Raw genomic sequence first — 144,179 nt, forward strand, 5'->3', positions numbered from 1 at the left:
TAAATACATTGTCCCTGTGAAGTATGTCTATAAACACTGAATGGTCAGATTCACTTCGTATCTTGCTGAATTATTGAATAAAAGTACTAAAGCGACCAAACCAACCGCAACGAAATTGTTTCAGGCCATATAGAGAACAATGGAGTCAGGAGGGTGCTCCATATAAATCTCTTCTTGCAGTTTGTTAGGAACTCAACTCTTTTCAACCAAAACACAAAAAACATAATAAACTAAACTATTTCATTAACCAAAACATTACAATGATAAACCGAACAATTCGAAGAGTTCAGAGCCTCCTATTTTCCGACCGTTCGAGGCATTAGAGACCTCCCTAAATCAGCCAAAGATGGCTGCCCTCAAACCAAACCCTAATACATTTTTCTCTGCCTCTTTTAAAACCCAAAACATATATTTATAATAAAAATGAACCATTGGATTGAGGACAAATGTCCCAATCCTAACATTTCCCTCTCCTTCAAAATCATTTTGTCCTCAAGATGAATATTTATATAATGATTTAAAAAAAATTTTTTTTGATATTTTTAATTTTTTTTATTATTATTATTTTCTCCGTACCCCCTCTCTCTCTTGTTGTTTCTTCACCTTTTTTTTTTTTCTTTCCAACGACCCCATATCTTCTCTTTTTCTCTTCCCAAGAAGCCTACCTACTACCTTCCTTTCTATTTTCCCAACCACAGCTCTTCTCCTTTTCCCAACAAGCCAACCGCCACTGCCCTCCAACCCTCTTTTTTTTATTTTTTTTCTCTCTCTCCTTTCTCTTTCTTCTCCTTGTCTTTTTCTTTTCTTCTTTCTTCTCCTTCATCCTTCTTTCTTCTTCCTTCTGCTTTCCTTGCATCCTCCTTTCTGCCTATGCAATTTTTTTTTTTTTTAGACTCTTGCCAACATTCCATTTTCATCCTCCTTCTCCCTCTGTTTTCGTTTTCTTCTTCTTCTCTTTTTTTTTGGGCACTTTTCCAGCATGTAGCCACCGACTCATTTCTCCCATTCTTCTTCAAGTCAGCCTCTTCCGTAAACATTTTCCGACGACTCTTTACTTTTTCTACCATCATCTATCTTCTCTGCTGAATCGAATGTTTTGATACCATTTGTTAGGAATCCAACTCTTTTCAACCAAAACACAAAAAACATAATAAACTAAACTATTTCATTAACCAAAACATTACAATGATAAACCGAACAATTCGAGGAGCTCGGAGCCTCCCATTTTTTGGCCTTTCGAGGCACCGGAGACCTCCCTAAATCAGCCAAAGATGGCCGCCCTCAAACCAAACCCTAATACATTTTTCTCTCCCTCTTTTAAAACCCAAAACATATATTTATAATAGAAATGGACCATTGGATTGAGGACAAATGTCCTAATCCTAACACAGTTCACCATGATATCAAAGGCGCTACTTTGGGTTGGTTTCAGTGGATGGAGATGTGTGAGCCAGCCGTTGATATCAAAGAACTACGGGGATTTCTTAGTCTTACGAGTTATTATTGACGATTTGTCAGAAACTACAGCAAAGTCGCTGCACCTCTCACATAATTACTAAAACAAGATTCATTCTTATAGAGTGATGAAACTTCTGTAGCCTTTGATAAACTCAAGCAAGCAATGGTTTCAACTCCGGCGCTAGCTCTACTTCATTTTTCCAAGACCTTCATTGTAGAGACGGATGCTTCGGGAGCTGGTCTTGGAGCTGTATTGATGCAAGGCAATAGGCCAATAGCTTATTACAGTAAGAAGTTATCAGATAGAGCCCAGTTGAAGTCGACATATGAGCATGAATTGATGGCTATCGTATTGGCTATCTAGCAGTGGTGACACTATTTAATTGGTAGGCATTTTCAGATTAGAACTAATCAGTGTAGCTTGCACTTTTTGATGGATCACTGTCTATTAACTGCGGAGCAGTAGAAATGGGTTCTAAAACTTATGGGATTTGATTTTGAGATCATCTAACGGTCTGGCTATGAAAACAAAGCAGCAGATGCTCTGTCTCGACAACCTTCTTCTTCTTCTATCTCAGCTCAGTTTTCTTCTATTTCAACAGCTTACCCTTCTTACTTGGAGCAACTCCAAGAAAACTTTCACCGTGACTCCAAATTGCAGCAGATTATTACTGAATTACTTTTTGACTCTCAAGCACATAATGGCTTTCAACTACGACATGGAATTTTATTATATAAAAATAGGTTGGTCATTCCCTAACACTCCACCCTTATTCTGCTTTTCTTATCCAAATTTCATTCTTCACCATTTGGAGGGCATTATGGGTTTTTCTGTACCTTCAAACGAATTGAGGCTGTATTTTATTAGGAAGGTTTACGAAAATCTGTCAAAGATTATATTGCATAGTACTCTATTTGTCAAGCCAATAAATATCAGGCTTAATCCCCTGTAGGCTTGCTTTAGCCCTTGCCGATTCCTACTCAAGTATGGTTAGATATTTCTATTGATTTTGTGTAAGGATTACCCCTATCTAATGGTTATAGTACAGTTCTGGTAGTAGTAGATAAATTTACTAAATTTGTTCACTTCTTAGCTCTGAAACATCCGTATTCAGCAAGGGATGTTGCTACTCTTTTTGCTCGCGAAGTAGTGCGGTTACATGGGTATCCATCTACAATAATTTCTGATAGGGACAATTTTTATGAGTTCTTTTTGGATTGAAATGTTTAAGGTGACTGGAACGAATTTGCACTTTAGCACTGCATATTATCCACAATCGGACGGTCAAACAGAGGTCTTGAATCATTGTCTTGAAACTTACCTTCGTTGTTTTGTAGGTTCTCAACCTCGACAATGGATATGATGGCTTCCTTAGGCTGAATTTTGGTTTAATACAACTTTTCATAGTTCGGTGGGGATAACTCACTTTAAAGCCCTTTATGGACGTGATCCTCCACCTCTTTTACTTTTTCTAGATGATCCAATTGTTAATGAGTCTGTGGCACATATATTAAAGCATCGCAATCGAACATTAGACGAGTTAAAGCTTAACTTGCAGCGCGCTCAACATACTATGAAAATGAGAGCAGATCTGAAGCGGAGAGACCTACATTTTCAAGTTGGGGATTTGGTTTATTTGTGTCTATAACCGTATCGATTTTGGTCTCTTGCAAAACGCCCAAACGAGAAGTTGGCACCCAGGTTTTATGGACCTTACAAAGTTCTGCAGCAAATTGGTCCAGTGGCATATAAATTAGAGCTTCGTCTTGGTACACAAATCCATCCTGTGTTTCATATTTCCCGGCTTAAAAAAGCCATTAGCAATTCCCATGTTGTCCAGCCTTTACCTTCTTGCCTTAATGTTGACATGGAGTTGCAATTAAAACCAGAAATAGTTCAACAGTTTCGAGAATTGGTTGATGGAAGCTGTCAGGTTCTGATCAGTTGGGCAGGGCTCCCTGAATTTGAGTCCACTTGGGAAGATTATGATTTGATTGCTTCTTTGTTTTCGTCTTTCCACCTTGAGGACAAAATGCGTCTTTTGGGGGGGAGAAATGTTAGACCATTGCAGGTTTACGGAAGAAGGCAGAAGAGAGGAACAACCACGGTAGTAGCAAACAAGCTAGAGAAGGACACGTCAGCCAAGTATAAGGAAAACAAATCAACAGAAGATTCAGTTGAGCAGTTAGACAGCAGTTAAGCCAACTGGAGGAGTAGTTAGTCAGTTAGATGAGTAATTTGTAATGGCAGGAAATATATTAGGAAGGGGAATAAGGAGAGGTGGGATATACTGTATTTTGTAGAGTGAGATTGAGATCATTGTATTGAGAGAACCAGTATCTTAGTTGCTAGTAATTCCTGTATTCATGGGAGCTATAGTCATAATAGAAGTATATTCATTCATTGATTGAATTATTGTTGTTTACAATCACTTGCATTGTTTCATTACATTGAGAATGATTGTATAACTGAGTGGTTGTTTGGATCCCTTGCATTTTCTGAATTGGCTAACTAAAATTCTATCTGGAACCTATCAGAAATAAAAAAATATCTCTATAGTTTTAAGAACTATCAAATTCATCTCAGTAATTCCAAAATAATATTAGATACACCCTTATATCTTCGAAAGTTTTCAAACATCTTAGGGAATGGCCTTTAACATAGAATCCTTAACTTCAAAAGTGACCTTTTCCCAAGGAACACCTAACTTGTGAGAAATTCATCCTTGACTCTTTTTCCTAGTGGTTCTTTAACACAAAAAGGTAATTTTCTAAGTGCCCTCAATCTGACTCAAGGAAAGAATCCTTGGATTGTGGACTCTAGTGCCTTCGATCACATGACGGGTGACATTATTTTTTTCCATAACTAGTAGTCTGATACATATTCAATTGTTGTCAATAGCAAGTTAGGTGGCTAAAGTATTGAGTAGTGGATAAATCTACTTGGTGAAAATCATGGAGACTTCCTTCTATTTCAAATGCCTTTGTGGAGTCTTCCTTATCAAAGTAAGTTTCCCTTGTAGTCTCCTAAATCTTCTGCATTGATTTGTAGACTATGAAATCTGCTTGATTATTGTTGTTCATCGAATTGATTAGCAAAGACATAACGATGTTATTCTCGGCCTTCTACCCTTTGAATTTTGGGTCTTCCTTTGTTGGTTGGGGAGCTGCTCCACTGAGTTAGTCATCCTTGCCTTTACCACACATGTACATGATGACTAAGTGGGACCATTGAAAGTAATTTTGACCATTCAGCTTGTGGTTGGTGATAAGAGTTGTTGAGTTCTCCAATCCTCTATTGTTGTTTGGAATCAGAGAGCTATGGGGGATGTGACATTAGGTGATGATGATGATGAAGGTGCCATTTGGTTTGAATTGGAATGGAACGACCAAAATTGTGTTGATATGATCTATAAGAAAAAAGTAGGCATTCTCATTGATTTGTAATGAAAAAATAGACTTGGTCTCATTGATTCAGAAATGTATAAGCTCCGCACATATATATACAAAACATTTTGAAATCTACAAACATAAAGGAGGAGATAATTCCCAAATTTTATGAAGAGAAAATCTCGATAGAATCAGGAAACAATACTAAATTAAAACCAAGTTAAGGTGATTCAATAAAATAGAACTGAATCCCTCCGACTAGAAAACTAGAAACTAATTATAGTTGACGAATGACAGCTGCAAATGATAGTAAACCAGTCTGGATTTTCATCTGGATCTCCACAGTATGCATGGAGCTAGACCAGTCACCTATTATGCTTTATATGGCCTCTTTCAAAGTCACCATTTGTTTATAATTGCTTAATAACTTGTTTATCTGCCAAAGTATTGCTTAGGGACCACCATTTGTTTATAAACACTAATAATGTTAGAATGGTGGTGCTTGTTATTAGTGTTTCCCCAGGGTTGGTAGGTCTTACGTTCAAATGTTTCATGAAAATAACACGCACTTTCTTAGTCAAAAGCAGTGTTCTAGATTTACTGTTATTTCTCAGTTCCCTTCCATCCTGTTGCATAGAAATGCATATCTTTTTTCTGACTGATTTTTCTCTTGGCCTGGCTCAGGTTTTCTGCAAAGTGATTTTGACTCATCAACAGGGCATAGTTTGGACGGAAGTTTCAGAAAGTCTAATTCTGGTCTGTAATGAGGCTTATCTTCTTTAATATTTTATTTTAATCCTTGTGGTGTTCGGGTTAACCGATCTCGCATTACCTCTTTTATATGTATGCTATACGTCATTTTGATCTCATGTGATTGTTCCTATGTTAATAACTCATACCTTGTTTGAAATGAAGGTCAGTAATCACGCCTTTAATTTAGGAAATATAACTTAGATTTTGATCTATGCTATACATCAGGAAAGAAATAATGAAGATCAGAAATTAAAGCTGAGAAAAAAGGGGAGAAATTAGGAGGAATGATAGATTAAACAGATTTTGGAGTAAAAGAGATAACTAAGGAGAAAAGTTCATAAATGAAATCATAGTGTACTGAAACTAATTCCTCTGAATTGAATTATTCCATTTACAATAGGTACAGTATATTGCTTGAGAATAAAATAGGAAAACAATCCCCTTAGAGCTAAACCAATAAACTAACTAACTAATTTATATCAAACTAGTAAACAACAAAATAGTGACAAAACTAAGAAGTGGAAGTTTGTTTCTCAAATACCCTAAAGAGTGGGATTTTCGTATACTTGCCAACAATAAATTTTGAGGGAGGAGGAAATAAAAAGAAAGAGATGACCGAGAATCAGTTTTATTCATTAAAAGTCACTTCCAAAATCTAAAGGACATCACAACCAATTTTTTAGTGGCTACAAATAAATTGAAGATAAGTCTTGTTGGTTTTCAATAGCTTGTAAACTGAAAACAATTTTTGAATATCATATCAAATAAACTCTCAAATATTATTTATATTATGGTACAACTGAAATGTTTGAATTGGATTTTAGTTTTTCAGAATTGATTTTGGATACAAATCAAGTGGGACTTCTAAAAATATTTTTTTATATATTAAAGGCTAAGCTTCTTGATTCTGCATCAGAATTGGGTGTAGAAAAATTAAGACGTAATTAGTACACATTTTCTTTGGAGTAAGATGATGCATACCTGAGCCACTGGATATAATTTTCTTCTCCCACTTGCCTTCTCTTCCCAGCTTGCTCAGCTGCCCTGCAATAAAATATTCATTTGACAATGACAGCCTGCTGGTTTATTAGCACAGAACACACACACTTACACTATGGAATGAAATGCCTTTATTGATTGGAAAGATCTTAACATAACAGTCCTAACTCACTGCCTTATTCTGGAAACTAATTACAACTTAAACTTATTCTGATGAAAGTTATAGAATCCACAAGGCTGAAGTCCCCTAATTTCCCTCCCAATTCCCAGTGTCTTTCATTGCCCTAATCTCCTCTCCTACTGCCTTTTTATAGGCTGGAATTTTCATTCAAATCTTCTTTCTATTGAGTTATCTGTACTGGATTCAAATTTCAATCTAAATTGAGTTTATCTTAAGTTGTAGTGACTTCCTATCTTTTGTTATAGACTTTGGTAATAGATGGTCTAACAATACCCTCCCCCAAAAAACCCCCAAAAAAAAAAAACTTCACCTTGTCCTCAAAATAAAAGTAGGAAATTTGATAACAATAAAGTCGAAATTCTCTTAGGAGCTCTCTGATAAGGGTAGACCTTCTTATTTTATTAGGGCTTCTAAAGAGTCTAAAAAGGTTCTTTGCATGTCTAAAGCTTCCTTTCGCTGGACTTGCAATTTGACATCATCGGTAAGACAAGGAGAAAGAGGTTGACTATCCACACGGGGACCAATGGCCACCTTATGTAACAAAACATGAAATATAAGGTGAATGGGAGCATAGGTAGGAAGGGCTAGCTTCTAGGTGACAACTTCAATTTTTTCCATGACCTCATATGGCCCGTAATACCATGGGCTAAGTTTCTCATTAGGTCGAGTGGCTGACCTAATGAGTGAGAGAAGTTGATAGGGTTGCAATTTGAAAAAACCCCAGTTGCCTAATTGAAACTGGACTTCCCTGTGAGACATGTCAACATACTTTTTCATGCAATTTTGAGCCTTTACAAAGTTTTCATTTAACTCATCTAATACCATGTTTCGATCTTGGAATTGGATATTGATGTCCCACCACCAATTCCATATCTCTAAAACACAATATGGTTGGAGGATCCTGGGCATACAAAGATTTGAAAAGTGTCATCCCTATGGCCCCATGGTAGGTGACGTTGTATCAAAATTCAACCCATGAAGCCATTTCACCCATTGTTTTGGTTTCAAGCCAGAGAAACATTGCAAATACTTCTCAAGATTCCTATTTACTATTTCAATTTGCTTGTCAAATTAAGGGTGATACGCAAAACTAAATTTAAGGGATGTACTTGTCAGGTAGAATAACTCAAACTAGATGTGCTCGGGAATACTCTGTCATCATCGGAAACAATGGTACGGGGGTACCCTTGTTAAATGGACTATTTCTCAAACAAAACTTCAGTTACCTATTGTATTGTATATGGATGCCAAAAGGAGAGAAATGACTATATTTTGTAAATCAATCCACAATGCCCATGATGGTATCATAACCGTTGGACTTAGGTAATCCACCAGTAAAATCTATAGCAACATCCTCCCAAACTTGAGTGGGAATAGAATGGGGTTGTAATAAACCATCTAGTCGAAGCACTTACATACTTCTCGTGTTGGAATGATCTACATTCTCTTCAAGGGAAACTGCCACTGGAAAGAGTGGTATTGAAAACCCAAACTAAGGCATTGTAACATAAAATTAAATATGCGTAGTTACTTGATTTCTTTCATGCTTCCTTCAAATGTAGTGTCTGCCTTCAAACCTTAGATTTAAAAATTTAATTCCTTCATTTAATAGCCAACAGTTTGTTCAGTAACATTGGGATAACCCTTGAAAGCCCATACATAGTGAATAGCAGGGCCAAGAATGCATCCGAGGACTGAAACTCCTAAACTTTGTGCTGTCCTAAAAGTTTCTGCTTGACTACAATGCCAGCCCTGGTATATATTTTTCACTGTCCTTTCCAGCACCCTTTCATTATTGGTTCCAAAATTATGCCTGCTGTAAAATATAGCTCATGAGGCAGTACAATTTTAGTTATTTATCTTTTTAGTTTTTATTTTTTCTTTTCAACTTTAGTTTCATTACTTTGAACAATATTTAGCCACTGCCCACAAACAGTTTTTAGCCTAATAATTTCCACTGCTTTAGCTCACACTGAACCTAAATCTTAGGAAGAGGATTCATCTCAAGACCTGGGTACAAAATTTTACATTCCACCTTAGAAAAGTGACTTGCTATTACAGATAAAATGTAACGAATTAAACTAATATATCTTAGCAGATTGGATTTAGCCCATATTTCTTGATTTCAGTGCTTATTTACTAATAAGTCTCATGTTGTTCAAGTTGGAAATGGCACAAAGAAATAATTAGACAATTATAGTTTGTGATTTAATGGGAAGTCGTTTAATTTGATGGAGTACAATGCTTTCTAAATAGACCTTATAAAATTCACAATGAAAATTATTTTAAGGTAAATATATCCGATCTAGTCCACACCAGTTCATGCTTTGTAAGAAGTGAGTTCCTATGTAGTTTTATCCTGTAACTTAATTTTAGCTTTCTTTACGGCGCTACAATCTAACTTATAATACTTAATAAATCTTTTCTGATAATTCCTTGACCTATTTTATCATCTGAGAAGTTTCTTGTCTGTAATCATCTTTTTTTCTGTATTATGCTTTTCTTTATTTTGAATAAATATATATAATAACTGTTAGTGCTGAATGTATTGGGTGCTACTGTATGCAGTTATATCTGCTCACAGTATATCTGGTGTTTCAGCTTCAAGCAATTTCAATCCTGTTTCTAGAAGAGTGTACAAGGGATTGAAGGATTTTAGGAAGAAACTTGTTGACCGAGAACTATTCACACAAAATCTTGAAGATTGGATTATTGAAAAATCTCTTTCAGATGAAGCTACTGGGGAACAGGCTTTCCAGTCTCCATTTCTCATGGATGAATTGCGCAATCTTGATTTAGCATTAGAAGGTGTTCTATTTCAGCAGCTGTGTCGTATGCCATGCTCAGCGTATGCTTCTGATTATTTGGAAGAAGATGAGTTTCTTGCACTAGAGGACTTCCTCCATGCTATTATAAATGCCCTGTGGCGTACATTTTGGCGCAAAAGTGGCCCATTGCCATTCTTTTTATCTTGTCCCCGCCATCCGGGATCCAGGTTTTATTCTATAGAGAAGGCAATATCTCGGGGAAAGCTTGATGAGCTTTGTGGATTAGCTTTGATAGCTAAAGCTGGGAATGATTTGAAAGTCCATTGGGATCAAGTGGTACAGTTTACCTTGTTTAGATCAGATATTTTATCAGAAAATGAGTTGAAGTTGTCTCCTAGCAGCATTTGTGAAGCTCTATTTTATGGTATTCATGTACTTCTTGCTAGAAGTTTGAGCAAGCTCTGTAACATTGACAATGATTCTGTTTTTGTCTTGGTTCTTGATTCTAAATTTGGTGGAGTGATAAAACTTCGTGGCGATATTGGAAAACTTGAATTCAACTCAACTAACCCCTATCTATCTGTGGTTGAGTGGATCAAATGCAATGCTGAAATCAGTATTTCTGCAGTTGACCAGATATGGAACAAGTTGGGAAATGCAAGTTGGGGGGATCTTGGAACCCTGCAGATAATTCTGGCAATCTTCTATTCCATCGTCCAGTGGGTTGGACCACCAAGAAAGTCTATAGCCTCATTGGCTTCAGATCATAGCCTTCGCCTTCAGAAACGTAGGCTAGAGTGCCGTCTATCGGAGAATGAAAATGCATTGGTACCTTTCCAGTATACAAGCCATCAACGAGCAGAGATTGTTGAAGTTGATCAGTGTGATACTCCAACATTCAGAAAGCAAGCATCATGCTTAAGGCTCAAGCAGGGTGAAATATTGGTACTGGAGGATCAACAACAGGGGCAAAGAGGTTTTCAAATACAGGATTCTTTGAAAAGAGGGAACTATTTCCTCTACAGTGCTGTTGCTCTAGAAAATCCCCCACAGCTGATGACCTTGTATGTGGGTGCTCATCCATCCAGGCTGGAGCCATCTTGGGAGGATATGAGTCTGTGGTACCAAGTACAGAGGCAAACCAAGGTATTAAACATCTTGAAGCAACAGGGAATCTCAAGTAAATATTTGCCGGAACTCATTTCTTCTGGTCGAATTTTGCATTCTGGTCCCTGTGAAAAACAGAGCCCGGGGGGATGCTGTGATCATCCATGGTGTGGAACCCCAATACTTGTGACGTCTCCAGTTGGGGAGCCACTTTCGCTAGTTGTTGCTCATAATGGCCTATTGTCCTCAGAAGATGCAATACGCTGCTGCCGAGACTGCCTAGTTGCTCTAAGAAGTGCAGCATCAGCCAATGTTCAGCATGGTGATATTTGTCCTGAAAACATAATACGTGTTGTTGACTCACAGGGCATGAGAAACTTATTTCTATACATCCCAGTGTCATGGGGACGTGCAGTAATTGAAGACAGGGACAGCCCAGCAATAAATTTACAGTTCTCATCATCTCATGCACTTCAGCATGGGAAGCTTTGTCCATCATCCGACGCTGAGAGCCTCATTTACCTCTTATTTTTTGTTTGTGGAGGAACTATGGAGCAACAAGACTCAATTGAATCTGCATTGCAATGGAGGGAGAGAAATTGGGCAAGCAGGTCAATTCAGCAACATCTAGGCAAAGTTTCAGCCCTCTTAAAAGCATTTGCCGATTATGTGGATAGCCTGTGTGGAACTCCATATCCAGTCGACTATGATATTTGGTTAAAAAGACTAAATAGAGCTGTGGATGGTGCAGCAGATAGAGGTAAAATGATTGAAGAAGTAGCTATAACTTTAAGACTAGAGGATGTTGCTGAGTCTTCAGGAGCCTCAGTAGGTGGTACTTAAAATTAGTTTCATGATTAAGAAGAGCTGAGTTTTGATGGGGTTTGGTTTTGTAAGAGTTTTTGAGTGAAATTGGCATGGTTTTGGTTCAATGGGCTTTGGGGACACTATGATCTTAACACAACTTATCAACCTCAACAATGTGAATCTTTTATCAAGTTGGGGCTTCATAACAAGATGAAGAAATTATGTAGGCATTTTTTGGATTGGATTTAATGTAAAGGTAACTTAATTGTAATTGTTATTCATTATTTATGATTAATTGGATTGTCGCCCTTGTTTTTCATGGTGCAAGAAAAACATGTTAGATGATTTTCTTTCAGGATAAAAAGGGAAAATATTGCTAAAGCAAATTATTTTAACAATAATGAAAAATTATTAAAGCTTTCTTAATAGGGATGAATAAGAACTGAACCAAGCCCAAACATGGGCTGGTTTGAGCTTAATTTGAATGGTTTTAGAGGTGTTTTGCGTTTATTTTGAATTAGTCAAATTAATTTGAAGAAAGATTCAAGTTCGGTGTAGGGAAAACATTTGAGGTTCTTATATAAATTTATAGTTTGAATTCATAGCTCAAGTTTGTAATTAAAGTTCATAACAAGTTTATAGTTTAAGTTAGGCCAAAGGACTATTTCCCACCCAAGGTATATTGCAATCTCAAGTTTCCACCTTTTAACTATGGAAATACTGTTTACTCACCCATGGTTTGTTAAATTTAACAGAATCCTAACGCCTAAACATTTTATCTCTTTTTGCCTCCCTAAACTTTAAAAACTAAAATTTTTCCTCATCCTAAGCTTTAAAAAATGGTAGTTTTATCATAAGGTTTCGTTTTGAAATTTTCGACGACATCTCCGACTCCATTGTCGACGCCTCTCCCTCCTGAAGCATCCTCTCCTTTCGACAATCTCTTTCCTCTCATTTGGACGTCGATTGGTATCGGAGAAGCCTTAGGAGACGAAGAACTTCGTCGGGGAAGACGAAGTTCTTCATCTTCCCAAATGCAAACAAAGATGTGGGAAGACGACAGCTTTGTCTTCGTCTGGGAAGACGAAGAACTTCGTCTTCCCCGACGAAGTTCTTCGTCTCCTAAGGTTTCTCCGACGCCGATTAGGCGTCCAAATGGGAGGAAAGAGATCGCGGAAGGAAAGGATACTTCGGGAGGGAGAGGTCGTCGGCAATGGAGCCGAAGATGTCATCGGAGATTTCAAAACGAAACCCTAGGGTGAAATTGCCATTTTTTAAAACTTAGGCTGAGAAAAAATTTTAGTTTTCAAAGTTTAGGGGGGCAAAAATAGATTGTATTTTAGTTTATTTTTTAATATTATAGAGAAAATGATGATTTTACCCTTACCACCATTAATTTTAACTGTTTATAGGTAGGTGTTTGGTATTTTCATAATTAAAGGGTAGAAACTTGAGATTGCAACATATCTTGGTTGGGAAATAGTACTTTGGCCTTTAAGTTAATGATTTAAATTTTTAGCCTGACTTTATTGTTCAAGTTCATAACTTAATTTCGTGGCTTAAATATGTAGTAATATCAATGTAATGTAAGCCAAATGCAATTTAGCAATATGTGAAAGTTCATTTGGAAATTCCCTAATAAAATTTGTTTACTTCATCTTGAAATAAGTATCTACATGCCCCCAATTCACAGTATGCTTGCTATGAATTACCGACACATTTGATTGACATATACATAAGCAATAAGAGTTGCAAAAATATCTCAACAGAACTGCATATGATATTCCTCTTTGAGCCATTACTTTCAACATCTGAATTTTCCTCTTTCTCCTTTGTTGCGGGTGTGACAAAGACAATTTCACAACAAACTAGATAACATAATTTTGAATAATATGTTGATGTAATTTCATGGATGTAATAACTTGCACAAGACAAACGATGTTTTAAAGTTCACCATACTATTTAATGATAATAGTGCTATGCGAGATACATTTTGAATGTATGTTTGAAAGAACAAGTTCCAATATAAAATTATGAGATCAACCAAGTTTCATTAAGAGACTAAATATTTGTATAAACAATATTAATGATGGATATGAACAATAAGGATTGAAGGTCGTAATTATTTTCCATTATGACACTTAGATGATGATCACACGACTATAGGATACAATAATGTTTCATTGTAGATAAATAGGTGCCTATACTCCGAGACATTTTAAAGATAATATTTATCGTAGTTGATTTGATTGTGTAAATAAACTAAAAGAAATTATCATGGCTACGAGATAACAAATTATAATACACACAAACATAACGTGAAAAAAATAAAGACAGGGCTTTAAACCAAGTTGCCCATGAGATTGGTAACTTAACAAAACGGTTAACTTTGGGGTTACCAGCAATTAAATTTTTCTCTCTTAGGTGTGTCAAAAATGGCAAACATATGAAGGGTTTGTGAAAATAACCCTTAGGCTCTGAATCACAATTAACTTAATGTCAATATAATATATGGCTAAGTGTATTTAAATATTGATCGAATCTATTCGATTGGTTTGGTACAATCTTGGTTTGAGAACACGGATAATAGGTAATATGCCAAATGACTTATTCCTATCCAAAGTTTGGTGAAATTTTAAATTTATATCGGTCAATTTTTTAAAATTTAAATATTCACCATTCTATTAAAATTTATTGTTATAATAAGGGTAAAAATATTATTTTGTTAAAACTATTTAAAAAACTAAAAATTTATCATATTTCTTCTCTTAGGTTTATAAATCTAATAATTTTTTTCATCCAAAGTTTGAAAAGTGATAATTTTTTTCTATGTTTTTTTCCTTCTTTTCGGTGCCCATCTTTCTTGCTGCCAAAAATTAGAAGATGATGAAACATGCCAAAAGATGATGAAGCGTCATCTTTGTCTGATCAAAGATTGACTTCAGACTTATTCTAGAGATGTCAATCTTCGATCGAACAAATTGCCTTTGTTTGACAAAAAATGAATCATCTTTATCTAGTTAAAGAGATAAAGATAACACTTTGTCGTCTTCTAATAAAAACCTAAGGGAATAGACCGAACAGTAGTCAATTGCCCCACCTAAGGGAACACTTTGTTGTCTTTCGATTTTCGACGATAAAAATGGTGGTTATTGGAGAGAAGGATAAAAAATCCTAGGAAAAAAAGAGCACTTTTCAAACTTTTGTTAAATTTGTAAATCTAGAGTGGAAAATATGATAAATTTTAGTGTTTTTAATATCTTTAGTTTAATAACATTTTTACCCTTAATTGTAATAATAAATTTTAACATAATGGTATATATTTGAATTTTTAAAAGTTAATGGTGTGACTTTAAAATTTCACCAAACCTTGGGTGGGAATTCTTTTGTTGGCCCAATTTCTAAGAAGAGCGGTGCCAACTGCAAAACAAGAACGGGTCTTCACTCTTCCAAAGCACGCTTGCACATTCTGTTCAGTATAAATAGACGATTCCACTCTGCCTTTAAACTAGCACAAGGGGTCTTATGGCTGAAGTTGGTGAATCTTCTTCCCCAAAACTCTCCCAAAATATTTGGGCAAAGCTTGGTATTTATTTCTTTCCCTTCCATTGTTTAGTCTTTTATGTTATTCTGAAATTAAACTCAAAGAAGCAACAAAGTTTCAGACTTTTCTTCTTTTGCTTTTCTTTATCCTTTTTGGCAAATGGGTTTCATTTCTATATTGCATTTTTATGAAGTGTTTTGGACTTTTTTTAAAAATAATTTTGTTCAGAAAATGTTGACAATGAATGTGATAGTTAAATTTTGTTTCTTGGGATTGCAGTACCATCTGATTCCAGATACTGTGATGTTGAAATAAGTTCAGAAGAGGCGGTCATACGCTCAGAGATTTTATCTTCTTCTCCAGACAAGCATGAATGGTGTAAAATAACAAGAAATTCTGATCACCCTTCTGCCACATTGCAAAATAAGAGGTATTTTGCATTTTTTTTTTATTCATCTCTCTTCAGTAGTCAATTCAAAACTAAGAGGATAACTGATGAGCTGAGAATTACCCTATATATATAAATATGTTCCCTAACTAGTGTGTGTTTATATATATATATATAAATTATTGAATTTAATGCTTTCTAGAGGAGTGGCGTTGCAAGAGACATATTGATGGGGGTTAGGTTTAAAGATAGGTATTCTCAACTGGTCAAATCACTTTGAATTTCGATATATTCATGGTCATGTCCCTGTGTTTTATATGTTGAATTTAGCGGTTCTATGGTTGTATTTAGGACTAAAAACGAGAAAGAAATAAGCAAATAGATTAAAGTAATGGACTTTTTTTAACATGGATGGTATGATTAGTTTCCAATTCAAATATGAAGCCTGAACCTAAACCAGTTGACTCTGTAACATGGTTATTGTCAATATAGTGTTTTTTTTTTTTTTTTTGAATTAATTTTTAAAAAATTTTATGAGGACATCTAGATTTGTATTTGTTGAGGAAGCAAGGTTTAGTAATTTAGCAAGGAAAATAAGTTGGGGGGAGGTGGAAGTCATGTTATTAGTGAAAACCAACAAGCAAAGAATGTGCAAAAAAAAATTGTTTATTAACTAATTAAAATTAAATAAATAGATGAATGATGAGAAAAATATAGGAAAAAATATCTTATGTTTTTGTGATATATTGGCTATGCATAAGTGATAAACTTTGTATTTGGATGGGGGATTTTGATATAGTTCAAATGCAATACTTGTTGACGAGGCTGTTGTGCAAAATGGAGAGGTTGTTGACATCAGCAGTGGATCTGAAATCATTCCTGCCCCTGATAGAGTAGGTAAGTATTAATTCTCTATAATATCTTAAATTTTATTTAATACTTAAAATAAATATATATATTTTTTATATTTATATTTGCAGTCTTGTTTAAATTCTTGTGTGTTAAATCTTAGAATATTTCAAAGCTTCATTGTGTTTGTACTTTTTTCTGTTTCTCTTTGAAATATTAAAAAATTGTTTAGTACAAGCATTTACAGTATTATGAGATTGGTTGGTACAAAACATTTATTGTATGATTATTAGTCTTTTGATGAGAAAAAAATATTGCATGTTGAGGAAAAGTACAATGTAATGTAAGGAGAATTTATATAATCTTGAACTAACGAATTTAACCAAAGAGAGCATTATAGATATCAAGTAAATAAGAAAGCATGCATACATACACAGCATCCTTTTTAATCATAGAAGAAGAGGTTTGGAAATTCTTTTTAGATAATTGAAACGGAATCGTTTTCTCACTTCATAAAAAGCAGAAAGACATTTTCACTGCATATCTATGTAAAGGTTTACCTCATTTTGATTTCATAAATACTCTAAAATTAAATGCTAGGCATTTTGGAATTGTGAACAAATTGTGGGGGTGAAAGTGAATATTTCAATGGAAGCCCCAAGCTGTGACTTGATGCCTAATGCAAGTTTAGAAGCTATTTTTTTTCTGGTAAAATGCTACTTATAATAGATCTCTATGTAGTTTGAATTTTGAGCTTAGTTGTCATATTATTTTTTGGTTGTATCAAAGTGGCATGATTTCTCATACCCTAGCATATTTATTGTAGTTGAAGTTTCAGGCTAATGTTGTGAATTTCTCTTCTTTTCATTCATTCTATCCCCTCCTTATGTTGATTGGTAGTTAAGCGTCGTTGGAATTATTTGTATATGTAGAAATCTTAGGTATTCATTAGGAAATATTGACAGAATATTCATTATTATAGTAACATAATATATAGGTATAAATTAGGGAATCTTAATCCTGATGTTGAGCCTCCCATTGAACATGAACATTTCAAAAAAGATGGTGATGTATTGTCCCAAGGTCAACTGGACCTCCCTATTGTTTTTAGAAAAGGAATAAGTCATTTATCCAACATCCTATATCAAGGGTTTTTTTCCTATGAAAGATTGTCGCTTGAATCTCAAGCATCTATTATTTCATTGTCAGAAACAAAGATACAAAAGAGCATACAAACACTTGTCAATCCCACATGGAGATTAATAGTCCAAGAAGAAATGGGTGCTCTAGGAAGAAACAATACTTGGGAAATTTTAAAGCTACTCAAGGGAAAGAGAACTGTAGGGTTCAAGTGGATTTTTGCTGTGAAGTATAATGTAGATAGGATTATCAACAGGTACAAGGCAAGATTTGTTGCCATAGTTTGTACTCAAACCTATGGTACAGACTACTAGGAGACATTTGTAGCAGTGGCTAAACTAAATATTGTAATGGTTCTCCCATCATTAACTTCCAACCTTAATTGACCTTTACAACAAGTAGGTGTAGAAAAGCTTGCCTAAATGGTGATTTACATGAAAAGTTTTACATGGAGCAAACCCCTGGTTTTGAAGATTGAATTTATTTATCTGTGGTGTAAAACAATCACCAAGAGAATGTGTTAGAAACCCAACCCTTATTCAACAAAAACAGAAAATAAAATACAATAAAATAAAATAATTTTATTAATTAAAGGGTTACAAAAATAATCCGGACAATTCGAGGAGTCCAGGGTGTCCCATTTTCTGGCCGTTCAAGGTGCTGGAAACCTTTTACAATCAACCAAAGTTGGTTGGCTAAATAACAAAACCCTATTTTTTTTCCTCCCCCCTTTTGAAACCCAAACAACCTTTTTTGTAATAAAACTACTTTGCGAATTGAGGAGAAGTGTCCCAATTCTAGCAGAATGCTTTGAGAACTTTACTTTGGCTGTCAAAAAAAGAGGATTTACATGAGCCTAACCCGATCACACTTTTCTACAAGCACTTTGAAGATGGCAAAGTGTCTATTTTAATAATATATGCGGACAACATCGATTTCACAAAAGACAATCATGAAGAACTAGATACTTTGAAAATTATATTGTAGAAGAACAAGAATTTGAGCTTGAAGATCTTGGAACTCTAAGGTACTTTCTTGGAATGGAGGTAGCTCAAAGCAAAAATGGGATCACTATATTATACAAAGGAAGTATGTACTTGTTTTACTTCAAGAAATAGGTATATTGGGATGCAAACATGTTTAGACCCTTATGGAGCAAAATGTCAAATTAGTTATTGAGAAAGGTAAGGAAGTTGACTGAGAGTGGTACCAATGATTAGTGGGAAAATTGATCTACTAATCTCACACAAGACTAGACATTGCTTTTGTGGTAAGTTTTGTAAGCTAGTTTATGCATGCATCCAAGTAGAAACATTTTGAAGTTGTATACATAATTATGAGGTATTTAAAAGGCATCCCTGGGAAGGGACTTTTTTTATTTTCAAAAAATGTGATTACAAAATGGTAGAAGTCTACACAAACTCTAATTGGGCAGTTTCACTGTAGGTAGAAGACCCATGTCAAGATATTGTACTTTTCTTTGGGGGTAATCTAGTGACATGGAGAAGCAAGAAACATTCAGTGGTTGCTTGAGGCAATGCAGAAGTTGAGTTTCGTGTGTTGGTTCATGGTGTATGTGAAGGAATATGGCTAAGGAGGTTACTAAGTGAACTAAAAAATTGTAGTAACTCCCCCATGAAATATATTGTGATGACAAGGTTGTTGTGAGCATAACACATAATCTAGTTCCTCATGATCGTACAAAGCATGTGGGAGTTGATCGCCACGTCATTGAGGAAAAGATCGATAATGAAAGTGTATGTTTGACTTATTTTCCTACCAGAGAGCAGACAATAAATATCTTAACTAAGAACTTTCATTGACTGAGTTTCAAAGATTTGGTAGATAAGCTGGGAATGATCAACATATACATCCCAACTTGAGGGGGAGTGTAGAAATTTTAGGTATTCATTAGGAAATATTGACAAAATATTTTGAGTATTTGTGTAAATAAGATAGTTGTCTATATTAGAATAAAATTACTAATTTGATTTCCAATCCAATTAGAATATTAGGCTTTAATTTTTTTTCTTTTTGATGGGATTGTGTGCTGTGTCTACTTCCTATATATATATATATATTTCTTTTGTTAAGATTCTTGGAATTCTGTATTTGTAGCTTAGGATCAATTTTTTACCTAAAATTTGGAAAAACTTATTATTTTTTTTTGTTAGTTTATGAATTTTTAGACTTTTTCCTGATAGTTATTGAAATTAAAACGTTTACTATCTTCTTGAAAGGGTATGTTAGCTTCGATTTCTCTTTTTCTTATAATTGTTATTCTTCTTTTATAATATAGTTTTTAACAGTTTGTGTTGTTCTTTATAATTTTTTGCATTGTACAATTTGGTCTATAATGTGTATTCTTTTGATGCCTCCAGGATACTTGAGTTATAGATTTAAAGTAATGCCACGACAAGAGTCCTGCAAGCAGCAGTTAAAGGTAGGTAATTATGAATGGAGTGTTCATTTTGAAGATGCCGTTGCATGTATAGTTATGCTACTCATATAGTTTGTCTCTTTGTTTGGTTTTTCCAGATTTCCATAGATGTTCAGCATGCAAAATGTTGCATCTGTTTAAATGTTTGGCATGATGTTGTTACAGTTGCCCCTTGCCTCCATAATTTTTGGTCAGTTATTTATATATTTATCTTCTGCCCATTATAACTTCTAATTTCAATTTGCTGATTTTATATCTAGCTGTCCTTTTTATATATTTGTTTTTAGCAATGGATGCTTCTCTGAGTGGTTAAGGAGATCACAGGATAAACGTGCAACTGTGCTCTGCCCCCATTGTAGAGCGATTGTACAATTTGTTGGGAGAAACCATTATTTGCGTAATGTTGAGGAGGTAGTAAATTAAATTCTCCATTACCACGCAGCTTATGAATTTGTTGGAAAGATTTTGTATGAGCATCTGTGGTTTTTTCATGTCCTTTCAGATAAGAAAGTGATTTTTTTTTTTTAAATAAAGAAAACTTATGAAACAAAAGACAGACTTCTAGAAAAAACAGAAATTCTTGCAAGCTGGCTGAAGAAATTCTATAACAAAAGTGGGAATTCTAAAAGAGCCCGGCAATTGAAAAAAGATAAAAACCAAAACGATCTCCACTGTCTGCCCTATCTCAATTAAACAAAAGAGAGGAATTTCCCTAGCGGACACCAAAGAGAAGCCCACAATTGAAATTACAGGGATAATGTTTTCTTCCATTTGGTCTATAAATCTTTTGTTGCTTTCTAAGAAAACTACCCAAAAGTAGTCATTCTTGCATGGTTCTAAGAACGGAAGCTCTATTCTCCTCCCTAAAGTACTATGTTTCTCAACTAACAAATACACAAGGGAACTTGGAACTCCCTGCCCAATATAGTTTAGAATAAGGAAAATTCCATAATAGCAAGCCAACACAGCGGTGGAGATAGAGCACATGGCATTATAATTTCTATATGCAGTACTGCTTCTGTGACAATATCCATACAAATTGAAATTAAATTTGTATAAGCCTTGATGTACTGACCTTTTTCTTCATGGTTGTCAATGGATATTGTCATATAATGAGATTAAATGTAATATATTCATGAATGTTGTTTTTTAAAATGGAGGCAATTTTGATTCACTTTTTCAGGCACTCTTCTTTTGACGTTTATGTATTGATGGTTTTAGAGACTCATTGTTTCCTGTGGTATGATTCTGTATATTAATTTTGTCTCAAATCTTATTCTGATTCCTGTACAATTTTTCTAGTGTATACTCGATGCTGATTCCTCACTAAAGCGTTCTGATGAAGAAGTTGCTCTTCTGGATTCCTATGCATCAGTAAAATCATATCTTGTAAGTAATTTCTCTTTTTGGATTCATTTGCAAGCACACTGGAACCTATTTTAGGTCTTGCTGTTGGACATGACATGACCATCCTTCAAGTTTCGGTCTTGTAGTCACATGCCTGTAATTTATATACATATATAGAATATGGTTGTTGAAGTAATAAAATTTGTAGTTCACCGCATTATCCTTTTTCATTCTGGCCTGAATGATAGTGTAAGAGTGCACTGCTGATGCCGATTGGATATAGCAGATGCTTCTCTTTTTTTAATTGCTTTATAGCTGTATTGAATCATAAGACATTGCTATTCTGCTGTGTATATTTGCGTATATCTGTCTTAGTTTACTCCAGTGTAGCCTGGATGGGAAAGGTTGCGATTATTTGATTTGGTATGATGTAAACACCTGGTGTGAGTTTTGTAACAATTCTTGGTAATTTTTTGAGAATCAATGAGTTCTTTTTTTCCAATTCCAATTTCCTAGCTTTTCCCAAAATCAACTATTCATTGAATTCTACCCTTTTACTGCATCATTGATTCAAGCTTGAGCCAAGCAACACTTTTGTGTTTGTTTTAATACGTTGATCAATGTAAAAATAGTATGCAAACGATCTGAAGATATCAATTTTAGGTGACTGAGTTTTCAATCAAAACTGAAATTTTAAATTGCAAGGTCAAGCTTACAAAAGCTTAAGCTTGTTAGATCGTAGCTAGCAAGTCAATCCAATCATGATGTGGGTCACCAGCTAAGCTTCACTTGACCTCTTTAATCCAATTATAATTATTTAGAACTTGAGAAAGCTCCTGCTTCACTTAGATTGGCATTTAAAGCTCTATCAAAGCTTTAATGTGAGATGTTAGAGGCAATTATTTCCTGGAAAAGCTCTTCATATGCTAGCATGCCTTCCAAATAGTTAATTATTTAGGCAATCACATAGGTTGTATCTTCGTAAAATGTTGGATTTTGATTTGATAGTTGTCATGGAAGTTTGGAAGTACCTTTTAGATTTTTATACAGAGGTTTGATGGTTTTAGGATTATTTTATATATATATATATATATATATATATATATATATATATATATTTGAGAGGGGGAGGGGGAACAGGCCACTCTTTTGGCATTTTGATTTTTATCTCAGTTTATTAATTGAATACCATCCCATACCGATTATCTCAGTAAGGCAGCATCCTGTATAGGGTAATGTGGATATTTCCTTGACAGTAACATAATGCTAAACTTTCAATTAGCATGGCTATTTAACACATGAATGGTTTGCTACTTATGCTTCTCATCTTAAATAGATTTCACATGATTTTAGTTTTGTTGATCTTTTTATGTATCTTTAAATAGGAAGTTTACTTGACTTGCATCTTTTTTTTTTTTTTTTCTGAATCTTTTCTTCACGTTTCAATGAGATTAATGGTAGCACTTGCAATGTATGCTAGGTTATTGAGAGTGGAAAGAAACTGCAACGGAAGAGGGCACATTCACCACACGAAGATGAAAATGATAGCAGGGAGCTTCCATGCCCTCAATGTGGTAATAGATGTTGCATCTGCTCTGTATTGACATCATATCCTTCTAATTAATGCATTTTGTCATGCACACAGTTTCATTCTTCTGGCCAGCTGCCCAAGTTGCTCTTTCATTTTCACTTTTATTGTTACAGTAATATTTCAGACCATCATGTTTGCAAGTCTTTATTATCATATGCAACCTTTCACGTTATTAATATGCCATATATATATAGAGCAGTGCTCTTGTATGCTGAAACGTATATCTTTTCCTTCTGAATTTATAATGTTATTTATTTGGCCAAATTTTATATATAACTAGTTCAATGACAACTTTCAGGTATTGAAGTTAGCGGGTTCCGCTGCAACCCAAACACAGTTCATTTGCAATGTCATGCCTGTGGAGGAATGATGCCTTTCAGAACCGATATTCATGTGCCGCAACACTGTAAGTCACAATTTCTGTGCGTTGTTTGTGTACCTGTCTTTCTAATTTTTATATTTTTGAGATGTAAAATCCTTGAAAGCAGGTTGAGGTTGGTAATTGCAGTAGTTCCCTTTCAAGTCATTATTTTATTTCCTGGTGGTGCATGATTGGGTAAAAGTTCAAACTCATTTGTACCACTTTTAATATATGAGTGGAATGAATTTTTCAAAGTTTAGGCTTAGTCCTAAAGTGGAGCATTGATTGAACAAGCACAATTGATATGGAAAATTGAGCCTATTATCTTTTATTTCTTTATTAATGTATAGTAGACACGAAACACTTTTTCATTTTCAACCTCTCTTGTAGGTGTTGGATGTGATAGAGCATTTTGTGGTGCTTATTGGCAGGCTCAAATGGTTAATCGAAGTGACATCCACCATATGTGCAGTCACAGTACTTTCAAACCTGTATGGGCTTCCTACTGTGTGAATTTATTTCATTAATTTTTAGTGAGATTATTATTTTTAGGATAAAATCTTGTATAACTACTGTCTGACAGAATAAACAGAGGTATCATGGATGCCCATGTTTTTACTCTTGCTACATTCATTTGTTCATTCCTAAAATTTTCAAACATGATGCAAGCTTCCTCCCAGGAGATTGCTACGCTCTGTTTTAAATAGAGTAGGGAAATGATTAATATATTCATTTCTCTGCCCACCGGCACTATACACTTATTTTCTTCTGCCAAATCTCTCGATCTGTTTTATTTTTGTTTTCTTTTTCAAAAAAAAAAATCAATAATAATAAATAAATAATGGCAGTTATTGTGTAAAAGGGTTGGGGAGTATTTGATCACCAATTTCTGGTGTTAGATTGCAAGTGCGCTCCTATAGATGCTCTTCTATAGGAGTGTTGTGGCTTGGAGAATGCTGCCTTTTTGGTTGTTATGGAGCATTTGGTGTTAAAGGAACCATAGATTTTTACATGGTTGGGGTCTTTTAGAAATTTGAAGCAAGACTGCTGTTGCTGATTTGTTTCTGTTCTTAAGACTCTTCTCATAGATTATACATGTTTCTGATTTTAGGTTGTAGGCTACTGATAGATGGTAAGTATGGTTATCCTTGCCTTAAGAAGACCTTGTATGAGATCATCATGCTAGTGCTGGCTGGAATGTCTATCAAGTTTGGGTGATGTTGAAATTTAGTTATATTTCTTATTTGCAGATCTCAGAACGTACTCTCCCTAGGATTCCGTTCACTGCACATGAAATGAATCGGCATGAGCAAGATGTATGGAATTTTTCTGGACAAAATATTGGATATATTGGAACTTTGTTTTATTACAGTTGAGATTAACTGTCATCCTAGTGGCTTTTTTAGATCACAGAGAGGTGTATTAGAGAAACTGGGACAACATTGCAGAATGTTATATCTGATTGGATTGTAAAGTTGAACAATAGAGAAATTGGTAAGTCGATGATAAATCTTCTGTTGTTGATAGATTGTTAACCCAACTAAGGGTTTAGATTATTCAAACAGAATTGTAACACAAATTTGTGACAAAATTTGTGTGATTTATTCAATAAATCTAATATACTTGAATTAGATGTTGGAGGTAGTTGTTTTTTTTTTAAACTAACTTCTTAACCGTGTGATCACATTTAATCAAAAGCCATGATTTGTTTGTGTCAAATTCTAACAATAGTTTGACTTTGCAAATAAGTTGTCAAATTTACTTGCTTAATTCTTTGCAGATCGAAGTAGGCTGCTTCTGAATCATGCAGAAACAATAACTGCTGGGACTCATATTTGCAAGTAAGTGTTGTTGTTTATGAACTTTCTGTAGGTAAATCAAAGTTGGTTCTTCAATACTTGTATCAAAGAAATTGAAATTTTTATGGAACTATAGGAAAAGATTTAATTGATAATGATGGGAAATAGTGGGTTTGGTAACTCATTCAAAAGTGCTACTGACTGGTCATCTTAATTTACATAGATGTCTCACTTTTTAATAGATACTTTGTTTAATATCCAATTTAATTTGGTTTTGCACTGGGGTGTATGGTAAATACCATATCGAGGAAGAAGAGGAAGAAGTAGGTGCTTGTCATAATTTGGTTGTATGTTTCATCAGATAGCATTCTGTTGCATTCATATGCTGGAAGATGTAGGTTTTGTTGCTGCTGATGGTGATTTATGATTCTTTGTATATTTTGTGCAGTGAGTGCTACGATAAATTGGTTTCATTTCTGCTGTACTGGTTCAGGATTACAATGCCCAAAGACGTAAGTATCTCTATCTCTATCTTTATCTCAACATGAAGCATCAGGACATTCTTGTATTAGTATTGATTCAGTAAATGGAATGGCATGGATATTAATGCTGTTGTTACATACACATACAGCATCTACCCGCGGATGCAAGGCAAAGAGAAGATTGCTGGTATGGATATGCATGTCGGACACAGCACCACAATGAAGTTCATGCGCGCAAAAGAAATCATGTTTGTCGTCCAACTAGGGGCTCTAATATGACATAGTATGTATCAACTTCAACTTACTCTTGAGAATATATTCTATTTTTAGTAGCAAAAGCAAAAACTGAATTATTGCAAGTACAGTGAATTCGCTTTCACTCATTATAAGCTTGCCATTTGGACAAATTCTCAATGATATGAAAGCAACAACTTTTTAGAAAATTTAGGCCCAATGACATGTATTGTCTTTATGAATTAGAATAGAAATTTTAGCTTCCACTTTCAATTTTTCAAATAAGGGAGAATGACCTATTTTATATTAAAATGACAAGATATCATCCTTAAAGTCGATTTTCGAAAGGGTCTTTTTTTTATTTGTTGGTAAATTTATTATATGTTAAAAAATAAGAAAAAGATAAAAATATTTTTATTATAATATTAAAATGATAAATGACAAAATCATTTCCACACCGATATTTTGTTGCTACATAACTCATCGACAATACTCGCGGAAAACCCTCAAATTATTCAACCTACCAGGGCTTATGAGACTCAATTCTTCAGTACAAGGAAACTTAACTTTTGGAGATCTAGTGTCTCCATATTGAACCCTTTTAGCTTTCAAAACCTTGATTTAATCCACATAAAAACAAAAACACTAGCAATTTGTTGTATAAATCGTTATAATTGTTGGTTTGTAAAAGGCGTAGATATAATTCTTTCACTTGGTTCTGGATTGCGTAACTTATTGCCCCATCAATACGATTGTCAACCTCCATACTACCACTCGTAGCCTCAACTTCTTTACACACATACTCATGCACAGCATCGGAGAGAGAGAGAGAGAGAGAGACAAAAGGAGATGTGAACAGAAACTGGTAAGACAGTATAGGGCTGTGACATAACAACAACGACAATGGTGGGAAATAATCGAGAATGTCAGTTCGATTATGAACTGCATTATTTAGTGAGATGATTTTCTTGGCGTTAAGTTTTACGAAAACATTCACTATGCCTAGTATTGGCACAACCAGAAATTCATAAAGATAGAAATTTTCTACTCTTTCTTCCATTGAGGCATAATAACGAAACAAATTTTTATTTTCCTGTGTTTAATGGTTGTAGAATGTAATGCTAACCATATTAACTTTAGTGATCATGATAACAAAAATCATTCCATCATCTTCTTTATCCATATGGGCTTTGGAAGCACGGGAGAAGCCAGCCCATTTAAGGGTTGCCCAGGCCTACACTCGACCACTTTTGTGTCGCAACAACTTGCTTCCTTTTTCAGTTTACTTCCACAATCAATATTTCATTAAGGCACATCCTTAATAAGATGAAAACTGTGATTTGCGATTTGCCCAGTTGCCTTGCCTGTGCGATTTCCGAGCTGCCATCTCTATCAACTATTTACGATTTCTCAAAGCTAGCATTACCATCTCTAATTTTTTTGGTTAAAGTTTTTACATGATTGACTATGCTTAAGATTGTTTTTTGCTTTTATGTATTTTATGAAGTTGTTTCTAATGCTCTTCTTTTATTTTTTCCTGAATCAAGTTTGGAAGTAGGTACATCATTTGTTTCAATTTTATTTCCCTAATACCTTTATTATTTGGACTGCTATAATATCCAATTATTTCAAGAGATTAAAAGAAAACTTCATGATGAAATTGATGATGAAGATTCTATTATTGTTATTGAGATTAATCAAATCTAATTAGAAGAAGAAGCACCACAATAAGAAAAGAGTTTGAAGAAAAGACTCCATTATTGGTATTGGGGTTGATCTGGGATTTGGTATTTAACATGATAAATTGGATTGATATTGTTATGAATGAGTGCGGTAAATTGTATATGATTTTAACAAAGCAGATATATGCTTGTGTAATGATCTATAAACATTGGTTGAAAGCATCTAAGATGAGCACGAGAATTGGATGCATGATTTGATCGGAAATAGTCTAATACTAGTATTTTTGAAGTGATAAATATGTTGTTCGGGTAGGCATTTACATTTTTGTTAGTAAGGAATGGAGTTTGATTGTCGAAAAATGCTAGAATAGTAAGATCAAACGTCAGTACAGTCATACATGCCCTAGGTAGAAGACAACCTGCCTGTGCATAGGTGTATGCTCCTAAGTGTTATGTAATAAGGTAGTGTATGGTCGTACATTATGGGGCCAATGTGTATGGCCTTTCTTATACTTTTGCAATTCTTTTCTCACTTAACTCCTCTCAAATGTAATTCGAAGTTTTCTCTTATCATTAATGTAATTTTTATGTTAGATGATAATTGATATGATTAGATTAGGTAATATTTTATGTAATGTAATCAAAGAGGCAAAGAAAGGTAAAACATTCTTGAAGACCCAAAGAGGATGTGTAGCAAAGTAAGACCCCTTGGTTGATCTTACTAATATTTTTTTGCTCAAAGGAATCGGTTGAGTTAGGCCATGTACCGACACATTTAAATATATATATATATATATATATATATATATATATATATATATATATATAATGCGATGAACTTAATTAAGGTGAGATCTAAAATAAAACTAAAGCCCCTCAATTAAAAATATTAAGTCGAACAAATCAAGTCTTCTATCACCATGGGCTTGATTAAGCTTACGTTTGTTCTAGCCTTATTTGTCAAAATAAAGGGTTCATTTTGATTGAGAAAAAATTGAGTGGCCGACAATGATCGGTCTAACCTAACTAACCATAAAACTTGTTCACCAAAGCAATGGTAGATTGAGTTAGAGGCACAAATAGAGCTATATGCATTTGTCCATGCATTGATGATATGTAGTATACACTATACTAATACTAAGAATCGTACTCGAGGTCATTGAAGTTGGTTTAACAACCTTAACTTCAGTTTAATGGCTTGTAAAATTGGTTTATAGACTTACGTATGTAATCAACCCATTTTGACTTGTTCGCAAAAGTGAAGGTAAAAATAAGTAGTTGTTATGTGGTCAAATTTCTCATTAGAAAAAATTGCATGAGGGTAGCACTAAAGAAGTCTCCAGCTAGCTTGTATGGCCAATCATGTGAGCAACATATAGCAACTAAACAAGTCATCAACACACATGTTAACTCATAATGCAGGTACCTTTTGACCTACAAACAATAAGAAAAATGAATCTTATTAATTATATGATTTGTTTAATCACATTCCATTTCTATCTCGCACATTCACTAGATAGAAATTATCTTCTATCTTTATGATATGATATGATTGCAACTTTCCATTGACATCTAGATTCATTGTATTGTTGCTAAGATATGGGTGTATCTTTTTATGTAATTACACAATCATCTCTTTTTCTAGTCATATAAATGTATGATTCTTTCGAAGCAAAGAGATGATATCTTTTTATCTTATGTTGTTATGAATTTTTTTTTTTTTGAAAAAATCAATAATATAACAATGGACATAAGCGTATAAGTAGCAAGCCAAACCACTGTAAAAATCTTACTATTTCAAATATTGATTGTTGGAATAGGTACTTTAGAGCTAATCTTCTTCTAATATTCTTCTTCAATATAAATCCATAAAAAGTCATGTTTGAATATTCAAGTGTCAGTCTTTATCTATAAGTGCATGTGTTTACATGTATACTTGGATAAATGTTTTTAGATTGATAAAACTATGATGAGGGATCAACAAGATGTTTGATCGTGAGGACCTTATGAGCACATATAGTGGTTAGTCTAAAATCTTGTGTAGCCTCAGTATTACCTGACCAAGGACATAGATAATACGGTAAGATTATTATAGTGTTGAGTAACCCTACTAAAAGATAACGATAAATTTCAAGTGTCGAGGTTGTATGTGTCAATCTAGTATAACACATAGGTGCATATTAGGAACAAGTCCACTAGACTAACTCACCTAGAGGATTCCACATAAATAGTAATCCTAATATCTATGAAATATATCTTCTTAATGGATAGTGGTATATGTGATCCAAGACTTTAAAACACCAGAACGTCTTGTGCATAAATTGGCCTAGTTTGACACTAGCCCAATATAGCTTTTTTCAAAAGACCGTTAGAACGATAGTGGTTAGTTATGACAAAAAGTGTAGCAAAATTATGGTGGATCAATAGAAGATTCATTATTTTCAAATATGAAGGTAAATATCTTAATCTACTATTTGGTATGACAACAAATTAAAATTTTTGACAATAATGAGAACGGGCTGATGTCTAATCCAATGCTTTCACGTTTGTTGCTTAACTAACTAAGTTGATGATGAATTGAGGTAGACACTACTTATATATCTCAACTTTGGCGAGATATCGGTTAATAAGAGGATTTGAATGTACGATAACAATACCATTGAAAATGTTAAACATTTGTCTTTTGCTAATTCTTTATCGATTGGATAGTCATGATCTTTTGTTGGAAGCTATTAATGGTTTTTGAATAACTGGAATATTAATTGTGAACTAATCACAAATTTTATTCAATGCCAATATGATAGGTACCTATGGGTCACACATAACAATGGGCAAATAGTCATGATTGAAATGTTAAGGATTTATTACACATAAGGTAAATCACATCTAAACACTGTGATTTCCAATCATATCAAGATAGATACCTTATTCATTGTTTTACCTAAGTGTATAAGATTATTACATTAGGGATCAAACAATAATAATCCAATTGTTTAGGGGTTGGAATGCAATTTATGGAAGTTAGATTTGAGTATAATTGCACATAAAGTGAATCACCTCAAGATATATGGAATATACCTAATATGGTGAATTTAGATTTCTAACAATATGTCTTAATATTTAGAAATAAATATTAAAGAGATTTAAAGGTCCTATTAATATTTATTAAAGGAATTCGACTAAAAGTGCAATTAGGATAGCCCATGGGCTTAACTATATGAAGAGTAGAATTATGGTTAGGATTTGTCTCATAAATAAATAAAGACATTTATCATCATTCATTACGGTTTTTGAAACCCAAGCTGCCCATCCTGGAGAGAAAACATTCTCTCAAAATTTCCACTCATTCATCAATTCTTAGTAATCTAGCAATCATACGTGCCTTGAACAATCATTCATATTGTCTTATGTTTGTGATTGTTTTCGTATGGACTAGTAGAAGTCCAACTACATTGTAGAGAGTAGTGGAAGTGTTCGAGACAAATTCGGGATAGATTAAAGTTTGAAAGAGTTGACAAACATATATTACAATCCAATCTCTTTTCATATGTACAATCACCCCTAGACCTTATGGATAAGGGTTTTGTAGTCCAAAATTTTTATTGTTCACCTTATTCCACTGTCAATGTTATTTATTATTTGGATTGTGAAAACCCAACATTGATTGCATAGAATTACACTTCTAATTTTGTTAGTTCTAGTTTGTGAAAATTTCACCATCAGCAGATACAAATTAAATCCCATCAAAGATTTGTAATACGTTAGTTTAAATGCTTAATCTTAAAAATGTTGTCAACATAAACCAATTTTTATGTCAAACCTAAATTACTAACATGAGTACCACCTTTGTTGCCTTAATAACATCTAGTTATACCAAAAGTAGAAAATTGAATTCTAGTCAAAATATTCTTCATATATACATATGTGTGTGTGCAACTCTTTTACATTATTAACTTATTAACAACCTTTTTTGATAGGGCTGCGTTATATAGACGTGGATTTGAGACGAAGAAAACTCAAGTTTGGATTTGTCCAAATTCAACTTGACTCAATCCTAGGTTCAAATTGGATGAGTTTTTTTGGAGTTGAGCTCAATATAAAGAGATTAGTTGTAGCTTGACTCACATTGTAGCAAAATAATATTTATTTATTAATTATTATTATTTTTTTAAATTTATGTGTTTAAATAAAAGAGAAAACATAAAATTGAGTTGAATTGTTATACAATGCAAAGTAGTAAGTTTATTTATAATAAGTAAAGAAAGTTATTAAAATTATTCTCACTAGATGGAGGATTAAAATAACTGAGTTGAAAAATTATTTACAGAGGATGAAGAGGGTTGGTGACGTGTATCTTTTACATGTGGGATTTTTGTAATTCCAAAACTCCACCTACTACTATAAATAAACCTTTGGTGATTGTAATTTCAATAACTTACCCGACCTACTATAAATAAGCCTAACTTTCCTATTTTTTTTTTGTTTTCACTGTTTTCTTCTATTAGAACAAATAAAATTTAAAAATAATATTTTAAAATTAAAAATTATTTGTTTTTGTTAAGCTTAAACCAAGTTTAAGCCAAATTTAAGTCTCATTATATGAGCCTAAACTTAATAAATTCTTAAAACTATGATGTGACCATGAACTCAAGTCATGATTAGTCATTTCAAATTTAATCAAATTGAGTAAACAATCGAACTCAAGCTAGTTAGGCTCAAATCTAATATTAGGTGTGTATAATATATACTTTTTTGATGGAAACCAATATATAAATTTATCATATAATGAAGAAAATGAGATAAGGGTTGATGAGTATTCAAAAAAGACAGAAAGAAGGTGGGTCATGGATGTAGGTTGGTAGTTCAATATGATCCCACCTATATAGTGAAGTAGCATAAATAAAAGGCTGGAAAAGGATACAATCACATCTTAGATTATAAAAGGTGACAAATGGAGATTACAACTAAAGAATTAGGTGGGAGTTTTTTTGGCGATGGCCTTCTAGAAAGGCAGGCATTTTATTTTATATCTTCTCCCATATCATGTCTATTATTTTAGTTGTTTCCACGACCAATTCTTTTTTAAATACAATTTTAATAAAAATATAAAACTCTTTTCCATCATCCTCTTCTTCTTCTTTTAAATTTCTGAAGCATGTTTTGATTATTTCTTTCTGTTCTTTTCATGACGATTAATGGAAATTAAATAATCAAAGATTAGTTGATTGATGTTAGACAATTATTTGATATTTCTAAGGTATTATTTAAAGAAAATAATCCTTTATTAATTTTATGTTTTGAAGAATTGTATTGGGAAAAAGTGTAGATCGAGCTGAAAGAGAAATTTTTATGTCTTTTCTATAACAAGTACAAGAATAAGATGTTGTCATTGAGACAAAAGAAATAAAATAAATGTAATGGTTGAAGAAATGTTTTGATTCTTTAAAATCTCAGGGATTATTAATTCCTACCTTAATCCTGACTTACTCCTCAGGAAAGAATTCCAAAATATACATTATAGTTTATAGAAGAAAGAGTTGAATAAATGCGAGGAGGAGGAGGAGGAGGAATTGATGAGAAGAGACAGGAGTTGTTGTGTTTCTGATATCACCGTGAACCTACCGCCACTGCAACCCTTTCTTATCTTCACCAACATCCCTCATTTATTATTTTTGGTCAGATCCAGGTTTTATTACATCTTCTCCAACTCCAACCAATCAATCTTTAATACCCTTGGTTTTGGATCATTAATTTTTTCCATATGGAATTTATAAAAATATATTTGTTTCAACAAGTCAATTATTCAGTTCACTTAAATAATATTAAATTATGAAATGATTCAGCTCCTACCCTTTTGCATATTAGGTAAGATATATATATTTGATTGGAGGACCAACAAAATTGATGGAGATTGGCACAAACAGGTCTGAATTTCTTGCTACCAGTACATGAAAAAGGCAATTCAATTTGCCTAACAACCTAACTCTATATATGCTTTCATTTCTCCTCATCTATTTAAGATTCTAAATTTTATCAATATTTTGACCACTTAATAGAACCTAACAAAGCTTCTATTTTTATTTTTTAAATAACTTTGTCTTATGCCTGGATTAATCACTCAAACTAAATACCACCCAACATTAGATGAAAATTAAACAAACTCATCACATCAAGTACAAGAATTTCTGTCAAAATTTCTCTATATAAGTTGTGGAATCTTACAACTGTATAAATCATATTCTCTTTTCTTTCGTTTTCCACCACAGATTATCATGTGAGCACCAAAAGTTTGGCCTAAATTTCAAGATTATTTTCAGGTGTAATTATTTGTAGTTGCCATTGCCATGGACTTACAGCTACACGCCTGGCTATTTTGAAACCCTAGATTGCAACACAAACACACCCTTCTTTTTGAAAACTTGTCATTTACTTGGATACAAGAACTTGATATAATCCGTTTCTGTTGTGCAGGAAGGCCTATGGAGAGTTCCAGATTGAGTTCTGGGTAAACTTCGTCCGTCGTTACGCCACTGCTACTATTTGAGTCTTCTTTTTCATTATTTATGTTACTCAACTCCGGCGGTTGTTGCTTCTTTGTTTTTTGCATGTTTATCTGAAAACCGACGTTGTCGTTTGCAGTGGTAGTAAGTGTATCAATGGCGGTTGGTTTGTTAGGTGTACAAGTGATGAGTGGGCGATGAGTTTGAGGATCGATTCCTCGGCCATGAAGCTTTCTCTTTATGTGAGTGTTCCAATAGTTCTTGATCTCATTGTCAGTTCTTCCAGGCAATCTTGCAGCGATTAGAGACCACCTGAGAATGCATATATTCCAATATTCGATAAAATGATTCTTCATTAATTTACCCTAAAATTGAAATAGAACAAAAAAAAAAAAAAAAAGTAAAATTTGACATACTTGTTTCCAAGTAAGCTATGGAGGTTAATGATGAGTTCGTCTTCTTCTTCAGTGAAATTCCCCCTTTTGAGATCAGGTCTTAAGTAATTTATCCATCGAAGTCTGCAACTCTTACCGCACCTAAGTAAACCTACAGACAAAGAAAAGAAAAGAAAATCAATAAAGAATTAATTATGAATCCTCTACTCAAGTGAGTATATATGTATATATGGATTGTGAAAAAGACATATGTAGATGATATATATACCGGCAGCTTTAGGAAGAGATCTCCAGCAACCTTCGCCATGAAGTTTGATGTAACTGATGAGACGCTCGTCTTCTTCTTTAGTCCATGCGCCTTTGTTCGTATGTTCTTTCTCACAGCAAGGAGATCTACCCATGTTTTAGTCGAGAGAGGAAGAGGGAGAATAGGAAATTCTTGGTGATGAAATTGAAGAGAGGAGAATATAAATGGAGAGCTTTAAAAGAAAGGGGCAATTGACTCGGGGCCCCTTTGGGATTAAATTCATTTCATTTTAGCAAAAGGGAATTTGACCGAGTTGGTGAGATAGACGAGTGGTTCCAATTAAGTTAGTGCTGGATTTGGTAGGTAGCTCTACTTTTCCTGTAGATGAGGAAGTTTCATATATTTCCTTTTTTCCCTCTTCTTCTTCTATTTGCATTTTTAACCTCGCCTAATTTTTTATTTAATTACCACCTTTTCATCTTTCTCATTTAATCCTCCATTCTCGCAACACAACTATATTTACCTTGAGTTATTGTCGGACTACCCTTTTTTAGAAATTATATTTACGACAAAATGTAAATTTAATTATAACAAAAATATTTTAATTATTTTTTATAAATGGTAGTTCCCTTTAGAGATCCAATTAAACAATGGCCTCAACTAGATTTCATTTACCACTTTTTGGAATTTTAACTTTAATCAATTACTTAATCAAATACAGTCGACTTTTCCTCTATACTCTTAAAGTCTAGCACATTTCTCAAAAACTAGTCCTCCTTACCTTTTCATAAATTCTTCACTTTAGAAGACCCTGGCCTTGACATTATGTCATTGACATCATACAATTAAACACTATAATTAAAAGGACAAGTTCAATCCGAATTGATATTTGAGTTATCAATCTGACTTGTTAAAACTTGAAACAAGTGGCCATGGGTTGTGCTTGATTCGAAGCTAGGGGTATATAAAACTATTAAACTCAATCTTGAATCATGGGAGGCTCGACTTAATTAAGACACAAACATAAACGATATTATTTTAACTAATTATGGGTAATGACTAAAATAATGTTATATATATTTTGAATTTATAAATAATTTTCTTTTAATTTCATGTTCTCTAATAGAATGTATCGTGAAAAGATAAAAGTGAATTTATTTTCGATAAATGAAATGAGCTTTTAAAATGTCCGATTGTTGCATGCATAAACTCAATTACAACAATCCCAAATTTCAAAGAGGCACTTTAATAACTTGCTTCATTCATTATAAATAACTCACTTATATCATTTCTTAACACAATTCAATTTCTTTCCAATGCTTTCCTTATTAGAGAGTATAAATTAAAAACAAATCATTTTTAAGCTTAAAAACATACACAAGTTTTGGAGTCAAAACTACATTGTTTCTATAGTATCGAGTCAAGTGTGTATCGAATCAACCTCGAACTGAGTTTGAGCATCAATTATCATATCAAGCTTGAGTTCATGGTTTTCAAAAAATGTTGAGCTCAAATTGGAGTCTTTTATATCAAGTTGAGCTCAAGTAGACCTAAACTTAAGTTTAACTCGGTTTGAAACCACTCATAGTACTTAATAAATCGAAAATTCTCTTATTACATTTGAGAAACTACCATATACTTCATCTTCTCACAAACTATTCATTCAACTAAAGTTAATACTTATTTATAAATATCATGTATCTGAGAAGCATTTAATATAAGAATTCATTTAAATATTAAACTGTTTATGATGTATTATAATAAATTTATTAATTTAATTAAATTTACGTTATAGTCTTAAACAAACTTCAAAGCAATGATGCGGAAAAGTTTGATAAAGTTATATTGGACCGCTGGTTTTGATAAATAAAAGTGCTTAAGTATTTATACTAAGAAGAATGATGGAATTCATGTCATTTAAAGTTTATATGGTGATGATATTTTGAATTTCGGGTTGAATTTAGAGATAATAAGAAATGTTATATCATTTATGTCAAAGTTTCTTCTTTTTTTTTTTTTTCATATATATAAAAGATCAAAGTGAAGTTGGTGTTATACTAGGAATTATATATATATATATATATATATATATATATATATATATATATATATATATATATATATATATATATATATCTTTAAAAGGGAATCTAAAGATGTATTTTTTAGATTTAGAACTCAACTTCTTTGAAGTTAATTTCTTTACATAAGTCTCATTACTCAAAACCTTTAGATATTCTAAATTGGGTTTTTGCCTAGTCCATAACTCATAAAGAGTTTTGTTCACAAATTTGGATGAGACTCGATTCAGTGTATATGAAGTTGTTTCTAAAGTGTAAACCTAGAATGACAAGGGTAGATCAGTAAAGCTTATCATGCATTTGACCATATTTATCAACGTCTTATTCCTCCATTTAGATATACCATTATGTTGTAGTGTATTAAGAGGAATGAGCTGAGATACTATTCCATGTTCCTTTAGGCAGTCTTTGAACTCAACTGACAAATATTCACCTTCTCAATCATTTTGGAGGGTCTTTCTACTGTTTCCAGTTTGCTTCTCTAATTCTCTCTTGAATTCATTGAATTTTTCAAATCATTTAGACTTGTATTTCATTATAAATGCATAATCATATCTACTAAAATCCTTAGTAAGTGTGATGAAGTAAGAATGCCCATTCCTAGCTTGGGCTATTAGGGGCTATGAATGATGTCTAATAGCTCAGTTGCTCTTTCATTATGTCCAGTGAAAGGTGGCTTGGTCATCTTACCCAGAAGGTATGATTCGTATTTATCATAAAACTACAGGTGAAATGATTATAAAATTCGATCTTTATGGAGTTTCAAAATGCATATCAGTCTTATATGATATGTGGTGTTCATATCAAAATGTTTAATTCTTTTATTTTCAATACTAAGTATTTTATCATGCAAATTAAGAACATAAATACCATATAATTTAATTAACCAGTTTAGACTTAATAATTTTAGCTACATTAAAATTAGTTGTCCTAGCTAACGTAGATTACAAAAAGGATTAGTAGTTAGTAACCTAATCTCTGTGAGATTGATATTTATTTTTATATTACTTGACTGACTTGTCTACTTGAGAACGAGACATAACAATAGTGATTTAGCAACTAGCGACAAGCTAGAAGTGACTTCAAGTCCAAAAGGTCAAAACTTCGAAGAGGACTATACATCTTCTAAAAGTAACCAAGGCCACATAATGCCACTACCTCTATAATAACGTTGGATTACTGATAAGTATCCTATTATCATAGAACCATTTCTCCTAAAATTCAACAATAAACAGACAAAGTATATTTATTCTTCCATACGTTTTGAATACTTACTATTATTATATTTATTCAAAGGTAATTCTTTTACTATAGATATAAATATTGAGAGGCTAAGAAAACCAACTAAGACAAGCTAAGCTCTTATAATCCTTTTAGTAAATCATTCATATTAGTAGTTACATTATAAACGTAAACTCTCATATAATGTTCCGACTGAATCACATTAATAACTACTTGTAGTGATTCTCTATTTTAGCTTTTAATATTCTTGTACTCAAATCTCATTATTTTAGTATATTTCTCGTTTAGTATAATTTTTAACATAAACATATATAAAACAATATACATCCGTCCAACAAAAATCAATAAGGTCATAAAATATGAATTTTAATTGAAATTAAAAACTATTATGATGATAGATTTTCTATCCAATAACTGTAAAAAAGAAAAATGAAAGAGTAATAAGTGAAACTTGTTTGATAAAGATAATGAAAAATATTCATCAAATTAACTTTGAGATTCCTATATCTCGTAAATTCAGTTTAAAAAAAAAATAAAATTCTAATATTATCATAATCTTGAAACTGAAAACTAAACCTAAAATATAAGAAGAATGAAAATATGGATATATTAGATATAAATAAGAGATGTGTAGGGGTCATTCATGGAAAAAAGACAAAATAAAAGATGTCTTGAAGCAAAATCTCAGTTTTATCTTCCAAATTCTTTATGATTTCATTTCATTCTTTATTTCTACCTAACCACCTGAAAAGAAGGGATTCTAGAAGACTGAACTTCAACTTACTCCACTTACTCTTGTCAACTTCCCCAACCTTACTTATCTAATTCATACATTTTCTTCCTTAAAAATAGACCTACACTACACCATCTTCTGCAAAATGCATCGTAGGATCCACATACAGATAAATATTTTTCATAATGTCTAAAATGATTTTCCATTATGTAACTTCATTGTCTAATTTTTCTTATAGATTAATTAGAAGAATATGAGCATCTAAATTTAATATAAAAGACTCAAACCTTCTTCCAATTTCTACACACACAAGAACCAAAAGGGCCTACACCAACCCAATCAAACATGGTGAAAGTATCCAATATACTTATTTGGTGCAAATTAAGTGCGTGTATATATCCTGGCCAATAAGGGCAAATATTAAATGGGAAAATAGTGATATCATTTTTAATCATTTAACTAGTAGTGGAAGACCTTAGTAGACAAATTTACCACCTATATTTATTATTTAAGAAATTGGTGTCATTTTCAAAATTCAACCAACCTCCATTATTATGCCAGAAACTTAAAATGTCACCAAAGCCGGCCTTTATATATATATATATATATATAACAAAGTGTATGTTTGGTCATGCACATCTTCCTACTTCAACCATTCATCCAATTATAATATATAGTTGAGCTTCTAGAAAGATTAGATCTAGACACTAATAATTAATTTAAGAAGAAATTGGAGAATCTTTATGGGTTGGTGACCCACCTCATTAATTTTAATTCATGCCAAGTGGGTCTTCTTTTCTTTTGTATGCTCTTCAATTTGTTTTTATGTTTATATATGAATTTATTCTTATCTATCAATGATTCTTTTGGCAACATACATAATTAGTTAATCTTATAAATAGAAGATTTTCAAATATGTGGGCATGGGTCCACATCAATCTTAATAACATCAAATTAGGCACACCAAAAATAAGAGAAGGTTATCACTATGTCTGTAGGACTATAACTACGATTAGCTATTCATTTTTATTTATTAAAATCTTCTAATAATCATGTTTGTTTGTATAAAACTCTTAGTATAATTACGATTACTAATAAAATAGATCTATCTAATTACTATGAGTATCAATAATGAATCAAGACATTATTAATGTTTTCTATTGATATAAGATTGTTCATGATTATAATTACTAATAACAAAATCATTATGAATAAGTGATTTGGGAGTGTTATTTTCCGGTTAATCCCCTTAATGATTTTTCTTTATCCTTTATGTTTCAAAAGAAAAAACAAATCACATAGTTTCTAATGAAAATAATAAGTTTCAATGAAACTTGTACGTTTTAACTTTACTTGATATATCACGAAACACATATAGACAACTATCATAACCACTTAAAAAAAAATTATCATTCTCTAGAGAAAACTTAAGTCTTAAGACAAATATTGTACTTTAATTCTATATATATAGAGAGAGAGAGAGAGAGAGACACACACACAACACACTATGTATATATATATATAGACACACACACACACACATGATGATGATAAAACAAAAAAACTACCAAATTATTATATAAAACTCTTACTAGCCCTAAATGTTATAAGAGCCTAAAGACCCTTGTATTTTAAAACTCTTGTTGTTTTTAATGAAGATTACAACACTGATATCATAGAAGACTGACAACAACTAGCTCAAAAATGTAATCCTTAAACCACATAACTTGAAAAACTACCTAATAACAAGCTACAAATTCAATATATATGGTTGATGATGCTACTAATAACTACTTGACATTTTTTCAAGATATGACCTATTCAACGAGTATAATAATATATCTAGAAGAGGATTTCACTTCATATTGGCAAACATCATAATTGTCATCTTTTGCTAAAATCTAAGTGCCTCTTTAGTTATAACATAGTGATCAAGACATGGATTTGAGAGGTATTATAACACCCACCTCAAAAGTCTTGTCCCTTAAGGTAAAATATCGCTTAATCTTATCCAAGCATAATTAATAACAATAATTGAATACAAGCTCAACCAAACATATGCTAAATAACCGCAATATGTATTAATAGGAATAATGGAAGTCAGAAACCAAAATCCTAAGCATTCAACTCAAAAATCCAAATAAATAATAATAATTTTGTGTACTCAATTAAAATCAACATCAATAATATTAATAATGGTAATCTACACCCAAAATGAGTATATTTGCTACATGTTACTCCATCACTAACTAGTCGCATTGTCACTATTACTCTATCTCTCCTACAAAATCAAAAGAAAAGGTAAGTGACAAACATTTAACACATAAGAGTAATTTATCCTACATTAATTCAATCAGACATATGAGGGTTTCACTCAAATTTAAGGCTAACTGAAACTAAATCAAAGGAGGGGATCTATAACCTAATCATGTGACCAAACTCAAAGGCTCTCTAGTCTAAATTGTCTTACATGGTTGCCAATGGACAAACTCACGGTCTTGATAAATCAACCTATGGACCCTAATCAACAAACTATCTACATCTTGGTGAGTCTTAATCCAATCAACAAACTCGTAGTCTTGGCAGTTTTACCTATAGACACTAATCGATAGGTTATATCTTACCTTATATATAGGTGTAAACCTATGTCATGGGTACCCTTCATGTAAGTTAAAGTCCTATAGTTTTATGTCCAGTGGGTATCGACTCATCTTAGGTTCCATAAAATTATCTAATCCTTATCAGTACCTAATCTTCTGGATCCGTATCTCAAGTATCTACCTCTTAATTAATTTCTACTTGGGTTCATATACTCATTCTTTATGCTCAATCTATCTATTTCTCTCTCAGACACTTCTCAACACCTCATTAGGCCTTAATCTATTTATAAATCATTTAGATCAATTTTTCACATGACGATGCATAGTTTAATCATAGGTGTGCAAAATCCTATGCATGACCGTGTGCTCGACCATTTATGGGTGTGCTCAACTCATATCATGTATGATCACCTTTATAAAGACATGGAAGTACTTTCATTTTTCTTCAATGTATAGGCATGCTTTTTTTGAGTGCATGATTATGCATTAACTTTTACACTATTCATCATCTCTCTTTTCTTTCTGTGTAACCTTAAGGGCAATAATTTAATTTCATCCAAACATGAATGATAGTGCATCCCTTGTTGCATGAGCATACATAACATTGCTCGGTTCATGCTCAAGTCATAAACAACCATTAGTTTTATCACATTTTTATCCATTGATGAAATATATGTTTATGGGAACTAATGTACAAACATGCACTATAAAGTGCACAAGTGTACACCTATTTGAAACCCTGTAAGTTTGTGCCTATGCACAATCATGCTTAATCCTAGTATGGCCATACATGACATCCAATTTACTAATTTTAGGCGACTTAGCCTTGTTTCTCAAATCAAGACAATTCCATTCAATCACAAATTCTCTTGTTTGCATATTCCTATAATTTTAGGCTTTAACGTTCCCCTAAACTGGCAATTCAATTAATGAAGAAACAAAACATGCAACATGTCAAATTTCTTGGCAAAGTTTCAAACCAATCAATCCATCAATGAATAATCACATTCAAGAACCATGTTTTCATATTATAATCTAAGGTTTTTTTACAAAAGGCACTCTTATAACTACAATATACAACATATCATAGGTTTAAGTTCGTAACACACCAAGATAGGGTAAATTCCTTAAACCCACAACCTTACATGATACAATTAGATTAATCAAGTTATAGGCCCATTAAGAAAGTAAGAATGAGTTAAATAAGGTTAACTCTTACGTACATTAGACTATAGCAAGGAGATTTGGAGTTGAATCTCTCTTTGATTCCATGGTCATCAAAGCCTTTTAATCTCGCTAGAAGTCATTGCTCTATTGATCAAAAGTCTTCCCACGCTTTAAAATTTTATCTCTCAAGGATATCTGCTAGGGTTTGGAAAAGAGAAAGAAAATTTTCCTAAGGCTTTGGAAGATATCCTTAAATAGGCCTCAATCAAAATGGTTGTCATAGTTGTGCACACTAAGCGTGCATGGTCATGCATCCACTAAAATATCTAACATGGTAAGTTTCTTGTTTTGTCCACATATATGGCCATGCACTAGGAATGCATGACCATGCACTAACATAATTTCAAAATCCACGAGTCATAGATACCTCTCGTGACAACTTGTATGATCATGTACTTAGCAAAATTTTTCACATGTACAAGTTATGACTTGCTTCTTGTACATGTTTATGAATTTTAGTAAATTTAAGGAATAATGAGATGCATGACTGAACATTATACATGTGCGCATGTACAAAGGCTCAAAATGTGGTTTTGAACCTATTGACCAAAATGGATACCAAACACAAGTTTTGAAACTTTTAGGGCTTAAATAGAACTCTAAAAAATCCAGGGTGCAAAAGTAATTATACAACTTGTAATTTAATTGTTTAAGTATGTCATTATTGTTTGATATGTACGGTGTATGGTGCATAGTGTAGGATATATAGGTTTTTTCTTTTTGGGAATGCATGTTTGTAAATAAAAATAGGGTGTGCGTGTCTTGCGTCCTTTTGAATTTATGGATGTATGTTCTTTTCTTGTTTCCCTATCCTCAAATGTAACTCAAAATTTCTAATTTTTGAAATGTAAAAATTAAAATTAGTTTTATTTTATCTTAGAATAAAATGTATTTTGGGGGATTTTGTAATGCACTTAAAGATTAAGTTGCGAAGAAGAAGCATACTTGAAATCCCAAAGATCTGAAGAGTAGAAAACTAGCATTCGACATTAAATAAACTTGTGTATTGACATGTTTAAATTTAATATTTAAAATGCATCTTACGATTTTAATTTTTTTTAAAATCACCTGACATGTAGATTAAAATTGGTGTGACAAATAACAAATCTCTTATATAATATTAAGTAAAAAATAATCAAAAGCCTTCCAACATGACACCTTGATTAAACCTCTATTCATTGAAACCTTGTTCACTAAAGTGAAGGGTACACTTTTACCCAAGGTAACTAGGAAATGAAGTTATGTGCTCTTAAAATTAAAAAATGAAGCTATGTACTCTTAAAATTAAAAAAAATGAAGGATCATTGAAGACCCGAAGAGTAAGACCTAGGTTGACCAAATAACTTCTCATGGCTTGAGGGGATTGACATTAATTAAAAGCAATATATCAGCACATTTAATTTATGTTGTATTATGTATGCTAGGTTTTATTTTTCTAAATAAATCACCTTACATGCTAAATAACTAAATTGATGAGACCACAATAAATCCTTTAAATATATTAAGTCAAAAATAACCAAATGCCTTCTAATAAGATGCTTTGAGACAAGCCCCTGTTCAGTGGAACCTTGTTTACCAAAGCAAAAGATACACTTCTATCAAATGGAAGACTAAGTGATTATTTGTATTGGGTCTAACTTAACTAGTACACCTAACATGTTTGCCAAAACATAGGTGAAAGCTACTCTACTGAAACCGAGAATCACAATTGATATCACACAATTGGTTCATGCATAATTATTGATCTAAAGATTGTCGATTTTTGTGATTGGTCTGACTGACCTACCAAAATGATTAATTTGAACTTGTTCGCCAAAAAGAAAGAGAGAATTAATGTAATGAAATCTCAACTCATTAGGAAGTCCACCTAAGATTTTTCAAGTCTAACAGAGATGGTTGTTGACTTGAATAAAATAGTTAAAAGATTTATTTAGCAAAAACCATGCTAAATAAATAATTAATTAAAATTTGAATAACTAATATTTACTTTTCTACACATATAAATCAAAACTTCCTTATCATGATCAACTATTTGTGATGGCACATCGTCTTGTTTAACATCTATGGTATCTTGTAATACATGAACTTCATCGAGTTTCGCCCTTCTCTTACTAGTTCTCTTGAGAATAAATTCCTTTTTGAGGAACATGCTGGTACAAGCAACAATGACTTTTGCTTCTCCAAGTGCTAAAAGCAATATCCTTTTGTTTTCCCCATAAAGAGATATTTTTCAAACCTAACGTGTAGCTTGTTAAAAGTCAATTTCTTAACATAAGTTTTATAGCCCCAAATCCTCAAGTAATCTAAATTAGGCTTTCACCCAATCCACAATTTGTATAAAGTTGTATCCATAAATGTAGATGAGACACTGTTTAGTGTATAAGTAGTAGTTTCTAAGGCATGATCATAAAAAGACATGGGTAGATTAATAAAACTCATAATAGACTTGACCATTTCCATCAAGGTCTTATTCCTCTTATTAGATACAACATTATATTATGGTGTACCTAAAGGAATGAGTTGAGATACTATCCCATTTTCTTTCAAGTATTCTCTAAATTCAGGACTTAGGCATTTACCTCCTCAATCACTTCGAAAGACTTTGATTTGTTTCCCAAGTTACTTTTCTATTTTATTCTTGAATTCTTTGAATTTATCAAAGTATTCAAACTTATGTCTTATAAAAAACATATGACTATATCGACTGAAGTCATTAATAAATTTGACGAAGTAAGCTTTCCTATATATGTTATGCACTATTATAAGCCTACACACATTACAAACTTGTTAGGGTAGTGTCTTAAAGCCAATTGCTTTTGACATTTGTAACCATGTTATTTGTACATTTATTAATAAAAGGTTTTCCATTATTCATGCATTTAATGGTAAGCATATTTTGTTTGTAAGAATAACATGTCTTTAGAATTGTAGAATTATGACAAAGGGATCAGACGATTGATTGTACAAATCTTATAACACATATGATAGCTATTCTAGAAGTGTTTATAACCCTGCTATTACTATAACCAATGACACAAATAATAATCATAGGATTATCATAGTGTTAGTTGACCACACTGAAAAGTAGTGACAATTTACAAGTGTCAAAGTTGTTACTATCAGCTTAGTATAACATATGGCTACACATTATAGACATATTTATCGGACAAACTTGATAAGAGGATTTTTAAATGGATGGCTGCTTATGTGCTTTTGGGAATAAATCCTATAACTTCAAAAGTACATGTGGTCTTTAAATGTTAGGTCATCAAACCATCTTCTACAAAGATTAGTGTGATTCATCGTTGTCTAACGTGTTGTTTTAAAAGGGGTGCCATAAACATAGTGATCGGTCATATCTTGATTTGTATGAAGGTTATAGTGAATCAATAGAGGATTTGTTACTCACTAAACATGGGACCTGATATTTTTTGGATACTGAAAGACATAATAACCACTCAAATTTATGACCATACAAGGATTAGGTTATAGTCCAATCTAAGTAATTCAGTTATTGATGTGTATTAGTTCATATTGAAAGGTAATTAAGATAAGCATGCATTTATGTTTTTGCCTCAAGAAATATCAATTGACGAAGAGATTATGTAGTTGACAAAGCCGAGAGTAGTTTATTGACAATCTATCAGCTAGGTGGTCATCATGCGACCAATCTTGGTCTATATCTGGATTTGACCTAATTCTAGACATTATCAGTTCAATAGAGATCTTATAAGTCACACATATATAAGAGTTTATCCATACTTTGAGGCATTGGGTTATTTAGTGATAATGCTAGTGTATATAGAGTGGCATAAATTTTGGAATGAATCGAGCTTATCTAATAAGATTAAATCAATCCAATTTGACTTTTACTAAACCAAGAACGACCGGATGTATGACACAAATGAATGTTCATGTTTAGTGAAGACGCACAATTATGCATGTGATTAATTCACAACTATGCATGGCATTTTTTATTTAAAGAGATGTGATTTCATAATTCAGAAGCATTTATTGCAAACCCTAGTTGTCATGCATGACTCCTAACATACAAACACACTATCCACAGAGTCTTAGCTATCTCTCGTGCATAAAAAAGCCTCTTCAAATGCATGCTTTGTATGGATACCATTGCGTCACCTTGTTTGTGGGTCGGTTAGCATCCTCAATAGTCATGTAAAGAATTAATGGAACCCTTAAGGCAATTATTAAATTTTATGAACACTTTATGGATGTTTATTACATGTTCATGTAAATTACTCCCTATAGTGTGATCCTAGTTTAAGGGGTTTTTTTTGTCTTGATTTAAATTTTTGTTATTTATTTCATTACCCTACCGATAACTAGTCTAGCCTAATTTCTCACAATAACACTGGTTTCATCCACTTTATTTCAATATACCCATTTTTTGTTAATGGTGAGATGATCTATTAGCTTTGGAATTAATTCCCATATTTTGTTTCTCTTAAATTGATCCAATTCTTCTTACACAAGTAACACCTAATTTTCATCTTTAAAGGCTTTTTTACCTTCTTAGGCTCCATTTGTAACAAGAATACCATAAATTGATGTGTTCGTTAATAAAGCTCTTGTTTTAACTCTTTAGGTAGGATCTCTAATAAACTTTCTTTTTTTCATCTCATCTATTACCCTTAGATATGTAGATTCTCTTTGTGGTTCCTTGAGGTTGCATTGGTTCATCTTCTTTTTCTTTAACCTTAATTTAATGATCTTCTTTTTCTTCTTTTAATTGAGATGAGTCTTTAATTTGTTGATCTTTTATAAGCTCAATGACTTCATCTTTATTCCTATTATCTACACACTTGAAAGATTTATCAACACATGTATAGATTCTTCAACTAAGAGAGTTCTCTTGTTAAAAACTTTATATGTTTTGGAAGAGGTAGAGTAACCAAAGAAAATTACCTTATCTGACTTGATAACAATTTTTACCATTGTTGAGCACAAAGTATTGACACCTAAATGGATGAAAATATGCAATATTAGGTTTTTTCCCTTTGAATAACTCATTTGGAGTTTTCTTAGGGATTAGCCTAATCATGGTCCTATTTATGATGTAACATGATGTGTTGATGACTTTTCTCCAAAAATAAATTGGCAAATTATGCTTATACAACTATTGGGTTTTAGAGTGTCATTAACCGATAGCACAGTAGAATTAAAAATTTAATAAAAAAATCAAAGATCTTAAAACCCATCCAGGATAGTCTTTTTAATGCATACATTCATGAACATATTAAATTATATCTACATTATTGGCTCCTTCAAGACTTTATATGGCTATGTAAAGATCGTTATCCAACCCTTTTTTGAGGCGGTACCTTATTATCCACACAAAGCATGAGTGAATCAAAAAGAAGGTTGCTAAGACTTCTGTTGACTGAATCTTAGAAATTGGATCACCACAAAAGGAAAAGAAATTCGTTCAGGATGTATTTGTTTTCTTATTGTTGTAAAATTTTGGCTCAAACTAAACACATTTATTTTTAAGGTGTGCATAAATCCGAAGTTACTTAGGATTCTAATTACTTAGAGGATGCGGTGTCTAAGAGTTCTTATTAAATTAAGACTTTTGATTTACTGAAAGTTTTAATTTATAGGAATTCTAATAGAATTAGGATTCTTAGTCATCCTAAACTTTCTATCAAACAAGAACTCTGAAGAATCATTGTTTAACTAAAACACTTTACCTACGAGTTAGCTTAGCCAATTGACTAGCATCCATCATTTGGCCTTACTCAGTTAGACTCCTAAGTAGGTCCAATCGAAATTATATAGTGCATTTGCACAATGCCACATGACACCGTGCATACCAAATGACTCCAGTTAAATCACATCCATATGTTTCTTTTTTTTCATGATCTCAAGATTGTCATCAAACAATCCTTGCCTCTTGGTTCATATCAGCCCCTTAATGTGTGTGACCCAGAAGCTCTATATCAAATCGGTAGTTTTTATATTCAGATTAAATTTAAACATAAATCAAGATTGACCTCTAGTAAAATGTCATGGCCACCCAAATAACAAAATGTCAGCGAACATCTTTATAAGTTTTTACAACATAATAGTTACGTGTAATTCAGTCTTTTCATCAACCGATATCTCTTAAGGCTAGGATATAGAAATGTGTCTATCTTAGTAGTTTCTCGATATGCGTTGATACACATTAATAACTTACACAAATTAAGCTATAATGTCATCCTATTGTGGCCACAGATTCAAGCAGTCATGAATATTTTTTAGTATTTTCACATGAGATATCCTTTCGTGTACTCAAGGATGACGAAATTTTTATTGATCAACCATAACCTTTATGTATCTTACAATATTGTCAATCACTACATTTATGATATCTTTATTACAATACTATGTTAAATAGGGTCAAACCATACCGATTCTTACATGAGATGGTTTGACAACCTTAAGTCAAAGGATCACATGCACCTTGGTGTTTAGAGGATTTGTTCCATAAATACTGGAGCTATCATCCATATGGATATCTTTTGGTAAGGTCAGTTTGGTGAATATATCTATAATGTGTACTTATGTGTTATACCAAACCCTCAATAAACAACTTCGGCATGTGAGAAATATCGTCATCTTTGGTGGGGTCACTCAACAATAAGATAATCCCATCACTATTATATATACCCTTAGTTATTGTAATATTGGGATTATAAACATTTCTAGAATTATAACTTAATGTATGGGTAGGGTTTCCATGATCAGTCTTCTGATCTCTTTATCGCAGTTCTACTATTCTAAGGGTATGTTGTTCTCACAATCATATAACTATAAACCATTTTATTAATTGATGAGATAAATTACAATTATAAATATCAAATCAATTAGCTCTAGGGCATCTACTCTAACAACAACATGGTTCTAGCCATTTCTATGAGTGTCTTATTTCTTCTCTCCACAACTCTATTTTGTTGAGGGGTTCTAGGTGTCGAAAATTTGTGCTCAATGTCATGCTCATTACAAAATGATTCAATATCCAAAATTTCAAATTCTTTTCCGTGATCACTTCTAATCCTTGTAGTTGTATAACTAACTTGGTTTTGTAATTTCCTAACAAATGGAACAAATGCATGGAATACATCATTTTTATGAGTAAGAAGCAAAACCCAAGTAAATCTTAAAAAATCATCAACTATCACAGAACAATAATGTTTTCCACCTAGACTTGTAGTTTTAGATGGTCTATATAAATCCATATACAAAAGTTGAAGGGGTTTTAAGGTTGAAACATAATTTTTAAGTTTAAAACTTTTTTTTGTTTGGTTTTCTTTCATATATGCATCACATATATGATCCTTTTTTAAAATCAATTTGGACAAACCTTTTATTAAATTTCCTTTTAAAGCTTTTGTAGAATATTAATGCTTGCATGTCCTAATCTTCTAAGCGACATGTCTTTCTCCATAGTTGACATGAGACATAGGTCTTTAGCTACAATGTCATGCAACTTTATAATGTATGCAATTGAATGCCTATGACTAATGAATGTAGTTGCATTTGTGCTAGCATCAACAATCTCACAACATAAAGAATAAAAACTAATTTTGAAGTTTTTATCACATAAATGGCTTATGTTAAGTAAATTGTGTTTAAGACTTTCAAAATGCAATAGATCATTAATAGAGAAAGAAGAGTTAACTATGGTGTTGATGTTGATTACCCTTCCTTTGGAGTTATAGGCAAAATTGGCATTTCTTCCATCTTTGGCCTTTAATAGGGAGAATAGTTTTTTATCTCCGGTCATGTGCTTTAAGCATCCACTATTTAAGTACCATTTGCTAGAGGACCTTAAAGAAGATTAATAATATATCTATAACACAAATCAATTCATTTACTTTTTGGTACTTAAATGATTTTAGGCCCAACAATGTTAGCCTTGACCATCCCCTTAGGAACCCAAACTTTTCTAAATTTGAAGGTTTTAACATTTTTAATTGAACATTATCTAATAGTATGCCTAAAAAATGAACAAAATTTGTATTTCATAAGCAATGCATGTGGTTTCTTACCCCCATAATATCCTAAACATTATTTGTTAAGACCACTTCTTTGAGATGCAAACATCTCATTTAATCTTTTAGTACCTGTTTTGAATTTTTCAAATAACTCATTTGAATTGGACATTTTCTTTTTCAATTCTTCATTTTCAATCTTAATGTATTCCAACTCTGTCATGCATGATTCTTTTTCATTTAACACAATATCACATTTCCTTTCTAATTCACCATGATCATGTAAGAGTGTATCATGCTCTTTTTTAGTGCATACTAATTATTTCTTTAATGCTTTGTATTTAGTTTGCACGCATTCACACTCATCCTTTAAAGATCCAAATGCATCTTTCAATTTATTTAAGGAGTATAAGTTTGAATCATTTACTTTATCCTTTGAATCGTTTTTTACCATAACATATATGTTGGCCTTTTCCTCCTCCAACTCACTCTTATCACTTGAGTCATTGCTTCCACTTCAAGTGGTGGCAAACACTTTCTTCTTTAATCTATTCTCTTTTTTGTACTACTTTTTCTTTCTTAGAGGACAAACTTAGTAAATATGACCTTGTTTCTTACACTCATAACATATTATCTCTTTCTTGCTCTTTTCGCCATTTTCTTTCCCTCTTTGTCTAGCAAATTATTTTCCTTTATGCTTCTTGGATCTTGATAAGAATTTGCTAAACTTTCTTACCAGGAGATTTACATCATCCTCATCCATGGAAAAGTTTCTTTTCTCTTCCTTCTTATCACCAACTTTTAAGGTAATATCCTTCTTTGCCTTAACTTCCTCCTCCTCTTTTGGTTTCCTTTTCATTTCATAGGTGAGGAATGTGCCTATGAGCTCATCCGGACCTAGTTTAGTAAAATCCTTTGATTTTTTAGTTGCAGTTACCTTTATCGTCCATGATTCAGGCAAGGATCTTAATATCTTTTTAACTAATTTCACTATTTCAAACCTCTTTCCTTGTCTTTTGAGATCATTGACAAGGTTTGAAAACCTATTGTACATGTCAGTGATGTTTTTTCTCTACTACATCTCAAATTGTTAGCATTCTCAGAAAAGAAGTTCAATTTTTAACTCTTTGACTTGACTTGTTCTTTCATGTGTTGTTTGAAGGATGATCCAAACTTTTTTAGCCGATTTGCAAATTGGCACACAATTAAACTTTGTTGCATTTAAAGTAAAAAATAAGATGTTAATAGTTTTGGCATTCAAACTCATCATCTATTCATCTTTTTCATTATAATCCATTTCATCTTTTGGTTATTTAGTTCAGGATCCATTGGTGTTAAATCTCTATGTTCAATAATTCTCTAAAGGTTGAAATGAATGAACCTAACATGCAATCTCATTCTATTTTTTCTTTATGTGTAGTTGATGCCACTAAATAAAGGAGGACTAGTTATACATTGTCCTTTGATAAAAGCAAGGGTGGAGGAACTATCCATTTAGAAAGATTATTAAACTCTAAAAATCGTTTGATTTTGAGAAAATTAGAGCTCAAGCTATTGATATCAATTGAAAAATGAACCTAAGGGGGAGTGAATAGATTCTTAAAAATTTTTAACGCACGAGCAATTAATAAATGCAACCAACAATAAATAAATGCTAAAATAAAATAGTAAGGATAAGAACAACTCAATTTATAGTGGTTTGGAGCTCTTGCAAGCCTTTTATATCCACTTCTCTAAGCAAACTGTCTTGGAATTCCACTAATACTTAAAACTTCTTTTTACAAGTAGTTTGTCTAGGATTTCATCCTATACAATACTTGAATCAAGATTTCACCTACAAGTGTTTAAAATACAAGATTTTGAGTATCTAATGTCTCACAAAGGTTGGAAATACAAGTTAAGCATAAGGTTTCTCTATACGAATTACTGATCTGAGGTTATCTACGAAAGGAGGCCAGAGGCTTAGAAAACCCACCATTGCTAACTAGATTTGCTAGTCCATCAAAAGGAAACAAGTATACTCAAGCCGAAGACAAAGGAAGACACTGAAAACTCTGAGTTTAAGCTTAATAAAAGAATAAGAGTGAGAAAGTAATGAAGATGAATAGCAAAGATTATCATGATATTTTTTTCTAATCCTTCTTCACGTCAAAATTGCTCTATTTATAGATTTAGAGTGGTTGAAATCGCAATATTTCTGATGGGGATGATAAACTAGTCTTTTGTCTTTTAAAAATGACGTTTAAGACTTGAAACAACTTAGGCATGGGTAACATGTTCAAATGGCATGGTTGGAATTGAGTTTTATGGCTCAAGGTCAACCTCGATCAAATTTCCCAATAGATAGTTTTAAATGCTTAGGTAACAGAAGGAACGAATAACATATACTTTGCATGGGTAGCTTCCACTTCAAGTCTTTGTTTTTGAAAATTTTCTAGAAGTTTGCACAGTGTCCATGTGGATGTAAAGCACGACATGCATACTGACTTGATTTTACATATGGCACGATTGGCATATCTAAAGCACGACTCGACATGAAACTCTTGACTTTGATCACTTTGACCATGGTCAACTTTTTTACACGAGGACCTTTATCGATACCCTTCAAAATTGGTCAAGCATGGTTGGCATCTTGATGTGGCTTGGTTAGACAAGTCATTGCTAAAATTTCCATTTTGCCCTTTCTTTGAATAGCTTAAATTTTCCTTGGTTCTGGGTGACTAAGTCATGCATGACTTGGAATTACTCTTTGCACAAGTGGAGCAAGGATAGCACGACTAGACCAAAGTGATTTCCATTCAACACAAAATCTAGAAAGCTACATGACTTTGGCATAGTTTGGTGTCCGACTTAATTTTTTTCATGAGCTAAGTGTGCCATATGGAGTCTAAGTCATTCCCTAAATTAGCTTCACAAATTCATATTTTGTACATTTTATAATGCTTTGACACATTTTTTAGACATGTTAGCACTTTTAACTTTGTTTTTATCATTATCAAAACACTAAGGGTCTAACACCTTTGGTCAAAGTAATATTGAAGTTATAAACGTTTTTAGAATAAGTATTTAATATACTCATAGAGTTTCAACGATTAGTCATCTAATATTTTTATCATGATTTTATCATTTTAAGGGCATATTATTTGTACAAACACATTTTGCAAGTATTAACATGAATGTATAATTATTTCCTTTTATTAATAAATAATTAAATTACAGTATTATAAATATACAAATTGATTGATAATAGGGCACTACCCTAACACTTACGTGCGTGCCCTAATTTGTTTTTATATTGCTTTCGTGCACTTCACATGTTAGCACAATACTTTAACATGCCTACACATGTAAGCTTGATTTACATGTAAGATTGATTCACATAAACAAACAAAAAACAACTTCAATCTGTATAATCTACATACAAATTATAAAATACTAAATTAAAAACTTTTAATATTGTAAGACTGTCTGATACTTCATACATTCTAAATTGGTTAATTTTCATAAATTTTCCTATATTGAAGTGATAAATCATCCTCTTATAAGATCTCGCTGAATCACAACTTTCAATGATTAAAATTATTTTGCTAGAGTTTTAAGGAAAAGACTTAACTAATATATAATAGATTATTTCCTCCTCTCAATAGTTCAATCAAACATAAAGCTCACATCGATATTGTACAAATTTTTTATTATTTAAATCTAATTGTAAATTGCCATTAAAATATTCAATTACTCTTTTTTTAATCAAAATTACAATTAATATTAACTTAAATTAAGAACGTTCGTGACAATTTTGACCTTTTCTTTCTTTATATCTTATTTTTTTTATATATATAAATACACTCAGGAAACTAATATCTCGTGTTAACAGAAATTTAGACATTCACATAACCTTAGTTACTATTGTGTTAATTTTTTTATTAAATTCAGTAGAAATAATATAACCTTTGTTGTATGAACTGAAACATTATATGAATCCTAGGATCCCCAACAAAAATATAATGTTATAAAAAATAATATATATATATATATATGTGTGTGTGTGTGTGTGTGTATGTGTATGTGTATATGCCCGTATATGAATAGATTTTTAAATATCTATTATTTGTACAAAGCAATTATCTGTTGTTAACGTGAATTGCTCGTTGTGGTTGCATAAGTCAAAGAGTCAAGTAGCCCAACAGGGGCTTTCTCCCTGGCCCATAAGAATATTTCAATTTTTTCAAAAATACCTATACTTATTTTAACGTTATTAATTGGTAGTTGCATTTGTACCCATATTTATAAAAATGTGAAGAACTAGTCCCTAAAATTTACAAACTGTTATATCATTTATATTAAAAAAGAATCATTTGATATATCCTAACTTGTATATTATATTACCAGAGACCATTGATTTCTTACATATACACATACATACATACATATACATACATATATATATATATATATATATATATATATATATATATATATATATATATATATATATATAATGACACTTTTTGCATTCTCAAACTTTAAAAACGGATTGTCTTACCCATTATACTTTGTTGGAATGACTTAATAGAAAATTAAGTTTGAAAGATATTTATGCCCTTAAAACATACTTACAAGGTTTGTGTAGGAACAAACATTCATTGCTTGAGTAGGTGTTCCATCGTTGGTCACCAAATTACTCAATCTTTCTATGGTGTATAATGTGCAATGGAATGACATTATTACTCTAAGGAGTAACTTGAGGACTTCAAATATGACTATCCAATTTTCTTGGAGTAGATGTTTTACTTTTTTTTTTTTTTAAGTAATGGAATATATTAACAAAAAGCAAATCAAGCGAAAAAGACACGAAACAAATTAAACTCGTTCTATCTGAGAGAGAGGAACTAAGCTAAACAAAAGAAGTAACTCTTCTTGAAGGTTTATCACAATTTCTACCATGATAGAAGTTCAAGAAGAGGACAAACAAATAAGCTAAAACAATTTGTACATCAAGTGAGTGCCCTATCCATGAATATCATCTATACTAAATCAGAAGACCAGCATATTGCAGGTCATGTGATAGGCAAGTCTGGATAAAAAGTCTAGGAAGTTTGACATGCCACAACATATGTTCAATCTTTAATCTCCAAGTTTGTTTCAATCTTGGCAAAATGAGAAATGGGTAGTGGAACAATGTTGGTCCTACGTAGTAAGGGTGGATACAAACCAAACTAAACTTAAACACCTCTTGTTCGAGTTCAGCTTGAATAAAAAATGGTATGATTTGAGTTTAGTTTGAGTATACCGAGCCAAAATTAAGTTTAGATCAAGTTTGACTCGAATAAAAAATAATTCGGTTTGGTTTGATTCGAGCTCATCTTGATTTTATAACTCGAATCAATGGATAGTAACTCAATTTGACTTAAATTCATTGTTTAAATTTATGACTTGAATTTATAGCTCAAGTTCGTGGTTTATTAATAAAATGACATTATTTTATCTAAATAATATTCACAATTGTTGATTTGAGCTACAAATTCAAATCATCAATTCGAATTATGAATTAGAATTAATTCAAGCCACAAATTTAAATTACTAATTCGAGTTATAAATTTGAATTGAACTTAAACTAAACAGAACTAAACATCTATTGGATCAAGTTTGGTTTGGTTTAAAAAATGAGTCAGATTTTCGACTTAGATTCGGTTCAAATTTAAATCAAACAAATTCAAACTAAACCAATTTTTTAAATCAAATCGATTCGAATCATATTTAAGACTACTACTGGGATGACCTTAAATCTTCATGTATTAGTGTTCCACCTTATTGGAACAATTGTTTATTCTTTATTGTTCATTTTTATCTTAAACTTGGGAGCAGTAAATAGCTTGAGGAATTCTTGTGTGTTAAAAGCAGATTTTATGCATTTTCATATTATAGTTGTGACTTTATATAATATAATGCCTTAGAATTTTGTTAGTTTTTTACACACTTATTTTACTAGTTTTTTTTATTCATTAAAACACCCCAAGATAGCATAAATTTTCATAAATCATTATTTTATTTAAGTCTCATTGGAGTGTATAAGAATAAAAATTATTTTAATAATATATATTTTATTATTAATATTATTTTATTTGATTTATCAATAATAAATAATTTTGATAATATTTTATTATTAATATTAATATGATGATAATATAGAAAATAATTTAATTATCGTATCAAATTATTTTTTTTAATTAATATAATAATTAACATAAAAAATATTTAAAAAAATTTATACATGAAAATATTTTAAAAAATAATATCATAGCAAAAACAAATTTATTTTTAATTAAAAAAAAAAAGAAGGTTAACTTATAGAGAAAAATTTGGGGTGGAGCCATTAGACACCCTTTTGCAAAAATCATTTCACTGGTACTTCCACCCACACGCCACCAACTTATACCAGTCCACTCCAAAAACCCTAAACCCTTCTACAAATTCAGAAACTCGACTGCCCTTCAAATTTTTTACTCCTCTCCACCGAAAACAACCAAGCCAGCAGACGAGAAAACAAAATGAGGTTACGGTTGTTGGCTTCGAGGGCAATGAGGCCCCCCAAGTCTTCCAATTTTAGAATGTGTGCGCGCTCTGTTGTCACTAAACCTGTACGCCAATCACCGGAATCTTCGTCGGCCGAAGCCCCTGCCCAACCAGATTTTCCGCCGCGAACCCTCGTCAAAATCCCCACAGGTTTACAAGCTTGTGAAGTGGCCGGCGTTGATATTTCCCAATTTTGTTATCATGGTAGACTCTCTATTGCTAGAAATTGCCCTATGTGTCTCGTTGATACCGAGAAATCGTCCAAGCCTGTTGGTTCTTGCGCCGTGCCTGCTCTTTCAGGTTCGATATTCGCTCTTCGTTTATGGATTTTTTTTTTTATAAGTTCCCCTAATATGTGATTATAGGTTATTGATTTTTTTTGTTCCATAATCTGAATCAGTGTAACTAATTTTATTTCTATGTTAGAATATGCGTATTGGTTATCATTTGCCATCACGGTTGATCAATGATTTCTTTAGTTTTTTAAAATTCTTTTCGTGTGTTTGCTGTTTCATTTCTGGCTTTTATGATTTATCATGTAAAGTTTAGTTGGTTTTTTAGTTGATTGGTTTTTGAAATTATTGTTTTTTAAGAGTTGGCGTTGTTGACTATGTGTGTGGTTTTATTTTAAAGAACTTTAGTTTTCGATATGGGTTTATTATCCGGATTCTTCGTGCAGTTTCTGATAGAGGCCTATCCACACTGAGATTATTTTACCATTCATCATATTCTTCTTCAAAATTTTCAATTTTTTCTGCTGGAAGAAGAGGCCTTTCCTCCCATGCTAATATGAAAAGTGGTGGGTATGAAGATGACTTGGAAGAAGGTTTTTCAGAACTTGAAACAGCTGCTAGTGAGGCAGTGCAAGAGAGCAATATTGAAGATGAAAATGATGACGAATTAATTTCTGAGCCTGAGCCATCAGGTGATAATGATGATAATGATGATCCTGCTCAAAGTGATCTAGAATCATTAGATACCGAGAGTGATTCAGCTGAGAAAATGTCTCGAAAGAATAGGATGTTCTCAGAATTGTTCAAAACCATCATTGCTGCTCCAGGTCTGTCAATTAGTAGTGCCCTTGATAAGTTTGCTGAAGATGGAAAAGATTTGAGCCGTGCAGAGATTTCAGCGGCAATGCTCAATCTTCGTAATCGTCGAATGTATGGGAGGGCCTTGCAGGTGATTGATATACTGCTATTCTGAATATGAACTTTATAGCTATTGCTGTCATTGGTATTATTCTATCTGTCGCTGAAATCTACAGTTTTTGTGTCTACTTCCATATATCACATAGCCATCATAATATATCTGCATCCTTTGTGTATGCTGTGTATGTACATATGCCACATGGCCATATTATTTATTCATTTGTGTGTATAAATACACATTTTTTTGCTGTTGAAAATTTTCAAACACAGCTGTTGCATGATGGTTTGATTTTGATCATTTTCTGGTAATATTCTTTCCTTCATAAATCATTCTTTAGAATTGACTTCACTTATATGTGTTTGATATTACATACATCATTTTTCATTCTCTTCTTCACATTTCATGTATCAAAATGCCACTGTCAAATCCCGTAAAATTGCTTGCTTGTAGGTTTTGTATACAAATTCAGAGAATGTCAGTCACAATTAGTTCACAAAAGGGTTTTGTATAAAATGAGAAATTGATCTTCTTTGGATTTCTGTATTATTAAATATTCTGGATACGGGAAGCTATTGAATAGGAAGTTTGTTGGTTTATGAGAGTTGATCCTCCTGTTAATCTACATTTATAGAAGTTTAGCATATCTATTTTATGGTGCTGATATGTGTGCATGTGTGTGTATGTCTATGGATATGTGTATTTGTGTTGTATATATCTGTGTATCAGCATAAATGTATATATCTATATTCTCAGTGATCCTTTAATATTTACACAAATTATGATACCAATTGTGATTCATTAAGCTGCAATATTAACGATGTCAAATATAATGTAAACAGAAAAAAGTGCATCGATCAAATGATTCACAATTTTTCTCATGATATAGATTGTGATAAATGTTCATATATTTATTTGTTTGTCTTGATTCATGTTATTTTGTGAAGGCATAGTGCTCTTTTTCCGTGTCTGAGCCTTAGCTCAGAATTAAACATTTTGTTTATATTACAGCTCTCAGAGTGGTTGGAGGCAAAGAAGCAGCTTGACTTTGTTGAGCGAGATTATGCTTCTCGTGTTGATTTAATTGCAAAGGTACGTGGCATCTGGAAGGCAGAACAATATATTCAGAAGATCCCAAGATCTTTCAGGGGGGAGGTAGTCTACCGAACCCTGCTTGCCAACTGTGTTGCTGTCACAAATGTGCAGAAAGCGGAAGAAGTTTTCAACAAAATGAAGGACCTGGGATTTCCAATCACCTCATTTGCTTGCAACCAGCTGCTGCTTCTTTATAAGAGAGTTGACAAAAAGAAAATAGCTGACATCTTATTTTTAATGGAGAAAGAAAATGTCAAGCCCTCCCTCTTCACTTATAAAATCTTAATAGACACCAAAGGTCAATCCAATGACATAACTGGGATGGATCAAATTGTTGAGACAATGAAGGCTGAAGGCGTGGAACTTGACATAAGCACACAAGCCATCTTGGCAAGGCACTATGTTTCTGGTGGGCTGAAAGAAAAAGCAGAGTCTATGTTGAAAGAGATGGAAGGAGGCAACCTAAAGGAGCACCGTTGGGCCTGCCAGGTTTTGCTTCCTCTATATGCAGAGCTTGGAAAGGGTGATGAGGTGGAGAGAGTTTGGAAATTCTGTGAAGCAAAACCACGGCTAGACGAATGTGCAGCAGCTATTGAAGCTTGGGGAAAGCTAAACAAAATCGAAGAAGCAGAAGCTGTTTTTGATAGAATGTTGAAAACATGGAAGAAGCTCTCTTCGAGGCATTATTCTGCCTTATTGAAGGTTTATGCAAACCATAAAATGCTAGCCAAAGGGAAAGATTTGGTTAAGCAAATGGCAGATAGTGGTTGCCGTATTGGACCATTTACATGGGATGCACTCATAAAGCTTCATGTGGAAGTAGGAGAGTTAGAAAAGGCTGATTCTATTCTACAGAAGGCAGCGCAGCAGAATCAACAGAAGCCAATGTTCAGTTCTTATATGGCCATCATGGAGCAATATGCAAAGCAAGGTGATATCCATAATACTGAAAAACTATTTCATAGGATGAGACAGGATGGTTATGTGTCTCGATTCCGGCAATTTCAAACTTTAATCCAAGCATATATAAAAGCCAAAGCTCCAGCTTATGGAATTAGGGAGAGAATGAAAGCAGATAATATATTCCCAAATAAGGCTTTGGCAGCAGAATTAGTTCATGTTGATCCATTTAGGAAGACAACGGTGTCTGATTTACTTGACTAAGTGCTGCTGCATTTGGTAATGTCACAGCTATCTTATCTATGCAGAGGCATGATATGTTATTTAGACAAGTATTTCTGATTGTTTGTATTAGAACCCTAGTTTGGAAACCTCTTCATAAAGCTTGGTAGGAGTTTTAAGGTATATGCCATTAATTATGTTCTTATTTTATTTATATCTCAAAAGTCAGGTTGCATTTCCCTCGCTCTCTCTAAATATATATGATGCATGCTTAACAAATTTCCATTTCTTTTGAAGCAAAATAGCGGACAAGTTAATCATGTTACATATATAGTGCTTGCTGTATGAATTTGTTTTGAACAAACATATATATTGTGCTGGTCATAGTGCTATGTTAACCCACTTTTATTACTTAATCCAGTTTCTGTTTGAGAAATTGAGAGTTGACTATCTTTTGTTATTGAACCAAAGGAGAAGTCTCTTGTCTCGATTTTTATACTACTTATAATGCACTAAACAATGTAACGATAAAATCCTAATAAAGATTTCTAGTTGTTGTTGGTGTTGTTTATATATACACAAACTCATCAAGAAATGGTGATCGTAAAGTCCTCTGGTGTTGGGTGGGACTACAAAGGATAATTGGGTGAAGATTGATGCACTACGTCTAGACGGGGAAGTCAGTCATTGGTACCAAAGGTTCAATAGGGCTACAGAAGATGCTCCAGTTTAGTGGTGAGGAGCATGTTCGTTTTGGAGCTCATGCATATGGTGATCCATTATCATACTTGAGATAGGCAAACTCTCTTCAAGATTACCGCTATGTGTTTGGTGAGTTATATTTTAGGCTGAGTTTGGGGAATATTAGTCCCTTAGTTTCTTTTTATTAGGTATGGTAGATGTCCTCCATATGTTATTCTTATCTGAAGCCTATTCTCTTGCAAAATTGTAATGCCCCAAAACCATTATCTAACATGCTTATAATGGGATTGAAAAATCGCTTAAATAAGTAGAGTTTCTAACCTTAATGCAATATGATAAATAATTGTCCTTAACAAAATTGACACAATCAAATATTTTTTTTTTTCAATTTCCTCAGTTAACATTTTTTTATTCTTTATTCTCTTATTGCTAAACAGTTATTTACATTCTATGTCAATTCTATATACAAAAAGTTAACATTAAGAGGGTGAATCATCAACTTGGTAAGCTAAAACTAAATATGATATATGCACGCAAAAATATTTAGTTTAGATGCTGCAAATAAAATAAAACAAAAGAAGATATTTTAACATGTGAAACAAACAAATTTTTTATAAACTTTTAATATACAAATCTTAAGTAAAAATATGTTTTATAACGGGAAATTAATTAAAATAGACATGAAATTTTCTGTATAAATATTTTTTGGCAAAATTTTTGTAGTTTTATCTTCTTAAGTAAACTCTATTTTCTATTTCAACAATACCCTTTATCTTATTTTTTCTTATTCAGATTAGTTTTTATCAGAAAATGTTTTATTTTTTAGAGTATACACTAAGTTTAATTTTTCTGTAATTGTTAAGATTTACATATAAAAAACAGATTAATTTTTTATGTAATAGTTAATATTTATATACCTTTAGAAAAATGATGAACATAGCTATACAGAGAGTGTGTGTGAGTTGTGCACAGATGTAAAAAGTGTACATTCTTTTGAAAGGGTACGAAAATCAGGAAATGGTGCGCCTTTTTTTTAGAAGGGTGTGTGTTTTTTTGAAAGGATGCAAAAATGTGAAAAATAATACAAAAATATACGAAAGTATAAAGGGGTGTGTGAAATTGTGAAGGGGTTCAAGAAAATATGAAGGGATGCGTAAAAATGTAAAAGGGTGCGTGAAACTGTGAAAGGGTACGTGAAAATATGAAGAGACACGTAAAATGTAAAAGGATGCATGAAATTGTGAAGGGATGTGTGAAACGGTGAAGGAGTGCAGGAAAATGTGAAAGGCTGCATAAAAATGTGAAGAGATACTTGAAACTATGAAAAGGTATGTGAAATTGTGAAGAGGTGTGTAAAAATAATATATATTATATATATTATTAATATATAATATAATATATAAAATATATTATATATTATATTATTAATATAATATATCTCAAGCACCCCTTTTATATTCACACACCCCTTTTATAATTCACGCACTATTTTTATATTCTATGCACCCATTTGTATTTTCACGAATTCGTTTATATTTCCACGCACCCCTTTATACTTTCACACACTCGTTTGTATTTTTATACACCCTTTTGTATTTTTATGCACCCGTTTTGTATTTTCATGCACTTGTTTATATTTTTACGCACTTGTTTGTATTTTCAGGCACCTATTTATATTTTCAAGCACCCGTTTATATTTTAACACACCCGTTTGTATTTTAACACACCCGTTTGTATTTTCACACACTTATTTGTATTTTCATGCAACCGTTTTGTATTTTTATGCATTCGTTTGTGTTTTTACGCATCCATTTGTATTTTCACGCACCATTTGTATTTTCACGCACCCCTTCATGTTTTCACACACCTATTTGTATTTTTAAGCAGCCATTTGTATTTTCACGTATCTATTTTGTATTTTTACGTGTCTGCTTGTATTTTTATACCCCTTCACATTTTCACGTACCTGTTTGTATTTTCACGCACCTATTTTGTATTTTTACCCGCCCATTTGTATTTTCACTCATCCGTTTGCATTTTCACACACCTCTTCACATTTTCATGCATCATTTCATATTTTTACGTATCCCTTCATAGTTTCATGCATTCTTTCACAGTTTCATGCACCCCTTCACATTTTCACTCACCCCTCCACAGTTTCACACACTTCTTTATATTTTCACGCATCCCCTTACACTTTCATATATTTCGTACCCTTTCGAAAAACACACACCCATTTGCACATTTTCACATCATTTCCCTAATTTTCGCATCCTTTCAAAAGAACGTACACCTTTAGCACCCGTGCACAACCTACATGCACTCTCTATGCAATTATGTTCATTATTTTTCTAAAGGTATATAAATATCAATTATTACATCAGAAATTAATCTATTTTTTTATATATAAATCTCAACAATTACGAAAAAATAAAACTTAATTTGTTTACTCTTAAAAATAAAAGATTTTCTTGTAAAAACTAATTTGGATAGAAAGAAATAAGATAAAAGGTATTATTGGAATAGAAAATAGGGTTTGCTTAAAAAGAAAAATTACAAAAATTTTGCCGAAAAATGTTACGTGACAAATTCCATACCTATTTTAATTAATTTCCCAAAATAACTCATGTCCTATAGTGTCACCTATACTCTATATGGCCTGACTGGAATTTTAGAATTATATATTACTGTAGTCCTAGTGACTTGATCAGAATTTCAGAATTATATGTCATCTATACTCCTAGTGACCCAACCAAAATTTTAGAATTAAATATCACTTGTACTCCTGATGCCTTGAATAGAATTCAAAAGTATACACAATAAAACAAATAATCCAACTAAACCAAACTCACAGTTTTAAAGTTCAAAACAGAAATTCAAAAACTACAGAATATCTATCAATGTTTGAGTAAGTAAAATTTGGATAAAACAAAATCATTTACCGGATATTTTTATACCTACTTGGATACTAGCCCTAACTGAAAAGTTCAATTTTTATCAAAAAAAAAAAAAAAAAAACTCTTAGAAATATTCTAAAATTCCACTGGAAACCTTAACCCAAAAATATTTAATCATAAAATGCTCAAAGGAAAGACCTTTGACCTAACACACATTGACTCTATATACTCTTTGTTCCTTGAATTTATAAATTCTTATATGAATTTAAAAAAAAGAAGAAGCTGGGTTGAGTCAAAGAAGACATGCTAATAGTTTATAGAAAAAAGAAAATATTTAGCTTCAAGCAGATTTAAAAACTTCTTTAAAATCAATTTCTTCCACAAGTTATGATCATTGCCAACAATTTCCAGATTTGATAGTTCAAAGTTCTAGACATTTTATTAAATCCTAAGTAATTATAAAATTAGGAAATTTAGTAGAATTAATCTACACATATTAATAGTTTAAATAAAATAAAATTAAGCTGAAAATAATTAAAAAACCTTTCTAAAATGGTTTCAATCACGTGTTGCAAAAGCAAATAACAATTTGCAAATTTAACGATCTGGGATATTTCGTGGAATCCAAACTACCATTCTCTTACGTTATTGATTTTCTTGAAGCCAACAAACAGAGGTTTGGAAAAGTAGAACTCTTGGCTAATGGACATGGTTGTTTTCTCCTTTGAAGAGAACAGTGTGACAGATAAAATTTTAGAAGGTGGGTTATGGACCATTACAGGCAGACGTTTTGTTTTGAAAAAATGGACCGCGAATCTGAGCTTGGAACAACATTACCTCACTAGAATCCCCTTTTGGGTTAAGCTATACGGAGATTCCTTTGGAGTTATGGACTGTTAAAGGCTTGAGCTATGTAGCAAGTGCTTTGGGAAAGCCCTTGTATATGGATAAAGTTACAGAGGATATTTCCAGAATTGGCTTCGCTAGAGTTTGTATCGAATTTGACTCGGCAGTAGGATTTCTAGATGATTTTGATCTCATCATGCCTAATAGGGAAACTTTGGTGGTGAAGGTGGAATACAAATGGAAGTCAAAATTTTGCAATTATTGTAGTAAATTTGGGCACCTAAACAGCTTCTGTTTAAGCAATCCAGATCGAAAAAATGTGGAAAATGAAAACGGTGATCCCATCAAAGAAAAAAACACTAACCCAACGATGGATTCTCAAGCTTGCATGAGAGTTGTGAAAGGGAAAGGGTTAGCCAAAAAAGGGCAAAGCAGCAATTCAAATGGCCATGAAAGGTCCTATGATGACGTGAAAAGAGGGGAAAACGAGAAAGTGAAAGCTTGAGGCTCAATTCAGAAGGATGTTGGAAAAAATAATCTGGAGGTTTTAGAAACAAAAGGAAAGGAAGATAATGGTTCAAAGGCTGAAGGAGCTTTAAAGATTTAGAGCAAAACCAGGTGCTATGGTAGGAAAATATATCTCAGGAACACATTTTTCCTGGTCTTGTGCCGCCGAAAACCAGGAAGGGAAAGAGCAGAATCTCTTATAAGGGTACAACTTTGATTTCCATCTCGGAAATTATTACAGAGAAGCACCCTCCTGTTGAGGCTACTGGAACCTGTGATAATGAAACTGCCAAGCTAGAAAAAGATGTTGAGGATGCCCCTTCCCTGTCCAATCCTCAGCTTTGCAAACCTGTTAGTGTTGATGAAAAGGTGCCAATGGAAAGCAAGAAAAGTAAGAAGAAGAAGAAGAAAGTGAAGGCTTCGGCTGGATTGGGTACCATATCTTTTCATTCTCTTTATCATGTTTAGTCTTGGTTGTTGGAATATGAGGGGAATTAATTCTCCCTTGAAACAAAAAGACATTTCCAAATGGTTTGTTGATTTAAAGTTGGACATTTCTAGTCTCTTAGAGACTAGAGTAATAGTGATAATATTGATAAAATCAAAAAGAAGTTAGGTGACAAATGGGATTGTTGTAATAATTTTTCCCATCATGATGTTAAGAGAATTTGGATTTGGTGGAATAAGGATAAAGTGACTCTCAATGCTAAGAGAGTTTCTTCTCAATCCATGTTGTTTGATATCAAGATAGATGGGTTGCCAATTCACTTCTTTTGTACCTTTGTTTATGCCTTCAATTGTCCTTCCAAAAGGGAAGCTCTTTGGAAGGAAATTTTGGAAGATGATATCTTCACTAAACAGATGCCTTGGCTTTTTATGGGTGATTTCAATGCTATCTGCTTTAATATGGAGAAATGTGATGGAACCAATGGTAGAAATTCTTATTTTGATGATCTCAATAACATGTGCAATGAAGCTAATCTTGATGACCTTAATTTTATGGGTAATCTCTTCGCTTAGTCTAATAAAAGGGAAGGGAATAGAAAGATTTGTTACAAGCTTGATAGAGCCTTGGTGAATAAGGCTTGGTTGAGTGTTTTCCTGAATTTGGTGGCTTCTTTTGAGCCTAACTATCTCCTTGATCCTTGCTTTTGTATTGTTTTAGGTGGGGTTGAGGAGAGTAAAAGAAGAGTCCCCTTCAAAATTTTCAACATGTGGGTGGAGCTTGAAGACTTCATTACTTTAGTGAAAAAAGTTTGGAATTCTAAAATTACGGGATCGTCGATGTTCTGTGTGGTTTCCAAGCTCAAAATCCTAAGAGTGGAATTAAAGAAGCTTAATAAAAAAGAATTTTGGAATATTTCTGAAAGGGTGAAGAAGGCTAGAGAGGAGCTTTTGGTGGCCCAAAGATCTCTTGGAAATGACCCATTCAATGGTGAGTTGAAGTCTTTGGGCATGTCTTGCTTGAAAAGTACATCAAGTTGAGTAAAGTGGAGGAGTCCTTGGCTATGCAAAAGTCTAGAATTTGGTGGCTAAAAGAACGTGACAACAATACTTGTTTCTTTTTCAAATGCATCAATGGTAGAAGAAACATCAACAAAATTTCTAAGCTTTCTAGAATGGATGGAAGAGAGGTGGATGACCAAAAAAGTATTAAAGAGGACCTTGTCAATTATTTTAATAATCTTTTCAATGATGAGGGGTGGCATGGTGGTTTAGATGGCATTGGTGAGGTGATTGGCAACAAATTTCCATTGGAGTTGGCTAACATGTTAAAGGAAGATGTCTCAAAGGATAAGATTGAGAAAACTTTCTTTAGCCTTCCTAATAAAAAGGCCTCGGGTCCAGACGGTTTTGGAGCCTTGTTTTTTAAGAAAGCTTGGAGTATCGTTGGGGATGAAGTGGTGGAGGGTATAAAAGATTTTTTCTTGTTGGGAGAGCTCCTCAAAGAAATAAATTGCACTTCTATTGCTTTTGTTCCAAAATGCCCTAATCCCTTAACTTGCAATCATTTTAGACCCATCTTCTACTGCAATACTATTTACAAGTGCATTACAAAAATTATGGGTAATAGAATCAAGAAAGTATTGCCTCTCATTATTAGTCAAAATCAAGCGGCTTTCGTTGGTGGAAGGAAAATTGGTGATAATATTTTATTGTGCCAAGACCTTCTCAATAATTATCATAAGTCTATGGGAAAGGTTGAAAATTGCACTCTTAAGATTGATATTAAAAAGGCCTATGATTCAGTGAGATGAGATTTTCTTTTGGCTTCTCTCAAAGCTATTGGTTTTCCTAGCTTGATGATTCATTGGGTTGCCAAATGTATTTCTTCGCCTCGGTTTTCTATTAATGTAAATGAGAAGCTTGTTATGTTTTTTGGGAGCTCTAGGGACCTTAGACAAGGGGACCCTATATCTCCTTATTTGTTTGTTATTGCTATGCAGGTGTTATTCGGCCTCTTGAATAAAGCTTCTTTGGACTCTTCTTTCAATTTCCATTAGAAGTGCAAGGCTTTGAAATTATCTCACTTTTACTTTGCAAATGACCTCATGCTTTTTTGCAAAGTAGATGAGAAGTCTATTAATTGTCACCTTAATGCCCTTGATGTTTTTGGTAACTGGTTAGGCTTGCAAGCTAGTAATCTCAAGAGTAATTTTTATTGCTCTGGAAAGAGGGATAATAATGTCAAGAACTATTTGAGGGAAAAAGGCTTTGTTGAGGGAACCCTTCCTTTCAAGTACCTTGGAATTCCTCTTGGATTTTCTAGAATCAATGACAAGGATTGTCAGCCTCTAATCAATAAAATTTGTGGGAGAATTAATTTGTGGAGAAATAAATTTATCTCTTTCCCGGGCCACCTTACTCTTATAAAGTCCATTTTATTTAGTATTTAAGTCTATTGGTCCACTATGTTTATGCTTCTATCTAAAGTTCACCTGGAAATGGAGAGTAAGCTTAGAGTCTTTTTTTGGTCAGGGACGGACTCTTACTCTTCTAAGGCCAAGGTGGCTTGGGAGGATATTTGTGTGCCCAAAGAAGAAGGGGGCTTGGGGATGGTTCATACTAAGGAATGGAACCAAGCGGCAATGACTAGGCACATATGGAATATAGTGAATAAAAACTTCAAGTCCATTTGGGTAAAATGGGTTTATGCCAACCACATTAAGGAGAATTCCTTTTGGGAGATCAAAGCTTCTCAAAGTGGCTCTTGTACTTGGAGAGATATCCTTAAGCTAAGAAATTTGGTGAGAAAGCATATTTTTTATGAAGTGGATAATGGCAAAGATATCTCCTTTTAATTTGATAATTGGCATCCGTTTGGGCCACTTATTGATAAGTATGGAGAAAGTATCCTCTCCAATTCTGGTATCAAAAAATTTTATAAAGTTAGTCAAATCATTGGAAATGGTGGTTGGTTTTGGCCTTGTGCTTCCTCTAGGGAACTTAGGGAGATTCGAAACACGCTCCCAATTACTCCTAAGGGAGGGGATGACTTGGTGAAGTGGGGTTCTAACAGTGTAGGCAAGTTTAGTATAAACAAGGCGTGAAGCATCTTGAGAAGTTGTAAGCCTAGAGTGATTGGCCTAATCTTCTTTGGTTCAAATGTCATATTCCCAAGCATTTGATTATCCTTTGGTTAGCCATTAGAAATAAGCTCCAAACTAAAGATAAGTTGATGAGGTTGGGCATTTTTGACAACAATATATGTTGCTTTTGTAAATCTCAAGAGTCGATTGACCATCTTTTCTTGGTTGTGCAAAGGCTTTAGAAATTTGGAGAAGTATTCTTTGGTTAAGTAATCTTGGGTATGTTGTTGAGCCATGGTCAGTTTTTATTGGGAAAGCTGGAGGCTATTGGACTTTGCATAGCTTGAAGCATTGTTTGGGTAAGCTGAGCTTGGCTGCCACTGTCTATGCTATTTGGATTGAAAGGATTCACTGGTGTTTTCAAATGAAGAGAAGGAAACTATTGTTATTGTTAAGTTTATCTCTAATCTTGTCAGAGAGAGGGCTGGCAGCCTATCCAGGTTCAAAAAGTTGTCAGGGGATGACCTTGTAAAGTGTAAATGGAAGTTGCCTAGCTATATATTTGATAGCCCTTGAAGCTGCTGCTGGTGCCTGGTTTTCAGGCACCCTGTTTTCTTTAACTCTGTGTTTTTTTTACAGGTTTTTTTGGTGCTCTCTGGTGTCATTTTTGGTCTTGGAATTTTCCTCTCTGGACTGGCTGTTGGTTGATGCTCATGGTCCTCCTTTGCCCCTTGGCTCAGATATCTCTTCTCCTGGTGGCTTTCCTTTCCCAAGCTTCCTGGAATCTGATCCTAGGTTTCTGCTGCTGCTCTTTTTTCCTGTCTTGCTGTTATCTGCATTTGTTTGTGCTGGTTGTGTCTTCTTATCGCCTGGTGAGGCCTGGTGTGGTGCCTTTGTCTGCTCTTGGCGCTGCTGCTGCTGCCCCTGGATTTTCTCCTCTCTTCCTGCAGTCTGCTTTGGAAGGCTACCTTGGTGTTGGTGTCGCCTGGAGAACCTTGCTTTGCCTTTCCTGTTTGTGCAACTGTGTAGCCTTTTGGGTGAATTCTTGCCTTTGTCTTTGCTGCCCAGTAATAGCAGCTTTGGTCACCTTTTCCTAGCATTTTAGTTTTTTAACCTATAGCAATTTTTAGTCAGTTGTAGGCCTTGTTCTGCATTTTTTTAGCCAGAAGCAGTTCTTGTTTTGCCTTGTATTTACTATTTTTTGTACTGTTAGGTGGGAATTTTTGTTTAACATAGACACATTAGTTAAGCCTGCACTTATACTTGTAATGTTAATGATATAAAAATTTTGTTTGTTTCTTTTTTTGGCTCGTATTGTAATAAAAACTTTGATAGGTGTTTAAAAAGAGATATTATTAGTCTCTCTAGCTCTTGTTATAGAGGTTTTAGCTTGTCTTAGTTTGTGTCATGAGTTGTCCCCCCTCCCCCCCAATCGAGAAAGATGAGTGTTGATTGTTTCGGTATCCTCCTATTGAAAGACTCGTTTTTGTTAATATATACTTTTACTTGCCAAAAAATATATCAATTTTATTTTAATTTTAATAAATCATAAATAATTTACAAATTTACAAAATTTTCCAAACAATAAATTATAAAAGGTTTTGTAACATACTTTAATATCATAAGTAAAAATTTCAAATTATTTACCATACTAGAAAACAGTAATTTAATTTCATAGAATCCTTATGTAAACAAACTACTCAAAAATTCAAGTTTTATAAAAATTTGTTAATAACTAAAATAAAATCTATAACAAGCTTTTTTTTGCACAAATCCACCAATTCAAGAATAATAGAAATTTTTAAATAAAACTCAAAACTAATATTTTAGATTTTACATTAAAACAAGCTATTATCATGGAACAAAGCTATAAAATGCAAACTAACCTAGTTAACTTATACAACCATATCTCTTATTCTAACAAACAAAAATAACTTGTTAATCCTAACAAAAACTAATCTAAAAAATAAATCAAATATCATATTCATATGCGGATAATTAAAACATTGAAGATTTATTATATTGCAAGTGCACTTTTCCAACTATACTTCATCACTACTTCAAGTCTCTTTTGACAATGATTTTACTTTCTCTAAAGGTAATAATCATAATCTCTTTTATTATTTTTTTAGAATGTTTGAGTTGGTTGAGTGCATGACTTCAACAAGTTCAAAATTTTGCCACTCTTAATCTCCAATTATTGAGAAAATATCTTACCATACTTAACATCTTATCTTTATCCTTAATAATCATGGCTATCTACACCTATGCGTTTATCTCTTGCATGCCACTTCATGACTGTGTCTCCACCTCATCATTGCCATCACCTCTAATCTTGTCACCTGCAAAATGCAAATGAATGAGATGAGTATATAACTAAGTAAATAGGGATGATTTATCCTACAATCTCAAACCTCAAACTATCCCTGTCCTTTATTACTCAGGTTATTTTAATCTTGATCTTAAGCTATTGTTATCTAACTCGAATCTCATGGAATCAATATACCCACTCTAATGATCACACTCAAGGCAACTCTCTCTAATTTGGGTTGTCCAATCACTCATTGTTGTTCAATGGACTCACAATCCTAGCTAAAACAATCAATGAACCCCCAATCAACAAACTTTCTATGTCTTGGTAAGTCCTAGACTCCTCAATCAATAAACTATCTATGTCCTAGGAAGTCTTAGCCATTCAATAAACCCACAGTCCTAACAATAATATATCTCCCAAACTAAAGACATCAATCGTCATACTTTACCCTATTTACGAGTATGCATAGGTCAAGGGTACTCCCTTACCATCCTAATAATATCAATCTCTATATCCCGTAGGAATCAAACAATCTCAAATCTCAGTGGGATATCTGATCCCTATCAATACCTAATCTTTTGAAACATTCTCGAACTTATCTTGAGTAATATCTATTCTCTACCTAGGATTCTCTCTTTTTGATCATATATATTCTCTCTCTTAGGTATCTTACCTATCAGATATCTTTCTTGTATTCATATCAGTCTTTTCCTTGGATATCTAACCCTCAAGGAATCTCTCATATTCGTATCACATCTTTCCATTAGGCATCTAACGCCTTAGGCACTCTTCATATCAATCATTTTCTTTCCCCTAGGTATCTTACCATTTTGGTATTTACCTCATGTTCATATCAAATTTGATAAGAAGAAAACAAAGAAGAAAAAACTTAAATTTGATAAGCAAACTTGATTTAGATACTTCTCTGATACTAAGATGATGCAAACCCTAAAGAGCACAATAAGACCCATAAGCAAGATAAGGAATTCAAACTCCAAGAAAGCTAAATCAAACTTATATAAGTGAAAACTTTGACCCAATTTTTATTAAGAAACACAAACCAAAATAATAAGAAAGAATTTTGACCCCACACTCAAGAAGAAGTTGAGAATGTGAATGATAAGTTATATTAGATCGCCATAAGAATAATCTTGATAAGATTGAAGCGTTCTCAAAAGAACCAAGAAAAAAAGAAGTCTCTCAATATTATTAGTCTTATGCAATCCCCCTCTTCAAAGTGTTACAAGTCTATTTATAGCAAAAATAGAATCCTAAATAGAATAAAAATCAACAACCTAACCCATTAAATAAGCTTAAATTAAGGCATAGTTCAAGTCATCACAATTAATAACTTATTAAATAAATGACTAGATTTAAATTAAGGCATAGTTTCAGTCTATCTCAAACATAAAATAATTAAATAACACATATATGCATGACCTAAATTCTTTAAATATACTATCCTTGAACTTGAATGAAGTTTACTAAGCCTTGATGTTCCTCTAAGCTTTGTGAGTCATTTTTAGTCCAAAAATCTTTAATAAGCCTATTTAAAGCTTCTCACATCCTCTTAGCTTTGGCTCGTGTTATCGAAACCCATGTATGAGCAATAGATCACTTGAAGTTGTGCTTCCTTGATTCCCATTAGTCACCTTGAGGGCAAGGTCCTACTGCGTGCATGATATCTTATAAATCTTGCTTCCATATAAAACTATTCATAACTCACCAGACCATACTCTTGGGACGACCCCTAAATCTTGAGTCGCAAATTCCTTTTCTTGCTTTTCTTTTTTTTTTTTCTCTCTTTTCTTTCCTTTCCTTTTTCTCCTCCTTTTCTTTCTTTCTTTCCAAAAATTGTGAACTATTGTTCATGGGACTGTATATTTGGTAGGGCAGCCTTCTTTTTCATACAATTTAATAATCCAAATGGTCTTTAATTCATACAAGCTATATATTGTTGAAAAGAGGATTCAAAGAGCTTTCCAACAGACTATAATAGCACTCATGATTCATTAGATAAGATAGTCAAAACGTGAGATGAAGTCAGTGGCAAAAACTTGTATTTCCTGTTTGTTTAGGTAAAACAGTCTTTTTGGTTCATATAATATATAACAGTCCAAACGATCTTTAATTCATACCATCTATATATCATTAGAAAGAGGATTCAAAGAGCTTTCCAACAAGCTTTAATAGCACTCATGATTCATTAGATAAGACAGTCAAAACATGGAACAAAATTAGTGGTAAAATTGTAAATATAATCCAACTCTCTGCCATGAACAAAATCACACACATAGATACGCCAAATGCCGAAACAATATTTCTCAACTTCAAAATCATCATTTATAACATAGAGCCAAGAAACCAAAAGCATAAAACATAAAACACATTAAGGATAATACCCTTTATCTTGTTTTAAGTCAATCTTTGCTAGGTTGACTCCCTCCTCTTTGTCTTCCTTCTCTTATCACCAAAACCATCTTAAATCAACACCGAAACACGCTAACATATTCATATAATATGCATCCAATATATATAAACATAGGTAAAGAGAAAAGAAAGAGATCTTTTGGTTACTAACGTTTCTAAAGTGCTTTCTCTTCTTTTCTTTCCTTACTTGTCTTCCAAAACTCTTTCAAATCCTTCCTTTTTCTTCAAAAAACAAAGGAAAAAGCTTGAAGAAGGCTGAGCTTCTGGAAAGGACGGGAGAAGAGATGAAAATGCCTAAATTTTGTCTTTTATTCCTTTATATATTAGTTTTTCTTTTTTTTCTTTTTCTTTTTTTTTGTTTTTGTTTTATATATATATCTTTCTATATATAACCACATTCATTTGGACATGTATATTTCAACTTGTAAATGTCTCAAAGTAGGGTTAAAAAACATAAATATGTCTAGAATATACCTAAGGGTATTACAACTCTTCCCTCCTCACAAGAATTTCATCTTTAGAATTCACAAAAATAGCTCTAGATACTTCTCCTTCATGGTCGGTCCATTTCCCAAGTGGCTTCCTCTGCCTTCTAGTTTCTCCATAGGATTTTTACCAAAGGAATCTGTTGGTTCCTTAGTTGCTTAATTCTCCTGTCAAGTATCTGAATTGGTCTTTCTTTATAACTAAGGTCTTTTGATAACTTAATATCATCTGTATTCACGACCTGGGAATGATCATCGAGACATTTCCTCAAAGATGAGACATGAAATACATTATGAATCCGATCTATACTTGTTGGTAAGGCCAATCTATAAGCCACTTTACCAACTCTCTCAATTATCTCATATGGACCAATAAATCTGGAAGCTAGTTTTCCTTACTTTTTGAATCTCATCAAATGCTTGAATGGAGCAACCTTTACAAATACAAATTCACCTACATTGAATTCCAAGTCTCGACGTCAATGATCTGCATTTCTATCGATCCTAGGCTTTTTTTATTCTTTGTCTGATCAACTGGACATCATCAATCATTTTCTAGGTCAACTCGGGCCTAAGGGATTAAGATAACACATCTCTCTCTCCTATCTCGTCCCAGTGAAGAAGAGAACGACACCTTCTACCATATAATACCTCATAAGGTGTCATCTAAATAGTCGTTTGGTAGTTATTTTTGTAAGCAAACTCTACCAAGGGTAACATTTCTACCCACATAGCTTTATGATCCAAGCAATAAGCTCTCAACATGTCCTCCAAAATCTGATTAACCCTCTCCGTCTAACTATCTGTCTAAGGATGATAAGTTGTACTAAATGTCAAATTAATACCTAAGGATCTCTAGAGACTCTTCTAGAAAATTGATACAAATCTCGTATCACGATCATATATTATGGTCCTGGGTACCCCATGTAATCTAATAATCTCTCTAACATATAATCTCCTCAGCTGATCTATGGTAGTAGTATCTTTGATGGGTAAAAAATGAGTTGACTTGGTTAATTTATCCATAATTACCCATATAGCATTACATCCATTCTGAACTCTAGGGAGTCTACTGATAAAGTCCATAGAGATATGCTCTCATTTCCATTCTGGAATAGGTAGAGGCTAAAGCAACCCTAAAGGTCTCTAGTGTTCGACCTTAATATGCGGACAGGTGAGACATTTGGTAACAAACTCACCTATATCCCTTTTCATGACGGACCACTAAAAATGCTTTTTTAAATCCTGATACATTTTTACACCCCTAAGGTAGACAGTGTAAAGAGAACTATAAGCCTCTGTAAGAATTTTCTGTCTTAATTTAGTTATCTAGGGAACATACACTCAATCTCTAATTTTAAGAACTCTATTTGATACCTAAAAATTTGCCTTAAGACCCTCTTAAACCTTCTGAATTTTTTGTTGACACTACTCATCTCTTGTTTGAGCCTTCCAAATCTCATCTATGAAAGTGAGCTAAATCTTTAATTTGGTGATGGCTCTACTCATAAGTTCAATCTGCTCTCAGTCTATATCTCTCTGAATTTCTCTCTTGACCATCAATTGTGATATCATCACGTTTCTACTAACGGCGTCTGCAACCACATTAGCCTTGCCTAGATGGTACTTAATATCACAATCATAGTCTTTTACTAACTCGAGCCATCGATTCTGTCTTATATTTAACTCTTTTTTAGTGAAGAAATATCTGAGGCTCTTATAGTCAGTATAAATATTACATCTTACCCTATACAAATAGTGTCTCCAGATTTTCAAAGCAAAAATCATTGCTACTAACTCCAAATCATGAGTAGGGTATCGGGTTTCAAATTTTTTCAACTATATTGAGGCATATGCTATCACATTGCCTCGTTGCATCAACATCGCTCCTAAACCACCATGTGAGGCATTAGTGTATAAATCGTACTCAACTCGCTCCTCTGGAAGTGCTAACATAGAAACAGTAGTCAATCTTCTTTTCAACTCTTGGAAGCTTGTCTTACAAACATCTGACCACTAAAATGGCATTGCCTTATTTGTGAGAGTTGTAAGAGGTCTAGCTAATCTGGTAAATCCTTACACAAACCTCTGATAATACCCTGTCAAACCCAAGAAACTACGAACCTCCTTGATTATCTTTAGTCTCTGTCATTTAACTATAACTGTAATCTTACTAGGATCCACAAATATACCCTTTGTTGAAATCACATGCCCCAAAAAGGTAACTCTATCTAGCCAAAATTCACATTTCGAGAATTTGACATATAGTTGTTTCTCTCTTAACCTCTGAAGGGTTAACCTTAAGTGTTGCTCATGCTTTTCTCGACTACGAGAATACACTAAGATATCATCAATGAATACCACAATAAATTTATCCAGACAGTTGTGGAATACCCTGTTTATCAAATCCATAAATACCGCAGGGTTATTTGTCAATCCGAACGACATCACTACAAACTCAAAGTGGTCATACCTTGTTCGGAAAGTTGTCTTGGGTATATCTTTCTTTACTACTCTCACTTGGTGATAACCAGATCTCAAATCTATCTTATAGAAGACCACGGATCCCCTCAACTGATCAAATAAGTCATCAATCCTGGGTAACGAATACTTGTTCTTAATGATGACTTTATTTAGCTCTCTGTAATCAATGCACATCCTCATAGACTTGTCTTTCTTTTTCACAAATAGGATAAGAGCTCCCCAAAGAGAATGGCTCGGTTTAATAAAACCATGATCTAGTAACTCTTGAAGTTGTTTATTCAATTCTTGAAACTTGACAGAGGCTATTCGGTAAGGTGCTCTCGAAATAAATATTGTGCCCAGTGCCAACTTTATACTAAACTCAACCTCTCGCTCGAGAGCTAATCTCGATAGCTTACTCGAAAACACATCTGAAAACTCTCGTATCACTAACGTCTCATCAATAGTTGGGCTTGACTAAACTTTGCTCACTACATGAGCCAAATATCTTATATACCCCTTTTTCAACATTTTACTAGCTTTCAACATACTGATCATCAAACTTCAGATATGACCCTCATTAAACTTAAATTGATCTCCAAAGTCTAGGTTAAATCTCACTTTCTTCTTTTTACAATCAATCTCAGCTCTGTATCTCCCCAAAAAGTTTATCCTTAAAATCATGTCAAAATTTGGCATTTCAAACATAATCAGGTCCACTAGTAACTGTCGACCTTGAATCATAATACTCTGTTCTAACAGCATTATTTCATTAATAACTGACCCCTCATCAGGCAACTCAATCATAATCTTCTGGACTATTCTGATAGGCTATAACTTTAAACTTTTAAGCAAACTCTTAGGTATAAAACAATGAGTAGCCCCACAATCAACTAAAACATAAATAGGAGTATCAAGATAGAGAATTTAACCCGTGACTACTGATGGGTTAGCCTCTGTTAGGCCTTGGGTGATCGTATAAACTCTAGTTATGGCCCCTCCTATAGGCTATTATTACTCTACTCTCACTAGGGCAGCTGTATAAAAATGGGCAATATGTTTAGGCTGACAACATCTAAAACAAATTACCTGACCTGTCAAACACTCTCATTTATGTTATTTCCCATATTTCTAGAAAACTGGTATCTTAGGTCCTATATGTTTCTTTCCATTTTTCTAGTTCTTTTTCATGCCTTTGAACTGGAGAGGTCATTTACCCTTCTTGTCTCGGTCTGGAGGAGAGCCTCTTTGTTCTAAAACTAAACCACTACTTATTGGGAAAACTAGCATGGCAGCAGGGGGTGTAACCTTTTTACCCGATGGTTTGACCGAACCTCTTTCTCACAAAAACCTCTACCCTTAAAGCTTTATCGAGGGCCTCTACATAAGTCTTAGGTAGATGCACCCTCGTCATACATCTCGGGCTATCTCCAGATTTAGCCCGTACATGAATTTTTATATATGTCCCATCCCTATACTAGCTATCTTGGGGGCATACTGGGACAATTGAGTAAACTTCGTGGAATATTCTTTCACTGGATCTGTCCTCTACACTAGATTAATAAACTTTTGGACCTTAACATAAGTAACATCGGTGCCTCTATATTCTACCTCAAATCGATGCCTGAACTTGGACCAAGTCATCTCTAAGGCATTGATCATCTTTCTGACTAAGTTCTCCTATATTCTTGCTCATAACTTGAAAAGATATGTGGCATATCTCACTCTCTCCTGGTCAGTTATATCAAATAGGGCAATTACACTCTCTACTGATTCCAACCACTCTTCAGCTACTATTGAATCCTTTACACCATCAAATTATTGAGGTTGGTGTATACTAGAGAGGTTGAAAATAGAATGTAACTGAGTTCACACTAGGGCTACTGTAAATACTAAAGTAACCTCCTTCATATCATGTCCCTAGGTCGACGATGTATACACTGTCTCACTTTCTTGCGTGGGAGCACCTCTATGCTCTCTCATCATTTCTCTAAAAATCTCTTGTACATCATGTGTATTGAGTCCCACCTAGGGTACCTGAGGAGCTACTCCGTCACTCTAGCTCCTCTGAGAGGGATCTATTGGTGTTCAGCTCATAAGTCCTAAAAATGAACATATCAGTCTCATAAAACTCAACATGTATAAGTGAAAACTTAACTTACAGTGATAGACTGCGAGAGCGGTCAATATGGCTGAAGGGTATTCTATCTCGATGTTACTTGGATTACTCTATTTTATTTTAGAAAACATCTTTTAGATTCCCAAAATCATGTTCTGATACTAACTTGTAAAATGCCTCCCCAAAAGTACTGCCCACCAAAGGAGAAATGTTACGAATTAATATCCGAAGTATCTATATATATTTTTTTTAAATACTTTAAAATGAACGCATCACTAAAAGTGTTTAGAAATTATTCTAAAAAAACTGAAAATCTAAAAGCAAACAAAAGATGTATAAATCTCATATGAAAACTCATCTGAAACATTTAAGATCATGGAGTAATCATATACATGCCTTTAGATACAACTATACAATTATCTGAATAAGGCCAAAAATTAACAGTATCATATGTATGTAACAAAAACCATAGGTAACCAGGCCCAGCCTAGGTTTATCTTCACTGACTTAACCTTGCCTCGTAGCTACCTCGATCACCAATACCTGTAATCATGAAAGAAAAGAAAGCGAGAGATAAGAACACTCAGTAAGGGGAAAGAATTAAGTAAACTATCTCTTTTCCTATTCTAACTCACTCTCGGGACTCTGGAAGCTGAGTTAAGTAAACTATCATATCATAACCTTTATAAGAAATCGAAGGGATAATCTAGTTTATTCTTTACTATTTGGGTCATATTTTATCCCATCTGGTGTCTATTTGATACTTTCTGGAAGCTGACTATAGGGATTCGACACTTTTCTAAGCTCGAGCTTTCTTCCTTTCTCTTACTACACCATATTTTAATTTGAATTATGCTCTACTACAAGCATGCTCTACTACGAGTAGACCTTACTATAGGTCCATGTCCTACTACAGATGTGTCCTATTACGGACGTGCCCTACTATGGGCGATGTATTGTAAAGTGCCCCATTATAGTTCATAGCATGCATGTATGCATTATATCTTATTAATCTTACTTCCATATAAAACTATCTATAACTCACCAGACTATACTCTTGGGACGACCCTTAAATCTTGAGCCCCAAATTCATTTTCTTGCCTTTTTTTTTTCTTTTCTCTTTTTTGTTTTTCTCTTCTTTCTTTCCTTTCTTTTTCGTCCTCCTTTTCTTTCTTTCTTTCTTTCTTTCCAAAAACTGTGAAATACTGTTCATGAGACTGTTCATTTGATTAGACAGCCTTTTTTTATACAATTTAACATCCAAACAGTCTCTAATTCATACAAGCTATATATTGTTGATAAGAGAATTTAAAGCGCTTTCCAACAAGCTATAATAGTACTCATGATTCATTAGATAAGACAATCAAAACATGAGATGAAATTAATGGCAAAAACCTATATTTCATGTTTATTTGGATAAAGTAGTCTTTTTTGTTCATACAATATTTAAGAGTCCAAATGACCTCTAATTTATACAAGCTATATATGATTGGAAAGAGGATTCAAAGAGCTTTCCAACAAGCTATAATAGCACTCATGATCCATTAGATAAAGCAGTCAAAACATGGGATGAATTCATTGGCAAAAAACTGCCTTCATTATTTATTTGGTAAGGCAGGTTTTTTTGTTCATACAATTTAATAGTCCAAACAGTCTCTAATTCATACAAGCTATATATCATTGAAAAGAGGATTCAAAGAGCTTTCCAACAAGTTATAATATTACTCATGATTCATCAGATAAGGCGACCAAAACATGGGACGAAATTAGTGGTAAAACTATAAATATTATCTAACTCTCTGCATTAACAAAATCACACACATAGATACCCCAAATGGCAAAACAACATTTCTCAACTTCAAAATCATCATTTATAATATAAAGCCAAGGAACCAAATACATAAAACATGAAACACATCAAGGATAATACCCCTTACCTTGTTTTAAGTCAATCTTTGCTAGGTTGGCTCCCTCCTCTTTGTCTTCCTTCTCTTATCACCAAAACCATCTTAAATCAACACCAAAACACACTAACATATTCATATAACATGCATCCAATATATATAAACATAGGTAAAGGGAAAAGAAAGAGATCTTTTGGTTACTAAGGCTTCTAAAGCGCTTTCTCTTCTTTTCTTTCCTTGTCTTCCAAAACTCCTTCAAATCCTTCCTTTTTCTTCAAAAAACAAAGGAAAAAGCATGGAGAAGGCTGAGCTTTTGGAAAGGATGGGAGGAGATGAAAATGCCTAAATTTTGTCTTTTATCCCTTTATGTATTAGTCTTTCTTCTCTTTCTTTTTTTTCTTTTTTGTTTTGTTTTTGTTTTATCTATATATAACTATCTATATATAACCATATTCATTTGGATATGTATATTTCAACTTGTAAATGTCTCAAAGTAGGGTCAAAAGACATAAATTTATCTGGAACATACCTGAGGATATTACAACCATTTAATTGAATATTATTTTATCTCTAACTCAAAATCAGTCAATATGTCAACATTCTTGATAAATTTATACTCATTATTTGTACACATAATTTTGTTGGTGGTAAATATATTATATATGCCTTGATAATTTAAAATTTTTTTGTAAGATTTACTTTGTGTAATTTGAATAAAATAAATCATTCAACTACAATCCTAAGATTTATGCACAAGTTACAAAATACTAAATTAAACTGTAGGATTGTAGAAATATCTAAATCGTCATACAATTTGAATTCATAAAGTTGCTAAAATTACTTATCGAGATCATTTCTTGACATGACTTGGTTTTCGACTCCAAAAACTTCTCTAGATGACAATTTTGAATGGGTAAGTTATACTACAAGTATACTACATTAAGTTTTAAAACAGAGTCCAATAAATCTCAAGGCCTATACTTATATTGTCTACTCAGATTATAACCTTTAAGTGTATTAGAATTATTTTTATAGATCACTTAAAACCGTTTGTAAACTGATATTGGATTATTTAATTATCCGATTTTGTTACTCTGTATCAGGAAATTTCTAACATTCTCTCATTTGGGCACATTAATTGTTCTTATTTTATTTTTAAGAAAAAGAAAACAATTTTTAACTCTTGAGTGATTAACATTTTTAACTTTAAGTGACCATTATTTTAAAAAACAAAATATTTGAAAGATAAATTATACTTTAATAAATAATACAGTTTATATGATCACCAATAATGAATCAAGACATTACTTATGTTCTCTATTAATATAAGATAGTCCTTAATTACAATGACTAATAATCAAATCAATACGGATCAAATTTGAGAGTGTGGTAGAAATAACACCTAATAAAGTGATTACAAACATGTATTATGTTTCTGTCAATCCTCTTTATAATTTCTTTTTAGGCTTATGTTTCAAAAGAAACAAGAAAAATATCTTTACTTCCAACGAAGCCTATATATTTCAACCTTACTTGAGACAAGTAAAATGTAACATCCCTTCCTAAAAAGTACTATCCACCAAAGGAGAAATGTTACAAATTAATATCCGGAGCATCTATTTTTTTTTAAAATACTTTAAAATAAGTGTATCACTAAAAGTGTTTAAAAATTATTCTAAGAAAATTAAAAATCTGGAAGCAAATAAAAAACATATATACTCATATAAAAACTCATCTGGAAGCATTTAAAAATATAGAGTAATCCTATACAATTGTAAAATCATCTCAAAAAGGTCAAAAGTCAACTAGAATATGCGACTGTATGCTTGTAATATAAACTAGAGATAACCTGCTCCAATCGGATCTATTTTCGCTAACTTGACCCTGTCTCGTAGCTACCACGATCACCTATACCTGCAATCATGAAAGAAAATGAAGTGAGAGATAAGAATACTCAGTAAAGGGAAAGAATTAAGTAAACTATCTCATTTCCTATTCTAACTCTCTCTCGAGACTCAACCCCACATCATAACCTTCATAAGAAATCGAGGGGATAATCTGGTTCATTCTTTACTATTTGGGTCATATTTTATCCTATATGGTGTCTATTTGATACTTTCTGAAAGCTGACTATAGGGATTTGGCACATTTCTAAGCTCGAGCTCTCTTCCTTTCTCTTACTACACCATTTTGAATCTGAATTGAGTTCTACTATGATCATGTTCTACTGCGAGTAGACCCTACTAAGGGTCTATATCCTACTATGGATGTGTCTTACTACAGACGTGCCCTACTGCGGGCAGTGTAGTGTAAAGTGCCCTCTCATAGTTCATAGTATGCATGCATGCCTTATATCTTACTAATCTTGCTTCCATCTAAATCTATTTATAACTCACCAGACCATACTCTTGGGATGACCCCTAAATCTTGAGCCCCAAATTCCTTTTCTTGCTTTTATTTATCTCTCCTTTCTTTCCTTTCCTTTCCTTTCCTTTCTTCCTTTCCTTTTTCTTCTTTTCTTTGTTTCCCAAAAACTATGAAATACTGTTTACAGAACTGTTTATTTGGTAAGGCAGCCTTCTTTTTTATACAATTTAATAGCCCAAAAAGTCTCTAATTCATACAAACTATATATCGTTAAAAAGAGAATTCAAAGATCTTTCCAACAAGCTATAATAGCACTCATAATTCATTAGATAAGAGATCCAAAACGTGGAATGAAGTCAGTGGCAAAAACTATCTTTACTGTTTATTTAGCAAAGCAGTCATTTTAGTTTATATAATATTTAATAGTCCAAATGATCTCTAATTCATACAAGATAAATATAATTGGAAAGATGATTCAAAGATCTTTCTAATAAGCTATAGCACTTATGATTCATCAGATAAGACAGCCAAAACGTGGGATGAAATCAGTGGCAAAAAACTGTCTTCACTGTTTATTTGGTAAGATAGTTTTTTTTGTTCAAGCCATTTAACAGTCCAAACAGTCTCTAATTTATACAAGCTATATATCATTGAAAATAGGATTCAAAGAGCTTTCCAACAAGCTATAATAGCACCCATTATTCATCAGATAAGGCAGCTAAAACGTGGGATGAAATCAATGGTAAAACTGTAAATATTATCCAACTTTCTGCCAACAACAAAATCACACACATAGATATCCCAAATGGCAAAACAACATTCCTCAACTTCAAAATCATCATTTATAACATAGATCCAAGGAATCAAAGCCTAAAACATGTAACATATCAAGGATGACACCCCTTACCTTGTTTCAAGCGAATCTTTGCAAGTTAGCTCTCTCATCTTTGTTTTGCTTTCTTTATCACCTTAAATCAACACCAAAACATACTAACATATTTATATAACATGCATCCAATATATATATAAACATAGGTAAAGGGAAAAAAAAGAGATCTTTTCGTTACCAAGACTTCCAAAGTGCTTCCTCTTATTTTCCTTCTTTATTTATCTTCCAAAACCCTTCCAAATCACCCACTTTTCTTCAAAAAGATAGCAAAAGCAAGAGGAAATCTGCCTCCTTCTAGAATAGACAAGAAGATGATGGAAAAAGGTGTAAAAGTTGCCTTTTTTGACTTTTCTCTCTATATATAATCTTTATCTCATTTTCTTTTTTCTTTTTTTTTATTTCTTTATATATTTATTTATATAATCTTTATCTCATTCTCTCTCTCTCTCTCTCTCTCTCTCTATATATATATATATATATATATATATATAAAAACACACACATACATGTGAATATATATATATTCTCGAAATAGGGTCAAAAGACGTAAATGCCTTTAGAACATACCTGAGAGTATTACATAAAACATACACATACAACTATTATACTCAAGGAAAACCTTATCTTTAGACACATGTTGTACCTTAATTGTGTATGTGCATATATATATATATATATATATATATATATATATATATATATATATATATATATATATATATATATATATATATATATATATATATATTTACAAATAAGTATATCAATGTGATCATGATTAATAAATAAATAACAATAAAAACCAATACAAACTCCTACTACCCTTATATATCAAAAGACCCTAAACACCCTCATGTTTTTAATGACTTTATAGGCTACAAGTCTTTATTCCTTTGGTTAGGGGTTTAACCTTTATCAACTTTGTATTTTTGTATTTTACCCTGAAGTCTCATTTCCTTGTGAGGTTATTGACTGTAAAATATTTTATTTTGAATATCTCAATCAACTAATAGTCTTTTACCTAATTGTATTGTTATCATGGTAGATAAAGTCAACACTAAATAGTAAAAAATATAATCCTTCAACCACACAACCTGAGAAACTATCCTATGGCAAGCTACAAATCCAATGTCCATGGTTAAGGCTATTGTTGATGACTATTTAGTACCTTTTCAAATATGGCTCATTTAGTAAGTATAATAATATATTCAAAGATAAACTTTATTTTATCTTTACAACCACCTAAATCTTGATCTTTTGCAAGTACTTTATTAACTCTTAAACCACAACCTAATAATCGAAACTTGTATTCAAAAGGTATAAATTGAGAACCTTAAATGCAAAAGTTACTTATGCATTCATTAAGCTTCAAATAACACTATTATAAAGGATATTTCAAATAGATTCCCTTTCAACCTCACTTTTTACACAATGTTTGATGTTGAGCTTATCTCTTTTCATAACAGACACATCGTTTGCCTTACAATCTTGCATGTTGAACCTTTTAAGCACACACTTCAAATATGCATTTAAGAGAAGCCACTAAGTCCACAAATCCTTTCACAATGGATCTCAATACTAAGAATAAATGATGTATCTTCAAAATCCTTCATATCATAAGTCTTGAACAAAATTGACTTGATTTTATAAACCAAGTTAACATCACTATTACCAATATATTAAAGCATACCATGAAACAAATTTGATTCCACTAATCTTCATAGTCCTAAATTAGTCTAATTTATTCCTTATGAAGTCATATGAAATTGAAATACTACTCTCAAGAAGTTTATTTCAACCAAGTAGTCTATTCGAACCATAGATAACCTTCTCATGATTGCATATCAAAAGTTTCATTCCTTATGCTTTTGATAAACCTTAATCCACCATATAGACTTTCATACAAAGATTTCATTTACAAAGACCACTTCGACATCCATCTTGCATAGCGCTTATCCAAATGAGCTTTTAATGCCATGAGGTCTCATACTTTATTATCAATCATAGACTTTATCTTTTCTCACATGACTTATAATGCCTATTAGATTGATAATTCATGACGGTTTTCAATAACACAATCTCCCTTACTGAGATACACATAATAATTTTTAATGATAGCAAATTTTCCTTTTATAATAGAATTTCTCATCATAATTTACATACCTTTGTCAGTTGTATTTGACTCATCTATTATAAGATTAGTTATTAGTTCTTCAGTGAGAACACTCTCTAAAGTGATCTCAGATTTCATTGGACTTTGTAAACATTATTGAGTCTCATTGTTATTTTAGTCATGACATTATCATACCTTATGGATAGTGGAAGAACAAGATAGATCTACTTCATCTTTCTTAGAAAGAGGAAGAGTATTACTTGTGAAGGTCTCAAAACCCATTATCTTTTCTATATTGGAGTCAATCACTTTAGTACCTTAATTAGGATAGTACATACTATATCCATTGGAATACTCTATATGGACAATGACGTAACGCTAAACTAATATTAGATTTTGCATTCATCTTAATAGGAACTTTCCCAGACTCAAAATGTGTTTGACTAGTTTTTCACATGTCTAGAGACTTAAAAAATAACTTTGGCATAGATATATAAAGAAACTCATTAAGAAAATACTATGTTATCTTGACTACTTTATACATATATATTTAGTCACATTTTCTTTTCATCATGGCTTTAAAACTATGATTGCGTTTTATAGCTATGCCATTTTGAGTCCCAGAATCTTGGAAATTTTACAAAATTTTCATTATGGTTATATTGCTAACTTCCATGTCTATATAATTTCCAAACCTAAATGTGGACTCTCACTTACTTAGTCTTTATTTATTGACCAAATTTACATCCAAAACTTTAATCCTATTTGGGCAGAAAGACTATTACTTGTTATTGTGGTTCTTTCTTTATAATTGGGTATCAATTGAATAGCTAAACCTATTATTGAAGACTCATTCACTTTATGCTTTCCTTATTAATAATACCTCATATTTGATTCTAATTCATATACTAGTATTGATTTGACTAAAGTCAAATGTGAATCTTATGGTGCTTTCTTATGACTATCATACCTTGTTAAAGCCATATCACTCACTAAACTAGTATCTCCAATATTGTGTGACGTTTTAGCGACCTTAGGGTAAACCTCCAATAAGGGAATCAATAATGGATTCTTGATGGCTAGAAACCTAAACTTGATGGATTTATCCCACTTACCATGTAAATCCTTTTATTCAATTGAGATTTTATATTAGGCTTGGATGGTCCATAAACTTGTTAGGTCAAAACTATATCCTCAATCAATAGTTCAAATTCAAATCTTATATCAAATTCTTTAAAATTAGAGCCAGTTAGAACCTCTGTTATGACATTATTATTATTATTCACAATAATAGTCTATTAAAAATATGATGCAATAAGCAATATCAATGGCAATAAATAGCTTCAAAACTTTATAAGTTATTATCCATGAGAGTTCCAAGTGCATCATCATATAATCACCTTTGGGTAGATAATACAACATGCAATTATGACTCTCGAGTATAAAGTTACAAATAAGGAGAATAAATAACTTTTGGAAAGTTTATCACCTTTAGACAACTAAACCTCTTAGGTTACTACTTTTTTTCACACCAGAAGGAAAAACATATATCCATTAAAAAATCACAATCATCTTTGAATGAATTGAAATTTTCATGACCAATGTAATTCCACAATCACCTTATGCAACCATTAATTTTTACACACATTATAACCACCTTTGGGGAAGAAATTATATGTATCAAATTAAAGAATATCTTTTCACAAAATATAGAAATTTCATAACTTCAATGAATGTATCGCCTTGACGATTAAACATTCTAACCATTTACAATAACTTTTACAAAGACTAATAATATTGCCAAATTTAAGATTTCATGAGATACAACACCAAATTATCTTCAATAATCCTAATTAAGTTTTGCAACAAATCCATATTAGACAATAATTAAAATAGCTTTAAAACTATATAAGTTACACCTTATAGGGATTCTTAATGCATCATCACTAAGTCACCTTTGGGCAAAAAAAATGACATGCTATTAAGATCTCAAACACAAGTTTACATGCCCATATAAGAAATCTTCAAAACATATGGTTTTCAAAAGATTTATCACCTTTAGGTAGATATACTTTCTAGACCATTGTTCATCCTCTGTTTAATAGGATAGCACATGTCAATTGAACAAGCCCAATCACCTTTGGGTGTATTGAGTTCTCTACGACTAGTGCATTTTCAAAATTAACCTTATGCATTTAAAACAGAAAAATGTGTCATTACTGAAAGGAAAATTTTGCAAGCCTTAATAATGTACCACTTTGGTGATTATCATCATGAAAACTGACAAAATTATTCCAAGGATACTTATATAATAGTCTTAATCAAGATTTTATGAGACATGATACTTTATTGTCTCTAACAATTTTCTTTAAAAAAATATGTGCATCTAACCCAATGAACATTAGTTTTAATCTAATGTGGTAATTTAACCATGTGTAATAGAATTGATATTATACTTTATGTCACAATATTTAATCCAAAAAATTAAATTTATCTTCAATTGAGACCTACAAACACATCATATGCCTTTACATGCTAACACATACTATTCATGTAGCATCATAAGTCCTTCATGTACATCATGGATTGTTGCTTGCCTTTCACATGTTATTATGCACGCATTGCCACATCCCTTAATGCACTATCTTAGACTCTTAATGCACTCTAACGTGTCTAAACCACCTTAATGCCTTCACATGCACCCTATAAAACCTTTCAAGTGAACTTGCATGACCTAAGAACCTTTAAAATCTTGTCTCATGTAATAATGTGTCTAGGAGGAACTTTGTAGCCTTATCACCTACTCTTACATGTTGATGTGTCTAAAGATCCTTAACGCACTTATACACATAATTAGAAATGTATCACACACTATTTACATACATTAACACATTTTTGGAAGATCCTACATGTTACTTGCATCCACTATAAGCCTATAATTGCCTCTAGGGATTGCAAAAGCACTAAATAAATGATCTCACACACCAAATGTGCCTCCAAAGCATATTCATGCCTCATGGTCACTAGAACAATTCCACGTGCTTAAATGCACTTCTAAAAGACTATCACTTCCTAACACATGCTTCCAGCACAATTCACGTTCTTGCATATGCTTCCAGATAAACCTCATATGTTTTCACATGCTAGATATAGTGATCACACGCTTCACACTTCAACTTTCACACATGAAACTCATGCTCCAAGCTAGGTCAATTAGTTAAAATAGGTCGAGTACATGGGCTGCTATTAACCCATTGACTTTAACTGGGTTACAATTATTAGTTTAAATTAGAGAGTTGGGTTTTCCGGTTTTTCCAACTCAGATTTGACTTATGTTTTTTCACAAACCCTAATTTTTCAAATCAAAATCTAGGCAACAATCTTTCCCGATTCTAGCAATAATTTATTATCTTAGATGACAAGGAAGCTTCAAACCATGTCGTCGTCAACTCCAACTATATCTCTAACTCTAAATATGATTGAAAAAATGAAGGAAAAGGTAAAACATTTTGGCTCAGATGGTCTTCATAGCTTGATTCCGTTCAAGGATGGAAGGTTTCATCAAATGAGGATGTGGCGTGAGATACTATTCATACCGACAGTGGCACATACGCCTCCAATTTTGCTAGAATTAAAGCAAGAAATCAACCTTACCTGGTGACTTCTTATAACCAATTTCGACTAGAAAACAATCTCCAAATCCAAAATTAAACTCATCAAATTGAAATTCAAAATTCAAAATCGTAAATTAGTGATTTTCAGACTTTATTATCAGAGTTTGTTTCATCAATTTTAAACCTATATTCCAACATAGAACTTTAATTAAAAAAAAAAAACTATTTGAATTTCAAAACCCTAATTTCAAAATTATATTTCCAAACTAAAATTTCAAACCCTAATTCAGAATAAACAAGTTCTGATTTCTATTTCAAAAATTTCGAATTTCATTACCTAATACATCTTCTCTAATACCACATGAGAATTATTTTTTGTGTAAACTGAATAAAATAAATCATTCAACTGTAATCCTAAGATCTAAGCACAAGTTACAAAAACATTGAATTAAAATTTAGGGTTTTAGAACTACATAGATTGTCATGCAATTTGAATTCATAAAGCTTTTGAAATTACCTACCTATATTTCTCGATATGATTTGGTCTTCTACTCTAGAAACTTCCCTGAATGACAGTTTTGAATGGATAAGCTATATTGTAAACAAAGTTATCAATATCCTACAATACACAATATGTATCCTACAATACAATATATGTGGAAAATGATATGTATCATGAGGTGTATCAAATAAATACGATATAATAGATGTATCGTATAACATAATACATATTACCATAAGGATTAATACTTTTTAGAGAAAATGATGATGTGGTAAAGATTTATATGAGAAATTTTAAAATTTTCAAGGGTGTTTATGATATTTTTCAAAATAATGATGTGTCAATTAGATTTTTTATTATTTTATTTTTTAAAAGTTCTATTATACGATATAATACGATACTCAATATACAATACGAAAAATTAAATTTTTTATATACAATATGATACATGATTCAACTATCATGACCGTATTAGGTTTTGGAGCAAAGACTTCATGATCCTTATAAAACACTAACTGTGTTATCCAAACCAAAAACTTGACTAAGAACCTTCAAGCATTGACTCTTCCAATAGATTTTAACTCTCTGATTATAGAAAGTGATGCATCTAATTATTATTAGGGAGGAGTTCTAAAAGCCAAAGGTATTGACAATATTGAAAAAATAGTTCGATATACATCAAGAAAATTCTCACCTGCTGAAATAAACTATCCTGTTTATGAAAAGGAAGTTTTAGCAGCCAAAAAATGTATTGATAGATTTCGATTATTCATTATCAGTCAAGAATTCATTTTAAGAACTGATTCTAAATATTTAACCTCATTTATGAAATTGGTCTTAAAGGATGACAAAACTAGACTAATAAGATGGCAAATCTGGTTTGCGGAATATCGCTTCAAGATTGAATTTATATTTGGAAAGTCTAATGTTATCACTGACTTTTTGTCCAGAACATTATAGGAAAATGGATAAAAAAAATCAAACTGGAAGAAGATTTTCATGCTCCAAATATCGGGCAACAACTCATCTGAGGAGGAATTGCCCTTCAATGAAAAATATTGTGATGCTGGAAAAATCAAGCTCTCGAATTAGCAAAGGCGAACAATCAGTCTCAAAGATGATTAATTCAAAAAAGCTTGAAGACACTCTTCTTGAAAAGGTAAATACTGTGTTTAAACAGGTTCTTACAATATTACAACATACTACTGTGAATCCATCATAGAATCTTTGGATAGTGCACCTAGCTTGATACGTTCCAGATCTCAACAATCTCTGGATACGAACACTTTTGATCGAAGAAACCCAAAATATCAGAAGGCAACTGTAGCAAGCCTGGTGACACCAAGGACAAAAAACTTTGAAATTGGAAGTTCTAGCAAAACAAAAGGAAATTCAGGAAGTTCTGAATATTCCAACAAAAAGAACCTTCAAAGAAAAGGATAAACTATTATGAAACAGGAAACTGCCAAAAAGTAGGAAAAAGGAATGAAAAATCTACAAGAAAAACTTAACTATATAGAAAAATTCGACATTCCTGAAAACTTAAAGCTAACTGAAGCCAGCAGAGTAATATTAGAAGACCTAAACGTTCAATGTCGTATAGCCTTAGCTATGGGACAAGGTGAAGTGGAACTTGGGCAGATATTGCGAAAACTAGCCAATAGGCTAACATGGCTTGAAGCAAATAAGATTTATTACGAAGAAGAAGAACTCTCAAGAGGATCTGTTCTTCAGAAACAACTACTTTTAAAGTATAGACTACTTAGAGATATAACAGACTTCGAAATGTCTTATCTCGAAATAGTCACTTTAAAAGGATTAATGACATCTCTGAATGAAGAAGACAAAAAGGATCTCTATAAAGGACTTTCTATATTTTTGGATGGATTTATAGAATTAAATGTTCCATGGAAGCTTTTTCAGAAAGGATTTTATGGATCATTTTTTAAGAAGGGATGGATAGATGTAATTGAAATTGATGTATAGAAAGCGATAATGAACCTAGAAATACCAGATGCCATTAAACAAGCATTCTATGTATTTAATAGAAGGATTCATACATTTACCTATGTGATAACTTCATCAGTTCAAAAAGATGATAACATTGTACAAATATGGGAATTTGTTATAGGGGAACCATGGTATAATATAATGGTTCGTGAAGACGTCTTAATAGGACAGACGACACTATAACAACTTTATGAACTTAACAAAGTAGAAGGATATTGGATAAGACTACATATAGTAAAACTACTAATAGTTCAATCCAGTTAGAAGACTCTTGATGAAGAATGAGATAGTTCACACTGACAAGGGAATAATAGTTATCTTATAAAAAAAGTACGCAAGGGTTCTAGACACTTTGTTTAAGGAAAATCAAGCCCAAATCAAAGATATGGTTGAAGGATTTAAACCTTATAATATATCTAATTAGGCTCTGATTGAAAATACAAAGGATATACTTCGATGCGTTATCAATCATAAGGTTGAAGCTCAGGCCCAAATTGCAAATGCCCAACCAAAGGAAGAAGGAACCTTTGGAGACTTCATGGACTTATTGGATCAACCCATGAAATGAGCCCAAGGAAAGGGAGATCTGCTCAACCCAAAAGCAAAAGAGCAGCACATACAAACGCAACGTGTATCAAATATGTGGAAGACAAGTGGAAAGTAAAGACAGAAGATCAACGGAGGAAACTTTGCCGACACTCTGAAGATCAAAGACTTATGAAACACCACTTGGATTTTACTGTTATAAAATATGTAAAATGTGATTGACATATGGGAGACTAAGACCCCAGTGTTCAGAACACGTGGTCGTCATTTTGTGTCGGTTGGAGACAACCAAGTACAATTATTTAATAAGTTACTATTTACTTTTACTGTATTATCAATGAATTCAAAATCATTTGAAATTCAAAAGCTTTTCTCTTCTATAAATAGAGGAGACCAGTCTAAAAGTTTGTAAGAGTAATATAACGAGTGAATACATATCTTTCGCTAAACTTGCTCAAGATTTCAGAAGCAAGGTACTTTAAAATTCAACTCTTTACTCTTCCTATTTATATTATGTTTATGCATTTAATAATATAAATAGCTTGTTTTATGATCAATGAATGCATACCATTAATAAAACCTGACTAATATGTTATGATTGAGATCTGTTATTTAAAATCATAACATATGATAAATAGTGAAATTGGTGAAGAGATCATTATGGTATCAGAGCCATGGTAGAATGATAACCAATTTCTCTAATAGTAATTTTATTGAAGTGTGAATTTCAGAACATCATTGTTGGATGTTAGAAATTTTATTATTATAAAATTATTATGAATAATGATCTAATTAGAAACATGTGTATTAATCAAAACTGTTTTTATTTAGATCATGGAATTGAACATAAACCTGAAATAGGGTTGTTAAACACTATTATAGATGATTTAAAGAGCTTGGATAACAAGTTCGATAATCTTGATAGGACATTGAATTATTCAATTTATCAAATATTTTCAGTGACTCAAGAATTGGTTAAACTAGAAGAAAAAATCTCTAGTATCAATTCTGATCTACAAAAACTTAGAGCTTTGGAACGTGTTCTTACTATTTTAATGAATAGGTAAACACGGAAACCTGGCCAATAATAATTTTGGTTTTTCTAATACTATCATCAGGATAGGAAATTATCCTATGTCATTAATTCTTAGTGACATAGAGCAAGTGGAACCAATAGAAGGTTACACAGAAAAAGAGATCAGACAATATACCTTTGATCTTTATAACGGGAACCCAGATATTCGTCAAGACTATCTAGTATGGTTAGGAGTTAAGAGGCTATTAGACGTGGTTCGAAGAGCCTTGTGCCAAGGCTGCACATGTATACTCTGCTTTATCCCAACCCAGATAATAACCATAAAAACTAGAGAATTAGAATTAAAGAGACTTTGGTTGGATAAAGTAGAAGCTGTTATAGGATATTGGAACGAAGAGTCTCAAAATCCTAAAGAACCTCCAAACATATTTCCTAACCAAGAAATGATAGATGAAGAAACACTTAAGCAATTTGCTGCCAGTCTACAAAGCAAATATCCTAGTCTTCCACCAGGATATGCAAACTTTGTAGCTCAGGAATCCTAAGGAGATTAGGAAAAAGCTGAAAACTTATATTTAAAGGCGATAAAAAAAGAATACTTTGTTTCAAAGGAAGAAAGAAAAAGAAAGGTTGATCTTCCTAAAATCTTTCTTTCGGATGTTGAAAAAATCAACAAATATTACAAAGAAGAGCTTAAGAGACAAAGGAAAACTTCAGAAAATAGGAAAGCTAAAAAGATTTCTCTAAGACCAAAGATAGAAGAACTAGAGAATCTGATCTATAATCTAAGAAAGGTTGAAATAAAAGATGACTCTTCAGAAGGAATGAAGAATCCTTTACATTCATTTGAAGGATTTCTTCGTGAAATCTCTAAGCCTGAATATACTCTAACGACATATACTACTCAAATTAAGTCAAAATATACTTCAAGACCTATACAAAAGATGGTAGAAATACCTTCTAGTGGAAGTTTCTTAAATATAAATTGCATAAGCAACATGGTCGAAGTAATTGAAATTTGGGAAACTGTCAACTGGGTCCATGTGCAAAATAAAGCCTTTGACCTAGGACAAACACACCGTTTTCTAAGATCTACACTGCAAGGGATTGCAAAAAGCTTCTAGTTAGGATTAGAAGCCAGCACTAGAATATTAGAAATGGTAAACAACTTAAAAACTCGTGAAGGAATATTCACACTTTTTAAGGACATGCTCTCAAGAGAATTTACTGGCATAACTATCACTAGTAGAAATCTTGCAGAGGTAGTTACCCTATAAGCTATAACAAAGCTTAGGCTTTGTGATATGTGTCAACTTGAAATTTTCGTTTGTGAATACAAACGATACTTTTATCAGCTACCTGTCGGAATGCAAGAAGTTATAAAAAATACCTTCTTTACTAAGTTGCCATATGGATGGGACAAAGCGTCTAGCGAAGCCTTTAAACTACTTCTAGAAAAGAATCAGATAGTGGATTCCTTGGGAGGAAGAATAGAGGCTATAAGGTAATTGATTCAAACCAGGTGTCTAAATGCTAAGCTTGATAAAGATACCAAAAAGCTAAATTTCAATGATGCCTACTGTTACAATTTTGATAGAGTCCTAGGAGAGTATGGATGCAAAAAATCATCCTCTAAAACTCTAAGACATCAAAATTGGAAAACTCATAAAAAGCAAAACACTTTTCTATGGAAAATGAAATTTCCAAAACGCTTTAAAAATATGAGGAAGACCTATTTCTAATCGAACCAAACTTCCTAATCATGAAAGGTTCATTAGAAAATCAATCGCAAAAAAATGAGGAGCAAGGAAATACTGTGCCACTTACCCTTCAGGAAAAAATGCAAATTGTAATTATTGTTGGATTTATGACAACAAAGATCATTATGCGAATAGGTGTCCAAATAAAAGCAAAAAGAAGGCAAGTCTTAAATTCTTAAATGTGAATTTAGAATCAAATACTTTTGAATATGAGCCTATATTTGGATACGAAATTAATTTCGATGACGAATCAGTCTATAAACTGATTTCAGAATGCTTCGATACCTCGGATTTGGAAAACTATTTTGAGGAATACTCTTCAAATGAGAACTCTGACGATGAAGAAGGAAAGAAAAATTTATCTAAAATAGATAAGGATGTTAATTCTTATCATATCTTTATGAATAAAATAGAAAGTTTAAAAGAACCTTCTAATATATTCACAGATGATGAGGAACTCATATCATTAGAACCCAAAACTAATCCACAGTCAGTGATTAGTTGGACTACTGATTATGAGGATACATCAGTTAACCCAAATGAATGAGTAATTCCAAAACTCTAGCCTAAAGAGGTATTTGGAAAAACTTCATGATGGATATTTTAGGCTCGAGGCTTGGAAGATGTACATAAAAAGCCTATTAGATTGGCTTTAACCCAATCAAATATAGGGAAATCATTTTATCAAATGATGAATGGTTATTAAAACTACGTGAACTTGTGAAACGGGCAAACAACAAGTATCATTATGTACAACTAGGAGCTATACAGGTAAGAATACAGGGTATATTCCATGGCGGTATGAATGTTCCTATCTAGGTTACATTACTAGATAGGAGATGGACTACATTTACTAATGCTTTAGTGGGAGGATTTCATGCCAATCTAGCTTTAGGAAACTCTTATGGAATGATCCGACTAGGATATATGGTCAATCTTAAAGATCCCAACCTTAAGAGGATTATGGTTTTGAGAATTCATACTTCTGGATTGGAAGAATTATTACAATCTAGTAACGGCGTAGCAATCTAATATAGGATGATCTATCGTTTAGTAAATTTGGTAAATCCTATGTCAATGCACTCACATTCAAATACTAAAGTGCATGGTCCCGACTCAAACTCTATTATTCCAATAAATCCCACTATAGTCAATCCTCGACAATTGACATGGCCACGAAATTGGGTTTTAACCTTTACACTGCAGCCCAGCGTGGTAGACATGGAAATAAACCCGGGGATAAAAATAGAGGAAATTAGTGACAAGGTCGATATTACTCTCCCTATTCCAAGAAACTTAGTTTCAAGGAATGCTATATTTTCACCAAGAAATTCAATTTCTAAAAGGAAAGAAGATATTGGACCAAGTGCACCAAGGATTAATATGCTAGAAAAGGACAGATTAGACAACTCGGATATAGAAAGCCATATTTCAAGGAATTCTTCTATAAGAAGAATAGTTAGCTACAAATCTGTTCAAATTCTAGTATATGAAGAAGAAGATACTCTATCGACACGAATGATAATGAATCATAAAATTCGTTGTCATGCTTTAGTACAAGGAATGATAGACACTTGTATTATAACGAAACTCTATTTCCCAAAATATAAGCCTTATACTCTAGATATTTTGGTAGATATAAGAGCAACAAAGTTTATATGATCATGGAATTTTGGAAAGAACTTGAAAAGCCTATCATGAACATTGTTGCAAACGAAGGACAAAATATGATCACGAAATTTGTCCAAGATGTGACTATATTGTTAAACAAGAAAAAATTCGTTCTAAAGGAAATCCTTTTGTTAGATTACTTAGAAGTAGATTTTATTCTTGGAAACTCATTTCTGCGTGGGCAAGCAGAGGTGAGGCCCTTCATCCAAGATAATGATTATATTATTCTTGGAGGACACATAATTCCTATTTTAGTAAGGCCAGATCTCTCTAAAGTTCAAAACGGCTTTAGGCCCAAGAGACTGTAACATGAAAAAGAGTACATCATATTCTCTGTTAAACCAAAAGAGAAATGGTGGATAAATGCTTTTAAAACAAATAGGAATAAAATAACATGTCAAGTAAAATCTGATACTCTAAATCAAGTATACCGGATTGCTCGAGGGAAAACATAAAAAATTCGAACCTCAATGGTATGCCTTGAAAAGAGAAATAAGATTTTAAAAAATGACAATCATGCAAACTCTTGGATTCTTGAAAAGATTAAAGAATTCAAATAGGAACTTTCTCCATGTTTTGATGATCTACCATTAAAATTATAGGAAAGGAATAGAGTATTTGCTAAAATAAAACTACGAGATCCAAATGCTAAAGTGAAATCAGAGTCTCGTAGATACTCCCATAACACAAAGGAGGAATTTACAAAGCAAATCCCAGAATTATTAGCAAAAGGATTGATTCGAGAAAGTCATAGCCCTCATTCTTCACCAGCCTTTATGGTGATGAATAGAGCTGAGTAGATAAAAGGAAAGGCTAGAATGGTAATCGACTATAGGCACTTAAATAGTAAGACTATAGATGATGCGTACAAAATCCCTAACAAATCAGCTTTACTAAACAAAGCTAGATTTGGAAAAATATTTTCACGTTTTGATTTAAAGTCAGGATTTTGGCAAATCAGGATGGCGGAACAAAATATTCCTTTGACGGCTTTTACATGCCCAAAAGGATTATTTGAATGGCTGGTGTTACCATTTGGATTAAAACAGGCATCTGCTATATTCCAAAGGAAAATGGATAAAGTTTTTTTTTGACTTATTTGATTTTTGTGTTGTTTATGTAGATGATGTACTGGTCTTTAGTAAAACTAAAGAAGAACATAAAAATAATCTAGAATAGGTAATTAGAAAATTCCTTGAACATGGAATGGTCTTATCCGAAAGGAAGATAGACTGGTTCCAAACCAAGATTAAATTCTTGGGGGTTGAATTTGGAGAAAGAGGAATGCAACTCCAAGATCATATTGCAAAGAAACTGCTAGAATTTCCTGATATGAAGATAAGCATATGTTACAGCAATTTCTTAGACTTGCTAATCAAATCAGGGGACATTAAGTTTTTATATGCATCAACATCATCAAATGTGTATGATTTAAATTATTGAATTACAAAAAAGAAAATAAAAAACTAAAATCAGATCAAGAGAAAAATGCAAACTAATTTGTTGTATCAAGTAAATATGGCAAGGAAGTCAAGTCCAACTAAGGCACAACCCAAGCCCCCTTTTTTTGGCCAGACACAAACAAGCATAGCCCATTATTGTTGTAGGTCATTCTAAGTCTGCAAATTGTCTAAGCTATGCCATAGGCCTAGACTTCAGGCTCGCAGGTCAGGCTAACCTAACCTGACACTATAGCTAGATTAAAAAATATTAAAAATATTAAAATTACAGAATAGTTGTAGGAATTGTTTTGCCTTTTGTAGGTCAAGCTAGTAGTTGTTGGCATTTTCAAATTTTTTTATTTTTTTCTATATAAACCCCCATCCCTCACTCTTTAATCACACACATCCAAAACCTAATTTCTTAATCTCTTTATACATTTTCTTCATTCAATCTCTCTCTAGATTATCTTCATTCATTTTCAATCTTAAACTCTCTTATATCCCAACCAAATTTTAATTTTTTCTAGCTCTAGTAACTTATTTTCTGTTTGTTAAAAAATTTTGTATTTTTTTCATTTATTTTTTCACATTCGGTTTTTTACTAAAAAAATATTTTTAAGTAATTATTAAATTTTACTAATTTATATATCCTTTCAAATTAATACAATCGAAAATTGTAAATAACAAATTGATCCTTCAAATCACATTTATTTATATTTTCAAATAATATAAAATTATTTTCTATCACTAATTGTCGTATTCTAATTAAAGGAAACACACTTTATTTTATTAGCGGCACCACATTGGGTGTTGTTTTCTCTAACTACATCTTTTTGGCTTATTTAACGCTTGAGATCTTGAACAATTATTGTTCATATGCTTCACTAGCAAAAAAAAACTAAGAAACTCACTTGCATGACCTTCAGATAGTATCACTCATTTTTTTTGCTTTACCTGCTAGTTTACTACTTCCACCGTTCCCTTAATATAGAGGTGTGTATAATTCAGTTTAAACTATAAAATCAAATCGAATCATTTAAAAATTACAGTTTGTTTTGGTTTGGCTTATAAAATGGTTTGATTTAGGTTGAAAATTTTTCAAACCATGAGAAAATTGTCGATCGCTGGAAACGCCATAGCCATAGCCACGGAAAGACTAAAGCATTCGTTGGTGGATAAGTAAACTGGTTCTCTCCTTGACTGTTTAAAGATAATCATAGTGATTATAGGCACCATAATGATCAAATGCTAATCTTCTCGATATTGTATTATGACTATGAAGATTACATATGTGTGAATTGGTGCATTAATTTAACTATATTCGCTGTATAAATTTTGTGGATGCATTGATTAGGATTAGTTCATGTTTGATGATAATGATGATATGATTTGAGTTGTAGTGGTTGTATATGTGTTTGTAGTTAGAGATAAATATGAATAACTATTTAAGAGATATGCTGGAACCCTTTGTATGTGAATGAACGACCTAAAGTAGCCAGAAAGTGCAAAACCATTGGTTTTCCATGATCTTTGAATCATGACACATGGCCATGTATGACCTCATACGTGCCTATGTGTCCTTAGTTTAAAATAGAAAATTATGCATTCTACGTGCGCTCGTTTTGAGGAAAGTCATACATGACCGTGTGGTATGAGACACACACCCGTGTATAACTTTCCAAAAATAGACATTGTGTGTAAAAAATGGCACATAGGGGTGTACTCTAGGCACCCACATGTTTAGCCATTGAAAAGACCATTTTACCCTTAGTTCAAGTACATTGAAGAAGAAGAAAAAAAAGTAAGAATAAGAGACTTTAGTAAAGGAAAACAAGCTAGATAAAATCAGAAAGAATGTTTGACTATGTAAAAAATGACACGAGATCCCGATGGAGTTAGATCTTGTTTGAACATTAGAAAGGTTAAGGAAAGTGATTCACATTCAATTAGCCACCAATTGTGTACATAAGTGGTAAGATTTGTGAAAACAATAGGGTTGGATACCCATAAGATGTATCATGCACTCGATGTCAAGGTGCATAGCCACTTAGTTCATTTTAAGTGTATATGGTAAGAATAATGGCTCTTCAAATATTTTCTTACGTGGTCCTATATGTACCCATGATATGGGGTCATCCTAAGATGATTTAACTAATAGTTTCGATTAGCTTATGTGTTGAGGGAAGAAATTGTTACCAATTTTTTTCTCACATGACCAGGGTGTCCTAATTAACTAGTCCAGTAGGTCGTATAGCATATGTTTAAGACACGACAAATAGTGACATGCAAGGTGTCTTATGTTTTCATTAGGGCATTATATATGTTGATTCTAACATAGGCCTTATTAATCTTGGTAGATGGCCTATGTCAGGGCACAAAGGTGTCGAGTTATGACAACATCTAAATTTGCAAATGGAACACTAGGTTTATCAGTTTATGAGTATTCAGGGTGCCAAGAGGTCATCAACTTATTGAGTATTTTCATTTACACATTTTTTCTTTTTTGTTGTCTTACAAGTAGTGATGAGTAGTGAGACATACAAGGGAGCCAACGGTCCAGTGAGTAGCTACACAAAGGTGAGGCATAATTATAATTTTTAGATTTTCTTTCCATTATATACTTTTTAATCATTTCGATTACATATCATGAGTTGTTAGACACATTAACTAAGATGGTTCAGCTTTCCGATATTCCTTTAATTTATGAAGTTTATTGAATGATGTATTTTAGTATTTATTCTCATTACACCTTTTTGCACACTTGAGTTTATATGATCATGCATTAAATTACAAGATTTTAAATTAAGTAGTCCAGTTATACATGTCTCTTTAGGCCATATTTTGGGTAAGGATATGAAACTGGAGAAAGGTGTTACAATTTTCAAATCGAAAACCATATTTCTTTTCAAACTGAACTAGACCATAAACCATATTTGTTTAATTTGTATATATATATATATATATATATATATATATATATATATATATATATATATATATAACTATATTTGATAAAAAAATTTAATAAACAATTAGGTGTACAATTTGTTTTTTATATTTATTTTGTTATTTTCTTTAAACGTATATTATGTATATTTAATATTTATTTTATATGTCTATATTATATTTCAAAAAATTATAATTCAATTAATTCTATTAAATTTTATGCATATATATATTAATTTAAATTATTCAAATCATGACAGTTGAATCATGTATCAAAAATTGAATTTTTCATATCATGTATTGTATATTGTATGGTATGATACACCTTTTAAAAAATAAAATAATAAAAAATTATAGTTGATATGTCATTTTTTTTAGAAAATATCACAAACACCCTAACATTTGAAAATTTTTCATAAACACCCATGCTGCACTATCATTTTTTTTAAAAAGTGTATCAATTTTATTAGTTATATGTATCTTATCTTAAAATATGTTTACTGTATTATATTAATTTGATACATCTTATGATATATATGGTTTTTCGCATGTATCGTATCGTATCAGGTATCATAGGATATTGATAACTATGATTTAAATTATAATCCAAACCGTACCAAATTATATATATTTTTTAGTTTGGTTTGGTTTGGTTTGAAACTTAAAATAATTTGGTTTGGTTTAAAAAATTTTCAAATCGCTTTTTCAATTTGGTTTAAAAAACTCTCAAAGTGAATCATGCACACCCCTCACCTTAATGTTTATTAACGACTTAGTTTCTTTTTTTTCTAATTTTGTTAATTATTATTTTTCTTTAAAATATTTTGATTATGAAAAAACTTAATATGTTATAAATTAAAAAATGTGTAAGCAATTGAAACAACTTTACTTTGTAGACTCAATTGACCAAAAATGGGTGCAATATAAACACTGAAGAGATATCTTGTAGAAACAAATAAAAGTTCTTATTTGTATCTACAAGGTCTCTCTTACATTATTTACATTGCACTCATTCTTGGTCAATTGAGTCTACAAAACTAAAGTCACCTTAATTATTTGAATGTATTTTTTATTTAGAACGTATTAAGTTTTTTCATTATCAAAATATTCTAAAGAAAAATAATAATTAACAAAATTGAAAAAACTAAATAGAAACTAAATAGTTAATAAACATTAAGGGAATTATTGGCAATAGTAGGTACAATAAAAATACAAGACAGAACACTATCTGATGACTATATACGTGAGTTACTCAATTATTCTTATTAGTGGAATGTATGAGCAACTATCTTAGATCTCGAACATTGAGTAAGCGAAGAAAACATAATTAGAGAAGGTAAATCCTAATACAATTTCATCGATAAAATGAAGAGTTTCCTCTAATTAGAATACAATAATTAATATTAGAAAATGATTTTATATTATTTAAAAATATATACAAAATGTAATTTGAATGATTGACCTATAATTTATGATATTTGACTATATTAATTTGAAAAAAATATGAATTATTAAAGCTTAATAATTATTATTTTTTGAAAATTAATTTTTTTGATATAATTACCCGGTCAGCTTGCTGCAAGGCCCAAGGGCTAACTCGGTAAGACCTTTACACAACCTTGCCCTATATACATAAGGTCATATTATAGGCCTGAACTATTTTTTGAGCCAACCATACCTGCCACTGTATGGGTCTTGACTAGCATAATCCACAAGCACGGTAGGCTGCACCCACTCTAGTATCAAGTGTTAACCAGTGCTTTTTTGAGAAAACTTTTCAATAAAAGGTAGTAACACCAAACGAATTCGACAAGCTATAAAAATGCATTAATACTTTTACTAATTATGGGTTCAACTTCAAATGCAAAAAGTTTTGAATGTATACGTTAACTTTTCCTGTGATAAGAAAAAAAAAAATCTTCAAATCACCTGATTTAGAAGCCAAAATTCCTAAAGTTGTCTCCCTTGTCTTCAAAAATAAAATTTAAAATTAGCAAAAATTGCAACTAAATGAAGGGGCAGACTCAACCCAGTAGCTAAGCAGACAGCTGTTAAGTAAGCCTCCAAGTTACTGAAGCTATATATTGATTCACTCTCGCTGAGCCGCATTACAAAAAATCAACACAAATTTTCATGGTCTTTACCAGAGTTGTTAACACACCCGCAAATGCCACATGTAATTTTCTGGTTGTTCAAATTTCAAACATGTTTTTTATCCAAATTAGCTGCAGCCACACGTTGTCGTTTCTTCCAATCTGGAACTCTACCTGGGAATGCCCACATCAAAACTTTTTCCCATGAATAGCAACTCAAAAACATGAGAGAAGCCCAAATCACAAGTTTATCCCTCAATCCCCGTGGCAATGGCACCAACTTAAAACAATCATTTAAGTCCCTAAATACGTCAGATGTAATGACTGTGAAGAAACCCACGGAGGTGATCAAAGGATACAAAAATGGTTTGTTTTCAGAGATGCTCTGGTTGGAAGGACGACCCATGTAGTTTACAGCAAAAGTGGCCACCTGGAGCATCATGCTTACCTTGTATGAAACCGACCGTATTCACAAGATTGCGATAAAAATCTGAGTCTGGTTCAATGCATTCATCCGGCATGTAGTTCTCTGCCTCTTTCACACAAGACATCAGGAAAAGCAAGTGAATTGCAAACTGTCCCATGAGCGAAAGGAAAACATATAGGCAGAATATATTAGGATGCGGCCGTGCAGCTGACAGAGTAGGAAGAGGCCGGGCATGTGATATGAAGAGGAAAAAGGCAGCTGTAAAGATATCACTGATTGTAACCTGGACATCCCCAAGCTTAACACCATCCAAATACATAACACTCAACACATATGCTGTAGCAAGGCAATTTAGGCCAAGTATTTTGAACATCTAAAGGGCTGTCACAAGAGCTCTGCGTCCCTGACGAATTATGTCTATTGTTGGTGCAACTGATGCATGCTTTGCTGTAAATGGTGATGCCATAGAGGCATCCCAAAGCTTGACAATAGGAGCAGAATGACTATCACCCTCAGTCATCTCATCAATCTGCATCTTCATCTTCTGTCGTTGCATCTCAACAGCCGCCTGATGGCGGTTACCAAAAGTGTGGCTGGTGGAAGAGCCTTCTTCATTCTGAGTGATAGGTTTGCCGGCAGCATCTGATGCAGACTTAGATTTCTTTGATTTACCTGACTTTGTCTTTTCTTCTTTAGATGTTCCTGATGATGAGGCTTTGTTTTGAGTTAGAGGCAAGGCATTCAAGAAAGCAACCAACATGTGCTTGAACAAAGAAAGTGTTAGATGTCTACTGCTGCAATCTCGTAGGACAGCAAAGCAAAAAAGTCAACACCACAAGTCTCTGATCATCATGCCCAGAAACAACACAAGAGAATGCGCTCTGTACCACAATATTGACACGTTCCATTTCAATTTCATCAGAAACAATCAGAGAAAGATCCTGTCTGAGCTTTCTTTTATCTTCTCTTCTTAATAGTATGCAGTAAAAATTTAATAACAAGCTTACTAGTCCTAGACCTAAACAAGGCTGATTCAAATAAATACAGAACATTTTGAGAGAGGAGGGGAGGGAGGCGTGTAAAGAAGCAGCTATAATTAACAGATTGGCCAAGAGTCATCTCTGAATAAAAATGTTACTCAAATGTTCACAGAACATGGCATGGGCGCATGTACCACAAGACAGCTCTAGACAAAAAGAAAATATTACTCTAGGTAGAGCAGAATGGTGCAGAAATACTTCACCTTACCCTCAACTGATAATTCAGCTTTGTACGAGATATTTTTTTAAAAATATTCCTATGAGATATGCCGACGATTAGGTTAGAAACTTACCTGGCAATGAAGTGATATTTTACTAGATTCGGAAGGAAAAGCAAATTTATCTTTGATTTCGGTAACTATAAATCCATGGCATTTCAAAAGATAGACCAATAAACTGAAACACAGCACTCATAGCAATGGACTTATCAGAGTTGACATATACAGACATTAACACATAAATTTACATCTTCAAATCAACAGTACCTGCTTCAGCGCCCCAACGTCATTACTACCATCCCCACACTTTAATGTCATCATTCCCACCGTTTTAAAAGTAGTCAAAATTAGTTCTTTTTGCTCAGGAGCAACTCTCGCAAAAACCTGTACAATTATAGTATACATTCTACCCAAATGAAACTATCGTCGTAAATATATTTTAACAGATAGCATCATTATAAAACCTTCATGTAAGGAATGACTCGTAGAACAGCAGAAGTCTGTTGTAACATTTCAATGCAGTCGCCTCCAATACAGAGATCATGAGTCTCTGATAAAGCTTCAACCTCTTTCTTACTGGAAGCAAATTGAGTACATTATCACTTTCCTCGGTTGATATATGAAAGCTATTTCAATTATACTTTAATATAAAAAGCTTTAAAATAAATTTATATAAATAAGTTCATTAGTAAATAAACATAAGTATAAAAGTCATGGTTAATTAGATAATTAATATTAACACTATACATACTTACATAGTTTCTTTTAGCATAAAACTATCATTGTAAGGTACCCTAAATGAACTCGTTCAACATTGTGATAGACAAACCCCGTATGCGTCTAACAAGTGTATTAAATAACTCTGCAATATTAATTGTCATCATGTTATACTTGTTACTTAGAAAATATGTCTTCTCTATTGCTAATACCCCACCTCACATAGCTAATCCTCTACTTTAAGATGCACTTTATCAATAAATCTCATCATGACCTCAAAATTTGTCTTTGTATGGCCTTCACTACTTTCCAGTATAAACAAGGGACCTGTGAGCTACGATTGTATTTTGATCGCATATTACAAAAAAGATGATGACAATAATATTCATGGTGTACATTTGGAAATACCTTAGCTATTGTAGAGTATATAACATAATATTGATCTAAGATTATTGCCAACTCAGGTATTTCACTGATGCAATTTTTAAGCTTTGTCAAAAAACGATACAATGTTGGATGATCTTCCTTTTTTCCTGTGCCAAAAGCTATTAGGTAGATATGGTTATTACCATCCAAGGCCATGACAAGAAATAAATGTCAAGGATATTGACCATTGAAGAAAACTACGTTAATGCAAATAACCAATCGAAAATATTATTGAAATGCACGGATGGAACAACCCAATGTCATGAAAAAGTACTGAAAATGATACTCCTCTACTGTTTGTATATGAGTCATGGTATCTGAATTAGCATGCTCTAAATTGTAGCAATAATTTGATAAAAACATAAATAACTCTTCTAGTAAGGCCCTTAATAATTGTATTACCTAATTATTTGTCTGTCAAGCTTATGAATATGATTTATTAATTTTATACCTATAGGAGATTCGATAATAATTTTTTTAGGTCAATAAATACGATTAATCAACATGAACTTCAACTTTATTAATTAACCAAAAGCTTTAACCCCAACTTACCTATGTATGATTTTATTTGATCTCTTGAACATATGTGTGTGAGATTTATAGAATAGATTTGAAATAAGTCACTAGGTTTTATCCTTCTTTCTGATAAATACCATTTGCATTTCTCATCAATGCACTTGATCTTCCATTTCTCCATTTCTAACTTGGGCACTTTGTATTGAAACCCTTTCTCCAATGCAAATTAAGTTATTGCATCTTTTAAGTGTTTTTTATCCTTAAAAATGTCACTAATTTTTATAACATTTTCCTTTGCACTGATCATGCACCATTAGATGTTGTTGAGGGGTGTGGAGGAAAATTGGGTAGTCACTGAAATGGATCAATGGGGATATTATCAACAAATAGGCTAACATAATTCCTGCCACTTTGAAAAGGATCTTTAAGCTGGAGACTACTAATATCATAATTAATAGGTGATGTATCCTCTCGGTCCAGCTCATTAAGAGGAACATAAACTATTTCATTCCCATCAAAATCACCCTAATCTGATACATTCTCTTTGCCTCTATAAACCCATTCTGCAACAATATAGAATGTATCATTATGAAAATTAGTCAAGTCTTCTCCATCAGATTCTTTTTCAAATTCACTATCATTATTATCACTTATTTCTTCTATTCCTTGTATTTCAATGGTGGTACATGTAATAAAAACTAGAATATATTCTAGGAAGTATTTTGACATGTCAATAAGACCCTCTATATCTTCATCATTTTTTATTTTTAGCTTGATATGTTTTGGTTTCATGCATAGCTAAATATTGTTCCAGATCAAATCAATACCACATTTTTACTCAATAACTAAATAGATCCCTTAAGTATTATTTTGGGTGGAATTTTAACCATTATTTTATAACCTCCAATGTATTTCATTATATTCTAATTACGTTGAATCCATTTTCATCAAAATGAACAACAATATAACCCACTATTTCAATAACCAATCCTATAATAAATAATATTAGTAAAAAGAAAAAACTATTTATCAGAAAAATCCACATTAATATTACCAATATCAAATAGTCCCCCTCTATTTTCTTACTATTTTTTAACGCCCTCAAATATTATCAAATATCAAAATGCCCTGTCTAATTCTCTTACATTTCAATTAACACTCTCCTACATTTTAGTTAACACCCACAAACATTGTCTGATATTAAAATATTTTTTTCATATGTTGCTTAATATCAAAATATCTTCTATATTTCTTTTACATTTCATTTAACCCCGTACATGTAATCAAAAATCAAAATACCGCTTATATTTTTTTAATATATACGAAATTGATATTTTTATAATATCTAAATGCCTTATCACTTTTGAAGTATTTCATTTAACATCCTTATATTTTGTCTAATTTTAAAATGCTTCTATATTTTTCTTACATTTTTTTAACCTTTTCATATATTATCAAAAATCAAAACGCCCCCTATATTTTTCTAACATACATGTATTTACATTCTTATACTATTGAAATGCCCCCTCAATCTTGGAGTGTTTCATTTAGCACTCTAATATTTTTGTTAATTTCAAAATGCCCTGATATTTATCTTATATTTTATTTAACATTCTTATAAATCGTTAGATATTGAAATACCTTTATATTTTCCTAATATTTTTTATTTAACATCCTTATATATTATCTATTATCAAATTACCCGTATATTTTTTTAATATTCATTTAACTTCTTCATAAATTATCAAATATCTAAATGCCCCCTATATCATTATAAAAATAAATATATGAACTTGATTTAATAGATAAATTAAGTTTTGAATTAAAATTTGTATAAATACCTTATTATTACGAATCGATTTTTTTAACTTAAACTTAAAAACACGAATTTTATTCTTTCTGAGTAAAATGTCAAATATTGAGTGAAAAATGAAAATTTAAATAGTATAAAGAATGTATAATAGTGAGAGTTTATATAAAAGTGGTAAAAAATATTATTAATATTTTTAAAAAAATTTAAGATGTTTTTATTTAAATCTTTAAAAATTAGCATTTTTCTTAACATTAAAAAAAAAAAAGAAAAATTTTTTTTGCTTAACTTATGTAAAGGACACTTAATTTAATTTCCCTTCAAAATTAAAAAAAGAAAGGAACGCAGATAAGAGAGGGATTTGGCTTGATTGAGTTCTCATGTGTCACTGTCTCCTCACACTGACTCTCACTCCCACGCTTGCTGCTTCGACTGCCTCCATTTTCTCTTCTATTTCCCGAAATATCGGAAAAAGAAACTAACGCCCAACGCAAATTATTATTCCTTTCAAAATTCAACCCACTCTTACCTACTTTCCTTCAATTTCATCCTTATTTTACCCTCTCAAATGACGATAATCAACACCCCCATCCCATCTCCATCTTCTTCTTCTACTTCCTCCACATTTCCTCCTCCTTGCTTCACTTCCCTATACCGCAGCTCCAGGTTTTTCTTCTAATTGATCTCTTCCATGTTGCACTGAGCTGGGTTTTTTCTTTATATTTTTAATTAGTTAAGAATTAATTTGTTTCGTTCAATTTCAATGCTGATAGGGTTTTGCCTCGGGTGCCTTGTACCACCCAAAGGATTTGCCTTACCTCTAGTCTTCCAACAACAACTAATAATGTAGTTTCTAGATGCTTCTCTTCTTCTGTGGGAGTAGAAGCGTTAGTTACGTCCAAATCTGAGGATGTTACTGCGCCTCCTCGCATTGGTGATGACAAAATCGGCGTTTTGTTGCTCAATCTTGGAGGTCCTGAAACTCTCGAAGACGTCCAGCCTTTTCTGTTTAACCTTTTCGCTGATCCGGTAGCATTAACATTATTTTTTCTGCGGAAGTTTAACATTTTTGGTTAATGTTTTATTTAGAAATTTTGGTTAGGAATGTAGGGCGTGAGTGTTAAAATTTTAGTGTTCGTGAGTTATGCAGAGTCTATAATCTTTCTAATATTGTAAATAAGACCCAGTGTCCTGAAGTTGTTTCTATCAAAGTGGTGCAGCATGTCTTTTTTTAGTATCTTCCAGATAAAAAATGTTTTGCTTAAACATAATATCAATGTATATGTGGGTTAGCAGTTGAGACCTTGATACATACTCCAAACAAAAATGTGATGGTATAGAAGTCAACATATTTTGGTCTCCACCTTTTAGTATTCTTTATGTTTAACTTAAGAGAAATTTTCATGAAGCATTAGTTTCATCAATACTGAGTTTTCTCACATTATTGTAGTCTTTATACTAATTTCATTGGAGCAGGATATTATTCGACTACCAAGGCTGTTTCGTTTTCTTCAAAAGCCATTGGCACAATTCATATCGGTTGTCAGGGCACCCAAGAGCAAAGAAGGGTATGCATCGATCGGTGGTGGCTCTCCATTGCGGCAAATAACTGATACACAGGCATGCCCCTTTTATTGAATGAGCTGTATTTTCATCATAACTTGAATGTTTTATTATTTGATTTCTAGATTTTGATCAGTTTTGATTCATATACATGACTATGGATTAGAAAACGTAGTTGTTTTCGTTCATTGGATTGCTAAATATCAAAATTAGAAAAAGTAGATGACTGTTTCAAAAATTTCAGATAGTGCCTCTGTTTCAAGAAACTGATAACTGTTGGGATTGAAGCTTTGTTAAGTTGCTTTAAAAATATTGGGGAAGAATTTAGTTGAGACACTGTGTTATTGACTGTTAACTGGGAAATTTTTCATTGCTAGAGTAGCACACATTCCATACAAAGCTTCCCTGTGGGTATGCTGTCATTTTTGCATGTTTTTCTGTCTTGTAATTGTCCTTTCATCGGCTATCCTTTTCTTTGTTCAGGCAGAAGAGTTGAGAAAGTCCCTTTGGGAGAAGAATGTGCCAGCAAAGGTGTATGTTGGTATGCGTTATTGGCATCCATTTACCGAAGAAGCTATCGAACAGGTATCTTTCATCTTTATGTATTTTCCTTTGAATTTTTTTGTTAGTTTTTGATCTTTACAGCACTTCACTTCAGATCTCATTTACCTGTCATTCTACTGCCACTTGTGGGTTTGATGATGATGATTATTATTATTTTTTGTTTTTCTTTTTCATTGGTAAAGATTTGTGAAGAGTGGGTAACTACTAGCTGGTATTATATTGATTGTACATTAATATAGCTTGTTAATGCAATATCGCCTGTTAAAAAATATTCTTGGCAAACAATGATGGGGAAATTTGATAACAATTTTTGCTTTTTCCATTGCTTTCCTTTAGCATTTTTAATTGACTTCTAATTTGCGGTTTACAAAGTCTTTTTTAATTAATGAAGTCTGCAATTACTGCCCTTTATTGTTGTTCTTAGGCTATGAATCTAAATGTGTAGATTCAATGCCATTTGGGTTAACTTGACTGTTTAAAATTAGTTCTCCCCTTATAATTATGTCACCTTATTTTATCAATTATTATGCTTTATTTGTGCTTTTACCAATTCATAAATTTCCTGGATAGAACTGAGTTTTTGTGTTGATATTCAAGCTTTTTGTCTTTATTATAAAAAATAAAATTAAAAAAAATCAAGTTTTCAGTCTAAGCTGCAGGTAAATTTTGTACAAAATTTAATTTTATAACCAAGCTGCTGATTGTTCTTTAAATTTATTTTTAGATTAAAAGAGATGGAATTACAAAGCTTGTTGTGCTTCCTCTTTATCCGCAATTCTCAATATCAACTAGTGGTTCAAGCCTTCGACTCTTGGAGAGTATATTCCGGTGATGAATTTGACAAGTCATTAGCATTTAATAATAATATAACAATATGATTAACTAAATTTTTGAATAAATTAAGGATTTGTTGTACAGGGAGGATGAGTATCTAGTTAACATGCAACACACAGTTATACCTTCTTGGTATCAGCGCGAGGGATACATCAAGGCCATGGCAAATTTGATTGAGAAAGAATTAGAAAACTTTGACAACCCTGAGAAGGTTCATTCATTGGATAGATCCATCTTTCTCTCTCTGTCTATATAATTTATGATGATCAGTCTGGTTTTTTGATGTTCATAATTTGTACTATATACATGGTATATGGCAGATATAAGTTAGTTGTGTTACTGGATGAGATTTTAAAGTGAATTCCCAATGCATTTATTACACATATATAATGAAACAGAAGTAAAGTCGTCTGTTGAAGTTTTCATGAGATCATCCATGCAGCTTCCTCCTAAATTTGGGGAATTGGCATGGAAAGTATTGGGATTCACTGCTGTTCCATCAATTTGTCTTGAGTTACTGGGTTCACTTCATCTTGCAGACCATTTCATTATAGGATTTTTGTGCTGTGAAATTCATTATCTGTTTAATGTTGTCACAGTATTGATACCGAGAAAAATGTCGTTGGTAATCTTGGTAATGTAATTGTGAAGTGCTAAAAGTTTGGCTGGAAAACTTACCTGTTGGACAGGTTGACTGATAGCATAGACATATTTAATTTTGCACTGTTCCCTTTACCTTGATTTACATATTCTTTCTATGTAGAAGAATCCCGAGTTAAAAGAAGTATGATTTGTATGCCGTCATGTCAGTTTCTATGTTGGGTTAAAGTTTCTACGGCATACTTTTGCTTCAAACTGAAGATGAAAAATTGAGTTGAGCTTATATCAACTGTGTAGTAAGTTAATGGGATAGTATCTTTTTCAGTTTTCAAGCCTTGATCTGCTTAAGCTTAAGCACGATATGCATATTGATTTATCATCAGTAGAACCTTCAGATCTCAAGCAGCTGAGCTATTATGAAAGGAACTTTTATACCAGGCTTAAAACTGCTAAGACCAGCACTAAAAGGCTAGGTTTTTACATATTGACTTAATTTGGATAGTTTCTAGGAGGAACCATCTGGAGCTGTTAAGCTGAAAAACGTGGAAATAAAATTAAAAAAGCAAAGAAATTATTAGAGATCTTAATTTAGGTCATTTACATATTGTTAATTCAGGATGAACTTGAAGCTGACTGGTAGCATATAGAATATGCACTTATTCAACCCCACAAAGCTTTTGTAATCCTATTTTGCTATCATGCTCATCCTTATTGAATTGACTCTAAGATGCCAGGTTGTATTACATCTTATTTTACAAATATAGCAAGGTTTGGGAATTTTTTAGAGATTTACTAAGTTTATTATATCTTTTCTTCTTAGCTATTTTGAGCTTTGGGAATGTTTTCAGAGATTCCGTCCCTATATTCAAGTAATTTGTTTTATGAGAAAACAACCTTCAAGGTTTTTTTTTTTGTTGTCAAGTACCTTATATGACCCATCTTTACTCAGCATTTGGTGGAACAAATTTGAGTCTATCACGTTCAACAAAACTTTCACATCCTTAGCTCTTCTGGTCTTTTTCCATGCTATCTATATTTTGCGTATACAATTTTTTGTTACTTTCTACATCTGCTTCGGAAAAGGTGTTTTGTAACTTTGTGTTTGAGGTTTGGAATTGTAGACCTTCTAGGACTCCAATTATAGAAGCACTCCTCAATTTGCTATAAACCTTCATTTTAAGTTAAGCTAGTGGCTGCTGCTTTGACGACTGAGTTCTATTCCTGCTTTAAGTTGGCATGTATGACTGTTGGGATTTGAACTTGGTTGCTGTGCATAGTGTTAAATATTTGTGACCAGTCATTAACCTTTGAATGTGCTAAATATCTTCGATAGTGTTTTAGGGATAATGTTTGTTCAATAACTTTCTTACTCTACTCTGTCTGGAACTTACCTTTCTTTTTGGTCTAAAATATGAGCAAAAGTGAGTATGACATAGTGCTCCTTGTTTTCCTCCTTACATTAGCCCTGTAAATGTTTGCTTCAATTCATGACCTCTTACTGTGGTCAATTGAAGAACCCCTGTGATGTCACTATGTCTGGAAGTCATCAGCTAATATTTTTTTAATGACAGTAATATATTGTTTCACTTGAATAAAGATCTGTGATTATCAATTCCTTTGTTGCTTTGGAAGCACCTCTTTATTGTACATCTAAGTGTTAAGATTTTGAAATAAGCTTAATTAGATTTGTACATTGTTCTTTTATGTTTGTAAGCACACTCATGATAGAATGTTTATAGGTTATGATATTTTTTAGTGCACATGGTGTCCCACTTGCATATGTGGAAGAGGCTGGTGATCCTTACAAGGCCGAGATGGAGGAATGTGTGGATCTAATAATGGAAGAGTTAGAAAAGAGAAAGATAACCAATCGATACACTCTAGCATATCAGGTAATATTTTGTTAGATACACTTGAAATTCTTATCAACCTTATTAATTTTTTTTCCAAGTTGTCTATTGTGTATATTTCATTTACTATCATTGCAGTCTGTTGATGGTTAACAAAATGTTTTACAGAGTAGAGTTGGGCCTGTGGAGTGGTTGAGACCCTATACCGATGAAACAATCATTGAGTTAGGAAAAAAAGGAGTGAAAAATCTTTTGGCTGTCCCTATTAGGTAATGCTATTGCAGTTTTTATAACCGTAATACCTGGGGTATTAGTATATCTGCTGCATATGGATAAACTTTTAGTTGCTCACCCTTACTTTATGATTAAAATTTATGTTTTTGAACTGGAAATTCTTATCTTTTTGTATTTGATTTACAGTTTTGTCAGTGAGCATATTGAAACTTTAGAAGAAATTGATGTTGAGTACAAAGAGTTGGCTCTAGAGTCAGGTATAGAAAAATGGGGACGTGTCCCAGCATTAGGATGTGAACCGTCCTTCATTTCAGACTTGGCTGATGCTGTGATTGAGAGTCTTCCTTATGTTGGGGTTATGGCTGTTTCGAATCTTGAGGCTCGACAGGTAATCCTTATTGCTTTCACACGAAATTTCGTAATAACTAAAAAGTTCTGTGCTACTGCAGAGGTAAAGGATCTTACATATAAACCTGATTTCAGAAAGCCTTTAAATTAAAGAATAGCAAAATGGTTATTAATATATTTTGAGTAGTTGATATAACTTGTAATACCTATCTCCACCCATGCCTAGTCTTTTGTAATGGCAAAAATATAAGTATAAATCTTCAGGAGCATGGCATGCTTTATTTATGTTCTCAAAAGTTTGGTCCTTTCTAGCTTGTTGATGCGTGTAGAAGTAATGTGTTAGGATTACCTTAAATTATAATATTAATGGAAATAATAGAAATTAAATATTAGGATAATATTTGAATAATGGAATTAGGATGATAATAGAATTGGATAATCTTAGAATAATGAAAGATTAGGATAATTATTGAATTAATTGCATATAATTGAGGATTTAATATACTTTGAAATAGGAAAGGATATTATGATTTGAGAAGAATGAAAGGAGCAGTGATAGTAAGGAAAAAGGGAGACAAAAAAATGTTAGAGTTTTGGGTATTTTAGCCATAGAAAGCCTTAGGGTTGTTTAGGGAGGTTTCCAATGCCTTGAATAATTGGATTGGAGGCCCTGGTTCCTTGCGTTGTGTGTAATATCCTAATCCAATAGTTTAACTTATTGTTAAGATATTGTCCACTTTAAACACAGTCAATCATGGTTTTGCTTTTAGACTTTATAATCCAAAACGTGTTTTAACAGTTTAAAGAGCTTGCAGAGTATTTAACCAGTCATCATCTTAATATTTCCAAGCGATGTGAGATGCATACACATGTATAACATTTCTCCTGTGTTTTGTCAATGTGAGATTCATCGAAGGGTCTTACAATCACCCCCCTTACGGACTTATTGTCCTTATTGAGATTTGCCTCATCATTACTCAAGGGGACACGTAGAGTGACTTTGATACCATTTGTAATATCTTGGCTCAATGGCCCGACTCACTATCAAAATATTATTCACTTTGGACATACAGTTAATCATGGTTTTTCGTCTGAATTTTGCAACCCAAAACGTCTCCTATAAGGCTTGCATGAACTTCATGATCTAGTTCATGACATTGGATCAACCATGCTCGAATCGTAACAAGTTCAAAGATGAACTTCATGATCTAGTTTACCCATAAGGCTTACATTTAAAGTGCATCATTCTCGATTTGCATTGTAGAATTCATTACAATTTTGTATTATAAAGGTATGCAACCATATTGGAGTAACTCATATGATTTGATTATGATTAATATTCCATTTTACAAGATACACTTATAAACATCACTGTCTATTCAATCAGTGAGTTCATACTTTTATAAATTAAAAAAAGTATTCACATTTATTTCGAGAATTCAAGAATATTTCTTAATTATTGTCCATTGACATCAGTTTGTACAAGATTGATATCTTCTGTAAGTGCTTTAAGCAAATGAGATATCAATATGAGTGTATAACATAATGTACACCATAAATCTAACAACGAACGCTAATAGCATTTAATCATCTTTGTTTCTCACTTCTTGTGTTTCACAATTTAGTCCCCAAGAAAGTCATGTATTATGTGACTTTGTGAGAAATCATTTTAGATTTTTTCATGTTGAATTTTTCAACATCTTGTCTAGGTATACATTTTGAGTTAAAATTCAATATTCTATACGATGACAACAATATATCATACTAGGAGGATATAAATTACCTTTACAGAGTCCTTCATGAAAAACTAGTTGGATAACTAAGTATTTTTACCGTATGCAAGTACGATATCCTATTATAAACATACATGATTAGAAATATCATTGTGCTCCCACTATATTTTTGTGAACACAAGATTCAAATTAATTTCGATTAAATCAAAAGCTTATATGGTTTTCTCTAAATGAACAAGTGATGATCAATAGGTGTGAACGACCACACGATTTAAATGGAATTGTTCTAGAATTTCAGAGGTGTGAATGACCACACGAACGAGTGATGATCGAGTTGGCTACTGAGTAAATGTCTGCTTGGTATCGATCGTTCACTATTGACTACTGATCGTTTAGAAGTCAATTTTTTCTTTTTTTATATTTTGTCCAATTTGTAATACTTTAACACAATCTTTAGACTTGTTAGCATTTATAACTTACGTTTTTTTCATCATTAAAATGCCTAGGGGTTCAATAATTTTTCCTTTTTGATTGTGACAAAAAACTAAGTTACAATCGAATTTTTTTGAAGTCAAAACTAAAAAATGCATTATTTATCTCCCTCTTTCTAAAGGCCTATAAACTCCCCATTTCTTTAACATTCATTTACCAGTATTTACCATTAACAATTTTAGAAAAAAAAAATTGGACCTAGTTTACCTTGTTTTATCTCTTTCCCTTTTTTTGTTAACAATAAAAAAGTTAATGCTGAGATATAAATTAATGTCCAATCAAGACAAGTGTAAGAAATTCAAAGCATAAGCAAACTTCAACAAACATGTGTAGGGTTCCAAATATCCATAAAAGTTCAGAAAAACAAAATATCCATCAAAGTTTAACATCCAACAAAGTTCAAACATAAACCAAAACATAACAACATGTTAGTCATCAAAGTTTAGACAAAATTTGACTACAAGCATGTTAGTCATGAGAGAGATGATGATGTGCCTCAAAATCATCTGCAAGTAAAAGACGAATGAGCTAATGCAAGATCATTTATATTTCTCCATCCAGTCCCTAAGCTCTTGCTAAAGACAAGCTTGCTCCTCCATGAGCTGATCTTGCCTTTGTAAAATTTGATATTGCCGCTAGTAAATCTCTTCTTGCCTTTAATGAGAGGTTGAGTGACAAGTGTTCAAAGTAGTAACCATACTACTCAAACCATTTAACCTCTTATCATACCCATGACACTGTATATGAATCTCATCCATGTTGAGTTGAAGTGCTTGAAAACCTTCACTCATAAAACTCATCATGTTGGTGAGTTGGCCTTGAATAGTATCCTCATTATCATCATCCAATCTTGGCCTCTTTTTGGGTCTAGAACTAGATTCTGGAATATCACTTGCTTAAACTTGAGGAACCTCAAATTGGTCTTCATTTTCTTTTGCCAAAATAGGTGGAGGTTTTTCATTCTGAGCTTTTTCTTCTTCTTATTCTATAAACCTGTACCCTCCTTGCCAATTTGGTTCATTCATTTTCATCCTCATAAGCAATTGAGTTGTGAAGGGAAGATTGTCCTTGAAAGGTTTCCTATGATGGGCTTCTTCTTCACTTAAATCAAATCCCAAGTTTTGAGCAATAAAGAGATTAGCATCCCAAATTGAATCTAATGTTCCTCATGTCTCATAGAGTATATTCGATTGATTAACCATCTAGCTTTGTCGATCCGAGTGTTATTCACACCATAATACATTAAAATCATATCTTGAATAGTAACTTGTCCATAGGGCTGGACTCAAAGCAAGCTTTTTTAGGCTCAAAATGAGCTTTGTTTGAACGAGCGTGAACACAAATATGAGATAATGAGCTCAAGCCCGAATACAAGCTTGGGAGTACAAACGAAAGCAAGCCCAAGTTGAAACTTGAACAAGTGTCTTGCTTAATTTGCGAGTCGAGCACGATTTGGTTTTGTTAATAAATAAACTTTGAAACAACATCATACAACCAAGCCAGATGAGCTTGAGATGCGAGCCTGAAACCAATTAGAGTGAACTTGAGCCTAAACACATGATCTGAGCTAAGTGCAAGTCGATCATGAACACTAAAATTATAAAGCGAGTTGAACACGGACACGTGTTCAACAAGCTCAGTTAGCCCAAGCCTTGACTCACTAAAAACGAGTTCAGCCTTGTTTGGACTTGGCTCGGCTCGGTTCGGTTCTGTTCGGCTCAACTCCAACCCTACTTTTCCATTTGACCTATTTCGAGCATTTAGAGTGTAAGAAATGATCCTATGTAGCATTTTCATAATTGGGCTCCCCATCTTTGATGATTTTGATGTACGTGAATCATACTCTTTATGTCCACTCAAATCTATCCATGCTCTATTTGACCCAAACTCAGAAGGTGCATTCAAAATACCCTCACAATTACAATCAAGCCCTTCAGCTAACAACTTTAGGATCACCTTACACTCTTTCTCTCAATATAAACTCCATTGTATAATCTACAATGTTGTTTCACCATCTATAGCTATTCTTAATGAACTATAAAACTCATAGACTCAGATCACATAAACATCCTCCTCATGAAAAACAATCTCTCCCAACGCATTCGCCTAATGATTTCTAACAATTTATCAACAATATTTGTTTCAAGTAGTGTAGGCAAAAATAGGCACCTTTCGATACTATCTGATCTGTGGTGAATAGTTTCCAAGGTTACCTCTTAGGCATCATCCTAGACTTAGATGTTCATAGTGAGACGGCAGACGATGGTTGGAGAAGGCGTTTTTGGTCTTTGGAGGCATTTTTTCTTGTATTTAGCAACTTAGTAAAGGAATTTAGTAGGAGCAGCTAGGGCTGGATTCGAGCAGAGCCGAGCCTGAGCTCGAGCTCGAGCTCGGCTCGGTTCATATATGGGTGGCTCGAGTTCGAGCTCGAGCTCGGCTAAAGCCTGCTCGTTTCGGGCTTGAATTCGGTTCGACTCGTTTTTCGTTATCAAAACGACATCGTTTTTAATATATATTGGTCAAAACGACGTCGTTTTGTATCAAAAATTTTAATTAAAAAATCTGACGAGTAGTTAATTCACAATACTTGAGCAGGGAGAAGAAGATTTAGATGGAAAAAGGTGATAATAGGGGATAAAATGTCGGATTAGGGTTTTATGAAAAATTGAAAGTGATGATCTAGATTAATTTTTTTGTTTATAAAGTTGCAGGAACGATCGGTACTAATGCAATTTTTTAATATTTTTGAAATAACGCGTGGTGGAATGATCGTTACTTCATTAGTAATGATCTGTACATATGCAAAGTGTCTAAAAGTTTTGAATATCCGGTTGACCTACAAGCATGAATGAACGATACTTAACATGAATGTTCATTCATGACATAATATCCAGATTTTTGAAAGTTTTATGTAATTTTACGAAGATCAAAACAACTTAAGACATAAATCTTAGATATTTTGACCAATTTAAGGACATTCAATGTGATTCGAATTTCAATCAATTTTAAACACAAGTTTAAATTGTTTCGATTCGAATCCACATTACGTGTTTATGCAAATATAAGTGTAAAAGCATTCAAAATCAGTCACATCTATTCATATCTCATGCAATTTACATATAATATGCATGTATACCAGAAAGTATATGCATGTATACCAGAAAGTCAATCAAAATAGCAGACAATATAATCACAAACAAGAATCATAGTATTGAAAACATTATGCACTTGGTTTGCATTGAACATGCTAAATTTTCTTCGAATGAAGCTAAATCGATCATTATCAAGAAGCTTAGTAAAAATATCAACAAGTTCATTAGTAGTATCAATAGTTTCAATTTTAATATCACCCTTGCTAATATGATCACGCAAAAAATGGTGCCTAATGTCTATATGCTTAGTTCTAGAGTGCAAGATATGATTTTTAGAAAGTTGGATGACACTTGTATTATTACAAAAGATTAAAATTTTTTTCATTTTAAAACCAAAATCTATTAATTGTTGTCTCATCCATAAAAGTTGTGCATAACAACTAATCACGGAAACGTATTCGACTTCTGTAGTAGAAGTTGCCATCGAGTTTTGTTTCCTTGAAACCATGAAACCAACATATTTCCTAAAAATTAACAAGGGTCACTTGTGCTCTTTTTATCAATCCTACACATCCAAAATTGACATTCGAAAATGCCTTTAATTTGAATAAAAATCCCTTGAGGATGCCACAAATCAATGTTCGAGGTGCACTTAAGGTATCTCAAAATTCTTTTCACAACAATTAAGTGTGATTATGTGGATTTGCTTGAAATCTAGCATATATGCAAACACTAAACATTATATTGGGTCTAGATGCTGTTGAATATAATAATGAACCTATCATGCTTGTATATACTTTTATATCAACACTTTTACCTCTCTCATCCACATCTAGCTTGATTAAAGTGCTTATGGGAGGGGGTTACTCCTTTGCATCACACATTTTGAATCTTTTAAGGAGATCTTTCATGTATTTCGATTAGTTGAGCAAAATTTCCTCTTTGAGTTGTTTGATTTGAAGACCAAAGAAGTAGTTGAACTTTTCCATCATTTTCATTTTAACTTCTCCCTACATCGTCTTAGAAAATTCTCTACATAGAGATTCATTAGTAGCACTAAGGATAATATCATCTATATAAATTTGCACTATTAAAATATTATTTTTATGCTTTTTAATATGTAAGGTGGATTCCACCCTTCCTTTTGTAAAGTCATTTTCAATAAGAAAATTGCTTAATCTTTCATTCCAAACTCTATAGGCTTACTTTTAACTGTGAAGAGCTTTTGTAAGTTTGAAAACATGGTTTGAAAATACATGATTTTCAAAACTAGGAGGTTGTTTAACATATATCTGCTCTTGTATAAAACCATTTAGAAAAACACTTTTGACATCTATTTGAAATAATTTAAAATCTAAATAGCGTGCATAAACAAGTAATATTCTAATAGCTTCTAATCTAGCTATGAGAGCATAAGTTTCATCGAAATTAATACCTTCCTTATGAGAGGAGCCTTGCGCAACTAGTCTAGCTTTGTTTCTTACAATACCATCAACTTCAACCATCTTGTTTCAGAATACCCATTTTGTGCCGATTTTAGGATGATCTATTGGCCTTGGAACTAGTTTCTAAACTTTGTTTCTCTCAAATTGATCCAATTCCTCATGCATAGCTAACATCCAACTCTTTATCTTCAAGGGTTTCTTTTACCTTGGGTTTCATTTGTGATAAAAATGCCACAAATTGGCATGTTTTCCTCAATGGAGCTCTTGTCCTTACTCCTTGGGTGGGTTCTCCAATTATCTTTCCTTCCTTCACTTCAGCCTTCATCCTTGGATATGCAGATTTTTGTTATGGTTCTTGAGGTTTTATGATTTCATCTTCTTGTTCCTTGACCTCAATTTAATTTGTAGGTCTTCCATAAGCTCAATAACTTCATCTTCATTTATATTCTCTACATACTTAGAAGATTCATCACATACCACATGTATAGATTCTTCAACTAAGAGAGTTCTCTTGTTGAAGACTTTATATGCTTTGGAGGAGATAATATATGAAAATTGTTTCATTCGACTTGTCATCAAGTTTTCCTAAGTTATCATTACTATTATTGAGCACAAAACATTTGCTTCAAAGAGATAAAGTATGCAATATTAGGTTTTTTTATTTTCCCCTTTGAACAACTTATATGGAGTTTTCTTGAGGATTGACTGAATCATGTTCCTATTTATGATGTAACATGATGTATTTTGGCAAGTTATGCTCACACAACATAGTCCAAGCTATTTCTACTAGTGTTCTATTTCTTGTCTCAACAACTTCGTTTTGCTGAGGAGTTTTAGGTGCCAAGAAATTGTGCTGAATGCCATGCTCAATGCAAAATGATTCAAAATCCAAGTTTTCAAATTTTTTTCCATGATCACTTTTAATGTTTGTAATTGCATAACCTACTTGGTTTTGCAATTTTCAAACAAATGAAACAAATGCGTGAAATGCATTACTTTTATGAGCAAGAAGCAAGACTCAAGTAATTCTAGAAAAATCATCAATTATTACTAAACAATAATGCTTTTCACCTAGACTTGTAGTTCTAAATGGTTCACACAAATCTATATGCAAAAGTTGAAAGGGTCTTGAGATTGAAATATAATTTTTTGGTTTAAAAACAAATCTTTGTTTGTTTGCCTTTCATATAAACATCACATGCATGATCCTTTTTTAAAAACAATTTTGACAAACCTTTTACTAAATTTCTTTTTTAGAGTTTTTGTAAAATATCAGTGCTTGTATGTACTAATCTCCTATGCCATAGTCACATTTCTTTCTCCTTGGTTAATATGAGGCATAAGTCTCTAGATGCAATGTCATGCAAGTCTATAATGCACACATTTGAATGCTTATAACTGATGAATGCAATTGTATTTGTGCTAGCATCAACAATCTCACAACATAAAGTATATAAGCTAAATTTGAAACTCTTATCACGCAATTGACTTACACCAAGTAAATTATGCTTAAGACCTTTAACAAACAAAACATTATTTGTTGAAAAAGAAGAGTTACCTATGGTGTTGATCCCAACTACCCTTCATTTAGAGTTGTCACCAAAATTGATGTTTCCTCCATCTTTGGCTTTCAAGGGGGAGAATAGACTTCTATTTCCCGTTATATGTCTTGAGCATTCACTATCCAAGTACCACTTGTTAGAGGACATCAAAGATGAATGCAAATGTGCCTACAACACAAGTCAATATATTTACTTTTTGTTATCCAAATGGTTTTGAGTTAAATAATGTTAGTTTTCGACATTCCCTTAGGAACTCAAACCTTGATTTTAAAAGGTTTATCATTCCTATTTGGACATTGTCTAATAGTATACCTAACAAACAAACAATATTTGTATTCCATATACAATGCATGTAGTTTCTTTATAGAACTATAAGTGTTTATGAAGGGATTACCCCCATTTTATTTGTACACCTTTGCTATTATGACTACTTCTTTGAGATGCAAGCATGTAATCCAATGTTTTAGTGCCTATTTTAAAATTTTTAAATAACTCATTTGAACTAGGCATTTTATCTTTCAATTCTTCATACTCTTCTTTAATGCATGTCAATTCTTTCAAGTATGATTCTTTTTCATTTGATATTACTTCAAAATTAATCTTTAATTTATCATGCTCGTGAGATTGTGTCATGCTCCTTTTTTATGCATACTAGTTGTTTCTTTAATGTTTTGTATTTAGTTTGCTTGTATTCATACTCATCCATTAAAGATTCAAATGCTTCTTGCAATTCATTTAAGGAGTATGAGTTAAAATTGTTTACCTCATCCTGGTCGCTTTTGGTCATGAAGCATATGTTGGCCTTTTCTTCCTCTGACTCGCTTTCATCACTCTAGTTATCACTCTTGCTCCATGTGGCAATGAGAACTTTCTTTTTAAATCTGCTCCTTTTTTTCTTTCTTGACAATCTTGGCAAATGTGTCTCGCTTTTTTGCATTCAAAGCATATTATTTCATTTTTACTCCTTTCGCTGTCTTCCTTCCCTTGTCTAACTAATCCTTTTCCTTTAAACCTCTTAGAGTTTGACAAGAACTTGCTGAACTTTCTTGCTAGAAGGCTCAACAAGGTTGGGAATACAATTTAAGCACAATGGTTTCTCTCAAGGATTTGAGTTTGAGCTTAGTGAGAGAAGGGGATGAATGAGCAATGAAAAAATTTAGCCAAGAATTATCACAAGAAGTTTTCTAACCCTTATTCACTTGAAACTTGCTCAATTTATAGACAAAATGAGACCGAGATTGAAATGGGACCATTGGAATTAAGATTATAGTTGTTCAGTTTCGAAAGATACATTTTTTTTCTAAAAATGGTGTAGGAATAGTCGATATTGTCAATTTCAGCTAAAGGTCAATCTCGGTCAGAGCTCCCAACGATTAACTTTAAACCTTGGAGGGGGTACAATATTAGTGTCAATTGTTTCTGCCAAGATGGAATGTTCCAGAATTTTAGAGGCATGATTGACCACGTTCATGTTGGATACCGAGTAAATATTTGTCTTGTACTGATCGTTCACTTTAGACTACAGATCATTCCTAACTTAATTTCTGCAATCTTTTACATTTTATCCAATTGTAATGTTTTAACATATTCTTTAGACTTGTTAACATTTATAACTTATATTTTTATCATTGTCAAAACACTTAGGGGTTCAACACAAACATTTTTTTTTCTCAATCAAACAAATTATTTCGGTCTTTATTGATTAATTTGATTAATTGTAGCTTGAATAGTCAAGTTTGTATAATTTAATTAATGACCCTTTAGTTCCAAAACTTCAATTTCGGATCTAATTGTGTGATTGCGTGAATTCAAGCAACATGTTTCATGACTAGCAAATGTGTTTAAGATGTACGTGATGGCATATAGTAGTTCGATCTTCCGTGTGTCGTAGTAATAAAGTTAAAAAATTTGTCATTGTTGAAATTTGATTAAACGGTTTAGGGTGAATTGGTCAATGCTTAAACTGTTTGATCGAATCGTTTGATTGTAGAGCCTTAGGATGCAATTTGAATCGAGTAGTTAAAAATCTTGTTGATCAAATCTTAGAAATTTTAGGTTCGATTTTGCATGAATTCTTTCGACATCATGTCATTCAGATCCAATGGGATTTGAGGGTATAAAATGCCCTCCCATGATTCTATGACATCTTGGGAGACGTTCTTGAGCAATTATTATGCGAAAAATTGCACGATAACTCGAGATCTCGTGCAACAATACAAGACCGGATGGTATTCAATCCCAATTGATCAGTTTTTCAACAAAAGCCAATTAAACTCATGCAAACCAAAATCAAAATAAAATTAAACAAACATAATCATGTTGGATCATATAATGAATTTAAATTACATCCTAAAATCATAAAACATAAATTTCATTCAAAACTATTGTATGTATAACATTGAACCCTTAGGCTTAGATACCACTTGAAAGGGATTTGTGATCTCTATTATAACAATAATATGCAACAAAAACATAATTAAATTAACAAATTTTAGATCGCATCATGTCCCCACAGATTAAAGGGCGATATACATACAATATTATGTGTTATCAAACTTGCTTTTTGGAAGCTTCACCTTTCAGGATTCTGCCTTGAATACATTTTTGGAACTTTCACAACTCCCTACAATGTTGTAAGCTCTCCACTTGTCCACACGAAGATAGCCACAAACACGACATGTCATCAAGGGAGCTAAGAGCTTAGGCAATTACTAGATTGCCATGGATTGAATTAAATGGGAGTTTTCTCTATTAAACTAGGGTGGACTACTCTCAACTGAACATATAGAATGAGTTGAATTTATGCAAAAATTTAACTTTGTCAAACTCTTACGAATTATATTTTAGCTTCTCAACTTTTGATTGTTATTGTTTGACTCCTAAAGCTTTAATATGTTGTATTTAGGTCCAATAATGGGTAAGACATTTATTGTGATATAATTGGATGCATGTTACTCTTTAATAGAGTTTGAAATCACGACATTTAGGTGTGATCCACTCTATATGTAATAAGTCTATAACCTTTTAATCATGATTATCAACCCCTATTGTGTGTGACTCATATGTTTTCAATCATGTTAATAGTGAATAATTTCGTTATCGATCTACAACTAATCAACATATATTCACAAACCATGAGCGGTTTTTAGCAAGACATCATGACTACCCAAAATTCACTGAAAGATTGGTGTTAATCTTTTGGTGGTATAATTATCGTGCATTCAAATCATTTTATCAATCGATATTTTATCAAGATTGAGATACAAAAATAGCATTTATCTCATATCATCCTTGATATTAATGTTTTTTTGGTCAAACAATGGCCATATTAATAGTGGATTTGGCACGACTCTATGAATTTTTAATATGTTGTCATAATGAAACTACGGGGTGAGATATGTACTCTCGTACCCAAGAGTGATAAATCATGTGTTAATCCATTATAGTTGTGATAGGCATTGTGATGTAGTCAACTACCATCGTGTTGATTGCCCTAAGAAAAATTTTATATTAGGTTAGTATCAAACTAAAACGATTGGTACATATGATACTTTAGTGACCTTAAGTTGAAGGATTATATGTACCATTATCCATTAAAGGATATGTGTCAGGGACACTTGGGAAACCTATCATGATAACCCTCTGTTTGAATGTTTATAAAGTAAGTTTCTCATGGAATAAATCAACCAGCACTTGAGAGAATAAGCATATCTTTGTGTAACATTTCTCAACCCTTGTTATATCCTGATGAAAAACCATCTTAGAATCAACTTGTGTATGATGGTGCTTTTGTATCATTAGCTTTGTTTGATAGAAAGTTTGGTGTTTTTTGCAGTCTTTGGTCCCACTTGGCAGTGTAGAAGAGTTATTGGCAACATATGATTCAAAACGTACTGAACTTCCTCCACCTGTGATAGTCTGGGAATGGGGTTGGACTAGAAGTGCGGAGACTTGGAATGGAAGAGCTGCTATGCTGGCAGTGCTTGTTCTATTGCTCCTTGAAGTTACCACTGGAGAGGGGTTTCTGCATCAATGGGGCATTTTACCTTTATTTCGGTGAATAATATCTAACTGCCTCTCTCTTTCCTACTCCTTAAGACCATCGGGTGTAAATTTCATGCATTCTATTAGCATTACCTTATACATGCATTACAACGGATATAGAAGCTGAATTGAAATCTATTGTGACTCTATGATTGGATTTGGCTAAATAGTATAGGCGCAAGTAGCGCAATGCCTACCCTTGTAGGTGGACAGGAAAGGGAAATGTAGTGTCTATACTTCATGCAATGTTATTCAAATGAAAAATTTGTAAAGTTTTGGCCTCAGTATTTGAATATTGTATTTGTAGTTGTATGGTAGAGATAAATGGTATTTTATTATTTTTCAATTTATTTTTATGTCGATACAAAACAATTGATTTTGAACTCATACGTTCCAAATTTTCAACTGTATGGTCATGGAGATCCGACAATGGGTCTACTTGTGATTTTTCATTTGGTGAGTCAATCATTGAGCATTTATTGATCACAACTGTTCAATTACAATATAGATTGTGACTCTAAAACTGTACCCAAGTCTCTCACCTCTATCAATCTTGGATCATAGAATAATTTACACTATTTTGACTGTAGAAATTAAGCTTTGCAATGACTACAAACCTAACATTGCTAAATGTTAGAGATGGTGTTCTACAATCAATGGCGACAATATAAATTAATGTAAAGTCATATTTGACCATTTGAAAGACATTCTTTATCCGATGTTTGCTTGGATAAATGTACTTAGGTTAGTAGAATCATAATAAGAGGGTTAACGTATAGTTTGGTTGTAAGGACTATATAATTATTTATGTGCGTTAATTTAAAAATGTTTGTAGCTCTAATATTATTCTAACCTATGGCAAAAATAATATTATAAAATTATTATAGTACTGAATGATCTTACTAAAATGTAATGACAAATATCATGTGTCGGAGATTAATATTGTACTTGTCAATTGAACTTGTTAAACAATGATTGGTGTGTTCAAGCCCGAGTTAAAAAAATTCAAGTTTGGGCTTAAGCCTACTTATTCAAACTTTAAAATTTTTTGTTTATCCATTTTACCAAATTGAATTGGGCTTTGGGCTTACCCATTTATTTTAAAAAACTATAAAAATACTTTTATAAGTTTAAACACCTCTAAAAATATTACACGAAATAAAAAATAAGCAACTCAAATGTAAAAGGCCAGGAAACAAAAATTAAAAAACAATAATTTTATACATCAAATTAATATGTAATGCAATTGAATCTTGCTATATAAACTATAACAAATATATAATTAGAGAAATCTCATATATGAAAAAAAGGTTCAACATAAATAATTAAAAAATTTAGCTTTTTTTTTTATTACTAAGGAATCATACCCAACTTGATTGGACATGTAAATTCTAAGATGTAATAACTGAACTTACAATCATTGTATTGAGTAATTCATGAATTCATTAGTATTGGTAGAGATTCGACCAGTCTAACCCAAGCCCCTTACCTAGGAGTTCTAGTTTCCACTATTTTTATTAACTCCTAGGTATTTAAAAAAATTTAGTTTTAGTTGCACCTATGCATGTGATATTTAAACTTATTTCAAATTTATTTGGTTCCAAATCTGAAACAAACTAACAAACACTACTTAGATATAACATTAATATAAATTAATAAATACTACACTTTTGGAACTATAGGGCTTCTAATTTAAACAATCTTTTTTTCAAGCTCAAACGTGATAACTTAATGGGTAATTTTTTTTTTTTTTTTTATTTAGGCTTGCTGAGGCTCAAATTTTATTGGGCTTGAAACTAATTTTTTGGTATGAACGATTGAGCAACCAAATTTACAAACCAATGTGTCAATTTGGCATAATATATGGATGTATGTTGAGTACATGTCCACTTGATTGATTCATCAAAAAATTTTACATAGATCACAATTTTAGTGTCTATAGAATAAATCTTTTAATAAATCATGATACATTTGATCCTTAGTCTTGAGATTAATAGAATATTTTATATACTTATTAACCTAGTTTGACACTCTAATATTCTAAGTAGGGTTAAAGACACTTCGGTCATTTTCACTACCATATGATATTACAATTTATTGCTTAATGTTTGGCTTTAATTGGGTGTGTAGTTATGAGAATTAATCTTGTTATTCCATAATTTTAAATTCTTGCCAAAACGATTTTGATGTTATCCTGCAGTCTTTGCCATAATAATAATAATTATTTTACCTTCCAAATTGCGCCAAAATAAGGCAGATGATAATTGAATTGCCTTGGTTTTGCTACTTTCAAAGTAATTTAAAGTATGACTCGATTGCAAAGGAGAAGAAGAGAATTTTTGGGATACACACATCACCCTTACCTACAGAGAGAGAAAGAGTTGAGTCTGCGGTGCGCCGACCGGGAAGTCATCGGGGAAAACCATTGCCACACAAAACCGTTGAAATCGTCTGAGGAGAGGTAGACCCTCAACTGCTATTCTCTACACTTGGTCCTTTGGTGTAAAATTTGTGATGGTGTGTGTAATTCGGATTATGTGATAATCTAATATACTGTTATGTTGTGTAAGCATGTTTTAGTGTATGGAATCACACATACTATACACACACACACACACACACACACACATATATATATTGGCGTTGACGAATTTTGAATTGGAAATGGTTGCGTTTTGCTGCTCTTTGACGATGGGGTGCCGAGAGTCGAAGGGGTGTGGCGGTGGGCTGAGTGGAGCACCCTCCAGCGCCGTCAAGATCCTCCAGGCATGTCACGCACACTTGACGACACATAACATGCACGTCTGGAGTGCAATGCTCTCGTCGGTTTACGCCCCGCTGTCGAGCGTGCATCGTGCATGTCCAGGTGCATCCACTAAAGTCTAGGGTGCAGGCGCACCCATATAAGTTACGGTGCACCTGCACCACATGCCATTTCATATTATAGAGTGCAGGCACACCCACCTAGTTACAGTGCACCTGCACCACATAAAATGTGTTTTTCGCCATTCATGGTGTTTTTGGGCCAAGTGTGTCATGCTTGTGTCAATTCCCAGGAAAAAAAATAAATCTCATTCTGAGTATCGGTATAAGAACATGTGTGGTTTTGTAAGGGATTGTAAAGAATCGGATAAAAAAACATAAATATAATTGTATATAACTATGAGTGAGTCTCGTTGAAGGTCAATTGATAAGATGTCCTCATATTGAAAATACACTAGCCGATATTGATGAGACGTCTCGATCCTTGGAAGTGGAATAATTTGTTAATTAAGGAGAGCCAAGTCACATCTGAGATGAGTGTCTGTCTTGGTTATAGTTATAGGGAGTACTTGAGATGGGTGCTTAATCCAATGAGCATCTGAGATAAATGTCCATAAGAGGCACTTGAGATGACTATCCAACCATTATGTCTGGGGCACATTTGATTGTGAGACTTTGTCAAGGAAAGGTTGATAGGGAATATCATCGAAATCATGAGTATATATTAAGTATTTATACTCACGGTGTTCTTTGTTCTATATTTACAGGTAGGAGAGACAACAGGATAGGCGAGGAGGCAAATGGATTGGCACACTGAGCTGCATATCTGGCTACCATTATTTTATTGTCTTAGTTAATATTTTTATGAAATTTTGCACAATGGGATTAATAATATTATTTTTAATTGTTAAACTTATTTTAGGACACCTTTTGACACATTTATTTAATATCAATAAATATATGATGTTTCTTAATCATATACATTAAATGAGTGTTTTAATTTAAACATTTATTCATATGTGACACATCACTTCGGGATAAATACTGGTAAGAGTATGCTTTCAAAGAGGGGTGTTACAAATACTAGTCTAATGTAGCCTTTTTCAAAGGGCTATTAGTATTGTTGTAGTTGGTTATGTCAAGAAATATAGTAGGTGGATCCACAAAATGATTCATCTCTCTTAGCTATGAGAACAGATATCTCAATGTACCACTTGGTTATGACAACATACTAAAATTTATGGCTATAGTGGGAAAATGTTGGGACCTAATCAAATTATAATATAGTCATTGTTTAGCTAACAAAACATTTATAACAAGAGCAACTTCAGGTAGATACTATTTTTGTGCCTCAACCTTGATGAGATATAGGTTGATGAAATGATTCAAATACATAGTAACCATACTATTGAAAGGTTAACATAAGCCTTTTGTTGATTCTTTATCAGTTGGGTAGATATGATGTCTTGCTAAAGACTACTCATGGTTTATGAATAAATGACTGATTAATTGTAGATTGATGACAAATTTATTTATTGTCAACATGATAGAGAACCTATGAATTACACATAATAGGAAGTTGACAGACATGATTATAAGGTTATAGTTAGTTATGTATAAAGTGAATAATACCCAAACATCGTGATTAAGTGCTTTATTAATGAGTAAATATAGATATAATCATATTATGATGGATGTTTTACTAATTGTTATACCTAAGTATATAAAGTTAAACATTAAGGGTTAGACGATAATAATCCTAGAGTTAGTTTCATGCTTAATTAAATTTATGCATGTGTTGTAGTTAAAATGTGTTGTACAATTGTGAATGCTAGGAGTGCACTTTTGTACATATGTAGTAAAGGAATCATGGTAATTTTTGGCATAAAGTGTGAAATTTGGTTAAGTGTAAAAGGATGTATGATTGTGCATATTGGTGGTATTTGCCTGTACACCTAATAAATATACATAGTGCACGTTGGTTGCCATGAAAAATCATGCTTGAGAAAGATGCATGACTATACATAGATTTTAATTTTGGATAAACATGTCTTTGAAGATCATGGAGACAATAAGGATGGACAAAATTGTTTGGACTATTATATAGGGAGGTTACATAGTAGTGAACAAAGTCATTTGTCCAAAAATATAATACGATTGGCTTTTGGATGAAAAAGTGGTAGTCACATTCTCATTTGTTTTCATAGAGTAAAGAAAAGAGAGAACAAAGATATTTCAAAGTTTGGTAAGTCAGATTTGTTGAAAAGAAAAGGAGAACTTTTGGAAAAGCTGCAAACTTACCAAGAACAATAAGATCATCGAAATCCAAGTAAGTTGGATTTATGTCATCCTCATCCTATTGTGGTTGATTTATTATAACACGTAGAATTATGTTTAAATTGGTTTGGTATGATAAATTCATGAAAAATTTAATGGAATGTGTTGTAAAAAGTGGATTCATAAAATGTAGGTGGAAATGTAGATATAATTATAATTATGAAGAACTATATGTATTTTGTGATTTTGTTTTGAATGATCAAGCATGCAAACATGTTTTTTGGATGATGGATGTGATATAGAGAATAGAGCCTTAAATTCTTGCAATAAGAAATAAAGACTTAATGTTGGAAAATGCTAGAATTTTAAAAATAAAATTACGATGTCCGATTGTGCATGAAATGATGAATGGTCTTGCATATGTTATGTAAATGACAACATGGTTCAATATAGGGTGCATGGTTGTGAAAATATGTTTGAGGGATATACAATCATGCATTAAGAAGTGCATGCTGCATGTAGTTTTCAAGTGCACAAACGTCAACATGAAGGGTATAGGTCATGATAGGAAGATTAGGGTTAATAATCATTAGACATCTTCAGTGCATGATCGTTAGCATGAAAAAAGGAAGTATGACTGCGACCAAAGGAGGTGCACCCCATTCATAAGCGTAAAAGGTGAATGAGTGTGCATGGATAGTCACATTTATGCATAAAGACTAGCTTATAGTTTTACCCACATTTTATGTGCTAGAAAAAGGGATCAGTTAGAATAGCCTTAACAGAGATATTTAAGGAATCAAATTAAAGGATAAGTGTCTGATTATATAGAAGATGATATCGACCTTAAATAGTTTGGATTTGGATCAAATTTAAGAAAATTTGTGAATGAGTGAGAAACGATTATAATAACAATTAAAGCTATCACTGGTGAGAAATATGACTTAAGATCGTATATGAAAGCATATAAGCTCTAGTTAGACACTTGTGAGATGCGTCATGCATTCGACACTAAGGATCCTTGCAATTAATATTAGTCAGGGGTGTATAGAAAAGGGAATTGCTTCAGATTATTCTTCACCTGAGTAATAAGATGTTTCATGTATGTGTCTATGGTAAGGGCCATCCAAGGAATGTTTTAAGTTAGTAGTCTAATTAGTCATGCATACATGGAAAATGGGAGTGCAACCAATTATTCCTCATGTGGTTAGGGTGTTAATGCTTGGTTAGCCTTAAGCTTGGCCAACAATGTGTTATGTGCACTAGTATTAGTTACACATATGACATATTGTTTCACGAGATATATGGGATGTCTAAATTAGGAGATGGGTATATGATTGATATTATAATTTCCTTTGAGTTAAAGCATTTGTGATGTTATAGTGAAATCAACTAGACATTAGAGATGTTGAGAGATAATAAAGAAAAAACATATGAGATGTCGAGAACACAAAAATAGTAAAGGAATGCTAGTTTATTTATGTTGATTATGATGACCTAATAGGTCACCTAGTTACTAGTGTTTTCACACTCACACATTCTTTTATGTTATTTTGTAAGCATGAAAAGTTAGTAGCAAGGCATGTTAGGGATATAACGGTCCAGTCACAATAGGAGTTGCATGAAAATAGGTCATCATGTTATGTTATTATAATTAGTTCTTTTATATTTATAAGTTATTAAGTAGAGACATGTTAAAGTATTTCACAATTGCACATCTTAATATGTTATGATTATACTACATTATAAACATGATTGTGGTTTATGTTTTAATATATGGATGATGTAATTCAGTTTATATTTTATGATACATTTTTGCTCACATTTTAAGTTGTATTATTATGCTTATATGAATGCTTTGGGTGCTGCTGCAAGTTAAAGTAGATGCACGTTAGGAAAGTTTAAGTCAACACATTTCTTCAGGTTTATATTTCTTTGGGTGATATGTATCTAGAAAGGATTGTTACATTTATCAAATGAGAGTGTGGTTTTGCAACTCGAAGAAGTGTCAAAAGGTTTTAAGTTTTTGAAAATGAGCATAAGTAGTTGTTGTGTCTTACTCGCAAATGCACCAGTCATCAAGTAATACAATTGATATTGACCCCACAGGGAATGGGAACCAACTAAATTAGGTAGGGTATTGAAAGGTAATGTTTCTAAATTAAATTAACTACTTTAATAATCTAACAACTAACTTAACTAAATTAATTGCTTAACCATTGCCTTAACTTATCAATAACCAGATTCTAAGGTTAAGATTTCACAAACAATCTAATATAACCTATAGTGTTTATCGTGTGCTCTTAGATGAATGTTATGTATTGATGGTTGACCATCCTGTTATACCCTAATTCCTCTCTCAAGGTTGATAAAACTTGTAAACATTAAACAAATAGCTATTCTCATGGTACTCGGTTAATATACACCCTTTATGCTTTATGACAATGAATGACTCCACAACGAATTCAAAATATCTCTAAGTTGAACTTCCTACTTCAACAAATTAATGAACTAGTTTTGTAGCTATCTTTCAATAATTTACATCAACCTACTCACATGTATGATGTTAGGCCCTAACTTCATGTAAGACATGAAATTCTCATTCATTAAATCAAATAACATCACCATTATTAAGCCAAACATAAAAAAACACTACAAACTCATGGAGATTGAAAGATCTTTCTTTATCCTAGAAAAGTACATTTAGCCATTCATTACGATTACAAAAGCACAATTCAAATTATCAAAGACAATTCATGATGTAATAAAGAATAAGGAGTATGAGTTAAGAATTTTGAAGGTATTGGTTATGCTTGAACTCTTTAAATTTTGGTTGTAATCCTCAACTCTGGATCTTCAAGTTGATGTTCTTGCGTTAGTTTCTTGTTCTTTGGTGAATCTTAAGTGGCTGAGAAGTCTTAAAGCGAAGGTGATCCCTCTTAGAATGCATGAAACACTTTTTATATACTTTAAGGTTGACAATTGTGCGTTGATCTTGGATTTTTTGAATTTTTGTAGATTTTTTCTAATATAGTTGTATTAGATACTTGTATTTGCTTCCAAGAATTTTAAAGAGAATTTTGTTTCATAATCCACGATTTTCCAAAATTGTACCAAATTTGTTTTGATTGCCTTCAAGCTTTACTAGATATCCTACAAAAACAAAATAAATCACACAATAAGAAAATATCATGCAATAAACGTAAATTCAACAAAACCTAACTAAAATGTGCACAGATCAAAATCCCCCAAATTTAAACCTTTGTTCATCCTCAAGTAATAAAAAATCAGATTTAAAACAACAGAGATAGTATATATGAAATATCAAAAACTACACGTCAAAAGTTTTTGAGACAAACATGCAATGAAAATCAAAAGAAAAATTTCCTTAAAAGCTTAAAACACTCAAACATCCAATCTTGACTTTTGAGGAAACTAGACTAGTTAAACTAATCACGAAATACATCTAAGGCTTTCTAATGGAATAAGGAATCATAAAGAGGTGAATAGGAAAGATGATGAACTCATTTTAGTCTAATGTGACTAGGATAAATATTTCTTAACATTTGAGAACATCATTAGTTTTCTAGTAAGGAAACACTAATCTCTTTACCTCTCTTGTTTTGCTTTTAGAATAGGCAATGCAATAATATCTATAGTTAACTACCTGTTTTTAGGTTCTTTGTATAAATGCCTAACTATAGATTACCTATTTGAACAATTCATATCATTTGTTTCATGAAATTGAGTAAGCAAACATATTTGTTAAAATGATGTTTTTATAGTGATTTTTAGTATCCCTTTTTCCCTTTATAAAGTACTTGCTCAAGACTCGCTTGTGTCGGAGTAAAAATGAGCCTCACTTTTGAGAATTCTATGAGAATTTTAAATAATGCTCATCTTGGTTTTTGCCTAGAGGAGTGAAAAGCTGGCAATACACATACATAAGGCCTTAAGGTAAACATTCATTTAACATGTAATCCTTAGTTAGGACTTTGGATGAATGCTAACTAGCAACTAATTTCATTATTCTTTCTTTGATTAAAAAAAAAAAGGTTTAGCTAATAGATTTCATGAATAACTATTGACTTAGTCTCCAATAATGAGCTTCTAAAAACATTCGTTCTAATTTATTTCTAATATACCCTTCATGTAACTCCACTTGAACTTTTATTATCGTAATTATAACACCCCATCTTGAATATTTTATAATGTGGAGTAAAAGGCTATGAAAATCTATATGCATGAATGATTTTCAATTCAAAATTGATATCTCTCATGTCAAACATGCACAATATCTCATCTAATCTAAATAATTCCTCAAGTCTTTATTAATAAAATAATAAAAACTCTTATCCTAGAATAATTCCCAAGCATATAATGTAAAATGCCTCAAATCCATAATCAAAATATTAGAAAATAAAATCAAGTTTCTAAATATCAAATCATGTCATAATATCATAGTCATCAATGTAGGCTATCTATGCCTATGAGTTTGTCTCTCACATGTTGCATCATCACTAAGTTATCATCTTCTTACTATTGTCACCTCTAATTTTGTCACATGCAAAATGCAAAGGAATGAGATGAGTATAAAACTCATAAATTAGAGATGATTTATCCTACGATCTTAAATCTCAATCTATCTCTTTTATTTACAACCCAAGTTATCTTAAACTTGGTCTTAGGATTTTGGTATTTAACCCAAATCTCATGGAATCAACGTACTTACTCTAATGACAACTCTTTAGGCAATCTTTCTCTAGTCTTGGCTGTCGAATCTTATAAGGCCAATTGACATACTCATGATTCTAGCTAATCTATGGACTGCAATCAACAAACTATCTAAGTCTTGGTAAGCCTTAGCCAATTGATAGACATGTAGTCCCAACCCATATATCACTCATTGCAAATCAACAAACTCATGATCCTGGTTAATAGACCCCAAATCGATGGACTCTCTATGTCATAACCAATCAATAATCCTAGAGTCTTAGCAATGATATATCTTTCATTCTAACGATACTAATTAATAGACTTTACCAAGACCACAAGTACTCCTTTACCAGTTTAATAATCTTAATCTCTATGTTTTGTAGGTATCAAATAATCTCATATCTTAACGAGATATTTGGTTCCTATCGATACTTAATCATCTGGAACTCTTTTGGACTAATCTCAAGTTTTATTTATCGATACCTAATCACTAATAACTCTCTCAGACTAATCTCATTGTGATATCAAGTCCCTGTTGATACCTAATCTCCTAAAGTATTCTCAAACTTATTTCAAGCCAAATATATTCTCTCTTTGGGATTCTCTTCTTGGAGCACTTTAGTGACCATAAATCACCTGCTTCTTCAAGTCCAATGCTAAGACATGGTGGAACATGGTTTGAGAGATGTCAAAGATCTTAGAAATGTCTTATTCAGAGTTCAAAATGAGGTTTGAGGTTAAGTATAAGGGAGTAGGTGTAATGTGCATCTAAGCTTAGAAGTTTCTTACACTGACACATGGTATAGATACAATGAAAGGATACTCCAATAACACTGAGAGTTGCCTAACTATAGCCCAATATATGATGACAGGTACACAACTGCCCTAGACTTACATTAAGGCCTTGAGAGCTGAGGTGTTCATAACAATAATGTATGGCCAGACCCTTACTCATTCAGCTCCAATATTAGTATTAACACTAATGCTACAATTGGGTAATAACAGTGCCCTAATTTAGAAAGGTGTTTTTTTGAGAGAAAAAGAAAAAAACCTTTTTAGTTCAAGGGAAATAATAAGTGCTGGAAGAATAGTAAGAAACAAAGAGGGGTTAAGGTTCTAACTTGTCAAAGATGTGACATAAATCATAGATAAGAATGTTTGACTAGTAAGTAGTTTGCTACAATTGTCAGCCATGCGACTAGATCCTGTGTTGGGGCTCCAATTTGAGGTAAGCAACTAGTGAGGGGAGACATTTCCAAAGTATTTAACATCACCTAAGGGCCCGTTGAGGCCAAACCATGAGTAGTTACTAGCCAAATTTCTTATCTTGGTACTCTCTTATACATTTTGATTGACTATGGTGCTACTAATTATTTTGTAGTTAAGAGTTTAGTTGAAAGATTTAGCTTACAACTAGTAAGAGTGGCCTATAGACTCATGATAAAGTTGCTTAATAGTAAGTCAGTAGCAAGTGATGAAAGGTTGATAAGACAAACAATAGAAATCTAGGGCAGACAACTTCTTATAGACTTAGTAGTATTTAACATGTTAAACTTCGATATGATTTTAGGGGTGAATTTCCTAAGGAGGAACAGAGCTAAAATTAACTACTAACGTAAAAAAGTCTAGTTTAGCCTTGAGAATAGAGATCAATTTGAGTTCAGTGAGGAGCGCATAAAAAATATTAAGTAACGGGTGCATCAGTTTCTTAGCTCACATGGTGAGTAAAGTCAAGATAAGCCTAAGTATAGAGAAGACATCAATCATTTGAGAGTTTCCAGATATATTCCCAAAAGAGTTACTAAGATTAGCTCCTAAGCAAGAGATAGAGTTTACTATTGAATGACACTAAGCACAATACCTATTTCAAAGGCAACCTACAGAATTGCCCTAGCCGAACTACAAGAATTAAAGAAACAATTCTAAGAATTACTTGAGAAAGAATTTATCAAACTGAGTCACTCTCTTTAGGGAGCTTCTATCTTATTCGTGAAAAGAATGATTGGTCCATAAGAATATGCATAGGCTGTAGAGAGCTAAGCAAGATAATAGTAAAGAACAAGTACCTATTACCTAGAATAGATAACTAGTTTGATCAATTGAGAGGACCAATGGTGTTCTCTAAGAGCAACCTTAGGTAAAACTACTATCAAGTGAGGGTGGCTAAGCAAGATATACTTAAAACAACTTTCTAAACATGATATAGCCATTTTGAGTTTGTTGTGATGTCATTTGAATTGATGAATGCCTTGTAATATTCATAGACTTGATGAACTAAGTATACCATGACTACTTGGATAAGTTCATTGTGGCCATCATATATGGCATTCTAGTATACTCTAAGAGTTAGGAAAAACATGAACAACACTTAAGGTTTACCTTGTAGAGGTTGAGAGAGAAACAGTTATATGCAAATTCATAAAATGTGTATGGCTTGATAAATTGGCTTTCTTAGGGCATATAGTCTCAGTAGGGGGTATATCAATTGACCCGAGCAAGATTGAGGCATTGTTAGATTGATAGAGACCAAAGATTGTCAAAGAATATTGTAGTTTCTAGGATTACTAAGTATTATGAAAGGTTTGTTAAGGGGTTTGTTAAGCTAGCAAGACCTTTCACAGCCCTACAAAGAAGGAAACTCCATTATAGTGGTAAGATGCATAAGAGAAGAGTTTCCAAGAGTTAAAGAAAAGATTGACTTTTGCTTTGGTATTGCTTTTACTAGAGGATTGGGTTGAGTATGATCTGTATAAAGATACCTCTCACAGTGGATTAGGAGTTATATTGATATAGCAAGGTAAGGTAATAACTTATGCCTTGAGACAGTTGAAAGATTTCAAAAACAAATATCTTATGCATGATTTGGAGTTAGCAGTAGTGGTGTTTGCCATTAAAATTTAGAGACACTACCTAAATGAGGTAAAATGCAACATTAGTAGCATACTCACCCATATCTCTCTTTATGTAGCACATTGTGCATATTCCACCTACTTGCACAACAAACTTGAATCAAGCATAAGTGAGCACTTGGTTAAGGTATGGTCAAATCGAAATTTTCAACCCTATAAGGCAACCCCAGTCTGTAATATCCAAAATTCAAGTGTTATTATTATTATTATTATTACTATTATTATTGTCATTAGTATTATTTAAATATGATAGACGTTTTTATAGGAAAAGATTTAAATTTTTAAGGGATAAGGTAAGTTTAAATTTGAAAAACATTTTATTAGTTAAAGGTAAGGATAAGGGTCAAACTTGCCAAAAAGAGAGAAGATTTTTTTTAATTGTCAATAAATTGAAGATTAAGTGTGATCCTATTTTTAAAGTTTACGTTGAAAAAGACTAAAAAAAAAGAGAGAAAGGATATTTTCTTTTAAAGCAAAAAGAAAGATTTTGAGTATGAGTTTTAGAAAGAGAAGAATTGTTGAAAAAAAGACTAAAATAGTGAAACTGTGTTATTGATATAATTTCTTGTATTAAAGTATGTCTCAATATTTTCATTTATTTGGGTATATAGGTGTTTTATAATTTAAAGATTAGAGTTTTTTTTTTTTAGAATTTCAATTTAATTGTGCTATTGTAAAATAGAATATGTTCTAGTTTATATTGTACATTATTTGTTTCATGATATTAGTATATTAGTGTGTAAAATAAACAAAAGAAAATACATATTATTTTTTTATTTTCATTGATAATATTTATGTTATCCTTTAGTGTTTCTGTTTGTTAATATAATAATTTTTCATATATATTTTATTCTATGCCATTTTTAGTAGTTTGCCTATATATTATGTGAATTTAAATTGCTGGTTTAGGGTATTTTAAAAATTTTGAAATTTTCATTTAAGATGCTACAGAGTATTATTAACCATTTTACAAATTTTATTTTATTTTATAAGTTATAAAAATGGCATAAAATTAGCTAGAATCTCAAGGTATTACACCTAAAACTTTTTATAGAGTTTATAATTTGTAAAAAAATTTAGTATTTTTATAGTTTTTTTAAACATTTTCAAATTGAATATATTTTTTATATATAAATTAGTATGTCTAGTTATACTATAGAAATTTTTGTAATTTTACTAATTAAATATGATTTATGAAAATTGCTATAAAATTGAGTGTTAAACCTGAAGTTTCTATAGTGGAGTCTATGACTTGTGAAAATAATTTAATTTTTAGAGCTTTTTGAATTATTTTTGACTTAATTTTTTTTATAAATAAATTAGCATGACTAGTTTAATTTTGGAAAATTTCACTATTTTACAAATTATATGATATTTATTAAAATTGTTAGAAGATTGTATGTCCAATCTAGAACATGTTTGGCAGTGTTAGTGATCTGTTAAAAAAATGCGTTTTATCTGGCTTTTAAATTACTTTTAGGTTGACATTTTTTCATTTAAACCATCAATATGTGAAGTTTTTTTTTTGCAAAATTTCTTGATTGTTTGATTTATATAGAGTTTTATAAAATTACTAGAAGCTTGAGCAATCGAAGCTGAAAAATTTTCTTAATGATGCTTAGTATACAATTTAGCTATAGCTTTTAGATGAAGATGCTGTCACTATTATGGTCATACTAACTAAAAATCTAAGAAGTATTCTTTAGTGACCAAGTGGGATATAGTTTGATCTGAAAGTAAACATATAGCCTAAACACTTTCTAGAGTACAATTTAAGCACAAAGATGATAAATAGGACCCACCATCATCATATGGGAGTTCAATGCTAGTTTTGTGTAACAGAGATAATATAGATCGAGATTAAGGATTTTTTGGGGAATTAGGTAAAAGTTAACAGTAGAGTTTCCTACTTACTATGTGTTTTATCACTCACTTTCATACTTTGATGTGTGTAAGTGTAAGTGATTATAAAGGTTGTAAGACGAGTGGTGGTAAGCAGGCATAAAGTTGTGAGGGCATTCTTGTCATTTCATCTTTTATCAGTTTTGTTTTATCATAGTTTTTATTTATGTATTTGACTACATATTATGATCTTTATATTTATGTTTGAGTTTGCGACATCTTTTGTATGTTTCTAGCATATGTTTTTATAAAGGTATTTTCATAATATTTAGAAATTAATAAATAAAGTTTTATTCAAAGATTTTTATGAACTTTATTATATGTTTTAAAATAAATGCATGCTTAAATAGTTAATCTAGTGACATCTTTCTTTGAAGGGCAGTAGTTCTAAAGTGGGAGTGTTACAACTAGGTTAAGTAAAAAAATCTAAACAACCTTACCATAGGACAAACTCCATACATCAAGGGTTGCAAGGAAAAAACACCAAAAAACCAAATCTCTTAAAAAGCTATCTAACCCCAAAGGAAAAAAGAGTGTTCAAAAGACCTACAAATTAATGGAACCAGGAGAAAAGCAAACAAAGAAGACCCAAGCTGTTATAGCAAAATGCTTCTTGGAAGACACCAAGTAGTTACTAGGCTATCATTCTCATATGAGCTTTGTGAACTTGCTAAGGTAGGTGCATCTCTGTTGAACTAACCTTTTAATAAGATTAATGATAAACTCATTGTTTTTCCTTCCTCTACTAAAGCAAATATTGTTTCTCTTTTGTCAAATGCAATACATCATGGCTTTGAGACATAACTTTCATAAGATGTTCTTCAAGCTTGCCATTTTCTAACTTCTTGCAGATTTTTCATATAATATGTCCATAGTAAAGGGTTGTAACTTTTATGGTAGAAATTAAGAATTGTACTCTGAATATCCTTACTATTTGCATAATTAAAGAAGAGATGATTTAAGTCTTCTCTTTCATAGTTACAATGATAACAAGAATTAAGAGAGCACAAACTAAATAGCTTGTTCCTTGTCATAAGCTTGTTTTTCATAGCTAACCAAGTTATAAATAAGTGCATAGAGATATATTTCTTAAACCACGCTAGGTCATTCCATTTAACTTTATTCTTTTTAGCCTTAACTATCTCTTAGGCTGAATGGATAGTGAATATCCCTTAGGAATTTGGTAGTCATATTGTAATGTCCTCTCCCTCTTTTGGTTTCATCAAAATAGACTCTTTAATTTCCATCAACTCGGTGGAGTTTGTAGAAGGCCATATCCATCTCCCATCTCTTATGATTTCCTTGGCTTTTGCTTGATTGCTCAAACTCATGTTATATATGATGAATTTGCTGTAGATTTCAACAAATGGTCCATATAGGTGCTAATTATCATGCCATAGGAGAGTACTCTCCTAATTGCCAATAATCTTCTTTATCTTGTCTCTAACTATGTTTTTAAAGTTCAAAATTTTCTTACATAACCTAGAGGTTTTTGAGTTAGCCTTGACTTCCCATAAGCTTTGCTGTTTCAACTTGTTTTCCAATATATAATCTATCTAAAGAGACCGGTTAACATCCAGAGTCAAATTCCACAGATGTCTTATTATGGCAACTTTATTCTAATCTTTACTCCTCATCAATTCAAGCCCACCTTCTTCTTTAACAACACAAAGATCTTCCTAAACAACTTTGGCTTTGTCTCTATTCATACTAGTGTCATCCTAAAGAAAAGATCTAATCATAACATCAATCTCCTTATGGATTTTTGAAGGAAGAATTAATAAAGAGGACCAATACACTTGGATACTAAAGAGGATGGATTTAATTAGCACTAATCTCCTCGTATACGAAAGGAACTTACTAGTCCAAGTATTAATTCTTCCTATAATCTTATTAATAAGTGAATAATAGTTGTCACTAAAAGCCTAGAAGAATTGATTGGCAAGCCAAGATACCTGAAAGGGAGAGCTCATACTTTATAGTTTAGCATTTATAGAATGAGATCTTTTTACCATCTAAGACTCCTGAAAAGAAAATGTTCTCTCAAAATCATTAGGATGTAAATCCAACCACCTTTGAAAGTTATTAAGGATCCTTTTAAAGCATTGAACCAATTGAAAAGCCACCGTATAAAACAACATAAGACTATCTTTAAAGCAAAGGTGAGTTATGTTATTAGCCTTACATTTCCAGTTATGACCAAAAAACGCTTTATTCTTTAGCTTATCAAGCATATAAGAGAGAATTTTCGTGGACATTATGAAAAGGTAAGGGATAGTGGATCTCCTTGTCTAACTTCTAAAGAATCCAACCAACTCTCCATTGATTATCATTGAGAATAAAGAGGAAGTTATGTAGCTTTTGATCCACCTAATAAATTTGGGGTGCAACTCAATACATTTAAGTAAGGAGAGGATAAAGTTCCAATTCATCGATTTATATGCTTTCATTAAATTCACCTTGATTGCACACTTTTTGTCCTTGGAATTTTTGTCGTCATTATACATAAGCTTTTAGCAAAGAAGAATATTGCCTTCAATATGCCTTCCACCAACAAAGGTTGTTTGGGCTTTCTTGATGAAGTTGGGAAAGATATCTTTAAGACTATTAGCAAAAATTGTTTATATACA

The 144,179-nt window shown here is 32.4% G+C and overlaps 5 protein-coding genes, 2 long non-coding RNA genes and 1 pseudogene across 10 annotated transcripts in view; 5 read left to right on the forward strand and 3 right to left on the reverse strand.

The window, feature by feature from the left end:
• The window catches only part of LOC123198850, a 16,646-nt gene extending 5,026 nt beyond the window's left edge, over positions 1 to 11,620 (forward strand). The window contains exons 2-3 of one of the 3 annotated variants that reach the window (XM_044613640.1): positions 5,533 to 5,604; positions 9,350 to 11,620. In XM_044613640.1, the coding sequence (XP_044469575.1) occupies positions 5,533 to 5,604; positions 9,350 to 11,499 (2,222 nt within the window). In that variant the 3' untranslated portion in view covers positions 11,500 to 11,620. The remainder of the gene's footprint in view (positions 1 to 5,532; positions 5,605 to 9,349) is intronic. The other 2 variants (XM_044613642.1, XM_044613643.1) reach the window with 2 other exon arrangements.
• Positions 11,621 to 14,922: 3,302 nt separating this feature from the next.
• LOC123198678 (E3 ubiquitin-protein ligase CHFR-like) lies at positions 14,923 to 25,847 on the forward strand. 2 transcript variants are annotated; one of them, XM_044613421.1, is made up of 15 exons: positions 14,923 to 15,049; positions 15,287 to 15,437; positions 16,195 to 16,292; positions 19,766 to 19,827; positions 19,923 to 20,014; positions 20,112 to 20,235; positions 21,127 to 21,213; positions 22,652 to 22,745; positions 23,061 to 23,168; positions 23,514 to 23,614; positions 24,374 to 24,439; positions 24,530 to 24,617; positions 24,904 to 24,964; positions 25,371 to 25,434; positions 25,554 to 25,847. In XM_044613421.1, the coding sequence occupies exons 1-15, from the start codon at positions 14,989 to 14,991 to the stop codon at positions 25,686 to 25,688; spliced, it is 1,392 nt and encodes a 463-aa protein (XP_044469356.1). In that variant the 5' UTR covers positions 14,923 to 14,988; the 3' UTR covers positions 25,689 to 25,847. The 2 variants fall into 2 exon arrangements, with proteins under 2 accessions (XP_044469356.1, XP_044469357.1); XM_044613422.1 differs by having other exon boundaries at positions 22,652 to 22,742.
• A 7,655-nt stretch (positions 25,848 to 33,502) lies between these two features.
• LOC123198900 (myb-related protein 308-like) lies at positions 33,503 to 34,743 on the reverse strand. Its single transcript, XM_044613702.1, has 3 exons — positions 34,484 to 34,743; positions 34,237 to 34,366; positions 33,503 to 34,132 (listed from the first exon to the last, which is right to left on the reverse strand). Exons 1-3 carry the CDS (start codon positions 34,614 to 34,616, stop codon positions 33,634 to 33,636), a joined length of 762 nt encoding a protein of 253 aa, XP_044469637.1. The 5' UTR covers positions 34,617 to 34,743; the 3' UTR covers positions 33,503 to 33,633.
• A 21,982-nt stretch (positions 34,744 to 56,725) lies between these two features.
• Positions 56,726 to 60,520, forward strand: LOC123199448 (pentatricopeptide repeat-containing protein At1g80270, mitochondrial-like). Its single transcript, XM_044614459.1, has 3 exons — positions 56,726 to 57,215; positions 57,595 to 58,097; positions 59,076 to 60,520. The coding sequence occupies exons 1-3, from the start codon at positions 56,891 to 56,893 to the stop codon at positions 60,321 to 60,323; spliced, it is 2,076 nt and encodes a 691-aa protein (XP_044470394.1). The 5' UTR covers positions 56,726 to 56,890; the 3' UTR covers positions 60,324 to 60,520.
• A 4,017-nt stretch (positions 60,521 to 64,537) lies between these two features.
• Positions 64,538 to 70,113, forward strand: LOC123198824. The gene is made up of 2 exons (XR_006498158.1): positions 64,538 to 65,666; positions 66,399 to 70,113. It is a non-coding gene; the product is annotated as an uncharacterized LOC123198824 (long non-coding RNA).
• Positions 70,114 to 70,544: 431 nt separating this feature from the next.
• On the reverse strand, positions 70,545 to 73,650 carry LOC123199812. The gene is made up of 2 exons (XR_006498428.1): positions 73,480 to 73,650; positions 70,545 to 71,105 (listed from the first exon to the last, which is right to left on the reverse strand). It is a non-coding gene; the product is annotated as an uncharacterized LOC123199812 (long non-coding RNA).
• A 29,923-nt stretch (positions 73,651 to 103,573) lies between these two features.
• LOC123199619 lies at positions 103,574 to 106,992 on the reverse strand (annotated as a pseudogene).
• A 1,997-nt stretch (positions 106,993 to 108,989) lies between these two features.
• Positions 108,990 to 127,266, forward strand: LOC123199450 (ferrochelatase-2, chloroplastic). Its single transcript, XM_044614461.1, has 10 exons — positions 108,990 to 109,287; positions 109,395 to 109,650; positions 110,098 to 110,241; positions 110,668 to 110,769; positions 111,473 to 111,576; positions 111,667 to 111,793; positions 113,922 to 114,074; positions 114,201 to 114,301; positions 114,453 to 114,654; positions 126,774 to 127,266. The coding sequence occupies exons 1-10, from the start codon at positions 109,190 to 109,192 to the stop codon at positions 126,996 to 126,998; spliced, it is 1,512 nt and encodes a 503-aa protein (XP_044470396.1). The 5' UTR covers positions 108,990 to 109,189; the 3' UTR covers positions 126,999 to 127,266.
• Positions 127,267 to 144,179: the final 16,913 nt, after the last annotated feature.

Source organism: Mangifera indica, chromosome 16 (assembly GCF_011075055.1).
Source record: "Mangifera indica cultivar Alphonso chromosome 16, CATAS_Mindica_2.1, whole genome shotgun sequence".
NCBI lineage: Eukaryota > Viridiplantae > Streptophyta > Magnoliopsida > Sapindales > Anacardiaceae > Mangifera > Mangifera indica.

Coding starts and splice junctions, on each gene's coding strand:
- LOC123198678 (XM_044613421.1), top strand. CDS start 14,989: ATGGCTGAAGTTGGTGAATCTTCTTCCCCAAAACTCTCCCAAAATATT. Junction 15,438..16,194: donor GCCACATTGCAAAATAAGAG/GTATTTTGCATT, acceptor ATTTTGATATAG/TTCAAATGCAATACTTGTTG. Junction 24,965..25,370: donor GCTGGGACTCATATTTGCAA/GTAAGTGTTGTT, acceptor TATTTTGTGCAG/TGAGTGCTACGATAAATTGG.
- LOC123199450 (XM_044614461.1), top strand. CDS start 109,190: ATGACGATAATCAACACCCCCATCCCATCTCCATCTTCTTCTTCTACT. Junction 109,651..110,097: donor TTAACCTTTTCGCTGATCCG/GTAGCATTAACA, acceptor TCATTGGAGCAG/GATATTATTCGACTACCAAG. Junction 110,242..110,667: donor GGCAAATAACTGATACACAG/GCATGCCCCTTT, acceptor TTCTTTGTTCAG/GCAGAAGAGTTGAGAAAGTC.
- LOC123198900 (XM_044613702.1), bottom strand. CDS start 34,616: ATGGGTAGATCTCCTTGCTGTGAGAAAGAACATACGAACAAAGGCGCA. Junction 34,367..34,483: donor ATCTCTTCCTAAAGCTGCCG/GTATATATATCA, acceptor CTTTGTCTGTAG/GTTTACTTAGGTGCGGTAAG. Junction 34,133..34,236: donor CATAGCTTACTTGGAAACAA/GTATGTCAAATT, acceptor ATGCATTCTCAG/GTGGTCTCTAATCGCTGCAA.
- LOC123199448 (XM_044614459.1), top strand. CDS start 56,891: ATGAGGTTACGGTTGTTGGCTTCGAGGGCAATGAGGCCCCCCAAGTCT. Junction 57,216..57,594: donor CGCCGTGCCTGCTCTTTCAG/GTTCGATATTCG, acceptor TTCTTCGTGCAG/TTTCTGATAGAGGCCTATCC. Junction 58,098..59,075: donor TGTATGGGAGGGCCTTGCAG/GTGATTGATATA, acceptor TTTATATTACAG/CTCTCAGAGTGGTTGGAGGC.